At 44.6% G+C, this 121896-nt stretch overlaps 2 protein-coding genes and 1 long non-coding RNA gene across 14 annotated transcripts; all 3 read left to right on the top strand.

Moving 5' to 3' along the window:
* Positions 1–6638: 6638 nt before the first annotated feature.
* SLC22A15 (solute carrier family 22 member 15) lies at positions 6639–50957 on the top strand. Of its 7 annotated transcripts, none has more exons than XR_010919340.1 (14): positions 6639–6898; positions 14795–15007; positions 20938–21070; positions 22190–22354; positions 23749–23878; positions 25503–25718; positions 31858–31998; positions 32704–32789; positions 33871–33991; positions 34789–34861; positions 36705–36893; positions 40235–40906; positions 49570–49664; positions 50730–50957. XR_010919340.1 is itself a non-coding variant. In XM_067546026.1 (12 exons), the coding sequence occupies exons 1-12, from the start codon at positions 6812–6814 to the stop codon at positions 40319–40321; spliced, it is 1578 nt and encodes a 525-aa protein (XP_067402127.1). In that variant the 5' UTR covers positions 6639–6811; the 3' UTR covers positions 40322–48091. The 7 variants fall into 7 exon arrangements, 3 of the variants coding, with proteins under 3 accessions (XP_067402127.1, XP_067402128.1, XP_067402126.1); XR_010919339.1 differs by lacking the exon at positions 49570–49664 and adding an exon at positions 45972–46063; XR_010919341.1 differs by lacking the exon at positions 49570–49664.
* Positions 50958–61942: 10985 nt separating this feature from the next.
* Positions 61943–63496, top strand: LOC137151864 (uncharacterized). The gene is made up of 2 exons (XR_010919382.1): positions 61943–62251; positions 62908–63496. It is a non-coding gene; the product is annotated as an uncharacterized lncRNA (long non-coding RNA).
* A 1552-nt stretch (positions 63497–65048) lies between these two features.
* MAB21L3 (mab-21 like 3) lies at positions 65049–82221 on the top strand. 6 transcript variants are annotated; one of them, XM_067546019.1, is made up of 8 exons: positions 65049–65178; positions 65587–65764; positions 69308–69448; positions 71750–71821; positions 74819–75110; positions 77961–78142; positions 79403–79597; positions 80580–82221. In XM_067546019.1, exons 2-8 carry the CDS (start codon positions 65717–65719, stop codon positions 80811–80813), a joined length of 1164 nt encoding a protein of 387 aa, XP_067402120.1. In that variant the 5' UTR covers positions 65049–65178; positions 65587–65716; the 3' UTR covers positions 80814–82221. The 6 variants fall into 6 exon arrangements, with proteins under 6 accessions (XP_067402120.1, XP_067402121.1, XP_067402119.1 ...); XM_067546020.1 differs by having other exon boundaries at positions 65066–65209; XM_067546018.1 differs by having other exon boundaries at positions 65066–65395.
* The last annotated feature ends 39675 nt before the right edge of the window (positions 82222–121896 follow it).

Genomic DNA, 121896 nt, shown 5'->3' with positions numbered 1-121896 from the left:
TAGTATTGCCACATCACGAAATAACCGCCGCCCACGAGTGCTACTTGACGCCTAGGTTGTCAGGCAGGCTCCAACGGTGACTGGAGGGGTGATGAGGAATGAACCATCTCGCGACTTGGTCAGGGACACTGCTGGGGGTGGTGGGAGCAGGGGAAGGACGCTCATGTCGCTGCGGTTCGAGTTGGATATTTTGGGGGAGTAAAGCGAGAACTTTATTCTCCAGGACGTTCTAGCTGATCCCTTCCACTGAAATCACTCAAAGTACAAACAGAGGCTCCCTCCCACCCTCCAGTGGTTCAGAGTGGTGGATTTTATGCCCATCTACGTTACTATCTAAAGGGGTGGTAGCCCAGCGTTATGGCACTTGCATATAACCCTGGTGGTCATGGGTTTGAGTCTCACTTGATCTCACACGGAAAGACGGCCTCAAGTTCATGCTGCTACAATATGGGTAACTGATTCAAAGTGTGCAATACTCCATTGGGTATTGTGGGCTATGGAAACGGAAGTGCCTTAAGCCTGATGAGCCATCTATGACGCCACAGACTTTGATGTTCCTCTTTATTGTGTACGTCCACTACTGAATTAAGACTCATGCCATCACCCCTTTCTCCTTAATTCCTCCCCCACCCCTAGCTGTATTGAGTTGTTTCAGACAGCTGTGCTGTGCTCACAGGCCTAGAGAAGGCCTAAATGGCACCTCTGCTCCCCCGTGTGGAAAGAAACAGAACTTCAGGAACTCTTTGTTCCAAAAGAATCCAGGATTTATAAATCAGGAGCAGAAACAAATTCAGTTCTTCCCCCCTGCGCAAAAGTAATTTAAACATTCAGTTGTGTAATTCTGTTTTTGCCAACCAAACCTACATTTCATGGGTCTGTGTTTTTCAGTGCCTCAGGGAAACATTCAAAAACAGTTTTTTTCCATCTAAACCACATCACAGACTGTTTTTTCCCTTCCATTTCCTTTTCCATCAGTGCAAATGTCAACATCTATGAGCATGAATATTTCTTTTATAATCATACTTCTCCTCCTGGCCAATTCATTCAGTTATACTGATTCCTGCAACATCACTATTGTTAACTTGGGAGCAATTTTAATAGTCACAAACACTTGACAGTGATGTCACTGGATGGGTTAGATTGGACATGATTGTAAACAAAGATGAATGAGCCTGAGCTGCACAGTTCAGATTTGGTTTTGTATTCTGACTTTCCTGAAGCTGAGTGATGCTCAGACCTGGGGGTTTTGATTTGGTCCAATATAGAGGTTCAGGCCTCAATCCAGATCTGAACTTCTCCAAAATTCTGGCGTAGACCAATTGTAGAAGTAGGGCCAGCTAGAAATTCTGAGTCAGATGGGATCGCCACCACGTTAGGGTGATTTGCAAGTTGTCTGCAACCCAGATGGAAAGTGAAGGTCTCAGCTGAGACTTCAAGGCCTCCTGAGGGTGTTTTGTAGAGAAGAGCTATGGGTAATAATAACCGTGTTCTGGCCATGATGCTCAAGGTCATTTTCCCAGCCCATTGCTCTAAACATGTCATCCCCATATCCACCCGCATTTTGAACCTCACTGTTGGCTCCCACTTCTTCACCACACCAAGTACAAGCTTTTTGCCCTTCCCGTTAAGGCCCTTCACAACCCACTTTTTCCTCTCCGGCCCCTTTAATCCATTGATGATGCCAGCAGTGGGTGTTTGTTCTCCTGCACATTTCCCTCAGGGCACAAGAGGAAATACTGAACTAGTTATAACACCACTACCCTGTTCTTATTCAAATCCTTCCCAACCGACTGCTACCGAAATGTTTATGGAAAACTACCAACCGGACACAGGGCTAGTAGCGACTTCTTAAATTCATCTAATTTACTTATGGATATTGTGAAATTTATCATAAATCAATTGATTCAAAACAATCTAATTGTGCACACAAGTAGTCTATATACCCATGTGTTTCATGTCACTGTTTGCCTTCTCCTCACTCCCCCATTCCTCTTGTTGATTAATGTCTTAAATTTGATTGTAAACTCTTCAGGGCCAGGCCTCTTCTATGTTTGTAAAACATCCAACACTACTGGGTCCTGATCTTCTGGATACTCCTGTGATAATAATTATCATTAATCATAACTAATATATTGGGTGGTTGAGACCAACCTGTGAAGGCATACAGGTGTCCAGGAGTTCCAGAGCACAGCCAATTGCTTTCTATGAGACGCATGATTGTTTCCAGAGAAAGGTTTTTGAAATTTTCTTTCACTACATAAAAGCTGAGATATCTGAGATCTAGGAGGGATGAAGCTTCCTGTTTCCTTGGGTATCGGAAGTACCCGAAATTCTCTTCTCTCTTTTTTCAGTGGTGCAGGATCGATTCAGTTTCTTTGCCAGGAGGGCTTGGATTTTGTGCAGCATCTCCTCCTGATACTGTAGTACGAGACCCTTTTCCTGAAGATGATTTTGTAGCCTCCCCCCACCCGCATACTGCTGGGAGATCTTGAATCTGAGATAACCGTGAGTCCTCAGGGATAAAAGGCCCCTAGTCTTCCTCTGACAGGGAGATCCTCCAAGACGCATACGATTGGATGGAGAAATGCTCTGCTACAAGCTGTGTACATGGCAGAGTAGTAACCCCTTTCTTCTGAAGAAGTCCCTGTGTCCCTGTTCCTCAGCTCATATGAGGAGAGCGTCCAGTGGAGTAGCATCTTCCACCATTAGGCTGATGTGGGGAGGGTGAGAGGATTATCCACTGGTAGCTTTTGTCCACAGTCAGAGTATCATCTGGGTATATCTCAAGCAGTTCCCTGTCATGGCAGGGGCCTCAGGCATTGGTGCATCTCAGTCTCTCCTGGTTTCTGCCTCTGACACACAAGAGTTTAGTCGCCTGAGGCTGCGCTGCTTTGATCTAATTCCAGGTGATGGCTTTAGTGTACAGATGGCTGAGTGGGGTCAGTGGCCTGAGGTAGACTGGTCAAACTACATGATCCCTTCTGGCCTTAAACTCAGCGATTCTATGACTATGAGCATGAGGATGCTGCCATCTGCCAGATCTACCTTCTTCACTTCCAAATCCAGAATGAAGTGAACAGGCCATGCCATCCCCGTCTGCTGGAGGAACCATGTCTAGGTATCTCAGTATGTCAGCTCTGAGATCCTGGGGTCTCCAAAATAAAAGGGTTGGCCTTACCCACTTTTTCTACAAACTGAGGAAAGGACAAACACATACGGGTTGTTAAGAGACAACGCCCGAACTATTAGCTTTTAAGATTGTACCTTCTGTCTCCAGACCAACTACAGAACTGGTTTAGACCATGAAAGGAAAAGGCCTGCAAACACAAAGTAATGCTGGCAGGTTTAAAACAGACTCTCCCAAGAAAGGTGGGCAGTAGCTGTTCGAGGGAACCGTACAGGAACCCGTTGGGGTGTCTGAAAAAGCTAGACCCGCCTGGATTAGCATCAGGGGATGGTAAGGCTGACATGCGTTTTAGGACTGTGTTGATTTTTAAAGATCTATAACTTTCTAAGGTACTTTGTTATGAGAAAAAGTGTCTGTGGATAAGAAATTGCTTTGCTAGGCCTGTATTTCTTGCTTGCCTACACCATGGTGTCCCCGAAAGGGTTAATTAGGAAACTAGCAGTCCCACAGCCAAGTGGACTCTGCGGGAGGGGGACTCAGGATGGCTGCGACACTGGCTCCAGGGTCTAAGGGCTCGTGGGGTCCTGGCACGGGCCAACTGTGGGTCTTAAGTTGCTGTGTAGACATACCCTAAGTTGGCTCGACTGTGTGGTCACACTGCTCAATGGGGTGTCAGACATGAACTTGGGTGTGTGCCCGAGTGATACAGAGCTAGGAATAGTGACTTTCCAGTCACTACCCAGATCTGGAAGGCTGGCTTAGAAACACATGGATCCATGATTTGGGTCCATTTACAAAATTGGTGTAAGTCCAGAAAGAGGACAAGGCCAGGCTGTAACACCATTCACACTCCAGCCAGAAATTCATCATCCTCGATCCACATTTAAAACTGAAAAGTACCTCCAAAGGAATTGTTTGCTGCACCGTCTGCAAAAAATGCAAATGGTACATCAGAGAAACAAAAAGGCCTTAGTGGCTTGTTTGGCTGAACACTCAGTGTATATTGTAATTAGCCATATGCTAGGCTTGCATAGTATTATGTATGGGGTAAGCCTGCTCCAACGCAGATAATTAGTCTGGTTAGAAAACCTACAGTAAGGGAAAACCAGCAAAGGAAGGTACCAGGACGGGTATCATTACTACCTCACTGATAACATTCCAGATTGCTGATGTTATGCTGCTGCAGAACACATACTACAAGGAAGCCAAAAGAACTCCAGCACTGTTTTTTCCATAAAGGACTAAAAGGACAGAACTTCAGAACTATTTAGAATGGATACTGTAAACTGAGAACCAAAATTCTGATGGTTTAGAATGGTCTGCCAGCTTCAATCAGGTGGCTTTATCTATTTTCTTAGAGAGATGTGAACTTGGAAAATGCATCTGGCAAGTTAGATATGTATGTGCCTATCTAGCAATAATTTATGGAACTAAGGTCTGAGCTTACAACCTTTCCCCAGAGGAGTTGTGCTAGTGAATCCAATGGATAGCTCACATGAATAAGGGTTGCAAAATTGGGCCTTCATGTGGGAACTCATGTTTAGCTGCCAGTACTGTAAATTTTTTTTCTGGGACAATTTTCCTAATAAGCCAGGAATGAGGGTGCTACTGGTCTTTCAGTTGGTAAAGGGTTTTGTGTGCATGCTAATTAATTTTTGGCAGTTTGTGGTAGCATGGTGAGCTGGTACTTATTATTCCTCAGTGGCTGCCTCCTTGCCTTGCACTCCTGAGCCTAAGCTTTCAATTATTAAAAAAAAAAAGTTTCTAGCCATTCTGGTTGTGAAGATTATTTTCCAAATGTGAAACAGATATAACCGTAAGTATAAACTGTTGTCAGTCAACTCAATGGGGGGGTTCACTATGAAATGTAATGGTGGCATTTTAAAAGTTAATATTTTTAACTATTCCACCGCTGATCAAAGCATGCAAGAAAGAAGAGGAGCAATCATATTATGGTTTGCCTGACCTGGTCAATCTCTATATTTCTTTCTGCTTCTTTGTTTTGGCATATAATGTTAATGTCTTGAGTGGTAGGAAATGGAAGTGTCTGTAGATATCCATACCCCTGCATGCTGCAGAAGTGTACTCCAGCCTTGCACACCAGACTAGACTGCAAGGCAAATATGGGGGCATTTCCATAGCCTCTGCTGTTATACAAACCCAGTAGTGAAAATGAGAGAGAGAGAGAGAGAGCAAGCAGTAGCAGCTATTTGAAATATTTTGGCTTTTGGCTGGCCATATGCCTGGCCCATGGACTGAGGTGCGTATGTGAATTTCATACGTATATCATCACTACAGGATAACAAAAGTGTGAGCATTAAATAGCATTAGACAAGGGTGTGGGAGGATGCAGTAACTATAATTCTATTTCTCTGTCTATCTGTATGTAACAAGGTACACTTTTGAAAACTGCATTGGATCAATTCCAAAATGTAAAAAATTGACTTTGATGAAAACCAGGAAACTAGAAAAGCCTGATTTCCTCTAAAATCACCATTGGATTACTCAGGATACAGGGTTCAGGCACTGACTTCACAGAGGCCGAAGGGAAGGGATCAGAGTCACTCCAGATATAGGGGCGAGATAGTGACTTCAGAGTTTGGGTTACAATGAGAGTGTCGGTTAGTGTGGTAGGGTGACCAGATGTCCTGATTTTATAGGAACAGTCCCGAGATTTGGGGCTTTGTCTTATATAGGATTCTATTATCCATCACCCCATCCCAATTTGTCACACTTGCTACCTTTCACCTTGGTTAGTGGCCCCTCACTCTTCTCTGGCCAGTCCACTCTCAAAAGGCCTTTGGCCCTGCACCCGTGCACACACTCTCTGGTTTTCATGACTATCAAAACACTGGAAAAGCCTGCTTTTAGTGGAAGTAAGGTTTTTCTGCTTTTCCAGTTTTCACCTAAATTAATAGGGTTTGTTTTCTTTTCCAGAAAAATTAATAAGGTTTTGACCAGAGTGCACGTGGGGAAGACAGAAAAGGAGGCAATCAGCCTGGCCGTAATGGGGTGAGGGCCTGGTTGGATGTCCAGCTTGGCTACGTAACAGCCAAGTGGAAGCTACTGTTGCTACCATGTAAAAAAAAAGTCTCACGGAATAACAAAAGCTAAAGCCTTGGTAGCCTCACGCTCTTGGAATTTTCTTGGGAAGTTCAGGGGAAAATAGATTGTAACAAATTCCTGGCCTCTGACCATTTATGGTTCTCTTGATGCTGCACCCTACACTACCCATAAGACCTGTCAGTCACCCGCCACTATCCCCCGTGCCCCCGCCCACTCTACTCCCTCGCTCAGCCCTTTTCCCCCTTAAGCCCCGCCCCTTCCTTCACCGCCAATGGCCACAAAGGAGCGCGTTCGTCAATTACAAGGACGGCCGCACTGCGCATGCACGGCCTCCTCTAGTCCATCGGTCGCAATGCGCCTGCGTCCCCCTGTCCGCCGAGATGCGCATGCGCGCCCAGTTTTCTTAACACGCATGCGCGTTGGGTCATCAGCCGGGTGCCGCCGCTGACTGCCAGCCGTTGTCGTCGCGCCTGTTGCCGTTGCCCTGTCAGAGCCGGTGGCGGCGGTTGCTGCTTCCCGCCCTGCCGGGGATGCGCTGCCCGCGGCCTTGGGGCAGGGGCTGGCCGGGCCCCCGGTGCTGCTGCTGCAGCTGCTTGGCGTGCGAGGGCCCGGCCCGGCATGGAGGTGGAGGAGGCCTTCGCGCTGGTGGGGCAGATGGGGCCCTACCAGGTGTACCTGTGCGCGCTGCTGGCCGTGCTACTGCAGGTGGGGCCCGGTCCGGCGTCCCCCCCCGTCCGTCCGTGCGGGGCAAGGCGGCCGGGCCAGCCCCGCCTTGAGGCGCGCCTTTTGTCTCGGTGCGCGCCCGCGTCTGCGGCCCATGACGTTGGGAGACTTGAGTCTCCAGCTCCCCCCGCCGCCCTGAACCCAACGGCAGCGCCGCCGCCGCCGCGGGACCCCCTGTGCTGCCGGCCCGCGAGAGCCTCGGGAGCGCTGCGAGAACGGAGGGGCGCTCCCTTCGCCGCAGCCGCCTTGCACGGGGGGAGCGTCCTGCGCTGCCAGCCGGGCTTGTGAGTCGAACTGTAGCTACCCACTGGCGTCCCAGCCCCACGGTCCCGGGTGTGTGTGTGTGTGTGCTGCTGACGTGGGTTTTTTCTGGATCTGTCTGAGTGTGTGTGTGTGTGCTGCTGACGTGGGTTTTTTCTGGATCTGTCTGGGTGTGTGTATGTGTGTGTGTTTGTCGTGTGGCCCAATGAAAGTGGTCATAGAAATTATAATCTGACTTTCAAATGTTTAATATTCTTTGCTGCGTCAATGTACATCTTTCTATCTATATTTGGTGTCTCTTATAGCCACTTAACTATTTTATAGGGTTTTTTATCTCATTAAACCTCAATTTAAAGGTATCAGACCTTAAAACATGAAAAGCTGGGTGCTAGTTTCTTCATGCACCTGCTTCTTATATTGATTTGCATGATATTGAACCTTTAAACTAGCTTTGGTTGCAGGACTGAGGATGTGGGTAAGTAATCCCCCAGATAGAGTGGGAGTCTGGTTCGAGTCTGCATTGGGAAAGAAGGAGACAGTGGGGTGGGAATTAACATTTCTGTGATGTTTTAGTTTTTTTCAAAGGGCAGTTAGTTGAAAGGTACTAGTCTTGGCTCAGGAAATAACAAGCAAAGTGCAAGGGAGTGTGGGTCAAAGGTATGATGATAAATGCAGTTTATTCTATGGTTGCAGAAAGTGTGGGGTCTTTTTTTTTCTTTTTTAAAATCCTATGGAGGTTATGGCTGTTTTCATTAACACCCTTTTCTCTCACTCATGCATGTTTTTTCAGAATGTAAATTCCTTAAAGTAACAAGCCACTGCATGACAGAGTTTTGAGATAAAGTTTTATCTTTTCCCTGCTTCACAGCCATTCCAAATCATCTGTACAACCAAATGAAACAAGCTTCTATTTTTTTAGAATCAGATCATAGGGTCAGTCTTAAACGCTTGAAGTTATTGATGCTTTTCAGGTTAGGGAAAGTGGAACATGCTTTGTTCAACACCTTCACTTTCCAAATCTCAAATACCGTCAGTCTTAAATCTAGAATATTATATTTTCACCTTTTCTCCTATCTCTGGGTGATTTATTCTGTGAAAGAATGTTTAGTATCCAAATGTTCATGCTTCCCAAGTGGAATAATTGGGTATGTTTCATCACATTATTACCCCCCCCACCACTGAGTCCTACTGTAGCAATGCCATTTATTACTCTTACTAAATTCATCTCTTCCCCAACACGCAGATTGAATCTTTTTTTACCTAGAAAAGTCAAAGTTTAGTGACTAATTTTGTTTGGCAGTACATGTTTCACTTGGTATTTGCTGAGAACAGCCAGGCTTTTGAATTGTGATTCAAATGGCATTGAAGCATTGTTGAAGGTGTTCTTATTTTCTCTCTCTAAAGACAGTTGAACTGGATCTCTTGGCTACAGTAATAGTCAAATGTATGAGATTATTTCATTCAAATCTAATGTAAATTCATGAATACTTCATTATAAGGGGTGGTTTCTGTGTTTTGAATTAATGAAATGAAGTTATGGTGAAAAGTGCTAACTGCTGGAATGGTGGGAGTCAGGGATGTAGAAGCATTCAGGATGACGTTCTTAGAAATAATTATAGTTGTTGGGGTATTGTATGGGTCACTTGCTGGGCCATTACAACTCTTTGAGCTTCCTTTGCATTACAGAGGAGCTGCACAAAAAGGGAACTAGTGGATAGACCACCTCTCAAGACTATATGGTCCAAGACCTTTCTAGGACCACGAAGGGGTTTATCATATGTAAAGGGCAGGGGCTGAGGTAGGAAAAGGGCAGAGTGTTTAGGCAGTTTCATTTTTTTGAGAGGCATGTACAGCCTGGAAATAGGTTGAGGCTCAAGCCAAATGCAGAAGCCTCAGGTCCACCTACTCTATCTCAAGAAGCAAGAAGTAGTTGCGTGTGTTTGTGACGTTACCCAGAGTACACTCTGGACTGATGGACAGCTGTGTCCCCTCAATTCCCCATCCTGGGGTGCCTTTTACATTGCTTCACTGTGAGAGCCACCACTCCTGGTCTTCACACACAGCTTCCGGCATGTAAATCACTCCCAGTTATACTGCATGAGTGCTATAGTCAACCACTCATGAATTACACATGCAGGGCAACACCAGCAAACTCCCAGTCCCAGACTTCTCCAAAAATGTATGTATTGTACTGCCCAGCACCCTCGTGGACAATACAAGCGCATATAAAGTCTGTCCTTTATTAATAGAAAATGATAGGCACAAATCTTGCTATATCCCAAATGGAGTTTCCCAAACACTTCAATTCAAGCAGTGGTTTAGATAAAACAACAAAACAAATTCATTAACTACAGAAATAGATTTTAAATGACTTCAAATAATGACACACATAAGTCAGAATTAATGACAAGGGGAAAAAAAGGTAGAATGCAACGAACATCTGACTTAACAAGCTACGTGAATACAAAGCAATGGTTTCTCACCACATGTTCCAGCAGTCTTACTGGCTAAACCTCTTTCAGTCAGGCTCTCCCCTTCATTTCTCCCTTCCCCCAGTACAATGCTGCTTTCTTGTTTTTGTGTGTTGATGCTATGGATAGAGAGCAAGGGAGAGATGATTTGGGGCATGTGTCCTCTCTTATAGTCCTTTCTCTTGTGCAAGAATCATCTCCAACTGATGCTCAGGAGACAGAAAATCTGTGGGGCCAGGAACCTTAAACTGTTTGGTCAAGATGTAGGTGTGGTTTTTTGGGGGGGTTTTTTGTTTTTGTTTTTGGGGGCTGCCCACAAGCAGTTATGTTGCTCAGCGGGGTGGAATATTCACAGCCCTGAGCAACATAAGTTTTGTCAACATAAGCTGTAGTCTGTGTCTAAGGCCTTGTCTACACTAGCACTTATGGCGCTAAAACTTTTGTTGCTCGGGTATGAAAAAAAACACAGCCCTGAGCGATACAAGTTTTGCCAGCATAAGCGCTTGTGTGGACGGCACTATGTCTGCGCACTGTTCTGTCGACATAATGTGGCTACACAAGTGCTCTTCAAGTGGCACAGCTGTATGCCACTGTAAGTTTTAAGTATAGACTACCCCTAAGTGTACAGTAGGGCTTTTGTCGGCACAGCCACTTCAGTCATGGGTGGGGGCGGGAAATGAAACCCCTACCTGACATAGCTGTTAGGAAAAGTTTAAATGCAGACCAGGCCTGAGAAAATACCTCATGTCAGCAGTTTTTGCTTCAAACTGGAAACTGACCTGTAAGACCATGAACTCTGCTCCTACCTAACAAAGGGGCCACTCAGTGCTTGAAAAATTTACCAGATAATTGGAGGCCTCCTGGGCCATCAAGGAGTTATGCTTTGAGAAGCCCTTTCTTCCCTCTTCCCCCCCCAAGTACTAAGAATGAGTAGGCAGAGGTGCTATTGCTGCACCCTGCTGTGAGGGCCCCAACTCTAATAATTTGGTAAACTTTGGTTTACAAAAGTCTGAAATTTTTGTCCCCAAAAATTTTCATTTGTTCTATTCATTTCTCTTCCGTCCCATCCAAGAAGAGTGAGACTTCCTAATTTCTTCTTCTCTCCTTGTCTACTGTGTTTTGTTTCTTCTCTGTTCCTCCTTGTCTATCATTCGCACTTCTGCTGCTATTCATAGGAGCATCACAGTGAAATCGCCAAGTATCATGCTAATTCACTAAACATGAAACTGACCCAAAAAATGTCAGTTTGGCTGTTGCTTTGGAAATATTCACCAACTTACCAGAGGTTTTCTGTGCACTCTGACCAACAGGCAGGTGCTTTTAAAACCAAAACAACAAAATCCACAGTTTAAAGGTAACTTGGAAAGAACTTGTTAAAGCAAACCAAAATATTGTGCTTGCTTCCTTTTTACTATATGAAGGATAAAGAAGGCGTACTTTTTTTTTTTTTTTTCTTAGAAGGGTTTTTTCTGAGTGTTCAGTTTACATCAGCAATATTAGAAATGCCAACTCTATTCTTTCCTGCTTTTCTTGGAGTATATCCAAGTTGTCTTGGAACTTGTTTATGATATCAGACACCTTTATATCAGGGGCAGAGGTGATGAGATATTTTTGTTAGATATTGACTTAACAAATTAACATTTTGGGAATTAACTGCAAACCTTTAACAAAATAGATTTCACTACCAATTATCAAGTGTAAACTCATCAGATAATATAACAGCCTTAGCATGGAATCAGTCTCCTTTCATACTCTGATTTATCTGGTCACCTTGGTGAATGTACTTTTGTGATAGTCCCTTATATCAAGTCTTATGTACATTAGCACTTATCCCGCAAAACTTTTTTGTCATTCAGGGTTGTGAAAAAAACCACACCCCCAAGCGACATAAGTTTTGTCGGCATAAGTATGTGTGTGGACAGCGTTATGTTTAGGTGGTTTTATTATGTCAGTTGGAGAGCTTTCTCCCGTCGACAACGCGACTTCACAAGCGCTCTTACAGCAGCATGGCTGTCCTGATACAGTTGTGCCACTGTACGTTTTAAGGATAGATTAGCCCCAAGAATCACAGCAATATTTAGGTTACTTCCAGTTCTAAAGGACCAGTTGCTTACCTCAGGTCAATTGCACTTAGATATCTCACCAAAGATAATGCTTGTAGCCAAAACTATATCAAGATTTATTAAATAGGAAAATGATCTTGGAATTATTTACAATGTTAAAGCAGGCTAAGCAGCTGAGGATTACTCACTTATGCCTAGAAACACTTTGCCCTCCAGTGTCCAAACAGCATAGGGATATCTAATTCCTTTTGTATGGGGTTCTTATCACTCTATTGCTATTTGCTCTGAGCTGCATGGGAGGAATCCACAGGCAGGGGAAAGTGGAGGGTGGGGAGCAGAATAACAAATGTCTTCTGTCCTCTTTAACGTCCCACAATAGTCCATGTGTTGTTAATTGTCAATGGACATTTCCTGTTGGGAAGGATGCAACACCTTCTGTTGAAGATCAGTCTTTCATGCTAATTAATGTCTCTTTCCTGTCTGGTGACTTAGTCACAGAAGCTCACAATACAACTGCTCAAATATTACCTTACAATATGGGATACAGATGTTATAAGTGAGATTATTGCATGCAGTAACTCACAAGCATTACATAAAGTCTAAACACTGAACATTCTTATAATTCTAATACTTATTTTAACAACACTAACACACAGGTGAGACTGATTCCAGCTGTGTATTTGTCAGGGTTCAATTGAGATATGGGAACTTTGGCATCAGCTGGCATTTGGTCTCACACCCTCAGTTGGTCAGCTTGCACTTTCTTGGCTCGTGTGGTGATGTCATTTCACAGGCAGTTATCAGAGTTTTCTGGACTAGACAGGACCTGAGTTTCTAATGTGCTTAAAACAAACAACTAAAAAATCACATCTTTAAGGCCAACGTATCCATCATCAAGAATTAAAAAGGACATAAGGCTGTTTTTTCCCTTTTGATGGTCACCTTTATTAATATAGAGCAGTGAAATCTGTGGGGCAACAATAGCATCAGTGTGGAGCCAGATCAAACGTTATAGGACTATAAGGCAATGTAAACTAAATGGCATAATTTTGACTTTATTTTATTGTACAGGGTATATACCAAAATGAAAATAAAAGGTTTGGTTCTCTACCACCTTGCAAAGTCATTTACACATTACTAATGTTTTACAATAATTTTGTGTTCTGATTGTGTAACATCATACCCACTGTGCCCTGATATAAATAACTACACAGCATTGAAAATTCAAGTGAGGTTCCCCCAAATCATCATCAAAACACAAATTTGGCTTTTATTTGCCTTCTGGATTTTTTACCTGTAGTGTTGACCTGGGTCATACATTCAAGCTTTTCTCTCTCAGGGCCAGAAACTATTATTAAATGAAAGATGAGGTTCTCATTTAATTTCAGAAGCTGAGGCTTCAGGAAAAACACTAAATGTCTCCAGACTTATGATAAAATTGAGTTGTTACATGAGGTACAGGAGAGGAGCTTTCGGTTAAAAGATTCTTATAACAAGTCCAATAAATTCTAATGCAGAAATATGTTCTTGCTTGAATAGCAGCAAGATATGTCCCCAATATTTCATATATTTTTTGACTTTTTAAAAAATAGGCTTTTAAAAATTGTTCTTCTGTGTATGCTGTAACCCATAGGAAGCTTGCAGCTGAAATCTTTCCACATCAAAATGTCTATCTCCTCCCATTGTACACTTACATCCATCTATTTTTGGATTTAGTGCCCTGTGGAGTGGATTTCCTTTAAAGGAAAAATGAGCATTGTGCTTCCGTTCCACAAACCAAATGCATCAAAATATTTCACTAATTCAAGTGTGCTGGTTGTTAACTTGATAACAAATGTATTTTGGGTTTATAAGAACCTCTCAATCCTCAGGTGTTGGTTAGATCAGGATAGGATTACTTGGTATTTGTTTAAATAAGATCACACAATCCAGCAGACCTAAGAGAGATATCAAGGAATGCCTCAAACAATTTTTTAATATCTTCCCTTATTTTTTCTGATTTCCTGTTGGGGGATTTCTATTGTTATAGAAGTCTTAGAACAGTAGTTTTCAACCTGGATTCTGAACGCCTTGGATTTGTAGACTGATGGTCTGTGGATCACTTCTTGGTGGTCCATGGGCCTCCTGTGAATGGGGAAGCAACGCAGGGCTATGTACATGCTACAGGTTATATAGGTATAAGTTTTGTCACTCAGGGTGTGAATAAGCCACCCCTCTGAGCAACATAAATTAGTAACACAAGTGCTGGTGTGGACAGCATTATGCTGACATCTGCGGGGGCTGGAGTAATTAAGTCGATGAGAGAGCTCTCTCCCGTCATCTTAGAGCGTCTGCACTAGCAGCACTGTAGGTGCTGTAGTGTAGCCATAGCCTCAGTCTTCAAACAGCAATGTTCCGTGCTGTAGGCCAGACTAGGACGCTTCAGATTTTCAGTTGGCTTTTTGACTAACTAAATAAAAAGTACCTGTCTAATCCCTGACTCATGTCTTTGTCAGGTGGTGTGTGTGTGTGTATTGGCATAAAGAAATCAACTGATCAGGTTTGCAGAAGACACCAGCTCTGGGTTTGTAGCATAGGAGGAGACAATCAAACTGCAATGAGATCTGGAGAGATTAGATTGATGATGGGGTGTGTGGGTGGGTGGGTCGGTCGGTCCCAAGAGGAGGAAGTGAATAGTACAGACATAAAATCAGGAGGTGGAAAGGAATGTAACTTAAGTCTATTAAAAGGTGTTTTCAGTTTGTTTCCTTGGTACTCTTCTAAATACTCTTTCATGTATCCAAGCACTGAATTTGCTATAGTTGTCACTGGAATCTTGAGTTTGGGGAGGAAGGAGATATCCACAAGAGGGTTTCTCAATAAGTGATCTACACTGTAAAAGCATGAGAACCACTCTTCTGGAATCATAGTACTTGAGCATGTGATGTTAGATATTGGGGACTAGTCCGAGCATCTTGTAATATAAGAGACTAAAAAGACAGGAATGACATTTTAATACTGACTTGAAATCTCTGTAGATGAAATGTTGCTTTTTTGATGTTGGTTTAGCATCTTTGATTTTTTTTGCCTGTTTTTTGTTTCAGCTGTATGTAGCCACTGAAGCAATCTTCATTGCGCTGGTAGGGGCAACACCTCCCTACCACTGGGACCTCGAAGAGCTCTCAGCTAATCAAAGCCATAGCAACCAGTCAACTAGTGAAGACAGAGCCTTTGGGGAATGGCTTCTGACAGCCAATGGGAGTGAAGTTCATAAGCATGTGCACTTCAGCAGCACCTTCACATCAATAGCTTCTGAGGTAATAAATAATGAAATGGGTTTTTCAGCCAAGTATGAGATTAATACATCTCATGGGAAAAAGGGGGAGGAGGAGAGGGTCTGGTTGTACAAACTTCTTGTCTTGGTTTCCCAATCAATGAGTGCTTTGATTATCAAATAGGTACTGTAGTCCAACTGAAGAACAAGTTATCTATTCAAATGTATGTATGGAAACAACAAACCAGCCTTGTTCTGCTACGTAGACCTTGATCATTTGGGTCTCCTCCAAAATTTTAATAACTCTTCCACATGGGAGTTTTACACTAAACTGTTGCATGTTTCTAGAACTAGATTGGAACTGAGAGGAAGTATCAGTGGCATTTGTGTTCAAAATCCTGCATGGTGGCTCTGTTCTTCCTGTGTAAATTATGAATCAAGCCCTAGAATGAGTGACAAAAAGAGTGCTATGTTTAATGCGCACCAGGCAGCCTGCATGAAGCATAAGAACCCATGATGAGGCTGCTCTGTGATGCCTCCATAGCAAGAGCTGCCTGGGGTGTTCCAGGGTGAGGTTTATGGGTGTAAACTGTTTTTGAAAGTATCACATTCCATGGTGCCTACATAATTCCCATATAAATTAATCCAGATTCAGTCTGCTTTGCGGTGGGGATTAGACAGAGATGCCTTGGCGCTGGGTTTTAGACGTACTTTAATGCTAAATTAAGATATGTAGATGCCCATTCTGAGCGCATTTACTATAAATGTCAGACTGAATTTAGACCTGTGCAGTTTAGTCAACTGTGTTTGACCATACATTTGTAAGCGCTGTGTCCAGAGATATTAATTTAGTTTGGACTTGCACTTTAAAAAACCTCAGACTTCGTTAGTTACAAGCATGTTAATAAAAACTGCCAGTTTTAGCACACTCCTGACCATCTGTATTCAGAGGCACTTTCTGTGGTGCTCCATCCTGTAGTAGAGGACAAAAAGTATGAAGAGTAAAAGAGAATATAATGGTCTTAACTCTAAATTTAAAATGTGATTGTGTATAATAACTTCTTCTTTAGTGCATAATTTAAGAAAATTTAAAGTAAATTGGCTATAACATTTTAAAATCTATAGACAACTTTTTCTTCAAATGTAACGCGTCCTCTTAAGGTTTTAAAAAAAAAAAAAAGAATTCAGGTATGTTCATATATGTGGCATCAGCCAATGTTTTAGGACTTATATTCTCCATAGAGTTTTTTACATGGCTTTGTTCTGTAGATAGGAGGTGTAAGCAAACAACAAATGAAAAATAATTAGGAAAGTATCTGTACAAAAACGTTGTCTGAAGAGCCTTGTGTGACATTCCCCTCTGCAATCTGGACTTGTGAATCATTACCCCAATCCCTCACTCTTGGAGCCCGTTTTACCCTGCTTTGCTATGGGAACCCCCACTTCTGGGCAGCTCAAGCACAGCCAATAGCATGTAAGTTGCTCCCAATTCAGTAAGTGAGTGCCTGTAGCCTGCCACTCATGGGATTATGGAATAGAATAACCCCAGCAAACACCCGCATTCTCAGATACAACACTAGGAACTATTAAGTAAAGAAAGATTTTAAGTGATTGTAAATCAGAGGAAAGCAGGTCAGATTTGATCAAGAGAAAATAAAAGGCAAATCACATTCTAAACTAATCTTAATGCTTTTAGCAATCTGTAATTACAAAGTCAGATGTTTCTCACCACAGGCTGGCTGGTCTGCATCCTCCTCTGATCAGCACTTCAGTTGCTTGGTGGTGGTTGTAGATTAACGTGGAAGAGAGAGTGAGCAGCAAAATGTCTCTCCTTTTTAAAATACTCCTTCTCCCCTCTGGGGCTTCGTCCCACCCCCTTCAGGGTCAGGTGACAAACAGCGTCCCTGTATGGTTCCCTCCATGCCCTGAGTCACTATGGTCCTTTGTGGATTCATTTGTTGACCCCTAGGCCAGTCCTTTGTTCCTGGCATGGTGAGCTGGGTTGTTCTGTACAAGTCCTAATGAGGTGTGAATTGCTCCTCAGCTCTGTAGAGTTTTGCCTAGATCTGTCTCAAGCCATGAGACACACATTTGGGAATATTACATAGCGAAGCCTTATAACCATACACATGACATTGCAGTAAATATATTACGATAACAATAACATTCAGTATGCCTTGAGCATTCCAAAAACATCTTATATGACATACTTTGCATTAAACAATACACGATAACACCATAAGTGTGTAAATGGGGGTGCAGTGTGTCACACCTTGAATTTTGGACAAGTTCAGAATTGGGTCTGAACTTTGCCACACAGGTCCATCTTTATAAAAATCCTGCATCCTACTAAGACAAACTACTGCATGTTCGGAGTCTGCTAGGGGGATGCAGCATGTGTTTGGAGAAAGATCACCTCACATGGTATTCTAAAGATTTTTTTTTTACCTAGATTTTTTTCAAAAGTGATGAGATTTTTGGGTGCCCAACTTACTACGTCTTAAAGAAGCCTGATTTATAGAAGTGCTGAACAACCTCTTTGTGAAAGTCATCCTTCTTTAGTCATGTCATATTGTGCACTGAAAATGTATTTTCTTCTCAAAATCTATACCCTTGTAGACAAGTTCTGAAAGATCATGTTTCTCATGAGATCTTGGACACTGTGCCATACTAGACATTGGAGCTTTGTACTTTTGCAATGGGGAAATTCCCAGACTTCATTGTGGGATGAAGTAGTTGCCCTATTGCATAGAAGGTTCTGATGTAGTAGACTTTAAAGTTGTGGTAACTAAAAGGTATTAGTTATCATTTTCCTTTTTAAGTCCCGTTCAGTTGAACTCCTGATAAATGTGGTACTTGGCTTTACAGGTGGAAAGAATAAAAACCACTTAACATACTTTCAAATGTACAAAAATATCATAATTTCTTTTTCTGTAAAAGTGGTGTTATAAATAATTCACTATGGAATGGTCTAAAGGCATTTTCTGCACTTATTTGGGGGTGATCTACACAACTCGTGGGACTTTGCAACTCATGAGTAATGTTAATGTGGCCATCACAAATTCATGCTGAAAAAAAATCTAATTCACAGACTGAGTATTTTATGAACTGCTGTGATGTGCATTATATAGATGAAAAGAGTAGTAAAAGTCTTGACTACATTAAAATGAAGTTCTTTTAACCACTGGGGTGAACTTAGAGAGCAAATTGCTGTCCACTGTACCTGAATTATTCCCTTAGCTATGACTGAGACTATCTACACTCGCAAAATTTGGTGGCAGTCGAAGAGATATGCAAGCTACATAGAGTAGCTTGCATATCTCCCATTGACTTCCTAACTTCTACTTACCACGGTGGCGTCACTTCACTGTGCCAATGGGAAATGCCCTCCTGTCAATGCAGCGTTGCTTTTCTTGGTGGGGGTGGATTAGCAGCGTCGATTTCCGGGTTGATTGAGTGGAAGTGGAGACCCACTCAATCGATCCCGGTGAATGATCTGGCAGCGCCGACTGTGCTGCTGTCAGTATAGACATAGCTTGATTCAGAAAGCATCAAGTATCACTCAGACACATGATTATCAGGCTTTATTAACTTATCAAGAATTAGAATATGATTCTTATATATGTTGCAGAAAGAAAACTGAATAGATAGTTAAGGGGTGGGTGTGTGTGTGTGTGTGTGTGTGTGTGTGTGTGTGTATTATCTGAGTCCTGTTCTCTAGATGTTTCTAGGTACAGTGGAAAATGCATTTAAAAAATGCATGGCAATAATTAACTTTAGAATTTAATTTTCTCAAGCATCTGGATTCCTTATGTCCATGTTACTAACTATAACAGCATGCATATCTCACCCATTAAGTGATAATTCAGAATGACACACTGTGTGAGACAAAACAAGTTATTTTCATGGTGTTCTTGAAATATTCTATAGGCTTTGATTACCTATTCTTGCTCCTTCATTGTCAGTCTTCCAAACAGTTTTTTTTTTTAAGCTCTGCCAGAGAAACCATATGTAACAGTGTTCGGGTCATCTGTGTAATAGAAAAGGGAATAGAATTCAAGGCCAGTGCAGGAATGTTTCATGGGTGGGGAAAATGGTACAGTCATACAGCCAACATGTCAGGGAAAGGCTCTGGATGTTATTGGGAAATGGACACAGCGGCAATGAAAATGGAAAGGTAAGCAAGATACTAGGTTGTATTAGAAAGAATATAAGGGAAGATAATACCTATTGAACAATATAGAACACTTGTTAGGTTCATTCTGGAATTCCTTTGTGTTGCAGATTATTGCCTTGTAGAGGCTGCAGTTTATAGCGCTATAACAAAAATGAAACTGGCTCTGATTTATGAGGACTGAGTTTCTCTTGGCATTGAAGAGACTTGGAAGTTATCTAGTAGAAATGTTCATAATTACAAAATAGATTGTAAAGTTGATTAAGGTAATTTTTTTACACACTAAGGAAGGGTGCAAGAACTACAGGACCTATGAGGTGAATATGGGCAGAACAATTTCTTGCTAAGGATAATAAAACTTCTCACCTTCATTTTCAAGACTCTGTACAACTCTCCCCCAGTGTTTCTCCTCTTAGCCATCGGTGTCAACCTTGATGCCACATTTGTTTCCTCCTCCCACTTCTTCATTAGTGCCTCTTTCCATGCTGCATCCTATTCTTGGAATAAACTCCTAATGCCACTGCTGTAGGTCCTCACCTTCTCATCCAGTTTCTTTCTAGAGTCTCACTTCTTGCATTGCTAACACTAAGAACTCAGTCATGAGTTAGCACACTCTCCCCATCATGAGATTTTTTTTATTTTTTTTTAATTGTGGGTTTTTCGTTTGTTACATGACTTCTGAGCTTTTAGGGTGCACTTGGGTCATGTTTTTGAGCTTTTTTTCCCCAGAAACATGAGGGCTAGAAACGTTTGTAAATGTGAGCTGAGATTCTTATTACATGATTTCACAAGCTGGGGCTTCAAGAAAAAACCACATATGGTGAGGTTCACGATAAAATCAAGAGTTGGTGACATTGCATTTCTATTGTAAGGCTCATAAATGCCAACCATAGCTGCTTATTGTTAGGTAGTGCCTAGACATCAGCCAAGAATAGGGTCCCATTTTGCAAGTCAACTGTAAGCATAGAAGAGCAGACAATCCCTGCCCCAAAGAAATTAATATTTCTATCTTTCCTCTGGGACTTTTGACTCATGAATAGCTCTTCTGTTCAATATTCATAAATATCCCAAAGTGAAAAGTACAGAAGCATTCCAGTGCTTCAGTAATTTCTGGTGTCCACTTCTTAAGATGTGCCAATAACACCAAATCTCAAATTTTCAGAAGTACATTATGACACTGAAGTATGGAAGGTAACTTATTGGTATGAGAATTATGATTATAAAATTAGTTTTTTAACTGTGACATTAAAAGGAAATCTAGAGCTATTGAAAAGGCCTGGATTAACCACTCTGGAGACTCATGTTATCCTCAGTACAGGTACAGTAGAGACAGTGGTAGGGAAAGATTCCCACACACACTGTCTGCTGTTTTTAAAAATTATCTGAAGTTAACAAAATGGATCTCACTCACAAGGTAGGTCATGATGAGGAGAGCCAGGGTCATATTTGGATCCGAATTGTGACCCATAAATCTGTGTAGGTTGCCTAGATACAATGGTCATGATTGTGTTAGATACATAGGTAAAAATCAACAAAGCCAATAAAAATGATTTTACCTTGAGGAACCTAACTTTGTGCTCAGATGTGAAAGGCATTGCTGTTTTGAGGGTGAGGGGGAATTGCACTATGGGCCACTGTCCATCGAGGGTTTGGAGGGCGGGGGATGGCCTTTTGATGACTGAAGTGGAGGTTGAGCTGAAGTTCTTAAAGGATTTTTTTCCTCCCGAAGCTGTTCGCTTCTTGTGAATCTCTCTTGGACTTTGCCTAACGCTGCTTTTTTTTTTTTTCTCTCTCCTTAGTGGTTTTTAATTGGCAATACGTCATATAAAGTTAGTGCTGCCAGTTCGTTTTTCTTCAGTGGTGTGTTTGTTGGAGTGATTTTGTTTGGCCAGCTCTCAGATCGCTTTGGAAGGAAAAAAGTCTATCTCACAGGTAACCCCCTGCAGCCCTAACAAAATGACGGGAGAAATGTCAGCGTCTTGTTAGTGCCTCTGTCTGTCTCAGGAGACACAATAGCAGTTATCCAAGTTCTGTGGAAAGCCAATGCATAGAGCTGAATTTTGCATCTTCCAGTACACACAAGAAACCCAGGCTGGGGGCAAATAATCCATGTGTGCACGCTCAGACCAGCACTTAAATGCCTGAAGTGTTTAAGCACCCAGTTGTGAAATTAGGACCCCCAACACAGGTGCTTAAACGTAATAGTTGGGCCCACCTTTTTTGCCATGATGTTCAGGACCCCTGAATGTTCCACAAACTGAAAGTAAAATTTCAGAATATCAGAAATTAACTATTCATTAATCTCTCACTTAATTATCAAGGGTCCTAAGAGTTATAGATGAGTCTGTCATCACTTCTTAAATCATGCATGCATTGCTGGATATTTGTGAACTTAGCAGAGTTTTAAAATTCATGGACTTCATGTACCATTTTCATATCATAAATTTGTTCTGGGGATTTCATGTACAGGACATATATAAACTTAGCACTTTCTTTTTAAAAAGCATGACATATTTTTAAGTCCTATATTAACTCAGTACTGGTAAAAAGTGTCTGACCCTGAACACTGAAACCCTGTAGTCACAGAACAGATACAAGACTACAGCAGTGCAGACTTCCTCCATGTTGTCTTCTGACAACAAGGAGGAGATATGACTGGGAGGGAAAACATCTAATGGTGAGAAGAAAATTCTGTTCATGGCCTCTTCGGTCCTGGGCTTCTATGTTGAAACTGCTAACAATGACCTAGTTACTGTCAAATGTGATGGTGGCTTTTGTGAAGTGAAAAGCTCCCACTGTGAACTGGAGTCAGGTAGTAGTGCAGTAAATCCTGTGCAGAAATCACCGTTCTTTGGCATCCTCCTTTAAGAGAGTGCTTCCATGTGCTTACTACAATTCTGCCCCATCACTGTGTTAAGCAACAGACTCTTGTAGGTCTTGAATATGATTTGATTAGGACAGATTTCACTGAATGTCAAGTAATGCTTATGCTAAATGCTGTCTCTCATTCAGGTATCTTTCTGAAACTAAATCTTATGCTTTGTCTTCCAGGTTTTGCCCTTGACATCCTGTTTGCCATTGCAAATGGATTCTCCCCCTCATACGAGTTCTTTGCAATCTCTCGCTTCTTGGTCGGGGTGATGAATGGAGGGATGTCTCTGGTGGCCTTTGTTCTACTGAATGAATGTGTGGGCACTGCCTATTGGGCACTGGCAGGTACAGCTTTAGTTGCAACACCTTTGTAGGAATCTGTTAAGATCTAGAGATCTCAGTTTAAGCATTAGTGTCAAGAAATGCCAAATTTAATCTTGCAAACTCTGTTCCTTTGTGCATATGCATGATCATAGAGTCTCTGAGCCCTGCCATATTTAATGTACACCTTAGATGAACACAGTAAATGACTTGGGCACAAATCTAAAATGCTCCACACTCAGACTGGACATAGGCGAATGCACATTGGTTGAGGCTCTCTCCTCTGCACACTACACAGCTAACAAGCCATACGTGTGTGTGATACTGGATTTCTTCACTTAAAACTTTGGACCCAGGAAGTCACTTTTCTCAAGGAGTGCTGTTTGCCTGCCAAATTTCAGTTCCTTCCTTCCTCATGCAATTTTGGTGTGGCAGCTCTAAGGACACAAGACTTTTTTTTTTTTTTTTTAAACTCTCCTTGTACTCAAAGGTGGCTGGACTACTTTTGCTTAAACTGATTCCTCTTCCATTCTCTCCCATCCCACCCCACTCCCTCCCAAAATCACCCTGTGATAAAAATCAACCTGAGAACTTAAAACAGAAGAGAGACCAGGTGGCTGAGATCATATCTTTTTATTAGACCAATATCTATTTGTGGAAAAGGCGAGTTTTTGAGCTTCACAAAGCTCTTCAGGTCTGGAAAAGGCAACAAGCGCCAGTGTATTTAGCTGAGCTGTATTCAACAGAAGTTGGTCCTACAAAAGATATTGCCTCACCCATCCACCTTGTCTCTCTCAGATCCAGGGACCAACATGTCTACAACACTGCAAAGAACATATAATGGAAACATTTGGACACCTTTAACTATAGCTGTTGCTAGCATGCAATGCATATACAGTGCATATAAATTACACTGCTCAAGGTCTGGAACTTGACACATTTACTCTTCAGCTAATGCCAGGAAAGTGGTTGGCTGAGGGATCAGTGACCGTTTTAAAGCTCAGTATTTCATGAACCATAAAGGTTACAAACTAATGTTTTATGTTGTGGGAGATGCCATCTTTCCAATAATTAGTAGGATTTATTTTGAGTGTGGAAGATTGCAACGTGCCAGGTGAGGGTTAAGATGTAATTGTTTATAGTGTTTTCAAATTGATGGGTGAAAAGTGATGTAGGAAGGCCAAATATTTATGTATTAATCTTTATTTTGTCCTGTTCTTTTTATGTTAATCTTTTGAATAGTTATTCCCTGTTTTCCCTGATTTTGAGTCAAGTAGCCTTTTTATCGCTACTTCCTGCCTTCCTAGTGATGTGCTGGTCTCTCTGATCGCACATTACGGGGATGAGCAATGTTGTGGAATGGTTTGTAATGTATCTTTTTTTTTTCCCCCTCCCCCCATATGTTTCCAATATGTTAGGATCGATTGGTGGCCTGTTCTTTGCAGTTGGAATTGCCCAGTATGCTATGTTAGGGTACTTCATTCGCTCCTGGAGGACTCTGGCAGTTGTGGTTAACCTGGAGGGAACAGTAGTCTTTCTCCTCTCTATGTAAGTTAATTGTTTTTAAAATTGTTTCATTGGCCTTCATCAAAAGAATAGGAATTGAGAAAGTAGGTCAAAGAGTTCTCCAAGGATCAAATGGAGTGGTAGGGGGAAGATAGTGGTCCTTCTCTTATACACCACACACAAATCCCATGTCTCCTTTTCAGTGAAGTGCTGACATATCTGCAAACTTAAGTGGTCTATATATGCCATATTTTTATTACTCTGTATTGTATTCTTTCTCTCTAGAATGATGTTTAAGAACAACTTACTCTGCACTTGTTGTATACCTTAGTGTCCTGGATTTACATATTTAATACAAGATGATGCATATATGTAACTACATGGTCATATGCTATTTCTCAGTTTCAAAGGCAGTATCATAATGGAACTCCATTGAGGCTGTGCATACAGTCTTAAAGTGACCTGCAAGAGGGAAAAATTTAGCTTGGTGCCATCTTTTTTTTTTTTTTTTTTTTTTTTTTTTTTTTAAACTAGGTAATGGGTAAAGATAGGCCTAAAAGATTTTTATCACAAGTAATGTTTTTTTCTGCTTGTTGTCATTAGTGTTTTTCCACTAGTTGTCCATTTGTCATAGCCTTCCAGCCAAGACATCACAAGCAAAAACTTAGCATTTGAAAGAGCAGGATTTTTAGTCACTGTTTAATTTCAGTGACATTATTAATAAAAGAAACATATATTAAAGATTCAACACATTGATCCCTTCAGTTGAGGTATAATAATATAAGTATTAAACTCCTCACTAAGGGAAGAGCAGACTTGATATTCCTGATATTTCTAAGTTAAAAAACTTAATTTAAAAAAACCCGTAAACTTTAAGGTTGTCTGTATGAAGCAAAAATAATTAGCTTTATTCTTGGTTCAAAACTCTGCTCAAAAGTACCTCTCTGCAGTAAGTGCAATTTCTGTACCAAATCTCAGTCCTCCCACTGTTTGACCCTTTTTTTGTCCAGAAAAAGGTGCAAAGATGTTCTATGTTAGATGGGAGAAAATATGTTCCTTTCCTAACTCTTTTTTATGCAAAAGTCGCTGGATCACTTTTGCTCACATTAGGGGGTGTGTATAAAAAATCAAATTTGGGTAGCGAGCACAACCTGGAAAGGTGAAAGCTTCTGAAACTTATAAGCTACTGAAAATGAGAGGCTAAGGATGATTATGTAGGCAGGAATCTCAGCTCTATTAAACCAGATTCTGCCAATAGGAAGTGATAGAGCTGTTTGGCAGTGGCTACTCCAGTGCCTACAGGAGAGAATTTGGGACAATGGTGCGGAGAAGATTTGAGACAACTAAATTAGTTTATCATAACCAGCAGCTGCCTGTGTACTGCAACTCCTTAATTCACAAATCCTTAATTCTGTATTTCCCTAATGCAGACTCCTAACATTTAGTGGAATTTTAATATATAGTGCAAAGTTGTTGCATGCTAGATAACCAGAAAATTGTGAAATAAAGGTGCTCCTCTTCTCCTTGCTCCATATTAAAGTGTAGTTTACTTGAAACTACAGATGAAGTCTAAACTTGTGTGAATTCTAAACAGGAGGTGAAATGCTGTTTGAAAAAAGTCTTCAAGAGTAGGGTCCTAAAGCCTCAAATGAAATCTCTGTTTCAGATTCATTCCTGAATCCCCCCGTTGGTTATACTCACAAGGCCGGCTGAGAGAAGCAGAAGATGCCCTCTATCTCATTGCAAAGAGGAATTGCAAGCAGAAATGCTCTTTTTCACTAAAGCTCCCTGCTGACAGGAACCACAGAGAGGCCGGCAGTTTCTTGGACCTGTTCCGATACAAGATCCTTTTGGGACGCACTCTGATCATGATGTTCATCTGGTACTTGCAATTCTTTTTTAGGTTCAGCTCTTGAACGTGTGACTGCTGTTTTTCCAAATACTTTAAAAAGCATGTTGTTGAGAGACAGCTTGTCATGCTTTGTCTCTTTATTATTAGGGGCATTGTGAATGAAACTGCATCTTTGCGTTCCTCAGCTCCTGGTGCTTATTCTTCATCTGATGTCATTTTAATAATCTAGGTGTGAGGTACTTCATCTTTGATGCTTTTCATCTAAAAATCTCAAAAGTAGTTGAGAACTCTTTCCCTACAGCTGAGATTTCCAAGGTTGCTGAGATTGGTCATGTCCTAATTCTTTGGCCCAAAGTTGTGGAGTTTTTGTCTGCTTCTTCTTTAGTGGCCAGATGGGTCCCTTTGGACAGTAAGCCAATTTTATTTTAGTATCCTCGATATTGACCTGTCCAGAGAGCTACTTTAAAAAATAAATATATAGCACTTTTCATAAAAGGCGCTTAAAGCTCTTTACAAAAGCCCTAGTCCTACAAAGATTTACACATTTAAGTTTGAATGTATGTATAAATCCTTTGCAGGATCTGGCTCAAATTTGGGTAAGATCCTGTTTTTCAAATGGAAAAGCTAGGGGGTTAAGTGACTATGGCACATTCAGGGATAAAATGCTAGCTACCCAGAAAATTATGAAATAAAGGTGCTCTTATTATCCCCACTCCTTATTAAAGTGTAGTTTACTTGAAACGACAGATGAATTCTAAACCTGTGTGTGAATTCTAAAACTGAGATGAAATGCTGTTTGAAAAAACACTGTTCTATTGAAATGTCCTTCAGCTTGAAATGTCTCCAATTCTCAGTCCCCTAGCTAATACTTTTTCTATTTTTTAAATAAATAGTCTTCCTTTTGTGATACTGCCATGACAGCAGCCAGTTGTAGTGTCCATCTTAGTGGTTTATATTGCTGCCCATCACCATAGTATCAGAGTGCCTTCCATGTAAAATCAAGTGGACTTCATGGAGTCTTTGGCACTTCTCCCTTTTCATGGTAGTAATTCTGCTTGGAGCTGGGTTTTGTTTTTGACTTCTTCGAATTCATTAACCTTTTTTAGGTTGACTTGTTTTAGGGTTTTTATTGGTTGGGGTTTTTTGGATAGAAATGTTGCCTATTCTAACTTCAGATGAGGAATAATCAGCAAAAGGCGACGTTATCTGTATATTTCAGATGTTGGAGATCCACTAACAAATATAGTTTCTAAGGCCAACTCTTTTTGTAAGCAGAAAAGAACAAAAGCCGACTCGCAGGAGTGGCTGTAGATCATGATTGAGGTGCTTCGGCAGCGCTTGGTATAGATCAAGATTGGAATTTCCAAAGTCACTGATCATGTTTGTGGATTGGCAGAACTGTAGGAACTTTACACAGCACCTGCCTCACCCAGCCTAGCATAAGACAGTGGTATTAGTCCCTCATACTCATGGAGGATCGCTTTCTCACTATGTTTGTAAAGAACAATGTGGCACTGGTAGGTGAGTGGCCTATCTACTGTAACCAATCTATATGTTAGGGGGAAAGTGAAACCCAGTATTGTTGTATGAAACACACACCTCTGCCTGCTAGATCTGTTCAGTACCAAAAACGTAACTTTCCAAAGATGCATGGTTTGGTTTATGTAGCTATGATTACTCTAGTCTTTCTGCTGCCATCTAGAAATAAGACTAATACATGGCATGTGTAGTAAATAAGGCTGCAAAATTATGAGTTATTACTCTTTAACAGCTGCCCAGGCATTAAGGATTTTAGAAAATATATGACAGGCCTGAGAGACTGAAAACTCAAGGTCTAACAGCAAGATTTCTTCAGATTTTCCAAATAGTCTGGGAAAACTCAGTCTCTGCAGCCTTTCACAAGAGTGTATGGTTGGTGCAGTTGAGGTAACTTCCCCTTTTTCCTTTTCTGTGAATGAATTAATTAAAAAATTGATATAAAATATTAAGATATATGATGTTGCCATAAAAAAAAATTAGGAAATTATTTAATTGATTGATTGCATCAATTATTAAACTTATGGGTAAAAGAACTTGACTACAAGTGATACAGCCTTGGGCTAAACTATTGTAAACTTTAATGACTGGATTTACCTGTGGATTGCCTATGTAGACGAAGGTGGTTGTGTTCATATTATTTATTTTTAGTTTAGTGAGAAAGTGAAGAGGTTTGCAATCAAGCATGCTTATGCTACCAAGTTAGTAATATTATATAGCCTGTGCTGAAAAGGCAGTAAACAAGAGGAGTTGAAACTAAATAGTATAAAGACACTCAATTATAAAGTGGAATAATCAGAAATGTAACTCTTTGATTGATAATGCATGCACACAGCTCAGCTATGCAAAACAAGGAAGATTTATACAGCTATTCTGGCTCTTGAAGTGACTTTGTGTTGTATAATGGACTGTTAGAACTAGTTGAAAGAGCATCAAAGAATATGGAGGGACTTAGTGTATACACTATGTGAACTTTAAGTGGACGTTTCAGGAGCTAGTGGAGTGTTGATGGAGAAACTGCAACTTCAGCAAGCATAAGTGCAAACTTGGCCATGGGAGGTAAATTGCTGACTGGCACAAAGCGGCTGATGTTCAGAGTATGTCCTAAGATAGGCTATAGCTGTGGGTACAACTAACTTGTCTTGCACACGCTAGTCTGATGTGATGTGTTGCACAAAAAGAGAGGAAAATTTCAGCCCCAGCTGCAAGAACTCAAAGGTGATGCCGCTTTTTCTGATCGGATAATGGAGCAGAAACAACTCTTTGTGTTTGGACATTTCGAATCGTCAGCAGATGTATGGATCACCATCTGATTGGTCCATACCAGCATCTCCAAAAAGAACAACCCACAAGGACCACCTAGCTGAAATAGGATAAAACAGCCTGTCTTCCTTCCACGCATCTTCAGCTTTCAGGAAGGAAAGACAGGTCCTGTACTGGCCACCTGGGAGTCCTTTTGGTGACCTCAACTACCTGTGTGGGATAGACACTTTTAACTGTCTTTCTATTTTTCAGCAATTCGGGTTGCCTGCTAGTGCACGTGGACAAGACTATTCATGTCCATCCTGAATTCCACCTGTTTGCAGTGTCAGCTCTGGCTGTGAACAGTAACTGAGCCGAAAACTAGCTGGCTGAGCAAAGTTTTAGTGATAAATAATATGCAGACTTTCTCTTCAGAGATGGCCAAATCCATTGATGACTAATTCCTGAAACTGGGAACTTAAGTAGTAGAAATTGTACATGCTTGTGCATGTACTTCAAAAATTGTCAGTATCCTTGTTTTGTAAAAGGTTCCAATAACGACTGTTCGGTTTCGAAGCTACTTTACAAGTTACTGTTGTTAACGCAGGGCTTGTCTTCGCTACTGCACTAAATTGGCACCGCTGTCATCGATGCAGCGGCATTGATTTAGCCGGTCTGGTTAAGACATGCTAAGTCAATGGGAGAATGTCTCCCGACGACATAGTGTAGTGGACGCCATAGGTGCTGACTTTTGGTTTTGCTGGGAGGTGCCCTACCCTGCCCCACTGAGGCTCTGCCCCTGAGGCTTTGCTCTGCCACCTCCTCCTAGACTCCCTCACCTGCTGGGGTCAGGAGGGTTGGGTTGGATCCGGCATCTCCCACCCCATGTGGCTTTCCCAGTCAGGCAGCAGTGGCAGCGGGACTTTTGCCCCTGCGCCTGTTCAGTTTCTGCCGGGGCCAGGAGGTTGGGTGGGGTCCCACCATCCCCTCCTGTGCCCCCCACATGGCTTCCCCAGCCAGTTGGCAGCGTTGGGGCTTTTGCTTCCGCCCGCTCGGATTCTGCTGGGGCTCCAGACCTCCCCATGTGGCGGGGGCTCCCACCCAGGCGGCGGTGGCTTTGCCGCTTGCCCACCTGGCTTCTGCCCAGGCGCCTGGCCAGAGAGGGCTACTACTACATCCCACCCTCCCTGGCTCTGCTGGGAATCAGAACTCATTCAACTGGTGCCCTGGGGTCAGACTCGTAGCCTGGCTGGGAGAAGGAGCTGTTGTAGCTCCATATGCAATGCAGTCACTCACCATCTGCTGCCCAGTGCCTACAGATGTAGTCGCCACTAGGGGACTCACTGGACTGGAGGGGAGAGAAGCACTGCAGGCAGGGTGGCCCCTGGTGAGCAGGGAGGGATAGAACAATGCCCTGCCCAGCTAGGGCCGGTGCTTCTTGACCAGTCTGCCTCCCTAACCCTAAGGCTTTTTGTTTGTTTGTTACATGGCCCGCCCTCCTTGTTAGCACCTGAAACCACCCTGCCTCTGACGGCCAGAGCAGCAGCCCCAGTCAGGACTGACTCAGCCCTTGCGGAGCAGGGAGGTGTGGTCGAAAAGCTGATGGCCCGCAGCAGGCTGAGCCAGCTGTTGTTCACAGCAGCCATTTGGAAGAAATTAGCTGATCAGTGTAGAACGCCAACAGCTAATCACCCTGCTGGGTGCTGAGCACCCGCTGTTTTTTTCCCCGTGGGTGCCTCAGCCACTCAGCATCCATGGAGTTGGCGCCTATGGTGGACACTGGCTAGTTGACCTAAGGTATGTCGATTTAAGCTAGGTTACTTACATAACTTAACTAGCGTAACTTTGACTGACATAGCACGATAGTGAAGACAAGCCCTAAGGGTCTGAAATACTGTACATGTCTTGCATAGTTCACTGTTTCATACTGCCTTTCAAGTTCTAGGTGTGTATACAGACCAAGTGTGCAAGCCTCTTGAACTAGACTCATTCTTTGTAGTTTGTCATAACTTGTTAGGCAGGTAGGAGTGGTAATCAGATCCTGGGGCTAATAAAATTTGCGGGTAAATGGGTTTACTATTATAGATGCATTGGGAAGGAGACATTGGTGGATTAGCATACACATAATGGACCACGTTGTCTTGTGTTTTAGCTTTGGATTGTTTTTCCTCTGTGTTAGCAACACTAGAATTGATAACCAGTTGGCACAAGTGAAGCCCCAATTCCGAGGGACCTTAGTCATAATTATAAACATAGTCCCCTTCCCAAGATAGTGATTAGAAAAATACATTTATGCTCATTGTGGGGGTGTTTAATTGATTCTGAAAACCTGGGTGGTTATATCAACTAATTGTGTTTAGCTTGTTAGTCTTGCACTAGGATTTGACTATTTTTTGTCTCCATATCCTACACTAGTAGTTGCTATTGTTAAGGTTAGCTAGTAAAATGCTCTAAAATTCAATTCAATTCAAGTTCTTCAGTTCAGCAATCACAATTCAGAGAATCCTGAGAGAGGTGATATGGGTAATCAGTTAAGCAGTTTGCTTAATTACGATTTATTTACGCTCCTCTTTCTTACATGTTTCAGTAAAGCCCTAGCATTGAGATTTATTCTAAACCTTTTATTTTGGTTTATTTCAGTTATATTAGTTGGGTTTTTTAAAAAAAGACACATGCAGTTTTCATATTAGTTAACCATGTGGAGCTGTGTTTATATCTTTATTCCAAACACTGACTACATAGCAGACTTCAACTGCTGAAATTCAAGGGCATAAGAACATCATGTTGATGTATTGCAGAAAGGATCAGAGGGGTATCACTTAATACTTGTCTTTCTGCAAAGAAACCCATAGGTCAGAACTGCAAGAGAACAATGAAGATCCCAAGGAACAGCTAGGGGGGATTAAGGATCATGGAAGGATTAATGAAATGGGAGCAGATTATAGAAATGAGAAGAGGGCAAAAGCAATTATAAAAGTTTGGGCAAGCAGGTTGTAAAGAATTAGTTCCGGAGTGGGTAAAAGTGGGAACTGTAAAGGCTGATGTCTATGCCTTTATCAAGCTATAATGTATTTATTTCGTATTCATAGTGTGTTTGGGGTTTTTTAAATTCTGGATAATTTTATTTTTGATTTATTCACAACAGATATAATCTAATTTCATTTTTAAAGTAAAATGTCAGGGGCTGGATCTCTGCAGAAAGGAATAATTTCCCTCCACTTACAGCATTGCTCAGGTGACTTTAAGAGCTTTTGCCTTTTTTTGAAATAGCAAGTAGTGACTGTGTTGGAGGTAGGAGATTGGAGTAGACGAACTAATTGCACCGACCTAACATTAAAAAAAAATCTTAGTCTTACATTTTTCTCTTCTCTTCCTCGGCCCCCTCCTGCAGGTTTGTGTGCAGCTTGGTATACTATGGTCTGACGCTCAATGCAGGTGATTTAGGTGGAAGTATATATGCCAACTTGGCTCTATCTGGGCTGATAGAGATACCTGCCTACCCAATCTGTATCTACTTGATTAACCAAAAGTGGTGAGTATTTAATAGAATGAAGCCCAGTATCTAACTTATTTTTTTCCAAAGGTAGTTTTCCTGGGTACCAGCTTGCCCTTAACTTGTTCTCAGTTTAGTCCTGTTACAGGAAGTATTAACAGTCCCAACACACTCTGTCCTCTTGGGGGGAATGAATTATGTAAAAAAACTAATTAATTTTTCAAGAAAGTGAAATGAATCTTTTCCAACCAACCTCCCCCTCCTTCCCCCCCATAGTAAATAATACTCCAGCTCTCGCACACAGATTAAACTGAAGCTCCTGAGGAGAGTTCTATAGTGTCTAGCTGCTCTGACTCTCTGCTAACACAAGATGGCATTCTTCACACTTTTGATCTTCTGACTCCACGGTTAAGAATCCCAAAACACTTTCTAAGCCACTCCAGGATTATTCAGCCAGTCTGCCTGGAGATCTTAGTGATTTACAATCTCCACTACATAGTGCATCCTTGGCAGTCTCATGCGCTGACCATACTATGAGACAACCAGAGGTTTCTGTTTTAAAATATAAAGAGCGAAATTTAAAGAATGAGAAAGCAAAGACTCTGCAGAAGATTGTTTTCAGTAATTTATACTATGTGAATAGAATGGTTTTGGGTGAATTTGGATTGCTCAGTGCGTTGAAGTCCTTGGATGAAAAGTGGAGTAGAAATGCTTAGTATTATCCTTTTTTGGGGCCTCCATCAGGTTTGGCCGAAAACGGACACTGGCAGCATTCTTGTTCCTGGGAGGATTGGCCTGTCTTATTGTCATGTTTCTTCCAGAAAAGAAAGGTAAATGTCTTCTGCTGGTTTTTTTGTTTGTTTTGTTTTGGTGGGATGGGGTGGGGTAGGGGGGTGAAGAGGGTTTGAAGTATTTCGTAATAGTATTGTGCATGTCTATAACATAAATACAACATCCACCAACCCAGGATTTTAGGATTTCTTAAACATTAGGTTCATGACTTTGACATGATGTAGGTGATGGTCATCTCTACTGTACAACTGGGGGAATTGCGGCATGGTAAGGGGAAGTGGTTTTCTGAATGCATTGTCATGAGTTGGGGAAAGAGTTTTGAATGGAACCAATGTCTCCAGCCTACCAATCCACAATATCAACATACTCCTGCCTCTGCTTTATACTAGACATTTCTTAGAATTGGGGAAAGATACCTTAAACCCTGCGCCTGCATTTTGTGAAATGGTCCAGTGATATCAGCTCATCACTGCATCCTTCAGAAATGGATAATTAGAGTATGATGCAACTTGTGTGTCTTTCCAGATGAGAGCTTAAAGCCAAAAGATCCCATGATTTATTTGAGACTTCCCTTGTATCCTTGGCTAAGCTTTGCTTTTCCTCTTGCTGCTTTGCAGCTTGTTCAAGTGGTGGTTGGTTGCATTTCAGTGGTCCCGTATGAGTTGCCCTAACTACACCTGACATAAGCCCTTTGCCTCTTGTGGAGGTAGAGTTGTTATGTTGGTGTGGTAGTGCATTTACATCAGTAGGAGCAAGGCTGTAGTGTGAACACTTAATTCTCAGATACATTTCACAGGGTGTTCAAAGGAAGAAGTTCTTTCTCTTTATACAATCTGACTGAATGGCTAAAGAAAATGGGTACGTTTTCCCGTCACATCTTACGAAATCAGATAGGTAACTTTTGCCACCGTTTCCTGAAAGATGGATTTCTTGAATTCTCTTGAGCTTTGAGAGCCCTACTGAAGCAACACATGATCAATGTGTCCACCTTTGACCGATATCGTCAGCATAACAAACTCTTCAGCAGATTACCTTCCATTCCATTTGTAACTGAAGTGATTACTGAAGGACATTTGTATATGCTACAGATGCTTACAAGGCTCACATTTTCTTTATCAGCCACAGGAGTGTTTGCAGTTGTGAACAGCCGTTCTTTGTCTTTACTGGGGAAACTGACAATCAGTGCAGCATTTAACATTGTTTATATCTACACATCAGAGCTTTATCCTACAGTGATCAGGTAATCTGAATTCACTTTGCGGTGGTAGTTTCTCTTGCCCCTTTCACTAATCCCTTCTTACTTCCATCTTATTTTTGACCTGTTAACTGCATCTGCTCATTGAGACTTTCCCTTAAAGTAAAACTGCTGTGATTAGTCATAGGACCTTTATAGCAGTAGCAGCCGAAATCCTCTAATTGCTGTGTAAACATAAGATAATCTTATTAATATTCATGCTAGTGTAGCCAGTGCTGTTGGGGTTTATACCTTCAATAGGCTGCAATTGCTAAGAGCAACTTGATCATTCACAAACCTATTTGAGCAGCCCGGATGCTTGATCCAATAGAGTGCAGTGGGGCCACATGCTCTTTGTGGGAGAGTGGACAGATGAATGTAGCATATAGATGCAGTTCATATGGGGGGGGGTTCCCCCAGGTACAGCCGTTGGTGGCCAATGCAACCTCTAGTGCGCACAACCAAATCTGCTACGAGATGAGATTTGGCTTAGTGCCGTTCATCTCCAGTTTCAAGAAAGGTTCATGTGTACTAGTCCAAATCACAGTTTACAGTGGTTTGTACTTCGACTGCGGTGGCTACACCAATGGCTGAAATTTCTGTTCAGCTGAACAGGGTCTTTGATTCTCTTCTTCAGCGCTGTATATAGTTCCACTGCTGGAATGCTTTCAGCAGCATTTCAATACCTCCCTTGCCAATGAACTTGTCATAGGCATAGTACCATGACCAAGAATTTTCTTATTGCTGACTTCTTCATTCCTCCCATGCAAATACCATTCATTAATACCTGTATTCTTCCTTAGGAATGTTGGAATGGGTTCCTGCTCCATGTTTTCCCGAGTTGGCGGGATTATTGCTCCCTTCGTCCCTTCACTGGTTCGTCTGCACTTATTTGTATTTCTGTCTTGCTTGCCTCCGATGTATCAGATAGCTTAAGCTATGTGTATAAATCAAGATCTGTAAAATATAATCAAAATGGAGGATTTGTCAACATAGTATCATGCTTCCTCATGCATGGTGAAGGACAGCAGGATGTAGCCTGTATGTAGGCAAAACTCCCACCACTAGTTTGAGTCTGTTTTATCATCCATGTAAGGATTTCAGGAACTGGCCTATACACTTCAACAGCATCACACTTTCGGATGCTCAGATTTTATGGTGATAAGTCTTGTATGAAACCCTAGATAGGCAAAGTAATCAGATGAGATTGTTGCACTGTCTTTAATAGTTATTATTCCCCCCCGTCTGTGGCTAATGCCAGAGATGAATCCCTTCATATAAATTGCCTCAACAAACATGTCCTTCTGAAAATGAATAGGGAAAGGGAAGGAACAATGTTTCCAGACCCCTGCAATGATCAGTTTATTCCTTGAAATGTGAGGTTTGCGGTTTAACCTTAATATGTTAATGGAGAAGAGAGGCAGCCTCACTAGATATATGGAAATTAAAATTTGTAGCTAAGGGTTGTATCTCCTAGATGTGGATATGGTTTAGAGACCTGAGATACTTAAAATCCCTGAGCCTGAACTTTGGAATAGGCCCTCAACAGAATGAGAAATTAGGGTGGGAGGGGTTCTATATACTGTGTATGGTATAGCGACCTGAGATACTTACATAAAAATAAATGGAAACATTTTCTAATGACACAAAGGAACTGGAAGCTGCCAAATCTGGCCAGGTGAAAATTTCCTTTGTGGAGTGGAGCTTCCTTGCTTCTGCATCGTCCTCCCATCTGACTCAGGAAAAGGGGTCTGACAGGTAGTCAGAGCATGTTGGGCATATTCTGACTATCTGGCCTTTGGGAGACAATTGCTAGCTGGTGTAGACTAGAGCAGCTCCCAGACTACTCAGGACAGGCTTAGGCCAGTGCAGATCTGCCTGCAGAAGTGTAATAGGCTCCCTGATACACGTGGTGGGGATCGGGTGAGGCTGTTGGGACCACTCTGTTCTGTTGTGTCTGGCAGGAACTAGGCACTGTAGTGAATCTGAGCCAGTGATCTTAAACAAATCATCAATTTGTGTCAGCTTTGTGTAAAAATGGGAACAAATAAATGTTGAATGGAGGGGGGAGAATGTTTGTTTGTTTGTTTTGGGAGTTCCCCCAACACCTTTATAAATAAGGTTTTTCTTTTTGGTGAGGAAGAAAATTAAGAGATGGTATATATTGGTGATAAAACATTGCACTTTTATGCCTGATCATAGTCTAATATTGTGTTAACTTTTCCTGTCTTGATTTAGAATTTTTTTGATTGAAAGTGAGTGAAATATTTAAAACAAAAATATTAATTAACAATTGCATTTAAGGGATCAAATTTTCGAAATGAACTTGCCTGGCTTCTCATTTGCCTGAAACTGTACATTCACGTTTCTGGAGATCCAGTTTAGGCACCTCACACTCTTGCTTCCCTAAACTTGGTTTGCATTCAACATCTACTCAATTTGTGTACATAGATCAGTGTTTGACTGTGTGAAGATTTCATAGCCAAAAGCTTGAATGCATGAATTTAGCAGGCACTAGTTTAAAATTCATTCCAAAACCTGTGTGGATCCAGAGGTTTTGATAAGATTGGTTCCCAGCTTTTGCTTTTCTGAAGTCTTCTGTTCCAATCTTTATGTATCATACCTACCTCACCAGATGGCTGAAAATTAAGTGCTTGACTATGTAAAATGCTATGTATGGGTCACCCTTTCTTTAACCATCTCTGCTCTTAATTTCCAGAAATCTGTGCAGTGGTCCCTGCCATATATCGTGTTTGGAGTGACTGGCCTGTTGTCGGGGCTCCTGAGTTTGTTATTGCCAGAAACACTGAACAGTCCTTTGCTAGAGACGATATCAGACCTGCAGGTGTGCTCATACTGGAGACTGGGGGACGAAGCTATGTCATTGCAAGCACTAGGTGGCTTACGGGTAATCACTTCTCCACTGTTGTAGTGCATTGATTACAGCTGTCAACTTTAGGAGTCCCAAACTAGATGGTGCTTAGTCTGTGGATGACAGGCCCCAAGGGGACATACGGGATAGTTTAGTGATCTTACCATCATATCTGAAATACTCTGCAAATACAGGCTCAGGTCCTTGCTAGGTTAACTCATCCCTTCATGGTATGCTTGGTGAGAAAGTTACATCCTTTTCCTTTAGGATAAACGACCTTAAGACAGTGATCTCTGCCTCTGTCACCTCTAGGCTGGTTTGCAGCAGCATGAGTCATGTAAGGTTGGTCCATAAGACTTTTCAAAAATTTCATCTGGCACAGGATGCAGCAGCTGGTTTGTGAGGGAGCGTTGTGACTGTTCTATAATCCGTGCAGGCTTCCACTTTGTTTTTGGGTACAATCTAAGGTGTTGGTTCTAACATAACATATATAAATGGATATATATAGATAAAAATCATATATAATAAATGTAAATAACATATATAAATTGGTTAGAACCTGATTAACTCTGAGATCTGTATCACACCTGACCGCAGTAGCTGAGATTAGTTGAGACGCGCGATCTAACAGCTCCCAGGCTTAATGAGGAGACATGGAGGCAAGGTGTTTTCAGTGAGGTTTACTTGACTACTGAGTTTGCTTCCTTTTGTTCGTTCATCAGGTTTTGTTGATCTTCCAGTTATGTCATGAGGTGTGAGAGTTCTTCCATCTATTTTTTTCCTCCTGGGGGGAGAGAAGTAAATGAAAGAGTGATTAAATTTGGGGAGGGATCTTAGCTTTTTGAATACTGGTCTAAAAACTATAAATATTGTAGGGTTTATAAAGATTCCCTTGGAGCACTAGAAGGGCACATCTTATCACATTAAATGAAAAGATGCGCACAGTCTTTAGAAATATCCCCAGATATACATCTGATCTGAATCCTGATAAAACAGAAGGAGCCAGATTCATGTCTGCAGTGATGCTGTCTGCTTAAATGAAGTTACATGCAGGATGGCCTCTGACGTTGTGTTTTTTTTTTTGTTTGTTTTTTTTTAAAGGCATACACAGATAAAACATGGAAAATTAAAAGCTGATAGGGTTAACGTTTATCTGATAAAGGTCATAGAAAGGTCTAATGGAACTGCCATAAGACTTATAATAAGCATTAGGATTTCTGGATGACAAACTCTGAATTACTCTAGTGGAATCCATTGTTTTTTCTGACCACCTTCAACATAGCGTACATTGTCTTCTCAAAATAGTGTCCCTCTAACTGCACTCAGGAATATGACACTCACCTTGGACAATATGCAGTTACAGCCCAACTCCTCGGGAATGATTTTTTTGGAATGCAAAAGGCAGTGTAACATGATTTCCTCAATGTCCCATCACTGACAGTTGTTACTGCTCAAACTGTTCAGAATTCCTTTGAATTTCTACCTTTGCCTTTAACACATTCTGCTGGGTACCTACTGATGCTTGGTGTACACTTAAGTTTTGCCAATATAGTTATGTCATAGAATCATAGACTTGATTAAGTGATTTTTTTTTTCCCCTGACATAGCAGTCAGCAAAAGCCCTGGCGTAGACACAGTTATAGCATCAAAGCCCTTTTGCTGGAATACTATTTTTCACCCTCCTGATATAGGTGTGACTTATAACAACTCTTTTGCTGGTGTGAACTGCATCTACACTAGGAGGTTTTGCTGTTAAAACTATACTGGCAAACCCCTTAAATATCGCCAAGGACTGGACGTAGCCATTTTATATGATCCATAAGAGCTGAAATGTTTGGATAATCTCCCCACTGTGCTAAAGATTTGTGGAGAAAATCTGACCGTGTCCAACATTATTGGTCTGAGTTGCACAAAATAAGATGTGTGTGATTCAATGATGATACACGTGTTAATGTTTCCCCACTTCTCTGGAGCATTTGTTTTGTGGGCTTAGAGGTCTGTAAGTTACATACACTGAGTGTGATAATTCTCCATGCTAAGGAAGAACTATAAATCATTCTGATGTTATAAAATTGTAATGCACTAGTTGGTTGCTTCCACTCCAAAGGGCTGTGTTTCAGGGCTGCTTTGTTTATTGGGTTCTAAAGCACTTTGGAATCTATGAAAGTCAGATATTGCGAGCTGAACAGGATTGGGCTGTGTCAGTACTTGGATGAGACATCCCGGGAAAGTCAAAGGATACTTCAGGAAGTGGTATTTGTGATTTTTTTTTTTGTTACACAATTTATCGCCCACTCCTTTAGTCAGTTGAAAGCACAGTTCCCTACCTTGATGTTAGTGAATGCTTGTTGCTGGAAATGCTGTGTCTGAAAGAATATGTTGTTACTCACATTTTACATTTTGTTTGGATTATTTTCACCCTTGCACCACTCTAAGCTTTTCTTGGGTGGGAGGCAATTTCCCTCGTACATGTAGTAAGTGTAAGTAGCGCAAATTCCGTTGCTCAGAGGATAAGAACGATCTTGTGGCCAAAGTACAGCCCTGGGAATAGGGAGATCTATCTAGCGTCAGCTCTCATTTCACAAATTGTCTCTGCAGTTCACTTCTCCACCCCTACATAGTCACATGACTTGGATCACAACCCACATAACTTTTCAAGTACTGAAAATAGCTTGTAGGTCTGTATATCGCTCACCCTTGTATTGTAGAATGCAAAGGGATAAATAGCCTTTTGTTCTATAGTTCCTCCCCTTTCAAACAGTTTCAGCATCAGCAAACCTCTTTCTCTTTGTGTCAGGGGGAAGTCAGTTTTTTGAAGTTTGGTTTTTTCTAGTAGTTATTAAAGTGAAGCCTGTGTAGGAAGATGCCCATGACACAGGCATGATAAATAAGGATGGAAAGGCATTTGTCCCCAAACTCTGCTTCCTAAGCCTCTGCTTCTAGTACATCACAGAGGGACAGGGACACTTATTGCTTTTCTTAACTCAGAAAGCTTTGTAAAATGTCAGATCAAGCATCCTAGTCAGTTGACTTGTCCTGCATCCTATCTTCTTAGTCTGCCACTAAAGGGAGTACAGGAGTGCATGTTGGATAGAAGCCCATCATTTTCTAAGAGGGTTTGAAGATGTATGAATCCAAAATCCTCAGATTCAAGTGAAAGTTTTCATTTAACCTCTCTGTACTTTAGTTTCCCCTATGTAAAATGGGGGAAGTCCTCCCCACCTCTCAGTAGGGTTATAATGCTTCATATTTGTAAAGCACTTTGAAATGCTCTGAAAGGTGCTGTGAAAGTGTATTTTTAAATTGTTTAAATGTTAACTGTTGAATGTGTTAACCAATGATTTCTCACTTTTTTTTTTCTCCCCTCCCCCTCTTAGTCTGCAGATAAAGATAGCTCTGCAGGGAGTGGAAGTGAAGATGAAGAGTTCTATGATGCAGATGAAGAGACTCAAATGATCAAGTAACAACAAGAGGAAGCTTTCATTTTTATGCCTTTTTATTTACTTGTCCAGCCAGGTCCACCCGTAAAAATAAAACTGGAACCATCTGCTGGTGAATTTATAGCAGGGCAAGTGCCTCTGCCTTCCCAGCTTTGGGAGAGGAATTCGAGTACTGTTCAGACGCATTACAGTAGTTTGACTGGTGACTGCTGCTGATTTTTTTTTCTCACCCTGAAAACTATTCAAATGTTTGTGTCTCAGAATTATGGGTTTGAGACCAAAGATGATGGCAAAGGGGAGGAATTTGAGGTATTTCTGAGACTTGAAGATCTTGAGAACTGATCCAAGTTGTGGACAGACTTCCACTACATGCATTTTTCCTTCAAGATGGGCTAATGTTGATTTTTCAAGCAGCTGAAATCCATAAACTTGAAAGGTTTCCCTAAGTTTTTTTTCCAGTGGATGAAATCTGATGCAAACAAATTCCTGAAATTCTGCATATTAAGATGCCTGCAGCACACTGGGAAGAATAAACTATGGAATCTCTGCCAGTTCTGCATACACTCACTGGAATGGAGTTTCATACCTCAGGGGATGTGGAGCAAGTTGGTAGGGAATACCAAAATCAGATAGAGCTGTACTCAGTGATGATGTTGGGTGGAAAGCTAGAGGGACCATCAGAGGTTCAAGGGACCAGCTAATAGGAGGGCAGATGGGCTTAAAACAGAAATCCCCATTATTGCTAATCTATTCCCCTCCACCCACACCCTCCCCCCCATTCCCCTACCTCTCCCAAAACAAGTGCCCTTTTTTGTCTTTTGTTTTGATTCTTTCTCACACAGGTTCACCAAGACAGTCTGTAAATCTTGAGCTGGCCATGAATTTTTGTTGCATGTTCTGTTTGATTTTGTTCCTCTCATCTTTTCTACACTTTGCTATGTAAACTGAGGGACTTGTCTTTTCATGGCACATAGCGAATGTCTTTTGTGGGGTCATTTTACTTAGCCAGGTTTTGCATTACTATGGGCTGTCCATGATTTTGGCTATGGAGAAAAATGAGATCTGCAGAGGTGTAAAACACTGAAATTGCCTCTGCAGGCTGCTGCTAGTGTCTTGGGGTTTATTGCAAGAGGATGCTAATATTTATTTTAAATTTCTGTGTATAGATAAAGTTCTTTGGAAGTTTCTTGAGCCAGTTGGTTACTTGACCTTGCTATGGGAGAACTGCATTCTTTTGTTTACACTAAACTTTTTAAAAGTACTGTAATAGAAGGTGGTTGAAGTGTTGCCAACTAATATATGAGGCCTTTGGGTACGGATTCAATATTCCTAGTTAGTGTCTTTATCCTAGCAGTGGCCTCCTATCTTACAGTGGACTTCTGTATATTCTTTGCCGTTTATGGGATCAAATTTCATATTAAGTGTAAAGGTAGCTGGTTATTGTACTGGAAAACGATACAGTGATCAAATGATTAGGGAAAAGGGAGTTTACTGAATGTATTCTGGAGTCAGAGCAAAAATCTCAATTCTTTTGGAAGGAAGCAGTATAAAATCTGGTCTGACACTTACAGCAGGTTATCTGAACTTTGTCCAGTCAAGAGCTGCATAGGCAACTTTCTAGGAGCCAAATATCTCTACTGCCTAGGTGGAACGTAGTTCTGCCATCCTCATCTTCAGTGCAGAGGGGAAGCCCACAAAGACTTCATGTTCTATCATGCAGTACTCCATCTTGATAGTGCTATGAGCATGGTGGGGATCAGTAGTGTGTGCAGGCAGCACTTCAGTATGGAGGACGAAGATGACTGCTGGCTGCACTGTAGGGACATATTTGACCAGCAGTCCGTGTGTTGGTCTCTCCTGACTCTAGTGCAGCACTTGTGGATGTGATAGCAAAATTAATAGAACGTTTAAAAACTAATATGGGTGTTTTTTCTGCCTTATTTATACATAGGAAAATAACTGAGTGGAGGTTCATGGAACTATAATTGTTTGTTTTTTATGGGTTTTTTTTCCTAATTTGTCATTTGCATTTTAAACTATTGGGATTATAAGAAACATGAGGAAAAGCTGCTTTTTTTTTTTTCTTTTCTTTTTCTTTTCATTAATTTCTTGATTTGCTTTCTGCTCAAAGGTTCCAAACGTGCAGTAGCTCTTACTGAAGTTAATGCTGCAGTACCTAGGAATTATATTGATGCTGTTACAAACACTATATTTTTTTAGTGGCTCAATCTCCACAATGGAATCAATTGCCTCTTTCTGGCTTTGGGTAGTGGAAATAGTTGACTCCCTTGTGAGACTGATTAGTGCTTTTGGATTTTTGGCTGTTTGGTTTTATCTTCCTTCTAGACTAAAGGTCCCAAACCTACAAAGGGATCCATCCATCTAGCTTTCCATTGTGTTACTCCGTGTGGTTGCAACGGTTCAGGTGGGTGGATTTCTTTTTAGGATCTAGGTCAAAATATGTGACTGTCTCTAATTTACAGTCAAATTTACCTCAGTTTTGTGCAAGCACTCTTATACATATAATTGCAAAACCAAGGATGAAGGAACTTTTATGCAAAAGAAACGAATTGCACTTTTTTTTTTTTTTTTTTTTTTTTTTTTTTTTTTTTTTGACCCATATTCTGAGTCTATCCTATGTTTGCACATTCAGAAGTTGAGGACCTCCTTCTCTGTCTACCACGGAGGCTGTTAATTTGCTATTTATTTATTTTTGGGCCAGTGAATTGCTAGAACAGGATCCTCCTAGGTGGAAACTCAGTGTTCACTGGTTTGGTTTGATTTTTTTGTTTTGGTTTTTTTACAGAAGGGTTCTGACAAATGACTAATTACGTTTCCCATCCATGTGCTCTAGTCTGGATCCTCTGGTGGCTGAGTTTGTGCTGAGGGGTTGAGGGTAGTCCAAACTGACCACCTGCTACAGAACAGTATGATTCCTGTTTTGTATAGCGAAGTCCTAAGTCATGGTCACATCAGATTCTTTACCCCAGTTAACATTTGTTGTGCACATACGATAAACAGCATGCCATGGTAAGTATGGACAGCATACACTGTATCTAAGCAGACCAATATTGCGAAACAAAACTGTTCAGATTGACAGCACGTGCTGTTCTGAACTCCACAACCAGTGCCTGTTTTAGTTAGAGACCCAAGTCACAAAATTTGTATGGCTACATCACTTCTAAGTATAAACTAATGGTTCAGTGCTGGCCTGATTCTAATTCACATATTGTACATCTGCTCAGGAAAGCTGTCAAGGAACATAGGCCATTTCAACAAGAAAAGTATCACTGTTAGTGACACTAAAATAGCATTAGTGATCTGACAGATCTAATCCTTGCAATTCTTGAAGTTTGACAAACCTCCCCATGCTTATCTTATTCCATTGTTGCTAGGTTAACTTTACATAAGTGATCTGCACTATTCAGGGTTCTTGGTCCTGTGTGGGCACAAGAATAAATCCAAGTGGTGGTTGTCAGTCTCTTACCTATATTTCCTTATTTTGTAGAAGTTGTTTTTCAGTCCAGTCACTTTCTGGGACTCTGCTGGAGAGAAATGAAACTTCCTCCTTCTTACCTATTCCCAACTATGTCATCTGGCCGTGGCAGGGGACATGCTCTAACTTCTAGACCACGTTGACTTGGTCAGCATGTTTCTGTGTTGGTTTTGCTTATGGAAGCTATGGTGTTTAGGATCTCCCTTCTCAATTCAGCTTCTTTTAATCATGCTTTTAAACTGTAATCAATCCATGTCAGTACATCAATATTATGGGCCCAATTCTGGCTGGCAGTGCTTATGCCAAAAAAAAGGGGTGGGGGGGGGCGATACAGGAGTGTATGGTGGGAGTTAGCATGATGTGCCCATCTACATGTGGACCAGCTAAGTCTTTATGTACAATTCTTCCTACATTAATTATTTCTAGTGCAGAATTGTGCATGTAACTTTAGAGTCTCATTACTCTACTCTATGAATTCATTGTAGGATATAAAAGATGGAGGAAAGGTTCTTAAATGGAGAAATCTCTACAATTATACAAATCATATGGAAAGGGCTTATTTGATATTGTAGCTCATTCACCTCTAAGGTCTGGTACAGGATTCTTCATTACCATATAGTCGCCAATGCCTAGTCTGGTCTACTGTAACCTTCAAATGACCCATGTGATGGGACTATTTCAGGTTACTAGATGTGTTTAAAAAGTTACCTTGATAGTCAGCCTAAATCTACTTAATTTCATCTCCTCTCTCCTACTGATAGCTTCGTGACTCAATCTAAAATAGCTTTGATTGTAAACCTAATGAAAAGTGTTAAGAAAATATAAACAGGGAATAGTTTTTTGTTTTACTTTGATTCATTTGAAGTGTCCATAGTGCTGAAGCTCTTTAAGTGTCCTCAATCAGTTTGGACTGGTGCTGTGTATAAATAATTCTGTGGAATTTGTCTAAAGTTGCCAGCTTTCTAAACTGGAATTAAGTAATGTCTAAAAGTAGTTCTATATGTTCGTTTGGAATTCTTCCATGTGACCTGATAAAATTAGTATTTACAAGCATCTCTCCATGGATCTTTAGGAAAGGAAAAGGAAGAATTACCTTTGTTCATGTCTTAGCGCTCTTTGCACTTTATGACCATTGTTTCTGAGATCCTTTTCACTGCTTGCAGAGACTGTAATTAGCCAACGAGATTAATAGATATTTAAAACAAAGTATAGAACTTAATTTGAAACAGTTGCTTGTCTCGTATCATATCATACACAAGCCTGCAGAGTCTTATTTTCACTTGTAAATATCAAAGCTCACTCTTCAAGATCAGGATAAACAAGATAAGACCACTTGGTAGAATTTGTAAATTCACTCATCAGGCTTTTAAGAAATGTTAATTGAAGGCCACATGGAGTTTATGGAATGGAAGTAGATGGTGAAACTGGCATGTTTGATTGAGGGCAGTGCTAAATATTGAAATGTCTAGAGTTCAGTTTCCTTTTGGAACTCAATTTAAATTGGCTGGCAGCATGTATGCCAGCAAAAATGCAGACGGCTGAGGGAAAGCACCGTAGGAGTTGGTTGCTTCCTGTATCCAAAAGATTGTAAGGAGATTCTGTATCTTGGGCAGGTAACTGGAATGGGACAGAGCTATGCAGTGGCATAATCCACAGGTTTAAGTGGATACACATAACACAGCTGCCTGGACCAATCACTGTTCCCTTTGTATATCTGTCCCTCAACTACAAAAGGTGCATGGGTCTCTAAAACAAAATATCACTGCTTCCCAGCCAATTTGTTATACTGCTCATATTGTTCATAGTCATTCAGGAGCCAGCCAAAGTATGCCAGTAATAGTGATCAGTAATTCTGATTCCAATATGGGGATAGATTGTATTTACAGAAATACTGCACTGTTCAAATACAGCTATTTAGTATCTCAGAAGCTTTCTAAATTCATGAAGTATTGTGCAGATTTTGGCCTTAAATGGTTTTAATGATCGATAAAAGTTGACAGGCTGCTAAGGATTTAGTTGAGAAGAAGCCAACATCTGTGTATAATCTGAAAAGAGCAGAACTTGATGGAAACATCTGATATTGTCAACACAGATTTAAAAAATGCAATTTACAGTATACCGAAGAATAGAATACTTTAGGGCAATGCTAATAATAAAGAACCTATTTTCTTCACCTAGAATTTCAATTGCGTCTCTAAATGGAATTCAAAGGAAAGATGAATGTAAAACCTTTGTGTTATTGCTGAAGATTGAATACAGTCATTGTGCAGGTATATTTTTTGTTTTCTGAACATTTTCATTGCACTATGTACTTAAATGGTAGCATCTTTTCCTCCCTTGAGTTAGTTACATTGGGGGGGTTTTAAGCTACCTCCTTCCATTAATTTTTATTTGGTACTGAATATTAGGTTAGAGATTTTTAGGAAACGATGGGAAAAATATTTTTTCCATTGTCTTGTTTGTATGCTGCGGTGATCCACTGATTAACCCAAAAGGGGGAAGAACTTGTGGCTTTCACGTTTTTTATAGTGAATGTAAGAACAAGGGTTGTTTTTGGGGGTAGTTTTTAGAAGGGCTGAACATCCATGGCTGTCATTGGCGATTCTCAGCTCTTCTGAAAACCAAGCCCTTACTGTGCTGAAAACCCTCTATTTGAGTAGAAGATTGTACTCTGTCACTGTCTTCTCTCCTTGCTCTTAGCCTTTCGTAAGCAGTTAAGTTCGCATAGGACAAGCAAATATAAATCCTGAACAAACTATCAAATTCTACCCTCAGTTACGTTTACACAACCCCACTGATTTCAATTTAAGGCAGAATTTGGACTTTACCCTGGCAGGGGAGCAACTAGCAGAATGAACTTTATTTTTTCAACATCATGAGATCAAGTTCAATCCCAGTGTAACTCCCATTGACTTTAGTACAGTTGCACCTGCTTACACCAGATGGAATTCGATCCTACATTCAGAAATGCTTGTGAACTGCAGGTTAAGCAAAAAGATGTCTGGTGGTGAGGGGGGTGGGTTTTTGCTTGGAACAATGTACCCAGGCAAAATGTTTTAGATGTTTTGTTTTATACAATGTGTGTGTCTGTTTTTAAATCCTTGATTTGGACTTCTTGAGCACTGCGTGTAGAAGGCCTTGCAGCATAAATATGTGGACTTGGGCCTGGTCTACACTGCCATTTTGACAAGATACGCAAGCTACATTTTGTAGCTTGTGTATCTCCCATCAGTTTACTTACGTTGCTGTACTGTGGTGTCTCCATTGCACTGCGTTGACCGGAGACACCCTCCAGTTGACTCAACCTTACTCCTTTCGGGATTAATGCCCGTTGACCGAGAGCGCTTCCGGGATCAATTGAGCAGGTCTCCACAGCCTGCTCAATCGATCCCGCTGCATCAATCTGTAGACATCTGTAGACATCAACTTCCAAATTCAGTAAGGGTTCCTTCTGCAACCATCCTCTGAGTGCCATTTCTAGTTCACAGCTGTACTATTAAAGCCTGTGGGTTTTTTTAGAACGCTCAGTCCAAGATGTCACCATTTGTTCAAGCCTAAACTAGTTTCCCTGATGTATGTCTTTTGTAGTGGTGGCATTCAATTATACAGTGTGACTAAGTGCTGGGTCCATCTCCTTTTAAGATGTGTTTGCCACAGATGACTATGCTGTTGTAACCAGTATAAAAATATTCAAAATAACTAAGATTCTCCTTTTCTCTCTGGGTTGTTTCTGTATCTGATGCACATTATTTGACCTATAGCTGCTATACTTCACTGGATCTCTGCAAGGTAAATCCAGCAAGTTGGTTCAAGTATGGAACCTTTTATTCTGAGATTTAAAAAAGAAAAACAAAAAGAATCCATTAAAATTTTACACATTTTACATCTACTTCACTTCCAAAATGGGGAAAATGTCTAGGTAATAACATTATTTAGCCAGAAATCAATATGGGATCTGCTTTGCTTTCTGGGAGATGTACTTATTTCTGAGTGACCTTTTGAGCATTTTTAAGATGTTCATATTTAAGATTTCTTAGACATTTGTCTGCCATTGCACAGTAACTTTTAAGTGATTTGTAAAAACTCTGAAATTGCCTCTGACTCATACATTTCATATGAATGTCTTTGTAGCTTGTTCTGTGCCTTTTCTTTACCTAATGCAAGCTCTCTCAATAAACATAAGCTGTTCTGGAACATTGCAAACCTATTTTAATGTACTGATTTTACTTGCCTGACCCTCTTTGTTGTTTTCTGGAGGATGAGAAGTGATCTCTTAATAAACAGATATTTATAACTGACTGCAGGAGGAAATTGACAAGGTGGAAAGCAGGTCATTTTCAGATGGCAATGCTGCAAAACGCCTGGGAAACTGGGACTGTCAGTACTAATCAATATATTCCACCATATCTATCATAAATCATTTCTAACAAAAACAAACTGGAGCCAGTGGAATGTGAGAATCAATTTACAACCAGCCTCAATCGTTGCTTGATGTTGAAAGACTGGAAATGCTCTTGGGGATTTAGCACAGTAAAATGTCAGTGCTGCTGCTGCTAATGTTTATCTTATGGTAGTGTCCACAGACATCGATTAGGAGTGGGATCCTGTTGTGTTGGGTGCTGTACGAACACATGAAAATACAGACCTTACCCTAAAGAGTTCAGTCTAAAATTACACCACTTTATGAAATACACTGACAGCTAATGGCAGTATTTTAACACTTGTTTTCATTAACTAAGAAGAAAGTAATGAATAGCTGAAGTGCACATCCTTCATCATGTCAAGAGTCTTTTTATATTCCTGAACAAATATGGCTTAGGGAAACTGGGGATAGTGGTCTTCTCTAAGTATTGGGCAACAGGTTTTTCCCTGTGATATATCCATCACTGCATAGAAATTGAAGGATTTTTTTTAAATGGCAGGTTCTTTGGGCATGTCTGTAAATAAGGCATCTTTGACTTAATTTTTTAACTTCCCCTTCAATAGCTCCTTTTGTGCAAGGATAAATCACTTCAGAGATCTATATTTTTGATTTATACAAACTAAATAGAAAAGAGCATGTTTCCAGTACTAAGTTATGTACACCACTGTCTGAGAGGTATGTTGCCATTTTCCCTTCTGCAAAGTGAGGCTAAGTGAAACTGACTATTAGCAAGACTCCTGGCTTATATTCCCTCCTCTGACATTGGGCACTGACCTAGATGGGAAGAAGTCAGTCTGCTCTCACATCACTTCATTGTTTAAAATAGTCCTCGATCTTTGGGTTCACCTCCTTTATATTCTTGCAGCATAAAGGAAATATCTCCAACTTAAAACAAAGTACTTCTAAAGCCGAGACTTTTTCCTCGGCAGTCATCTACAAGTGAATTGTTACAAATAGTTGAAGTGTCCATAACAACCAAATGACCAATTATTTCCTTTGTTTAGAATTACTAAACAAAACTTTGTTTCCTATTCCTGTGGACATTACATTTGTCTCCTCTATCTATAATGGTTTAACACTTTCTCCCTTTATTTTAATTTTCAGTATAGCGTTGGTGAAAGGTGTAGACCTAATAGCCCTGCTACTGAAGGTCTCTGGCTACAGAATCTGTACAATGCAGCTAACACCAGTAAAAACTTCCATATCCCTTACCACTAATTGCCTTAGTTATGCCCTGGAGGGAACAGCTGAGTTGAGAGAGTAGGGGCTTGTCTATACTTAACACTGTGCTGCTGTAGTACTTCCGTGCAGATGCTACATATGCTGACAGGTGGGGTTTTCCTGTCGCTGTAGGTAACCCATCTCCCTGAGAGGCAGTAGCTACATCGATGAAAGAATTCTTTGGTCGACCTAGCGCTGTCTACACAGGGATTTAAGTTGGCTCAGAGGTGAGGAGTTGGTAGTTGAACTGACCTTATTTTCTAAGGTAGACCAGGTCTAGGTCTGTCCTTGGGCAAATTCCCATGGTCAACAAGTTAGTCATCTGTAGCCAACCATTGGTTTATCTGCACTCATACAAACCCCTAGTGATAAAGCCGTGACTTTCACTGATGCATTCTTTTCTTACCTGGAACTGAGTAAGACCATGTCTACACCACCACTTATGTCACTCAGGGATATGAAAGAAACACACCTCTGAGTGATACAGGTTTCACAGGCATAAGTGCTCATGTGCACAGCGCTGTGTCAATGGGAGTGCTTCTCCCGTGGACATAGCTACCGCTGCTCGTTGAGGTTTTTTATATCTATTCCATCAGCATAGAGCAGCTACATGAGCAATGTTGCAGCAGCCAGGCTGCATCCGTACAGCTGTGCCACTGTAAGTTCACTAGTGTAGACATGGTCTAAAATGCCCTGCCGTGAACTGCGGCTTTAACACGAATGTCTGTAACTAGGACACATCCCTGCTGTGGTTGAGGGCTATTTAGTTACTGGCTCTCACACCTTTCAATCAGCCAGGCCCAAATGAGAAATGCAATTTTTAAAAGACCCGAAATGAGGGAGACAAACTCTTCATGTGGGAATTTGAAAGTATTGTGGTATTTGTTCCTTAGTGTGAATAACTGTCTACAAGACGTAAGCTGCTTTGTTCTCCATTTCTGATGTAAGTTATCAGTAATACAGGTAAGGATATCACCCTTGTGTGCGCAAGCTATGAGATGTTAGGACTAACATCAGTGTCATTGCTTGAAATCGGGGACACTGTGAGATGTATGCTTGCCCTCTGGGAAGGCTGCCAGCAATGGTGCTAATTGTGGTGACAGTAACACATTTCTCCATGGACAACTAAACAGCCATCAAACAGTAACAACTTTTAGTGATGTCTAACCTGGACTAGATTTAATCTGGTGTGGTAAAGGTGAAAAATCTCTCCCACTGCAGCCTCCTGGATTGATTTTTTTGTTTTTAAAAAAAGCAGATTTCTGAAGTAGACTCAACTCTGTCTTTTCCAGAATTATCCATTCACATCTTCCTTGGTGGTTGGAGATGAGACAAACGGGTGGCCAAATTACCTTTGAATTTCTGAAGGAAACAACCACAGTCTTGACCTGCTGCTGCGAAGAGCATCTTCACTGAGTGATAACTCCTCAACCCTTTTAGGGGAAAAACACAGCCTTGTGCAGAAATGACAGCGGTTCTCTCGTAGATCATGTGCCTAATTCCTCAAATTAAAAAAGCAAATCGCCTGTGTTGTCTGTCTAACCATATTTCTCTGCCAGGTGACAGTTGCAGTTGATGAGCCTTGTCCTCACCCTGAAGAGGAGAGGATAGATGTAAGGAGGTCTTGGGCTTCACTTTGGGCACCCCTCTCCCACTCTGTCCTAGTGTAGTGACATTGTAAGGGTCTTGTGATTATGTTGTGGGAGGGTCTCTTTGTGCAATTTCCTCCAGGCAGTTTCCTCTCTCCCTGATACACAGTGCTGCTCTCTCCTTGCACACCAAGTTCCTTCGCCAGCTGCTTGTACCCCTCACCCATTCCGTTACCCACTTACTCATGACAGTTGAGAACCCTCCAGCTACTCCAGCATCTTGCTCCTCACCTGGTAATCTCAACCTTCAAGATGTATCTACTTAGCACCTCCCTTGTCCTCTAGTACCCCTTGACGCTCACCCACCTACCCCAGCCCTCGCTTTCAACGTTGAGCAGCGCCGTGACTTACCCCTGCCACATCTGGGGGTAGGGTGTATTGACTACACATTGAAGTCTCTGGTTATGCAGACTTACTCATGACATAATTTACGTGAAATGTTAGCTACGGGGCTCCATGACACTTGGCAGATATGAACAGACATATCTATACAGTGTCTAGTGAGGTTGCAAGCTATTCAGGGAAGAAGCCTTATCTGTAAATTGCCTATGCACTAGATGAATAATTATCCACTATATAAAAAGCCTAACTTAGTTGCAGAAAACCCAATGCATATGAACCTAGACAAATATCTCTTTGGGCTTGCCTCCCAAGCCCTATGATCCAATTACTCTGTGCAGCTGAATATTAACTAGCGCATATCAAGCTCCAGTTAACATCTGCCACACATCTCTGCTCTTGCTATTATTCCCTTGGGGGAATAGCCCTTGACATTTCATACAGAAGGAAATCATGACAAAATCCTGCTCAAAGCAGTGGCACGTGTGGTTTCCCATTAAGCTGAAATCTGTGGGGTGCAAACATGCTGCCTCACAACCAGTTAGAGACCATGCATTGGGCTTCTTGCCAGCATCTGCTTAATCCTCTTGCTTATCCTTGAATCTTTGCAATAGCCAGGAGGAGAGATGAGCTGCCAGTGGTAATTCCTTGGTGATTAAGAGCAGAACACTCCATTTAACGCTGTTCTGCTGAGGCTTGGTGCATTCTGTTGCAGTCATTTAAGAGATCACCTAGTTTGTCTTAAACACCAAGTGTTCAGCATAACAGAAACATGTTCATATCCAGCAGATTGGCTCTAAAACTAGTGCATCCCGGGCTACCTCAGATCGTGTTTCAGTAAGATCCAATGCCATGACGTTTGGTTCGGACAACATTTAGGTAGGATGCTGAGTATTGCCAGCTGCAGGTGTTCAAAAATCATGAGACGTGTTAAAAATAAAGGGAGAGAGCTAATTTGCTTTCTGGTGTTTTGAGCTTTCGGGACGCCTGTTTACAAGCTTGTCTCTGCAGCTGTGGGTCTGTCTACACAGCAATGTAAGCCTAGGAATCAAGTCAGTGGACCTGCGTCAGGGAACCTGGGCTTGAGCGTCTACATTGCATTTTAACCCTAGGTTAAGAATTTTCTGACCCAGGCTTGTACCTAGGGCTCTGGAGTCCATACTGGAGTGCACAATCCTGAGTCAAAGTAAGCCTATCCCAGCGTGGCTGGGGCCCTCTCCGCCACCCCACGTTGACACTCTAGTCTAGGAACGTCTTGCACTGTGGGAAAACTCTACTGCCCATCCTGGTTCCTAACTATGATGGTGCTATTGATAGGACTCAGGTGTCCATAAGAAGCACCCGAGTACATAAACAGCATAATTCGCCCTCGGGTGGCTGTCTCAATACAATGACTGCAGTTTGAGAAGGCTTGATACCGAACAACCATCTAATCTGAGACCTGGGCTCTCCACCTCTAGGCTGAGTCACACTGGCAAGAAAATGCCCCTGTGCACATGTGCTGAGGATAATTAGGACATCCGTCTCCAGGGCTGTCAAACTATTACAGTGAAACTTTGCCATTCTTAATTTTTTAAATGGGACGTTCAATGAAGGTGTTTTTGTTTGGTTGGTTTTTTATTTCTTTTTGTCGGTTTGTTTCGACGTTCAACATAAAATGAAGGTATCCGAGAAAACACACGCACACACTGGCCTGGCTGCTGCCAGTAACAAGCAGAGTGCCCCAGGGGTTGGTCCTGGGGCCGGTTTTGTTTGACATCTTCATTAATGATCCAGAGAATGGTGTGAATGACACCCTCAGCAAGTTTGCAGATGACACTAAGCTAGGAGGAGTGGTAGATACGCTGGATAGGATACAGAGTGACCTAGACAACTTGGAGGATGGGGCCAAAAGAAATCTGATGAGGTTCAACAAGGACAAGTGCAGAGTCCTGCACTTAGACCGGAAGAATCCCATGCACAGCTACAGATGGGAGACCAACTGGCTAGGCAGCAGTTTGGCAAAAAAGGACCTAGGAATTACAGTGGACAAGAAGCTGGATATGAGTCAGCAGTGTGCCCTTATTACCAAGAAGGCTAACGACATATTGGGCTGCATTAGTAGAAGTATTGCCACATGTGGAGTAGTGTTTCAGTTTTGGGACCCCCACTACAGGAAGGATGTGGACAAATTGGAAAGAGTCCAGCAGATGGCAATAAAAATGATTAGGGGGCTGGAGCACATGACTTATGAGGAAAGGCTGCGGGAACTAGGCTTGTTTAGTCTGCAGAAGAGAAGAATGAGGGGGGATTTGATAGCAGCCTTTAACTACCTGAAAGGGGGTTCCAGGAAGGATGGAGTTAGGCTGTTCTCAGTGATAGTAGATGACAGAACAAGGAGCAATGGTCTCACGTTGCAGTGGGGGAGGTCTAGGTTGGACATTAGGAAAAGTTTTTCCCTAGGAGGGTGGTGAAGCACTGGAATGGGTTACCTGGGGAGGTGGTGGAATCTCCATCCTCAGAGGTTTTTAAGGCACAGCTTGACAAAGCCCTGGCTGGGATGATTTAGTGGGGGTTGGTCCTGCTTCGAGCAGGGGGTTGGACTAGATGATCTCCTGAGCTCCCTTCCAACCCTAATCTATGAGTCTATCAACCGGCAGTGTTCATCCCCAGGGCTTGGGGTGCAGAGTGCTCCAGCACCCACCAGGCTCACTCCCACTCACTGCCTTCCCAGTGCATGGTGCCCAGGTGCCTCTGCACCCTTAGCCCCAAGAAGGATGGGGGTAGGGAGGGTGGAGAACAAGGGCCATAGAGTGCAATGTGACCAAGCAGCTGTCCAGGGATGGGAGGCGGCAGAGCTCCCGGCTCAGCACAGCTGGGGGAGGGATGATCTGCAAAATCTAGCAGCTCCCTGCTCCGGGCAAGCTCCACACATAGAATTACCATACAGCCAGGTTTTCCTGGACCTCTTTTTTTTGGTCCTCTGATCTCCTTTTGGGTAGATTTTTGAAATATGAACAACTGTCCGTGATTTTTCCCTTGCTCATCCTTTTTCCACCATCAGTTCTGGTAGAACTGCAATTCCTGGCATGCCCTGATAGCGGTGTGCGTGTTGACTGGTTTGCCACCCTTCCTTCTGCTCTGCTGCTGGCGGTGGCACTGCCTTCAGCGCTAGGCAGCCGGAACGTGTCTGCTACTGGCCAACCATCCAGCTCTGAAGGCAGCGCCGTCGCTGGCAGCAGTGCAGAAGGAAGGGTGGCGTGGTATTGACTGGGTAGCTGAAAGGGCTCCTACAACTTTCAGGCATGCATCTTGCAAAGACATTCATGGCTACTTGGTGAACAATCAAGCACAGCTGAGAAAGAGACGTTCTTCAGACAAATATGCATGGGCACAACAGGAAGAATTGCACTAGGAAAGGACTGGCTACATGTCAAAAGGTACATTTAAGTTTGACCTTACATTTAATTTTCAGGCTTGTTTATACACGTTTAGCTATTCAAAGTAAAAAGAAACTATACAGTAAAAACAGTACCCCCAGCATCCCCTTCTAACTCCCTCTTTCCCCAGCAATATCCTCTATTGGGGAACTCGAAATATGGTCACCCTATCCACACAGCAGTGAGGAGAAGCTGGAGCCAGAGCAAGCACTGCTGTGAGAGGGGCAGGAACAGGGAGCGTGTTTGGCCAGGTACCAGGGTTTTCCGGCCACTGCCCTGGCTGTCTGTAGCACTGGTCCTCTGCCACTGGGAACTCTGGGACATACTCAGAGGACTTCTGGGACCTGAGTCAAGCTGGGGCCCCATGCACACAGGAAAGCAATAGGGCTTGGACCCTCCAGCCCTGCCGGGTCCTGGGACCCTGGGTTTAAGCCCTAGGTTAGCCCAATTGGTGTGTGGACACAAGGGGGTTAGGCTTGAGCCTGGGCTTTCATAGCCATACCCTCTGAGGACTAAAAACTCTTATAACAAAGGACACTAAGAGTCTCATGGAGTCACTTGATTTCAATGCCTGGGGCTTTAAGACAAACACCAGATATCAGGAGCCCTGGCAACATTTTGTCACCACCAAGCAAAAGCCAACCTGCTGTAGGAAGAGGTCTTGGCGACCGGGATAGGAGGTTGCCTTCCCTCTGCAGGGGTACTTGGCCTTTTGGGAAGCAATACTGAGCACTACCCACATGTGTTTCTAGTGTGAAAAGTAACTTTATAGAAACAGCCTTGTGGGATTGCCGGCTTGGCGCTGGTGCTGTGCTTTTACCCACGGCGAGTCTAGCCACATGCTCTGGGCTGGCCCAGTGCAGCTGAAGCAACTTGGGCTGGAGCTGGTGCCAGCCTCGTCATCCCCAAAGGTTCAAAAAACTAGAAGATTGACCCTTTCCCCCCCAAATCATAACATTTTGAAAGTTTAAATAGTGTTTTTGGTCTGTCTTTGACAGTTTGACCCCCCCCTGCCCATCTTCAAGAAAAGGACTGAGACCCATCCAGGCACTGGATGTAGACCAGAGAGACTGTACAAGCCTGCAAACTCCACAGTTCTACTGGAAACCTGATATATATTTGTCTTTCAAATCATTTGTAGGTAGGTATCTGATTGCTTTAATCATTTAACGCCTCTCACCTTGTTCATTTCTTTCCTTTTATAACAAACCGTTATTGTTTGTTACTAAAGGACTGACTGGCAGCGTGGTATTTTGGGTAAGATCCAAACATATTGATCTGGTAACTGACCCTTTGAGGAGAACGTTTTGGTAAAGGGAATAGAGTTTTAAATAACTTCTTTCTTTACTGGACTTAGTGGCTGATTGGGAGCCTGAGACTGAAATGCAATAAAGGGGGCTGTGTGTTTCTTGATTTTTAGCTTCTTGATAACCAGTGTGATCATAAGCACTGTTTGTGACTGGTTGGTAAATTTACTGGAGTGTCAGCCACCAGTGCTGGGAGAATCTGCTCTCCTTTTGCAGCCTGCCCTGACCTTGGCATTTTCAGGTGGCTACTCCAGACAGGGGTGGGTCACGCTAAACACTGTTGCCAGCTCTCCCAGTTGTACAGAGTGAGGTGATGACACACCTAGCCCCTATGTCAATTGTGTCCCTCCAGTTCCACATCTGCCTGTCCCTCCAGCCCTCAAACCTATGCTTTCTGAAGCTCTGGTGGTAATTCACCCCTTCTTCTAGGCCCTGGGGGCGGGGGGCAGCTGTAGTGGATTCTCTTCCCTTCCCAAGCCTGGTGTTTGGGAGGAAGCAGGGCTAGAGCACTGACCGGCTGTGGGAGATCCAAGTTCAGTTCCTGGTTCTGCCACAGACTTCCTGTGCGTGAGCTCTGAGCGGGTCACTTAATCTCTTTGTGCTTCAGTTTCCCGTCTGTGACATAGAGATAATGGCTCTGCCTAGCTCGGGGAGTTGAGGATGAATACATCACACACACACACTGCCCCGATACTAGGCTGATGGTAGTCATGTAAGTACCGGGGCAGGAGCAGAAGAGCCAGTTGTTCACGGGAGGTGGCAGCAGAGATGCTCTGAGCTGCTGGGCTTTTTCTGCTCTCCCCTCCCCTCCTGTGAGAATGGTCCCACTGCTCCCTCCCTGCCACTCTCCTCTGAGCCTAGGGGCGCCAGTTTGGGCTGGACGTATTCCTGGAGGTTGCATCACACGACATAATCTTTAACTCCTGGAGGGGTGGCAACCCTATCCCGGCCCCTGTGGGGAGGGGGAGAGCGCAGTGTGCTTCCTGCAGCCGCTCTGATTGGCTGCTCTTCCCCAGGAGGCGGGGCAGCGAGGCAGGCAGCCAATTGGAGAGGGGATTCCTTCCCCCAGGCATGGTTGAAATTTGCATCGGGGCTGCTCTGAGGGGGGGGAGGGCTGGCGAAGGATGACATCATCTGATGACATCATCATGCGGCGCCCGATCTCCTCCGCAGGAGGTGCTGGCTGAACCAGGCCCCCAGAGGCCTGTGGGCTCCCTGGTAAGGGGGAGGGGCAGGAGGAGGTTGGGGACAGGAAGTGGATGGGGGGGCTGAGGGCGGCAGCGAAGGGTGGAATTAAAATCAGGGCGGGAGGGGATGGGGTTACGGGTGGGGGCGGCGCAGGGGCGAGTCCCAGCCCCAGGCTGTCAGGGGGCGAGTCGGAAAGAAGTGGCACAAGAGGGGAAGATCGTCCCCCCTGGTTGGGGCAGAGGGGGCTGTGCTGGATTGTCAGGGCAGGGCTGTCGCCGGGTGCGCGGGGGCCCACGGGGATTGACTTGGAGAAGAACTGGTGTTACTCTGCCAAATGCCACCCACCAACCGTGGGCAGTCAGGCCTAGGGGTTGGAACGGTACTCGGGAACTGCAGAGAAGGAGCAGCGCTGGAGCCCGGCGTAAGCAGGGAATCAGGGCTGAAGCAAGGCAAGTACGGGGCTGATCACAGCTGCCTAAGAATCAAGCAACCCCTGACCTGACGCTGAGCTTAAATGCAAGCCTGCTGCCTTCCTTCAGCCTGTCAGGCGGTCCTGCCACAACCCGTCTGAGCTCATTCATTAGCCTCCAGGTTGGAGCTCACTCCTGACACAACCCACTTGAGAAGCTACGTGCAGTATCGTGAGCAGATCATCCCTTCTTTCTCGCACACTCTGCAAAGCATGCAGGAACATCAGCTGGCCATTGTCCCGCTCCTTTTGTGTGTGATTAGATCGTCAGTGACGTAAGTTAGCAATGTTACCATTTATGATTGTGATCAGTAAGCTTCAGAGTTAACGAGCTGTAAGTGGCAGCTCGAAGCTCTCAGAATTATTGTTTTAGGCTGTCTGCACACTCAAGCAGCAAACTCTGTTGGGACACAACTGAAGGGGTTAGCCTGCAATAAAGAACCAGCTCACTGAGATGCCATTAGCCAGCCTGATTCAACCACTCATGGGGCTAGAGCAGGGCTGCAGGGTCCTGAGTATTTCTTCTTGTCTTGGCCCTTGTAAATCCTGGCAGCAACACCAAATGAGAGCTGCACCGTCAGTGGAGAAGCAAGGGGCAATCGCTGTGTGGAAGGTGGCCATGACAGAGTGCTATGATCAGTTGGGAATCAATTTGGAGTTGGGAAATGCACTGTGAGGGTTGCTGTGATGCAAGTGTGCGGGGCCATTAATCGCATCCTCTACAACGGGCTGGGCAATGTGCAGGACATAATGGATGGTTTTGCAGCATTGGGGTTCCCAAACTGTGGTGGGGCAATACCACATATGTCCCTATTTTGGCACTAACCCACCTTGCCACAGAGTACATCTAACAGAAAGAGCTATTTTTCTATGATATTGCACGCACTGGTGGATCACTGGAATGTTTTACTGACACCAACTTGGGATGGTGCATGATGCATGCATCTTTAAGTACACAGCCCTCTGAGGCCTGTTCAGAAAGCTGCAAGCAGGGACTTTCTTTCCAGACCAGAGGATTACCATGAGAGTTGTTAAAATGCCAGTAGTGATCCTGGGAAACCCAGCCTACCCCTTACTCTCATGGCTCGTGAAGCCGTACACCAGTCACCTAGACAGCAAGGAGCTCTTCAACTACAGGCTCAGCAGGTTCAGAATGACAGTTCAATATGCTTTTGGCTGCTTGACAGGCCGCGGGCACTGTGTACTCCCGAGAGGTGCAATAGTGAGTGTACTCACAAGATCGATGGAAACTTGGTATACTGAACTCCCTCCCTTTGATCCAGACAGGTTACAAGCACTACATTCTCACTTCTGGGGATTCATAGAGCACAGTGTCAGTCCCAGCTGAGCAAACAGGAAATGGAATTTCAAAAATTTGTGGGGATTTAGAGGGGAGGGGCACGTACATGGCCGCCAGCATCAGAGTTCAAAATGGTGACCAGAGCGGTCAGGGTGAAGCATTGTAGGACACCTCCTAGAGGCTACTGAAGTTGACGTAAATAATACAGCGTCTACACTGACACTGAATCGACCTAAGTATATCAACTAAGTGCTATGCCTCTTGCGGAGGTGGACTTACTAAGTTGGAGTAGTGGGTGAGTTACATCGGCAGGAGTGATATTTTAGTGTAAAGGCTTACAGAGTTAGGTCGATGTAAGCCCGTTTATGTTGGCCTAACTCTGTAGCGTAGACCAAGCCTATGTCCACATGGGTTTTGGGAGGGGGAGGGGGGGCTTCTTCGAAAGCATCATACATAGGCCAAGCTTCCCTTTTGGTAACCCATACCAATATGTAACTATCTTTAGCGTTAGAAAGTTTTTCCTAATATGCAACCTAAATACCCCTTACTGCTGATTAAGCCAATTACTTCTCAACCTACCCTGGGTAGACATGGAAACATAGGATTAAAAAGGACCACAAGGCTCATCTAGTCTAACTCCCTGCCAAGATGCAGGATTTCTTGTAGCTTGCCATCCAAGACAGATGTCTATCCAGCCTCCTTTTGAAAACTGCCAATGAAGGAGCTGCCACAGCCTCCCGAGGCAGTCTGTTCCATTGTCCTATTGTTCTTACAGTTCGAAGCTTTTCCTGAGATTGAATCTAAACCTGTTGGCTGTAGTTTGAACCCATTGCCTCTTCTCCTGCCCTCTGTGTCAAAAGAGAATGACTTTTCTCCATCTTTTTATGGCAGCCTTTCAAGTATTTGAGGGCCCACCATCAGATCCCCTTTTCATCTCCTCTTTTCCAAACTAAACATACCCAGTTCCTTCAGCCTCTGCTCATATGATTTGCATTCCATCCCTCTGATCATTTTTGTCGCTTGCTTCTGGATCCTTTCCAGTTTCTCTACATCATTTCTATACATTGGTGACCAAAACTAAACACAGTACTCCAGCTGAGGCCTAACAAGGGCCGAGTAGAGTGGTATTATCACTTTCCGTGACTTGCATGCCATGCCTCTGTTAATGCAACCTAAAATTGTATTTGCTTTTTTTGCAACAGCATCACATTGCTGACTGATGTTGAGGTTGTGATTCACCACAACTCCCAGATCCTCTTAGTAATGCTGCTGCCAAGCCAATTTTCCCCCATTCTGTATTTGTCCATTTGGTTTTTCTTCCCTAAGCACAACACCTTACATTTGTCTTTGTTGAATTTCATTTTATTGTCTATAGCCCAGTTCTCCAGTTTATCAAGATCCCTCTGAATTTTAGCTTGATCCTTCAAAGTGCTGGCATTGCTGCCCCCCACCCCAGCTTTGTGACATCTTCAAACTTGATCAGTATGCTCTCTATTCCTACATCCAGGTCATTAATAAAGATGTTAAACAACAGCGGACCCAGAACAGATCCCTGTGAAACCCAGCTTGAGACCTCCCTCCAATCCGACATTGTTCTATGAATAGTTACTCATGGAGAACAATTGATCACCATCTCTTTATAACAATTTTTTATGTACGTGGAGACAGTTATCATGTCACTCCCTCAGCCTTCTCTTCTCTAGACTAAATGTGACCAACTCTTTCAACCTTTCCTCATAGGTCATGGTTTAGAAATCTCATTTAATTTTTGTTGCTATCCTGTGGACTCTCCTCAATTTGTTCACATCTTTTTAATCTTGTGTGTGTGAATTTAGTTCAGGTTTGACCTTCAGTCCACACAGCACAAGAAATAGCATCAGGAGCTTCTTTCACATTCCACCCTGCCTTGAGGGACCGCTCATTCATTAGTGGAATTGCTGCATGGTGTTGATGGCCGATTCAGTTCTTGCTCTCTCACTAAAACTACTCTTTAGGGCCTAGCAGTGGTATTTGTCGTGGTGTGGCACTAACCACGGGGATGCAGGCTGTCAAACTCATTTTACATGGATTGTGAAGCAGGCATCAGCTGGTACCGACTTGTCAGTGCCACGCAGTGCTGGATTTGAACTGGTAACCTAGCAGCCAAAGGCTACACCTCCTATTAACACTCTCCCGGGCCATCCCGGAAGCTGCCTGAGCTTAGACAATCAACAAAACTAGGTTTGGAGCACGGAAAGACTCCCTTGTAGAACAGCAATTGCAAAAGTCAGCTCATTTCATCTGAGAGTTTAGCAGAGGTGTGATTGAGGTATTTAACGTGACAAAGGGCACAAGGGCCAACGCTCTGTATCTCCTGTATACGCTGCTCCACAAAGCAAGAACAAGAGACCACTCCATGAAAATCAGTGCTAGGTAACTTGTGGACAAAGAAAAGGAAATGCTGGTTTACACAGGCCAAAGTTTTCAAAAACATGTCCTTCAAGTTAGGCTCTAATAGCCAGATTTGCAAAGGCAGGTGAAGGTCAGTTAGGTGCCTAACTTTCATTTGTGCCTTTGAAATCTCTCTCTCTGCACCCCCTCCCCAATCTGCAGCTAGGGGCCAAAATCAATGGCCTGATTTTCGAAAGTGCTGAAAATCCAATAGTTCCCTCAGATGGGGGGGACCGTGTAACCCCACACAGCTGGCCTGAGAGGCCAATTAACACACCTGCTTGCACCTGGAGGGTAGGCCAGGCCCAATTAAAGATGAAGCCCAGCTGGAGAAGGAGCTGGGTGGTGTTATAAAGCGAGGACTCCTAGAGTAGAGGGAGTGTTTAAGGATCACTGGGCCCAGAGTCAGGGCTAGAGGCCGGATTGAAGGTCTTGGAATTATTTATTGGACTTGGGACTTTGTCACCCTGGAGGGGGTGGGACTAAAACATGACATAGCTGGAGGACCAAGTCATGAAAAGGGGCAGACCGTCCCAGGACTAGACTGACTGTCGGCAGGGGGCCATTACTCCAGTGAGAGGAACTTGGTTGCTCACTCCCAGCCATCCTTAACTGAACTGTTTCAAAACAAAGCTCCAGCTCTCTGCCTGTCTTGCTCTCCTAGAGAATATTGGTATGAAATTAAGAAAGGGAAAATTTAGGCTGAACCTCAGGTACAACATGAGATCTTTTAAATTGTGGCATCCCAAAGGGAGTGGTGGAAGCTTTGTTGCGGGGGGAATTTAAAATGGGCACAGCCCCCGAGAATATTTGTAGGGCATGATCTTGCAGTGTCCAAGGTGAAGTGGCTTCGAAGTGAGATAAAAGGTCTCTTCCAACTGAAACATCTCAAATTTGTATATGTCTGGTTCCAGTTTGAGGCCTGGTACTGTGGGAACTCCCTCAGTTAAACTTAGTTTTCCCCATTATTTAAATAAAGGGGGGGCGTGGGGTGGAGCAGGGGTGGAGTGTGGGCGGGGCCTGGGGCAGAAGAGGCGGGACAGGGAGCTAGCCTTCTGTAGGGGCAGCTTCACCAGTTGCCCATGCCTCCCCACTTCTCTCTGATGTCCTGTGCCAGAGAGTTGCTCATAAGCTCAGGGGAAGCACTTTTGCGGGAGTTTGTTCTTACAATTTTGGCAGCACATCACTGTTACTTAGCCTGCTACTTCCATCAGTCCAGGTGCCTTTGTAGTTTGGTTCTCTTTTCCTCTCTCCTCACCCCCGGCCTGTTTGCTCCCTCTCCAATTTCATTTTCATTTACAAACGTGATCAGGGTTGAAGCAGCCCCAGAGAGGCCAGATGGGCGCTAAGGTGTGCTTTTTTATTTTAGCTGGTCGAAAAAGCCACTGGAAATCCTGAGTCTTGAACTTGGCTAACTCTGAGAGCAAGGTTCGCTGCTTGAAGACAGATGGAGGCTTCACCACTGTGACAAGCTGCTGTATAGCCCACCCAAAAGTGCTCATTGGTGGTCCCTGGACTATGTAGTCTCTTCCATTGATCTGTCCTCTTCCCACTCTCTGTATATACAAAGCTCTCTCTCTCCCCTGCTTTCTTTCCTTTCTCTATTCCACTTTCTAGTCTCCTCTCTGTTTAGACAGTTTTCTCTCCCCTCCCACCATGCCCTTTTTATTCTCTCCTCCTTTACAGTTCTCTTCCTGGCTCTCCCTCTCTCTCGTATTTTACAATCACAAGTTGGTGTGTTGCCTCAAACATGTTGTTCCTGACCTGAGCCCACATGCAGTAAGCAGAGCTAGGCACCTGCTGTCCATGCTGATTTGCTGCTTCTGGTCAAACCTGACACGTTCCCGTTCCAGAAGGGAGCTGCCAACACTCCTGTGCTTACTTTATTTTTACTGCCCGTGTCAGATGCTCGCCCTTTATTGTGCAGAGTATTTCCTAGCTGTACTACAGCAACACTATGATCGCAAAATAGGCGTGTCACAATCCACTGGAATCCCCCATGGAACAGTACACCGCAGTCTGCCATTGGCTGCTGGCTTCAGCTCTTGCACTGCCCTCTCCCCCCCTAATCTTTTCGTTCCCCATTGGAATGAACTAAAGTTGAGCAAATAAGCAGCAAAGCCTACTGGTTAGAGCAGAGGTCTGGGAGTTGAGAATTCCTGCAATCCAATCCTTGATCAGGCAATGTGCTTCGCCTTTCTCAGCCTTAGTTACCCTCAGCTGTAAAACGAGGGTAATAATCATCATGATTCTTTATTTACTATTATTTGCAAGGCGGTAGCACCTAGAGGCTGCCAATGACGGGTCACTGTGCTCAGTGCTGTACATGCACGTAACAAAAAGATGAGTCTGTGGCCCAAACTGCTTACCCTGGCCTCTCTCCTGCAAGAATTAAATTCCTCTTTGTGAAGTGCTTTCACACCAGAACGTGCTGTGGGTCCTTGTTTAATGTGAAATGACTGGGACCATCTGCCTTGATTCTTGTGTGTCCAACAGCCTCTATAGCGCCAGACAGTTGTAATCAGAGACCCATGGGTTTGGGAAAATGGGAATCCTAAACCCACCACACACATACAAGGCTTGTGGGTGTGTGAGGTGAAAAAAAAAGGACTTAGGCTGCAGGAAAGTCTAATGAGGCTCCCTCATACCTTCCTGGATTTGAAATCTCTAACTAGAAATAGTCAGGGTGGGACGGGGAAACGAGGACTCACTTTTTAACTCAAGCTGAATATTTAAAATACTCCCTAATTCCCTGTGCTCTGCCAGTGTGTCCAGTCCTGCCTCTTCTTCCACCCTGTCCCCCGTCCCTGGAATGCCCTCCTTAGCCCCCTGTTCCACACTCACTTCTAGAGTCTTCCTCAGATCTGACTTCTCCTGAAAAGCTCACAAGCATCGCTAACTCTTGGAGCCACCACCTTAAAGAAGGGCCGCAAGAGGAGTAGGGGAATGAGTGGTAGGAAAGTCATCAGGCTAATGCTTTACATAAACTGACAATACACTGGGAGACCCAGAGGAAGGTTTGATTTTTAGACTACCAGCTCCTAGAGGCAGGGATCATATTTTTGGCTGGGTCCTGTACAGCACCAAGCACATTGTCATCATTTGACTGATAATGAATAGGAATAATAAGTGCATTGTGGTAGCGTCAGGATTGGAGTGCCATTGTGTTAGGCACTGTACAAATAATAACACATAAAAGAGGGCTTGGAGAACAGAGTGGAAAAGGCCCAGATCCTCAAAGGTGTTTAATACCTTTGTGGATCTGGGCCAAATAACTATTTTGCTAAACAGTGGGCCCATCTTTCCTAATCAGGGACAGTTTGCAGCATAGACGTGTGTCTCAATAGGACCCTGTCACTGTCTCCTGGGATGACGTACCCTTTTTTAAAAAGCCACCAACTCTTATCGGATCAATAGGACCAATCAATGGCTTTCCTTTCCAACGACAGTGTTGGCTTTGTTATCTGGGTAAGCTGGCAGCTAACAAGAGGCAGCTTTATATCTGTTTACTGTAAAGAAGGCAAAGCAAACTGCAGGCTGGGGACAGGCGTTGGGACGTTTACTGTCAATACAGCAGGAGAGAGAAAAGAAATATAAGGAGCAGAGGCCGTGGACTGCAACCCAAATGAGTGATCTGAATGTAAAAATAGCAGTGCAGAAACAGAAGGAAAGTGGGTGGTTTGACCTCGACCAGGGAGTGTATCTCTGTGTTTTGAAAGGGTTTATAAATGATCTAGTTAAGATTTAGAAAACAGGGAAGTGTTTGTGGCAATCAGAAAATAATGCTAGGCAAGAGAGCTCTGAGTCCTCGACAGTGTCTGAAAGGTGCTTCAAATTCGGACCAAAGGCGAAGCAGGGTTTGGGATTTTTTATATATGTAGAGATGTTAGAATCACCATTTTAAAATAATAATAATTAATAATAAAAACAGAGCTTGAAAAAAATAATTGGACATGATTTTTCCTAGTAAATTGAAACACATTGTAACACAGAACAGAAAAAAAAAGCAAATATCCCAGCTTGTCTCCCCTCTTTTTTCCATCCACAGAAGAATTAGGTGTCTTGGATGTGCAAGGCAAGGAGGGCTGCAAGTCAAAAATTGGAAGTGGTTCTGAAACACTCAGACCCAAGTAAAAGAATAAGATTCAATTTTGAGGCACAAGGAAGAACATCCTACTATGAAATCATTCACAGAAGAAGATGTGGAATTTTACATCCAGAATAAGGTAAGAGTTTGTGTATATGTCTCTTCTTTGTCTCCAGAAGTAGGGATGATCTTGAAAAGTTCAAGGGTTGGATGCTTGCCTGCCTCTTGAGTCTTGGGACAAAATGGATTCAAGTATTATGATAATAAAATTTCTAGTGACATTTCCCATGCTTTCATTTCTGAACCGTAGCAAAGGGCCTCTTAGCTTTTCCCTACAGGATCATCCTGTCCCTCTTCAGAACCAATTTGTGTTTTGGGCTCTATTCCCCAAACTTGGAATTTCAGGTGTGGTTACAGCTGGAGTTGTTTGTGTTTAGACCTAGGATTGATTCTAGGGTCTATCTTTATCCATCCAAAGGCCCAGATTTGATAGAAGCAGGGCCAAAAATTATAGCAGCAAGGTTTGCCTCTTGGGAAGATAATGCATGTGTTCAATAATTAGGGAGAGGTGGATAAAACTAGAACTGAGCTAATCCTTCTCCTGAACCTTGGACGCTTATCTAAACTAAACCATCTAACCTTTTTAACGTTGACCCAGCTCTAGTTCCAGGAAAGTGAATTAGAATCAGCCTCGTTAGTAAAGGTGGGCAGGAACCAGGCTTTCATTTCATGGGACCTTCTGCAATTTTGAATTTTTTTTTCTGTTCTGAAATGGAACTAAACCAAAAAAAAAAAAATAAATAAAAATGAAATTGCCTACACAACAAACTTTCTGAAAAAACACTCGTTTCAGGTCGATCAAGACAGTTTGTTCCAATTTCAACTATTCTATTCTATTATTACCAAAATGCAACAACAAGTCATTTGAAACAGAAAATAGAGGCTTTTGTTTCAAAAAGCTGGAAATATTTTGATCCTATCCGGACTCTCTGTTCATTTTTTCTAAGCAAAATGTCGTTGAAATCAACACACGTCTGCAAAATGTTTCACTTTTGACAAACTGGTATTTGCCAATGGAAAAAAAGTTCCATCAGAAAATTTCCAGCCAACTCTGCCAATTAGTGCTTCTCAATGTAAAGATTTCTGTTGCAGGGTGACAGGGGAGCCGGAGGGTACAGTTGTGCATGGAGAGATTTGTGGTAGCATGCTGCCTCGTCTGCAACAGAGCAACAGAGGTGGCGTTTAAATGGGGCCCATAGCCACCAGAATTTTAGGTTCCACTAGGTGCTTCCCATCTCTCAGAGAGACTGTCCTTTCCAGCGACCTCCTAAATGAGAAAGAAAAGATTCCGTTTATTAATCTTTATTCTTATGTAATAAATCATCACGTTTCACAGCCTGTTTGTTAAAACTTATAATCATCTAGTAAACCTGCACAGATGTAAGAGTGTAATAATTTATGCATGTTAACTGAAACGGTTTTATACAGCTGTCTATTACGTGTACGGGTTCTTCTCTCCACTCCTCGGTCATTGATCTTCCTCCTAAGCGAGGCAGCAGAGCAGCCAGCCATCAGCCATGCTTGGAAGCTACTGCCCGCTTTTCAGAATCAGCGTTTGTTGCACCATCAGATCCACCTTCTGGCTGTGGTTCCTCGATCCTAAAGATCCTGCTTTAACCCACGCCTGCAGCAAAGCGAAAATCCAAATATGTGTTGGACAGAGATGGAGGGACAATAAGAACTTAATAAGAATAAGACCAACCCAAACTTGGTCCCAGATCCCAAACCAAACCCATTTTTGATATTCAAAATGTTAATACATTGTTGTTCAGCTTTTAACATTTGCTTTGATGCTCCCGAAGCAAGGAGCTGGAAAGGGAAACACCAATATACTGCAAAAGAACCTGTCCGATGCAGTGTTTATAGCTGTGACTGGAAGTGGCAAACGTCTGAGATTCTCGTGGGAAAGCCTGTTCTCCCAAGACATCCATCCTGTCTCTGCAGACCTAAGAGATTCTGGTGCCTGAGGTTCATCTGTTCCTAGATGTGGTAATAACCACCATGGCACGGGCGAGTTTTCAGTCACATAGTGCTCTAATGAAGAGTGAATCAGTGCCAAAGGCGTGCCCAGAAATGTAACGCCACGGGAGGAGCTCACTCTCCCCCCCTCCCATCTCTGTCCTAGGAGGAGATCTCTCTCCCTTTCCTCCCCACCCTAGCCCCAGCTGGAGCTAGCTTGTTCCTCCCCCCCGACCCCACCACTGCAGTCCTGGGGCCGGGGGAGTTCTCCTGGGGGGGGGAGGGGGCATGCCCCTGCTTGTTCCCCCTTGTGCAGGCCCCTGACTAGCGGCAACTCCTAATACAGAAGCTGTAGAGGTCAGAGTAGGTGACTGGGAGTAGACCTGGCTTTTATTCTTGCCTCTATCGGTGACTTACTGCATGACCTAAGGCCAGGCCATGTCTACACGTACAGTCTGCAGCAGCGCAGCTGCACCAATGCAGCGTGTCTGGTGAAGACGCTCTGTGCTGATGGAAGAGAGCTCTCCCATCGCCGTGATAAAACCACCTCTGCCAGCAGCGGAAGCTCTGTCAGTGAGAGAAGCCCTCTCGCCGACTTAGCCCTGTCCACACCGGCGCTTATGTCGATGTAACTTATGTCGCTCAGGGCAGGGGGTGGCTTATTCACACCTCTGAGCGACATAAGTTCTGCCCACATCAGCTGTTGTGTAGACGTAGCCCATATCACTTCCCCTCACTGAGCCTCAGTGCTGTTAGTTCGAAGTGTTATGATTTCAAATCTGGGATTTTGGCTGCGGTTCTGGCTGGTTTAATTTTCTCCCAGTTAGTTCAGCTAATGCTGGCTGTTGTGTTTCTGCTGGGTTTCTGCCTCGTGACTCTATTCTCAGTATATAAAATCAGGCATCAGGATGAAGGGAAGTGCAGTGAACTGTCCTCACCCATCATCTTGCATAGCGATCCCTGGATGGAGGGGTAATTAGGCATACTTAGCAGTAGCAATGAGCTAGCCACAGAAAGGTTTGGTTTGAATAAGCTGGCGTCCCACATTGAGGATCAGGTGTGCAATATGCCAGTATTCTTCACTAGGCATGATCCTTGCATGCTCCTTCTATTAAACCCTGAATAATTGACTCTTGCCTGTATCTTGTATCATTCCTGTATGAGCTTTGCACTTGTGCTGGTGTAGGAAGGTTCAGATTGGTTCTTATTTATCTGGTTTGCCCATCCTGCATCTCAGGTCATCCTCCCCTTCCTCCGTTCCACTGAAACATGTGATGATAAATATTTTGGCCGATACTGCTGGGTAGTCTTGAGCCAAAACCAAAGTGGGCCAAAGAATGAGAGTGTACCTGGCTGTTACCCAGGTGTAGCAGCTTCCAAGCTACTGAATTCTCTACCTTCCCTTCCATGCTCTAGGACATCCTGAGCCTCATCTGCTTTAGAGCCGCCAGTCAGAGCTCCATTATCACTAGATGGAGTAAGCTGGCAGTTATCAAGAAGAGAACTCTAAATCTTTATTGCCCAAAGTTCTGTATGCATACGCATGTGTGCACAGGGGCACACGCACATTTCAAGATGCCCCAAGTTCAGGTGATCTCTTGGCTGGAGACAGAGCTTGTTTGCGGTCAGCCATGATGTAAAGTGATTTGCTTGGTGTCTACAGGTGGAACGGCGACACTACCTGGTGTCTAAGACAGTGGAGGAGGTGCAGAAGATCATCCAACAGCTGACCACGGAAATCAGCTACAAGGACACGCGATTTCAGGCCATCTCCAACTCTGGTGTTCACAACGAGAATTTTAGGGTAAGGGAGAAAGGGTTAGTGTACCGTCTAGTGACCTGCATGCAATGAGTTGGTGGTTCACCCCTGTTCAGAGGTGGGCATATCACAAAAAACAAACACCATAGTTGGCGCATTGTCATCTTTACTGGCAGTCACAGCAGAAAGCCCAGGTCTGAAGGGACTATGGAGAATAAACTCCCTTGTTAATACTAGAGGAGGATCTGGCAGGGCAAGACAAGATTGGGAAGTTGGGTAGGTTGCCTTGCTACTGTTGCCACATGTAGTGTAGGTAACCAAAGGACTTCTGTCACCAGGGCAGGTTTCAGAGATTTTGCTCATAGACTGTAATTTCTCCATTTGCATCACAAGGATGTGAGTTTGCTGGTGGGAAAAGTGAAACTTCCCCCTGGATTAGACTGTCAGATACCCACCAAAGTAATAATATCCACTCTCAACTCTGCCAGTGTGAAGACTGGTTATTTCGTGTAGCTCTTGAGTTCATTTAATAATGAAAGAACAATAATAACAACTTAAATTTGAACAGACTCTTTCATCTCAAGAGTATTATGTACTATAGGTATGCATGATAGACCCCTTACTGAAATGCAGCCACTTCTTGGATGGAACACAGCAACTGAGTAAAAGCCCAGAGCAACCTTTGCAATAGTTTGGGGCAGACAGTGGAAAAAAATAGTGTCTGTGATTGAAGCTTCATTGAGTGTTTGGGGAGGCAGAACATTATTACCTGAGTTGGAATTTGGCTATTCTCTGGGGCACGCAGTCTTAGTCAGTTTCTGGTCTTTTTTTGAAATATGGCATCTCCAGCATACAGTAGCCCAGGACAACGGTATCGATTCACAGAGAAGAATGCCACATCCTGAACCACAAACACCACTTGGTGCATCACTTAAATGGTCCCCAATATTGACCTAGACCAATTCTGCTTAGTCTGAGATATGACAAGATCACAGTCCACGATAGAATGGCCGCTGAGGCCTGCAAAAAAAGCAAGATAATATTTTTGGGGGCATAATCAGAAATTACTATAGGTAAATATGATCTGAACAATCTCTGCCCAACTGAGACCCTGACAACTTAGCTATCTATAAAGTGGCCAGTGTATTATCCATATTTAACTACATCCAATGTTAAAAATCTGAATGTTAGTCAAGTTGTGGTGTGTGCGTTGGGGGGGGGGGGGGGGCAGTGTCTGTCTGTTAGCTATATTGGGTAGAAATGGAGTTGTAAGAGAGCTCAGGGCACCAGCTTCCTCCTGCTTCCAAAACAGAGTCCATAAAGTTATTGCTCTGACTGCCTATGTGAGAGTAATGTGGCTGAAAAAATGTCAGAGCATGTACCAGTCTGTTTGATGCTGGGAGTGAATGATGGGTTGGATCACTTGATGATTGCCTTCTGTTCATTCCCTCTGAAGCACCTGGCATTGGCCACTGTCGGAAGACAGGATATTGGACTAGATGGACCATGGGTTTGACCCTTTATGGTCGTTCTTATGTTCCTTGCCATATAACTTTTGGGGTGTTGCTTTTGGGAATAGAATTCATTTAACTTGGGATCCCAATTGTTGGGAAGATCCAGACATCCATGCTGTCCTTTAAGCATTCCTGACTATGTTCTTCAAGAAATAGAGCTGGACAGGAAATGATTTTCCCGTCCTGGGTAGATTTTTTGAGATTTCCCATCCTGAATCAGGACAAAAAGTCAACATTTTGAAAATGTTGACAAACCAAAAGTCTTAAAAAAATTTCAGTTTAGGTCAATTTAAACATTTTTTGTTTTGATAATTTGTAAGATTTGTTTTGACTTTGACCTTTTTATTTTAAAAACTCTTTTTAGTATACATTAACTTAAACTTTAGAATGAAAAGTCACCAGGATCCAAAAAAATGAACATTTTCATTTTGAAAATATCAAAATGGGATGTTTCGACAATTTCAAAGCTTTTTTAAAAATTGATCAAAAGGAGGAATTGTCAGAACTGACCTTTTCCCTTTCACAAAAAAGTTTTGGTCTCAACCAATTGGCATTTTTTGACAGAAAATCATTTTGCTGAAGAATTTCTAATCCGCTCTATCCAGAGTCAGAGCCGGGCAGCTTAGCTCCATCTCTAGAGTTGTCAGCACAGCACCTCCCACCAGCACTGATAAATACTGGATTGTTTTATCTCCGGGGACAATAGCTGGGCACCCTTTTCTTTATTATTAAGCTTGGAGGAAACTCCAAAATGCCACATGAACTAACTGTCGGGCACCTGCTTTCTCTCTGTGTTCTGTATACTTCTGATTTTCCTCTCTGCTTCTCTCAGGATCAGCCAGCTTTACTGGCCAAGTGGTCCGCTCTGCTTCGGGGGAAATGCCCATTCTACCCATCTGTCCAGGTACAAATACCTCCCACCGACTCCTCCAAATAGCTGCTGTGCCTGTTTCATTCTCACCCGCAAAGCCAGTCCCCATTGTGACCATCCCAGCCTCCTTGCAAGGGAGCTCAGAGCATGGGCCTCTTGTTTCTAACCTACTGCTTCCTTCTTGCTATCCTGCCGTACCCACCTGAGGAATGCTTTGCATTTTGCCAGGAAGCCAAGGGTTGGGCTTACACCTCATTTGCATAACATGGCACAAACTGTTTTTAATACAGAGGAATGGCCCACAGACTACAGATCCCAGCATACAGTCTTGTGGTTCCACGGTTGCAGAGAAAACCCTGGAAGTACGACTTGAGTGCACACCCAGGCTCAGAAACCACAAGGCAAATATAAAGAGCCCCCAGATCATTACTGCTTTGTTAAATCTCAGTATCTCTTATGGCTTGACACACATGATTTTTGAAAACTTGGGGATGGCAATGCGGTTGCTCAATACACTGGGGCTTGCTCACCCCATCTCCAGCCTTCTGAAAAGTCAGATTCATGTAGGGCTTTACCCGGCACCGATTCAACGATGTGTCATTCAGTGAGGCCCCGCTGTTATTTTAAGCCCACTTTTCAAGGCAGGAGTGATCACGTGGCTCAAAGCATGCTTGCCCAGAGGCCATGCACACACACAGTCTCTCACAAGCCAGGACAGCTTAAAGGGGTGAGATTTTAAAATATCGCTTTGAAACACATCGCAGGAAACTCTTTCATCATGAGAGGCCGTGCGACACTTTAAGTGTAATTTAAAGAGATGAGTGAATCTGTCTGATTAAGCTTAAGCAGTGGTTGAGTTCACATTAGGACCTGGGATCTTTGTCCTTGACTCTGATCACTGAACCAGTGTCATTTAGCCTGTGGATCACCGATAATTCACCAGGGGGGAGCATCTGTGGTTCCCAAGTGCATCAGAACCATTACATTACAACTAGGGTGAGCAGGTAAAAACAGAGGTCATGGAATGGAAAAAAGGTTGGGAAAGAATTGATTCTGTCCTGCATGATTTTTCCCGTGCAGATGTGATCAAGGAGATGCACTGTAAAATAAGCCAGGGATCCCATGAAAGCTGCTGTATTCTGTTCTTATGGATATGTACATCCTAGATTGGCTTTGCTTATTTCTCAGCACCAAGAAACAAAAATATTTCTTGTGGGGTCCATTTGTTCTGAAAGTTCCTGTGGTGAGTGTCCTTTTTTCCTCCTCCTGCCCTTATCTCAACGATTAACTGGATTTGCCATTTCTATGCATCCTGCTGGCAGTCCTTGTTTTAAAAAAATCCTACCCTGTTCAGCAGTAATACCCTAAAATCAGTGGAGCTACCAATAGTGTTACTACAGTGCTTTGGACCATTACTGAAGAATGGCATAGTGTTTTGTTTACCTTGGGGTAATCACCTTCCAGCAATTGTTGTCAGTTTAGATTCTGTTTTTCTAGTTGGTTTCCCCCTCCTAATGTCAGGGTGAGTTATGATTAGTGATAAGCAAAGCTGAAAAGCTTCAGAGTTCAGACTGGCAAAAATCTGGAGGTTTTAGCCACATTGTTTGGACCGAGAGAGCAGAGATGGCTAAACACTCCAAAAAGTGTTAAGAAATGTTTGTTCAAATTCTGAATAGCTAATTGGCTTGATTATGTTCATATCCCTGCTACTTCACTAGTCAAAAGGGTTTTTATTGGCGAATGGCTGTTCTTCAGACGAAGACCATTTTGATATGCAAGCAAGACTTGTGGCTATTGCTGTTTATCAACTTGTTTATTACACTTAAAGTTTTAAAAGTTTCTGTCACCCAGTCAAGGAGCAGAAACAATTCCGTGTGATGTATGTGACCGGACAACTGGATTCTCTTCTTGGCTCTGTCACTGGCTCACTGTGTGGCCTTGGGAAAGTCACTTCACTTTTCTCTGTCTCTGTTTCCCCATCTGTCAAATGGGGGACAATATTTCCCTACCACAAAGCAGGCTGTAAAAGCTTACTTTACTCATGTCTTTAAGGGCCTGGGGATTCTTGAGTGAAAGAGGCTAGAGAAATGAGCATTGACGTTATTATTATTACTAACAATCTCTAGGCCCATCTCTAGAAATAATACTAACATAATAACCTAGACTTATCTTGCCTTCCATCCTAGCATCTCAAAGTGTGCTCTCTCTCTCTCTCTCTCTCTCTCTGTGTAGCTACATCCTGTGCAATTGCAGATCTAGCCTTAGAAGATTATGGAACTAATGAGGGGTGAGGAGGGGAAGGTGGAGGGAGTGGTTAAAAAAAATCAGTCTTGTTTAGTCTACAGAAGAGAAGAGTGAGGGGGGATTTCATAGTCGCCTTCAACTACCTGAAGGGGGGTTCCAGGGAGGATGGAGCTAGGCTGTTCTCAATGGTAGTAGATGACAGAACAAGGAGCAATGGTCTCAAGTTGCAGGGTGGGAGGTCTAGGTTGGATATTAGGAAAAAGTTTGTCACTAGGAGAGTGGTGAAGCACTGGAATGGGTTACCTAGGGAGGTGATGGAGTCTCCATCCTTAGAAGTTTTTAAGGCCTGGCCTGACAAAACCCTGGCTGGGATGGTTTAGTGGGGGTTGGTCCTGTTTTGAGCAGGGGGTTGGACTAGATGACCTCCTGAGGTCCCTTCCAACCCTAATCTGCTATGATTCTATCAACTAGCAGTGTTCAGATTTCACATTGGTAACATTGCCCATGATTGTCACTTCAGGTTCCTTCTAATGACAATTTTCTCATTTTGTGAACCTAAATAGCACACCGCTGACACATTCTAGCCTCCAGCTTTATTCTAAGACAGCATCCTGGCCAGATAGGCTCAGCGTCAGACCTGCCTGCACTGAGCTGCTTCCATTCCAGCATGGCTTTTCCTTTCTCTCAGAAGCCCCAATGGTTCTACCTATTGTGACCATGTTCCCTCCATCCAGGTTGTAATTCTGCCCTCATTTCCTCTCTCTCAATCTCTCTGAACTCTACTAGGTCTTAGCGCCAAGCCAGTTCCTCATCACAGTCCCACTGCGCGGCCTGACAGGGTACAGGGAGCGCCAGGTACGGCACTGGCGGTATTACACCGTGCACGGGGCAAAGCTCCTTTCCCCAGTACGAGACCCAGAGGAGCTGCAGCAGTGGCTGGAAGTGGAGCAGTTCTCAAAGAGCCTGCAGCAGTGGCATGAGACAGAGGTGAACTTCGAAGGCGATCTCGTTCCAGCCAAGATCCTCAAGGTCTTCAGGGAGCTGATGGAGAAGTCAATCACCTTCTGTAACCTCTCCAGTGAGTTGAGCGGGAAAGACATGAAGGGAGTCAGCTCTCAAGGGCAGTCCTCTGACAGAGGACTGTGATCCCTACTCATAGCAGGGGTTGGGTCACTCGCTGTGAACAGAGATTAGTTCCGGCACCCTGGAGTTCAGAGGATGCTGGTCCATGATGAAGATGAGCTAGATCCACATGCACAAGTTAGATCTCTAGACCCAGGTTCAGGTTACAAACACTGATACTGCTTGCCTACAGATTTCTTTAAATAAAGGCAGTTGAGGTTAAAACCTATGTCCATGATGACCAGCTGGTATTTAAGTCCTGTCTAGCCCAAGATCAACCAGAAAGACACTCTGGGATGTTGCAGACGCAGGTTAGGACAGTGAATGGGGCGAGGATTTGGAAAGCAGGGGCACCTCTTGGTATTTTTCTCATGGTACTGCCCAGGCCACTGCCCTCTCCCGGCCAGCTTCCCCATGCGGGCACTCACCGCAGCTGTTGTGGAGTGCGTCCTGTGGGCAGAGCAGAGGGGATACGGGTTGCTAGAAATGGGGCAAGGCTGGGCAGGCCGCGGGGGGGTGGGGGGGGAGAGCCTGGTGCAGGAGCCAGCTCCGTGGCCATGGCGAGTAGGAGCAGTGCTGGCCACGCTACTGTCCCTTCAGCTTTGGCCCCACAACCTCTCAGTCATGGTGGGGCCTGGCAGGGAGGCAGCAGGGCCAAAATGGAGTGAGTGGCATTGCAACCTGGTGCACGGCACTTGCAGCTCTGCTCAGGGTTGGATGGAGGGGTTGTGGGGCCAAACCTGAGCAGCGCTGTAACCCCCATGCACCACGTCGCAACACCACTCACTCCATTTTGGCCCTGCCGCCCTCCCATCATGATGCAAGGACCGAATGGGCAGTGGGGCAGCCAGCCCAGCTCCTCCTCGCCACTGCCCATGGGAAGGGCCCAACGCTCATGACTTCTCCCCCAGCTTCTCCCCTATGCCCATGCTGCTCCCATCCCATCCTGCTTCCAGGTGATGCCAGCCGGGGTCACTCAGCAGCAGTGCTGCTCCCTCTCATAGGCAGCTCCAAAATGCATGGTTGCATCCCGGCCTTCCATACAAAAGAAATGGAACGTTTGACCACCGATGTGCTGTGCTTTGTTTAAACACTCCTTTAGAGCTCAGGCTGTAGTCACCTCTAACTGCTAGCTTATGGGATGCCACCTTAATAATCATCACCATACTTAGCAATTATCATCTTTGAAGCACTTGCCTGACTTCAACTAATTAACCCAAAGCTCCCTCGGCTGTGAGTAAGTATCATCTCTGTTTTTCAGGTAGGGAAACTGAGGCACAGAGGTTGTGTCTTGTCTAAGGCCAACCTCTGACTATCTTGCCTCTCTTCTAAAGACATCTTTACCCTTCAGCAGGATGACACTGCATGCTGGCATTGCAAATACACAGATACCCAGATGCAACTCTGGATTCTGGTCTTGCAAGATCCTGGAGAGACCTGTTAAAATCAAACTCAGTTCAACCAATTCATTTGGCAATTCATTCCTATAGAAAATATTTATTACTATTAAAGAGTGAGGAAAAAAATCCCCCCACTAAGCAGATGCTATAGCTTGGCAGAAAAGTCAAATGTTTTGGTTTCTTGCCTCCGTTATTTTACTTATGTGGAAGGCAACATGTAGGGTGAAAACCTGACATTCTTTAAAGCAACAGCTCCCGAACTGTTGGGTCCATAAGAGAGGTCTGGGCACATGGTGTTGACACCTCTGGAACACAACACACAGGAGAGGAGATGAGCTGATATAGGACAGTGGGATTAACTGTTTCAACTAGGACGAACTCTTCTCATGCCAAAGGCAGCTAAAAGTTACCTGGTTTCCCTGTTGCCTCTTTGCTGAGCAGTAGCAGATTTGGAGGATTTGCTGAGACTCAGTTTGCCATTGTCACTTGAGACAGGTCCACTGGAGTTGGCTTCCGTGTAAGTTGCCAGCCAGACCAGAGTATGCCTAACCCACATAATAGCCTTAAGAACTAACAGAGCCGAGACAGGCCTAACATCGAAGTTCAGGCCTGGATCTGGACATCCCCTAAGACAGCAGTTCCCAGACTGTGGGTCGTGACCCCCAGTAGAGTCACTTCAACAGCAGATGGGGTCATGGCAATCCTGAGCATGCAGGGGACACCATTTTACAAAACGGCCCCCTCCCCTCAGCGTGAGCTCGCACGCACCGTATGTGTGTCAGATCACGCAGTCCGGAGGACGATGCCATTTTATAAATCAAAATGGCATCCTCCTTGTGGCGTGACCTTGCACGTACGGTGCGTGTGAGGTCACACTGCAGGGAGGACACCATTTTTAAATGGCGACTTCCACGCTGTCTGGGGTAGTGGGAGACGACACATCTGAAAACGGGGTCATGCAGGGAAAATGGTTGGGAACCGCTGCCCTAGGAGTCTTTGGATCTGTGGTTTCAATTGGGATCCGTCTCTACTCAGACTCACCGGGCTCCCTTGCTGCCTCTCGTGTCGCTGTATTGCTGGAGAAGTTTAGGCTGCAGCAATTCTGCTCCTCTTTATCTTGGGCTGGTCTTATGATTTGCTTGGCTCCACACAGACAAAGGGTCGAGGGTGAAACTAGATACTCAGTTGCTGCCTCCTCCTCCTCCTCCTGTCCTGGTGCCCAAGGGGGATCTGGGTGAGGGTGAGTTGTTTTTTCCCTTCTGTGGTCCCACTGTTGGAAAGTGAGAGTTAAAGCAGGCCCGTGAGCTGCACGGCTCGCAAGGGACAGAGCCCCAAATAGACTATTGTTTGGCCTGTGCAGAAGGCCAGCCCTCTCTTTATCGCCTCCCCTTCCCCTTCCTTCACAGGTAAAGTCAGCCTTTTGGAGAGTGTCAGCTCGGTGGTCCGAGTTGCCGTGGAGACGTCAGACTCCCAAGTAGAGGTGGAGCTGGTCCCTACTGTGGAAATCCCAACCTGCTGGCCTGAGAAAGCCCAGTGGCCCCGTTGCTTCAAGCGCTGGCCTTCCCAGGAGAAAGTGCAATGCGTCAAGGTACAGAGCTGGGCGTGCAGGAAGGGCCCGTAACACCGGGAAAGGTCTGACCATATTGTCGGAAACATCTCACAAGAGGTGAACTGGGAAATTTGCTGGAACTCTCAGAAGAAATCCGTGCTCAATGGTTCTTGAGCCGCACGAAGGTTGAGGCGCACAGTTGTCAGGGTTGTTCGCCCCAGATGGGAATGGCAGCGTTTTATGCCCACTTGTCACTTCTTTGGCGCACAGGTTAAATAATAACACAAGGAGCAGGACAGTGGAGAATCACGCCCTTCATGGGGAGGATGAAATGCTATTTGCCATCATGCAGTGAGAGCTCTGTTGACTTCCATAGTCTGCAGCTAATGCTCCCGGAGGAGAACGAGAGCCAGGCAGTACTGGATTTCCAGTTAGTGGTGTCATTCTCTTTGCAGGAGGTCAGTCTTAAGGTTTCAGATCTCCCTGTTCTGGATCCGTCTAAACTGATCTTCCAGCCTGAAATCAGATCTAGAAAGAGTCATGCCCCTCCTTAAATGCCCAGAAGAGCTACTTTCTTTCATATAAGTGTTTCTAACAGTCAGATATTTTAAGTGTACTAGTTTTCTTAATATTCCTGTTTGTGAATCCTGTCCAGGTGAAAGTGGAGGTTTGATAACGTGTGGAAGAGCATAGACAGACATTGTGCAAGACTCCGCCTCCCTCCCCACCCCCGCCAACACCACTCAGTCCTCACCGGCACCACCCTGGCTGTTCCAGTCTTTATCGCTCTGCTCTTACTATCACGCACACCTCTCTTCACTCGCCCTTCAGTCTCGTCCTGCCCTGGACGTGGTGAATCCTGTCTCACACCACATACACCACGGGCAGAGCTCTGACCGCCTCGGTCCTGACCTATTGTGCCTTCTGCTCTTCTAGTCCAGGGATTTCCCATGTAACTCAGTTGCCTCTTCATCCTGACCTGCCGGGCACCCCGCTGTTCCATTACAGTCCTGCCAGGGCGGCACTACCTGCAGCACCCCTTGCTGCTCCAGAGCCGGGTCTCTCCGAAGTGAGGGAGGTCGGCTTGTGAAGCACTGAGATGGTTTTATGTGGACAGATGTTCACTGGGAATTAGGAAACCCAAACTTGCTGTCCCTTGTGACTCAAACCATAATGTGGTACCAGATCTCAAGAGGTAACAGGCAGGTGCAGTGGCTCCTTCCCTTATCCTCCCTCCATGCTGCTCTGAAGATAAGTTTGCATCTCACCCTCTGTAACTTCTCCCCCTTTCTTCTGCAGTCTTTTGGCTTTAACCTCCTGGCCCACTCCAATTACCACTGGCAGCTGGGCTTCTCCCGAGCTGAGCGCGTGCTCATAGAAGGTCTTGACGAGGACGGGGGCTGCCGCATGAAGTGCTTCCGGGTCATGAGACAGATGAAGGAGGATGTTTGGTGTACGGGAAATAAGCCAATCCTCACGACCTATCACCTTCAGGTGCGCATAGCAGGCAAGGGTGGTGAGATCAGTAGAGAGGAGTTCAGAGCAGGGCGGGGCAGTATACTGTCATCAGGGGAGGGCAGCCGCCAAACAGCGTCTTTGCTGCCTGACTGTCTAAGCAACAGTGGTAATACAATAATTGGCTCAGTGGCTATAGCCCCCCCCAGTGAACACCCAAGGTAACTACCGCCAACATATTACTCTCTCTTTTCCTTACATGGTGTAGGAAATGTTGTCCATACAAAAAATTGTTACAAGAACATTGTGGTTGCACAGTTACAGGTAAACATCCAAAAGTCAGGCAGTCTCAGAGTTAAGGCTGTCCATGCTACCTTATGTCCTCATATACATTACAATACAGTTTTCAACTGCGTAATCACATGCAGTTATTTATTGACTAATGTCATATATTATACTATTTTTCTCGGCAACAACCTAAAACGCTTTTCATTTCTATCGAGACTTCTGTCTGAGCAGCTCAAGGTGTTTGACCAGTTTTCATTCAGTCTTCCCCAGAATACCCTTTGTAGTAAGATAGGTGCAGAGGTAGGAAACAGGCACAGAAAGGGGAAGTGATTTGCCCAAGATCAAACATTGGATCAGTGGAGGTGGTCACTGGTTCCAGTCCCATCGAGTCAGTAGTGACTGAAAATTGCTCCCGATGGATGGCTGTTTGATGGCCTCTCTCTGAAATGAATTTGGTGGGTCTCACTCACCAGCCCCTGGTGAACTGGTGTCCACATCAAAAAACCAACATTGGTATCCTTGCTGGCACACTAATTAGAGAGGAGAGCAAGGATTGACTTAGCGTGATCCCTCTATGTCATGGCTGAGGTAAAGTGACAGGAGAAGCTTGCGTTGCCATTAACTTCAATCTCCAGGACAGGCACTGTAAAATTACCTTCACTGATTGTGTGAATCTTTGGCAGTCCCTGTACCCCACTCCTACCCTAACCCTCCCCTCATCTGCCTCTTGCAGACGGTGCTGTTCTGGACATGTGAGAAGTTCCCACGCACCAAGGACTGGCGCTGCTTCCGGGAAGGCTTCCTGCGGATGGTGCGGAAGCTGCACAAGTGCGCGAGCCAGCACTTCCTGAAGCATTATTTTGTCAGAGGCACCAACCTGCTCAAGTATGCCAACACCAGCGAGCTGGACCTGGTGGCAAGCAAGCTAGCTGTCTTCCTGGAGAACCCTGTGCTCTGCCTGGACTGAGGCAGGAAAAATCTCCTGTCCTGTTCTTGTTTAACACCCTAGCCCCTCTTGTTGTCTGTGGTTGTTCTTCTTGCCTTTCCAGTAGAGGCTGTGACCTTGAACATGAGACATGTAGCACGTGCAGTGTGGAAGAGAAGAATCAAACTAGGAGCAGTTAGAGGACAAAACTGTCTAGAGAGTTTTCTTGATGTTCAACCATTGCAATTTGCTGTCTACAACTTGAGCTGCCTGTCTTGGAGCCACTGCCATCCAGATCCCCAAAACCACCACTGTGTGCAAGCCAGAGCAGGTACTGCTCCATTTGTCACTAGTCCTATGGCTTGTAAGCCAAAAGGCAGTGTGGTGTAGTGGTAAGAGCAGGGGACTAGAAATAAGGAGACCTTACTCTGTCACCTACCTGTGAGACTTTGTGCTCATCAGTTGACTCCTCTATGCTGCCTCCTCCCTCATCCGTAAAATGGAATTAATACCTTCCTACCTCACAGCATTGTTGTGAGACTAAATGAATGTGTGTACAGCACATTGACATTCTCAGATGGAAACCTTGGTCCAATCACAAGGTATTATTATTAGAGCCAGTCTCAGATACCTCCCGCCACAATTAAACATGGCTTCCACCCTCACTGTGAAGAGAGCTTACCTGGTAAAAGTGTTGAATATTTCAGTTGCTGGTTTTTGCCTTTCCCTTGAGGTCTTTTTCCTCAAGTTTTTCTTGGGGCAGGCTCCCCATGTTTGCCTTTGCCACCCATGCTAGTGCCATACAGTCAGCTCCCTGGAGGTGTTTGCTGTTGCAGAGCTCTCTGGCACATCTGGCTCTGCCCAGCTGTCTGGGGGACGCACTGAGCTCTGACCTTTTAGCAACTGTGTATTTTTGTAAGAGACCGATGGAGAAAGGTTCTTAGTTGCAGAGGATTCCAGAACTTGAGAGATGTATATATAAATAAAGTGCTAGTGTTTTGAGAAAAGAAACAAAAAGAGTTCTAGAGTGAATGTTGTTTTAATGTTATTAAATGACTCAAATTACAATAAAGTGGGGGGTTTTTTTCTACTACCCTAACTTTCTGGATGGAGTAGAACATGGTCACATAATTTAAAAAGAAACATTCTCTTAGCCATCGTGGCCAGGGGATCATCATGATCTCTGCTCTAGTCCATTACACCGTTGCATGTGATTGTAAGACCTTTGGGGCAGGGACTGTCTTTCTGTAATGGGTGCAGACAGCACCCAACACAATGATCCTTGATTGGGGTGGCTAGACCCTACTGCAATATAGATAATAATATTTTGTTCCCAGTTCCCTCCTCTGTCTCTCTTTCCAGTCCCTCTTTCTCAGAGGCCCTCTCTGGCCCAGCTCACTCTCTCACATCCAAGGCTTCTTTTTGCCCATGTCTGGTCCTCTCACATTCTCTCCCCTTCAAACCCTCACTTCAGTTTTAACTTCAGTAATGTGACTGACATGTCAAGGCATACAAGTGTCGTCCAAGTTAACAGCCTGAGTGCCTGCCTTGAAGGAGGTCTTGTGAGTCTAGTGTGCAGCTGGATTGGATGTGCCCATTTTTGTACTGATATCCATCTCTGAGTTGGTAGCAGGATACTTTCTCTGTCCTCTAGTTCCATCCTCCTGCCCCACACCTCTCTTTCCTGCCTCCAGACCCTTTCCCCTCTCTCCTTCTTTCCCCAGAACTCACTCTGTCTTGTTTAAGGCAGTCCCTCTACAGAGCCTGTCTCATACTCCTCTGAGTGCTCATGCTGGGAAGGGAATTCAATAAGTATTGTAGAAACAAGGTCTCCGTTACCAGCACCAACGAAGACGGCTCTCCCTGATACGATCACGGTGTATCTGGCTTTATCTGCGCTGTCACTGCTCTCAGGGACAAATGTGTTTAATCTCCATGAAATCTCATTCTCTGGGGGATTTTTCAAACCTTCCCCACGCATGCGCCTACCTCTGCTGTATCCTTCAGCATGCATGGTGCGCGCATCTCATGCAGGCACACAACGCCTGCCCATCTCCACCTCCCCTTACAGTTTTGTAAAGCTGGAAGAGGGGTTATATTTAGTTAAAGAAACCCCTCATCTGCCCAATTCCCAGATGGAGAGAAGAAAGGAAACGGGGAGCTTCCAAAATGACTATAAAAAGATCCGTCCATTCACCATTCTGGCCTCTCCTCCATCCTATGGTCACCTGCAGAATGGCGATGACAGCAGAGCTGCAAAGAATTTGAAAAGCGATGGAAGGGGCTGGAAACATGGCTCCCCAAAGTGAAGGCAGCGTCCCTGGGAACAGACACCATCCAGGAGATATGAGGCAGGATGGAATAAGAAGAGTCCAAGAGTGAATGCAGATACTTGGTATAGACCCATTAAACAGGTTTCTAAGGTACTATCAAGCCAGTCAGCTCAAACAATAGTGGACTGGAGGGATGCTCTAACACAGCCAAACACTGGGTCTTTTTTGAACAAGAAAATTGTGGCAGTGTAAATATCATGAGGCTACCATGGATTAATAAAACAGCACGCCCTCCAGGAATTTACACCCATCCTTTAACAATGGCTACTCTAAAGGTTTGGGTAAAATTAAATATTAGATCAATTCTTTTCCCTCCCGAATGACACAGATTACAAATAATGCAAATCTTAACTCAAATTGTGAACCAGAGCGCTTCAAAGATTGGGAGAGCCATGAAATACACATGGTTGGCCAACTATCAAGTAAAGAAACTTTTCTAATTTAGAGATCAAAACTTTAACTGGCCCACTCTCCCCTGGTACCACTGCTTTCAAGTAAGGCATTGTGTTTCTCAATTTACTAGAAAATCTGTTCTATACAGCTAACTTTAATAGAAGCAATGGTATCTAGTCAACTGGGAAACGAAAAAATTATAACTAATTTATATCAATCTTTGCGGACAGCTTTCCTAACAAAAAAGTTTCCATATATGACATTCTGTGAAAAGGATGTGGCTAGACAGATTATCCCAGAGGACGGGTATGATCTGGAAAAGATGACCAGCAACCTCAGTCTGTAGCACAATAAAAGGAAGTTTCTTTAAGATACTGTTTCAGTGGTACCACACAGCGATCAGGTTAAAAAATATACATAGATTGAATGTGGATATATGGTGAAAGAAGAGATTTTTGTGCATATTTGGTGGACATGTCCAGTCAGAGAGTATTGGGATACAATACAGTAACAAAATATCACACTTTGTTGGATATTTATTACTAAATGATCCGTTGGTAATCCTCCTAGGGTTTCCTAGTGGAAATGGTCACATAAAAGGAAATTAAGAATTAATCTCCCATCTGCTAGTAGCTGTTGTCTATTGATAGCCCGCTCACTGCAAAAAGAAAAATAGTCCATACATAGACAAATGTTTAAACAAATATGGGAGGGTGTGTTTATGGAAAAATTAACACACCAAGAACATATCCAGGAAAATAGACAGAGGACAGGCAGATACTTAGATATCTGGTTGTCTTTTATTCAATAATCAAAGGAAGTACCTTCACCTACAAAAAAAACCAAAGCAAAACAAAACACCTGTCCAATTTTTTTTGTTTGTTTTTTAACATTTGTGATAGATATGCCTGGTCTGTTAAATCTGTGTATTTTGAGATTTCACTCAACTTAATAAATCACTAGAAATGACACACGCCTTGTAATGATGGTAATATGATGATACCGTGCCAAACAAAAAGATCTGATGACTATATTCCTGTGTAATGACTCTGTAAACAAAAGCTAATTGTTGTAATGATTGTTTTCTTTCCGATATTTACAAGGCAAGGATTTGTAAACTTGTTAAAACTTCTGAAATAAATAGTTTTTTAAAAAGTGTCCGGATATGTCTGATTTTCAAATGCCTTCAAGCAATATCCACTGCCTCATAAACACGTGCCGTGTGTGTCTGTCTAGTATATGTATGGATCTTGTTACTGACTTTCCACAAGGCCTCTTCTAGATCGATAACACGCAGGCGTCTTTCAAAGAGTGACACAATATATATGTTTATCACAAACACTTTTCTTTGCCAAAGATAAAGCACTGTAGTCACTGGGCTACAGCCGTGTATCTGGCCTTAGGGTGCACAACCAGGAAATACCCATGCTGTGATATTTGGATTGACATTCAGCTTTGACGTGATGGTTCATGACTAACTGGCAAAGGCTTCCCAGGAGTAAAACAGTGTCACGGAGAAGCTGTAAGTAGAGCTGGGCCCAGCTCCCCTGTGTCAGAGCCGGTGAGCCTAATCCAGTCAATTAAAGGGGCCTGGGCTGCACCAGGCCTATAAAGGGCAGGAAATGAGCAGTGGAGGGAGGAGTGATTAAGACAGGCTGCACTTGGAGTGAGGAGCCAGGCACGCAGGGAAGTGGCCCTGGGCCTGCTGCTCCGGCAGGCAATGGAGCTGACTAACACTGGGAAGCTGGCAGGAGCATCAGAAATGCTGAGGGGGCGACCCTGACGCCTGAGAGAAAAGGGATGAGTTAAAAGTCTGTTTTCTGTTTGCTCACTTGCCTGGTTTAAGACAATAAGTCTCCCTGAAGAAGACAGTGGGGGTGTGGCAATGATGTGCATGGAAGCCAGGGAGAAGCCCCTCTCGGTGACATATGGTGGCGCAACTGGCCCCGGTGTAAGAGGAAGTGGAAAGGAAAACTGAGCTGGCATCATCGAGTTTGGGAGGTAAGGGAAAGAATGAGTGGATAACGCACCTGTTAGTTACTGGGTAGCAGCAGCAGTGGCAGACAGCTGCACCAGAGGAGCAGCCGCCGATTTGGGGCCTTGCTTATGCTGGTAAGGGAGCACCAACAGAAGCAGAAAGCCCAATCTGCAGCACAACAGAGGTAGCAAGAAGTCCACTTCCACGGGTAAGAGTGGCTGCCGAAATGATTGGACTAATAGGTACTAGGACACGCGGTCGGAGAGGCGACTCCAGGCCAGCTAGCCCCAGGACTAGCAAAGGTCAGATCAGAAGACAACCCTGAGGCCTTCCTCTGACTGTTTGAGAGGGGGTGAAGGCAGTAGGCCAGGAGGATTCAACATGGGCAGCCTGCATCGCACCGTTCCTGACAGGCGGGGCACAGGCAGCTCAGTGGGCAGTACGTGATAATGGGTGGGCCTCCTCTCCTGTGGTGAAGGCTGCCATTTTGGACTGATTAGACATACAGACACGGGTTTCAGGCAGAACAACTCCCATAAAAGGGTGTGACTATGGGGAGTGGCTCAAAAATTATGGGATCTCGAGACACAGAGGCTCTGTCCTGAGACCTGTTTGATGGAGAAAGTCTTGGAGCAGTTCCTGAAGTTTCTACCCAGGGGAGCGCAGAGCTGGGTAAGGCACTTTCAGCCAGCCGCAGTGGGCGAAGCTGGGGACCAAGATGAGACCTTCTCTGAGGCTGAAGGAGACGAGCAGCTGTGGTGGCATGGGACTTTGAGGGGAGCTCAGCAAGGGATGACCCAGGTAAGCTCTCAAGTGGGAAAAACTTTGATTTAGCCAGAACTTGCGTGACACACAAGACCTACAAGGATTCTGGGTAGCCCCACAGTCTAGTGGAACCACTGGTGGGGGTGAACCAGAGGGCCCCGTGGTCTGCTTCAGGTGTGGCCAGCCTGGGCACGTGAAATGGAATTGTCCAGTGATGGAGTGTGATGACTTAGGCTTTTACTACAACAGAACCAGGCAGAGGGGGTCCATCTGGAAAAACAGCGGGGCCCGTCCGTGGGTGGTACCAGCTAGGTTGGGAACAGCAGTCATTAAGGGACTTGTAGTCTTGGGTTGTGGATGCACTCTTATCCGGGAAGGTTAGGCAGGGGTAAACCTAGACCAACATCTCCCAATACGTATCTTGTGTATCCATGATGAAACCCGTGTCTGCCCCGCAGTAGAAGTCAACCTGGAGGCTCAGGATCAGAGGGCTCAGCCGCATGTTGGGGTGATGCTTTGGCCAATAGTTTTGTGAAGAGAGTGGCTGGATTTTTCAGCCCTCAGATGGATGGGACTAAAACAACAGCCCAGGACTCGGGAATCCAGGGCCGACCAGAAAAGAAAATGAGAGCTAGGAGCCTGAGTAAAGATGTCAAAGGGAGGCTGAGAGGGAGATTGTGACTGTCCCCAAGGATTGAAGGATCATCTTAATATGTGCCAACAAGAATTAGATGATATAAGCACCTCAGAGGGGGAAACTATTCTCTAGCTAGTGGTGGTGGAATATGAGTTAGCCCAGGTTCAGGTGGAGGTGGAGAAAAAAAAGCAACAATGCTTGATCCTGCAGAAAGAATTAGCCTGGACCCAGGCAGAGAAAGGTTTCTTCAGTGAGGGAACAAGTTAATCAGGAAGTAAAGAAAACTGAGGGGAGAAGCTAGAGAATAGTTTTGCATTACTGCAGATGTAAATGGGTGGTTGAAATGGCCACATGAGGGCAGTAGAAGCTCAGCCCAATGACACTAGACTAGATCCCAGTTTTACAACAATCACTTTTTTTCTCCCTTATTCTCTCAACTAATTTATGTTCCCTGTAAACTATATTTGCAAATGTGCTCAAGGGCCTCCAGTCCTGGGGTGCTAGTGGAGTAGGGGTTAATATGGCTGTTTTGCAAGGAAATGATCAGAAATAAATTGCAACCCAATGCAAATAAGTCTCCTGAACCTCATCTCCCCCTGGCACCCTCCCACCATGGCCTGCCTGTTACTCAGTACTGCCAGCACCAAGGGTTCAAAAATCATGAGTCAGGCCCAAAACTCACAAGACTGACTTAGATGTCATGAGATTTAGGTGTTTTTTTCTTCTTCTTTGCCTTCTGCTTTTGGAGCATTTGGGTCCCATTTTTCAAGCATTTCTCTGAAACTATTAACATTAGAAACATTTTTAAACACTAAAAGCTGAGATTTGCATCGAATAACTTGACTCCAGGAGCTAGAGATTTAGGGGAAAATCACCAACTATCACAGGATTTGCAATAAAAGCATGAGACTTGGCACCAGTGCCTCCTACTATCTGGGATTTATATTCAGGATATATTGTACCCTAATCCATACATTAGGCACCATCTGCCGGATTCACATTGTTTTAATTATTTGCATCCTTAATTACAAACGTCCTCCCAGGGAGAAGCTCATGGAATTTCTTGATTCTAAGGGATAAACTTTAAGAAAAGTTTCAACTCCGCCTTCTTTAAAACCACAAAAATAAGCTACAGGTAGAAAGCTGCGTTCTTGCGCTACTCAAGTCATGCCTGAATGTGCACTCACAATCAGATAGCTCGTATGTGTGCCAGAAAATCAGCTGCAGGTGCAAAAAAATGCCATAAAGTTTTGTAGGCACAAGTGGTGCCTGTAGAAAGAGAACCACCCTTGGGAAAATGTAACCCCAGGCAGGCATCCTCTGCAAAGCTGCTTTTTCTGCCTGAGCCCCACCTGGATGGAAATTGCTGGGGAGCCCTATGGTTTTCTTGAACAGTTCTTTGGGGGGGGGGTTTTCTTCATGAAAAGATCACTATGTTCCAACCAGCTCGAACGTGAGCATGGCTTTTCTCTCCATTAGCCGAGCTCTGTCAGTTTGAGTGACGAGCCTTTTGTATTTGACTTGACCACACCTGTACCTGCCTCCCTTGTCACAGCAGGTGTAACGTCCATCGAGAACATACTGTACCAGCTCGTTAGTGACAGACAGCTGAACTTCCTTGGTCTGTTACATTCTTCTGACCAATGCCAGAGTCTCTCTCTTTTTTTTTTTTTTTAAACTAGCGTGTCACCAGGTTTATTATTCCAGCTAAGTTACATAGAAACGTTCCATAACAAGTAACCAGAGTTAACCAAGGGCTGGTGACATTCCTGGAGCCAGTTGAAGCTGGTCTGTGGCGCACACACGACCCAAGTGAGTCCCTGGGGACTGCAGAAAGACACTTTCCCTCCTTTTTCCCCTTCTAAACCAGCTCTTTCTTTCTAGCCATTTGAACCGCCTCCAGGTTTCTCAGAGCTGCAGCATCACTCAGGGCCAACTCCTGACTCCATTCGCTGCGGGCACGGTGCCCTGCCGCAGCTCTGCAGCCTGGTCTGGCTTCACACCTATGGAGGCAGGGTCTCTCCAAATGAGTGACCTCTGGCAAGGCAGCGAGGAGGCGGAGTAATCCCCCTTTCAACTGACAAGAAGGTCCAATGCCCTCCTTCCACAGAACTATTGGAGCACAAGGAAGCAGCGCTGTCCCACTCCTGCAGTGATACCCAGCCTCACAGTACTTAAACATACACCTCTTTTCTCCCTGCTGGCAGTTGTCTGCACTGCACCCAAGGGTGTAATTTGCAACGTGTGTAGACATACCTGCATTAGCTATAATCTAGCTAGCTCACTAAAAACAGCAGTGAGGATACAGAATCCTAGAAATGTTTGACTGGAAGGGACCTCTACAGGTCTTCTTCTAATCCAGTCCCCTGCACTTAAGGCTGGACCAAGCATTATCTAGACCATCTCTGTCTGTCCAACCTACTCTTAAAAATCTCCAGTGATGGAAATTCCACCACCTCCCTAGGTATTTTATTCCAGTGCTTAGCTACCCTGACAGCTAGGAAGTTTGGCTTCTCATACAACTTGTAAACCCATCTCATATGAGCTTCCCATTTGCATCACCCAGATCTGAGCACAGAAGATGTGAGCGAAGAAGAGCCAGGCTTGTCAGCAAGGTGGATAACAGGGTTTCTTTTTCCTCCAGCTTAAAAGGCTGAGGATCACTGAACGCGGGGACATCATGGCTGATGGAGTAAGAATAATCCAGATGTGCTGATGGGCAGCATTGACATCCATGCAACTTCAGGAGTCAGGAAACCTGAGGTATTGTATTGGCTCCACAACCAGACACTGATTTGAGTCAATATGTCCCATGGAATCCAGGCTGCTCTGTGAATAATGTCAAGCCAGAATGATGCTGAGTTGTTCTGATCCAAATGGAACATGAAAACATCAGGGAGCCATTGGACAATTTCAAATCCAGCACGGAGATCCCCTACACAGTGGGAGCTCCATCTTATTCAGATCCATCCTGCAGGGCTATGGGGGAGGAGGGGAAGGATTGGAGTTGAAAAACAGAGTCCAGTTGGGAGTCCTGTTCCTCATATAAGACTGACATTAAAAAAGACCCCTTCTGCTCATCCCTGCCGCAGACCTGGTAGAGCTGTTGGCCCTGACCGTAGATGTTTAACTAGGCTCTTGACTGCCCTTCCCTGGTGCTCCACCATTCGAAACGTCAACCTTCACATGAGAATTTAACCTGAGGTCTCGCATGTAGTTTTGCAGGAGCATGAGGTGTTAAGCCAAGCTCCTCTCTGCCTGGATCTGCTACCATGGATGCTCTTTGTTTACTTTTCTGCATTCCACTCGATTCGCACAGTGAAACTGACTGGTCTCGGAGCTGAAGTTCCTGGTGGTGGTATGTTTGGGTTACCTACAGGGAAACTTTTAAAATCCAAATAACTCCCCTCTACTCCCTGTTTGTATTGATATTTTTTTTCTCCAAAAGAGCCATCACAAAAACTTTTCCGTTCACACCAGATTTTGTAAAGCCATTTAAAAACTAAACTTCTATCAAGAATCCCAATTATTTGCAAATCCCCTTTAAGTTATTCTTATTATTTTTTTAGCATCTTGAGGCCTCAAGTAGAACATAATAGAACTTGTCTTTCATCTTAAGCTCTTAAATGTGATCTAGTTACAGTGATTACTGCATGGGTGGCTATACTACTTGGAACTGCTACTCCTCACAGTATTGGGTCTATTAAAGCCCCAGCTGCTGGAGTCATGTGGTTGCATGGGAATCTCAACTTTCTTGGAGGGAAAAAAAAGTACATTTCTAGCATCTAAACACAAACCAACATGTATGTAGCAAAAAGTTTGAAACACTAAGAGGCAAATTAAAAATTCCCAAAATGATTATTTTTAAAAATCTCATGAGTTTTAAGCCAGTCTCATGATATTTTGGGGCCTGATTGCTTGAGGCTGGTGACACTGACCACTACTTCACTTACATTAAGGAGTTCAAGTGTTAGTTTGCATCAAGGTAACCAGGACAGGGATCCTGTGTGGTTTATAAGGCCATTAGGGCCAGGTGATGTGTGTGGAGGGCGGGAGGGATGCAGGACCTTGGGTACAGTTTTCCTGTACTTGATTTTCTGTGTCTAAGGGGCTTACAGAGGATTTTTAGAAAAAAGTATGATTTATGATTGTGTTAATTAGAGACAAACTAACAAAACATTCAGTGCCCAGAAGCTGAATGCACTGGTAGTCGAAACAAAAACTTATTTGTATTACTGTTCTCCCAGCCTTCCTGCCTGCCCCTTTGTTTCACCCTCCTATTGTATTTTGTATAAGACTAAAATTGTGGGCTGTTTAGGTGTGGATTTTCTTATACATGCTCCTCAGGAAGGCAGTTCCTACAACATTTCTAGCTCAATCTCGCAAATTAAGAAAGTTCAGACAAGTTTCACATAAGCCTTCCCATTTTGGGGGATGGGTCCAATCGCTGATTTTGCTTTAAAATTACCCAGTTTTACCGGAAAAAAGCTGTCGAGTCTCAGCTAGTGGCTGAAACATCCAGTGCATGTATCACAGCCTACTGGGATGTTCGGAAAGGGTGGGGAATTTCCCATGGGAACACTCAAAGAGGATGAGTCGGGTCCAGCTGAGACCCTCCAATCTGTACGTTCAAAGGAGTTCAGGAGAGCAGCTGCTTCAAAATGCACTCCAACCCCAACCCAGCAGCAGTCTAGTAAACGCCAGTCCCACCAGACTTCTGTGACCTGGCGTTCCCCACAGGGAATGCCACTGCCCCCTTTTCATTGACAAAGCCCAGAGCGGTGTGTTATCTCCGTCTACCATCAATGAGTGGTGGCTGGGTGGCTCTGGTCACAAAGACCAGGGGCATGCACTGTTCCAGCTCAGTCCATTCATGTGAAGGACGCTGGGAGGACTAGGTCAGTGCTCAGGCAGTCTACATGCTTTCTGTTCCACTGGCTCCCTGCCAGGGAAAAACAAATTGCAACAGTCATGGGGGGGATAAGAGAAGGAATGTGTAGATGGGATGAAATCCAGCGAAGAAGCTGCCAGTGACCCATCTAATCCTGGCTCCCTGCCATGCTGGATCAGAGCAGTGATCCATCCAGTCTCCTATCATATTCCCCTGCTGTAGCAGAACAAACAAATGGTACGCCCTCTCCAGCAGGGGTGCGAGCAGGATGCTTTGGAAGGAAGGTTGACCTTTTCACAATGCGCCTACTGTAATCAGCTAGTGTTATCTCACAAGCAGATGAAAGAGTGAAACAAGAGTCCTCCTTGGACCGGGTGAGCACTTTATGCCTCGCAGCAGCTATTCCTTTCTCTGGATGAATGGAAATCCTTACCCAGCTGCCAGAGAGAGAGAAATGGTTTTGCATCAAATGCTTATTACACTTAATACCGTCAAGCTCTCACAGCTGGCCCACTGCTTGGTAATAATTCAGCATCTCTTCACAGGCAGATTAAACATTTGGATCCTTTTTATTTTCCTTTTAGATACTCATCCCTGTCTGAATTTCACAGCAGCTCTGGGTTGCCCTGTAAGAAAGAAGCATCTCTAGGGCAGGAAGCAGTGTCCATGCAGAGTGCAGCAGAGGGGCAGACAGGGATCACCTGGGCATTGGTACACCCCCTGGCCTGCTCCGCATTACCCAAGTGTTTTGCTTACATAAAGGAACCTCCAGGGAGCCAAGTGAGCTGGCATGCAGGCTGGAGTGGACCTGCCTGTGAGGCAAAGCAGCTGCAGTGCAGACGAGCCTCTAGATTTCAAGCTCACACTTAATGCAAAATTGGTAACTAATTAGCCTAAGGGAAATGAGCCAGACACAAACTGCTTTGCACCTGGTGTTCTCATTCACACCTGTGCAGAGCAGAAAGCTCCCCCACCTGTGTGTTGATTTGTGTAGCCTTTGACACTCACTCTTGGCAGGTGTAATTGGTGACACAAGGGGCCAGGCGATGAGGGAATCAGGCCCACTGTGTTGGCTGTTCCTTGTACCTAGCGGGACTGGATGATTTCATCTCCTGGGCTCTCTTTATCACGTGGTTGCTTCTTGTCCTGCAGCAGCACTGGAGGGAAAAGGAGGCAGGGTTCCTTGCTCTTCAGCCACCACGCCCAGCGAAAGGACCCATGGCTTCTAGTGAGGTAATGATGGGCCTGGTCCCACAGGGTGGTTAAGCCCCTCCGTTCCCATGATTTCAGTGGATGGTGAGAGAACTCAGCACTCTGCAGAATAAAGTTAGTTTGTCACTAAGGTAACAGGTATCAAGTGAGTTTAAAGACAGCAGATGTCCGGGCCAGAGGATTCCCCTTGGCATGGAGGAATTCCCAGATGGCTTCAGCTAGGGCCAGAGTATTGCTGTGCTCCACTGATCTCCAGCTGCTGAAATAGACGCGTGGGGGCCAGGAACAGCCAGCACAATTTATAGCAGCCCTGAGGCTGCTGTACATTTGCATTGGGACCAGATTGACACCCCTTTCCCCTCCCCCCCCCCAGTGGCCCCAGGATTGGATGAGAGGACAGGGACATAAAAGTTGCTTAAAGTCACCTTTGTACTCCCCCTCTTGAGCTGCACTGGGCATGGAAAGGGCCCAAAGATCAGGCCCTCAAAGGGCTTTTAAGGGTTCTTCAGCGGTTTTTATTTCACACAAGCCTTTTAAATAAGGGAAGGAAAGAGGTGGGATGAGCAAAAAGAGGTGGGGTGTTGCTGAGCTGCAGCATCACCCCATATAACACAACCAGAGCTGCAGTTCCGCCGGTACCTTCCTCTTCCAGGGGATTGTCACGCCGCTGGAGATTGAGGGAGGAAGGCCTGAGGTTTGTCATGGAGCAGGGGAGCCAATAATCCTTTTCTGACTGTAACTCCCTCCCTGATTTTGAATGCCCACACTGTGTTCTATGGGGATACTGCTTACCCCTTGGCGCCTTCGTTCCTAGCCTCCATTCCTAGCCTGTGCTGCCTCTGCAGTGTAGAATTCATCCTGGGTGTGTCCTGGGAACAATGCGCAGGCAGCATGTTGTTCTTAGCAAGCGAGCTTTCCAACTGCTTTGCAAACATTCCCACCCCTAGTTTATTCCAACTTTGCATCTGCATGCACGCTCCCCCACAATGTGCATTGGTACATACGTGAGGCAGCCCGATTTAGTGCGCTGAACTGGGGACATCCAAATGCTAATCCCGGCTGGTGCCACTGACTTGCTGTGTGACTTTGAGCGAGTCGCTTTTGTTGTGTCTCAGTTTCCCCGTCCGTGAAATGTAGTGAATAGTCTGAGCCCAACCCCCCTGACCGTTGAGAAAAGCATGCATGTGCATGGTATGTTCCCACACGTATCCACCTGCACCTATATACAAGCTCTCATGAGACATGCACCTACTGCCTTAGGATTTTGGCCTGAAATTTAGGCTTTTGAGGAATTTTGTGGGCTATCCATTTTATTTTCCAAGGGTAGCAAAGGGCCACTGTTGTGGGGGCGGGGGTAGATATGCAGAGAGGAGAGCGGGGAGAAGAAAAGGTCAGGCTTTTCAATCTTCCATTGTAGGTGGAAATGATTAAATGGCTTGTGAGCGGTCTCTGCTGCAATAGATCCTCAAGGAGGGCTCTTCTTCTGCTCTGCCGCCCACTGCAGAGGCCAGATCCCTCTCTCTCTCTCTCTCTCTCTCTCTCTCTCTCCTGGTTTGCTATTAATGTCTCTAGCCAAATAAACCATTAGGCACATGCAGGGGAAGAGGCGGAATAAATCAAGGCTGGATCAAATTGCCTGGCACGCTCCCTGCCTCGCACAAGAGCAAATGCAAAAGGGTTCTGATTTCAGGTTCCAAGTTTAGGCCCCAGTGAGTAGGGATTGTTGTTAGGGGTTTGTGAGGGAAAGCTGAGAGGACACTGCCACATGTGATGAAATGTAGGTTTAGTTTAGGAAGAAGAGGTGACTTTTAGGTTTTATTCCAAAGAGAATGGCAGCGTTTTCCTGAGGAACATAAGCAGAGAGACAGAAAATGACAAATTTCAAAAGTTTGTATCTTGGCAAAAGCTGAACGTAATTTTGTAGGACACAGAAAAGGCACTTCCAAGGCCCCAGGCCTTTCTCCCTACTACGTTTCAAAGGCAAACACAGGAGGTGCTCGACTGCCTCAGAAAGAGGCCGTAGGAATAAAAATAGTGTGTGATTTGAATTAAAGACGATCAGAATGCATAGACAGCAGGGGAGCAGAGTGAGATTGCACAGGTTGTGGTAATAACCCCCCGCACCAATATTGGTGCCTTTCATTCACCCTTCTCAAAGGAGAGTCAGTCTCATTAGCTTCATTTTACAGAGGGGGGCACAGAGCAAAGTGACGTGGCCAAGTTAATGGCAGAGCTAGGAATAGAGCCCAGCTCTACACCCGCCCCGGTCCACTGCCCTAGCCATTAGGCTATACTGCCTCTCCCCCAAGCTTCTGGCAGGACCCCACAGTGGTTCTCCCCAGCACTTCAGCATCGCTATTGTACGCTGAAGCGTTCGGGACCATTACTGTAGTAATTTTCCATGCAGGGGAGGAAGCCAGCTCTTTATGTGAGGGGAGACGGCAGCTTTGACATATGCCAGCACACCCCGGTCATCTGAATGATCACATCTCCTCTGAGAATTACACCTGCCTTTTCCCCTTCCTCTTCCAGCTTTCCTCACTAACAATGACTTCCCCTTGTGTGTGCTTTACTGCTGACACCTGGTGCTGAGAATCCCTCAGCGCAGCCTTTTAACTACTTGTATGCTGAACTGCACTGAGGAGCTGAGAGCAAACATACACCTCTTCCCCCTCCCCCCCAGAAAGCTCTTGCTCTCCCCACTTCCCCATATGTGCCTCAGTCCTCCCCCATTCCTTGTGTTTCCACTCTCCCCCCTTCAAGGTCTTTTGCTGCCCAAATTCCGACCCTCTCCCTTCCCCCTAATTTGTCCCAGCTCCCCCAGTGTACTTCTGTTTCCAGCTCCTGGTCCCTGCCCTCTACTCCCTTTGCAAATCCTAACCTTTCTCTCTCTCCTTAAGTACCCGATTCCCACCACTTCTAGCTCCTCCACTCCTTTACCTTGGCAGGCTCTCCTCAACCCGCCTCCTCCCCATTCATTATCTCCCTGCCCCTCATTCCTGTAAAATACCCACTGGCCGAGGGGCCAAGGTGGTACTTCGGCCCACACATGGTGAGACTTGCTGGAGAGAGGAGGACAAGTTCCCTTATAACTGTGGCATTAGGGTACTCATGGGATTTGAAGCGGGGATCTCCCCCCTCTCCTGAGGGGGAAAAGAGATTTGAACAGGGACCTGCCGAGTGCGCTGACCACTAGACTAGGCTCTTCTGATGTGGGGCTCCCTCAGTGTTTCCTATTGAAGTTGTTCCTCCTTAAGTAATTGAAAAATTAAATATTAATTGGGCCAGAGAGCATAAGAATCACTACACCAAGAGTCACAGCACTCCCCTGAGAAGTGGCAGCTCTCTGTTCAAACCCCTTCTTCTTATCAAGTTGAACCTGGGTCTCCTACCTTCCAGGAGAGTACCCTAAACACTAGGATAAAGACTATGAGATGAGGGTGGGCTTGGGCTGGGCTCCTCCTTCCTCCTCCACCCCACTTTGTGGCATTAGGCAACCTCTGATCACACTGCTGGATCGGACCCCACACATGATCAAATGCCTATCCTCTCCGGCCTGTGAATCGCAGAGATGGGTGGAAATCCGTGCCAGCTTAGCACATCCCTCTCGTTGGCATCACCCGTTGGCTGGTTTAGGGGATCTCTCCCTATTCATTGTATAGGCACCCAACTCAGGTTCTGTGGATCACGATGTTGTTCCTATAATTTGTCTAGGCACCCAAATGGAAGTGACTTGCCCTGTCTCGATCGCTGAGTCAGGGATGTTTCCCCTTGCCTAGTCAACAGTTTTCACCTCTCCGTTATCCTCCCTCTCACTGTCAGCTACAGAACACAGAATGTCAGGCTCAGAGCCCCCCCCTGCTCTAACCACTAGACGATGCTTCATTTAGATAGCTTCCGTGCAAATCCAGTCTGGGTCCATGTAGGAATAATGCTGTGTTTCTTTGAAATTTTGAGCATGGCCATGGCTGTGATTGCTTCAAGCCGCTGCTTTGACTAGAAGAGAGAAGGATTTTGTCCTGAGCTTTGGCAGTTCAGTGCTACCTGTGAACTCCATTTGCCTTTGAGACAAGGAGTGTGTGAGTGTGTGTCATGCTTTGTTTTCCCTTTCTCTTCCCATTGCCTTAATAAGTGGTTCTGCTGGAACACTCCAGCTCTCTGGCTTATGCTTACATAAATATCCAGATCATTATCTAAACAAGCATATTTATCTCCAGAATCTTTTCCATGAATGTAGGGAGCAGGAACCTTTACGGTCTCTCCTTTGGGTGTTTTCCAGTAGCTTTACACCCATTCCCCTGGCTATGGTTTCAGCCCACTTGGCTTCTTCCTGTTCCTCCCTTGCATGCAGCTTTGGATTTGTATGTTGGTTCTCTTGTTCTTTTCACTGTTTTAAAATGAGCGAATGAAATCTATCCTGAGAAAGAGAGAGACAGACGGGCAGAGAGACACACATGCAGAAGCACAGGGAGAGACGCACGCAAGTGCAGAGAGAGATGCACCAAGAGGATGTCTCTCACACACACACACAGATGGAGAGACCCACTCAGACTCAGACAGTGACACTAGCACAAACACAGACAGAGCCGGACTCACCGCCTCCTGCGGCCCCTTGCAAATGTTGAGGTTAGTTTCTGTGCTCTGAGAGCTCAGCTCCCAGTGATTTAGGAGCTGATGAAGCCTTCGTTTTTGCTGCTGGAGGCAGTGTGAGAGCTGCAGGAAGCAAGAGGGAAAAAAAGACCGTATCGTGTCTGGGAGGGAGCTTCTCTCAGCCCCTGTACTGAGCACCAAGGCCAAGAGTTTGAGCCAAACAGGGAAGGGGTGTGGAGATGAACTAGCCTCTGTGAGACAAATAAGGGAGGCAGTATGGAGTCTTTCATGGCCCCTTTAACCAAGAGAAGGGGAGAGTGGTTAGTGGAATACATCTTCCCCTGCTGGCTGAACCTAAACAGCCATTGCACTCAGCCTGGAGACCCACCCCATACAGTCCCATTCACTTTCAGCCAGCTTCCCAATCCCACCCTTGGCTGAGCTACAAAATAAAAAATCGGAGCAGCAGCAGCAGCCTCACACAAATGCATCTTTGTAAGTGTCCTCGTCTTCCTTTTGGAATCAGACTGCGAAGCCAAACCACCGTCATTTGCTGTAACCCATTAGTGCTGCCGCTGGTGGCTTCCTGAAAACATCGTCTCTTTCTTTCTTAGCAGGCAGCCTGAGGTTTTCTTGGCACAGAAGCCCAAGAAGTAAGTGGCAACACCCCCTCTGCAAACTACAGCAACATCCTCTCATTGTTGGCATCACTCAGCAGGATTATTCAGCTGCCCTGAACCGACTGGCGACTCCAGGACTCCATTGGTGAGTCAGTGTCGCCATCATGTACACAGGTTTCCTGCTATAGTGTTCAAGGAAAGACCATTCCCAAGTTTCTGACCAGGGACTTTAAAACAATTGATGAACAGACTGCTCCCAAGGAGTCCACTTTAATTTAGTGGCTGGGAGATGCATTACGTACTAATAATCACCATAAAATGGAATGCAGCCATTTTGATTGTATTAATATCTGGATGCAAATTCTATGCAGGCTACTGGGAGATGAGCCCCTATCCAAACCCTGGAAATAAAAATATCCCTCCCAAATTTCAGAGAAGTTGGGATCCAGATCCAAACTTTGTAACTGACCCTTAGATGTATAGTAGCTCGAAACAAACCCTGGATGCAAGCATCCCTGAAGTAGGGAGCTGGAGTGAAACAGGTTTGTCTAATTAGGAGCTGAAGGCTGGTTTATTGTAGGTGTTTGGAGAGGATTCAGGTTTAATGTATTGATTTGGCATCATTATAATTTGGGCATTCTGCTCATCTGACCAGTCCTTCCACAAAGAAGAAGAATTAATAGTAGCACTAGTTAGTATTTATATTCACCACCGTCCCAAATTAGAACCCCGAATCTGCTCCACTTTGGATTTTAGGGAGATTTGGATTTGAATCGCAGGATCTAAGCCTGCCTCAATGACTTTGAGTCAGATCCAAAACCTGTTGTCCGAGCTGGATAAGGATGAACTCTCAAGAGAACAGCTGTCCTCACGGCACTTTGGACCCAAGCTAATTATAAGGGTGAACCCAGCCTGTATAAAGTGGGGAAATTCTGTACAGTTCTGGCTCGCCAAGCCCCGAGGAAAATATTTGGTGCACTCATGAGCATTGTCATCTTGGAATCCACCCCCACTTCAATAGCTACCCATTATGGCAGAGCCGGACAAGGGAATCCTTGGAAATCTACTCAGATACCCTGGCGATGAGGCCATATAAAGACCTAAACAGAGAGAGGGAGTGAAGCCGGGGGGAGGCCGTATGTGGCTGACCATTTTATGCTTACAGCCTGCACTACCAGTTCATAGCTACCTCCTACAGTGGCCTCTCTGTGGACTGAGCTCTGGGAGCAGGCAAAAAGGTTTGGATGTTGTTTCCATAGTAACGGCTCAGATGTTTCTTTCTGCTGTACCTGGTTCACACCACTCTTCAGCTCCAGGTGCAGCGGACTGTACGTTCACAGATCCAGCGTGGCTCTGTGCTAACGCTAGAGAGCCCTTTATAGGCAAAAAGGCTACCCTAGGCCACAGGGATGCTCAAGGGTCTTGTACGCTGTATTTTTGAAAGAGAGGTCCCCTGAAAAGGCCCTTTCCCTGCCTGCAGGGCATATGCTGGCAGTTTTCATCACTCATCTTGCATTCCCTCGCTGGGAGCTGTGGTTCTGGATGTCACCCGTGTGGCTTTGGCAAGGGAAGAGGGAGCTGCCCTCTCCACAGAGGTAGTTAAGTCCCCGCCATGAGGAAGATGGCGCTGCCCCGCCACCCTGCGCAGGCACCACAGTAATGACAGTACTACCGACCCACAAAACCCACTGGGTCACCCGCAGGAGTCACTCTGGCCCAGTGTGTCTCCGCTGCAGCTGCACTAATGACCCCTTCTACAGCCACAGGATGGCTTGTGTGAGCGAGGAGGAATAAACAGAGCCTCAGTAGCCCGTCAGGCGAGGTTTCCTTCCCACTTGCCCAGGCATGGTCTCCTCTCACTTAAGAGTCACTTCTGTCAGTAGCAGGAACTCCGATTCTTTTCGTTGCATGGCTCTGATCTTCCAGGAGATGCTTCCCAAGGAGGTGGGAAGGCTGTCATTCCTTGCGCTGTTGTTGCAAAGGCTGGGATACCTAAGCAGGGCCGGGCGTAGGTGCTTTGTCACCAAGGAGAGAAAACGTTTTCGACACTCCTTCCCCAAAAGGCGCAAGCAAAAAAAATTTTTTTTTAATTGAGCGCCCCCCAAATGCTGTGATTGGGCACCCAGGATGCCTGCCTTGATCGTCCGGCCCTGTACTGAAAGGTTTGTCTACACCGGAGAAATATGCCACAATAAACAGCAATTGTTCCCCTACAGTCAATTGCGTAGACCATGCACTGAGACACAACAGTGTTTCACTTACTTGTCAGGGTGCAAACAGCTGGCGGAAGTTACCCCCAGAATTGGTAGGGGTAAACCCCAATTCCATCTTGGCTGACTGAGGCTCAATCCACTGAGTGCCAGTGTGGATGTATCCCTTGCTGGACATAATTGATGTGCTGTCAACTCCGGCTGCTGCCCTCTCTGGCTGTGTCTACACTAGAGTTTTAAGGTGTTTTTTTACAATGAGCCAGTGCTTTTGAACCACAGGTGGTTGCTCAGAGCCAGTGTCTCCAGGGAGTTTTCTGGCTGGGGCTGAAGCAGGCTGGAAATGACACCCCCTCCCCCATGACTTCTCAGCAATCAGCAGCTCCCCCATTGTTTAGAATGACCCACACCATTTCCTACAACAGCTGGGCACTTGCTGAAGACCTCCCATCTATCTGCAGCCCCAGCCCAGTGTGGTTTAGTTGTGAAAGCTGTCAGACACAGGAGCAGAGAGCTACACTAGTTACGCACGTCACCAGTGGAGAGACCATTATTGTAACTCCAAAAATAGCAGCAGAGAGCTGGATATTTGTAAATTCTGCTTTTCTGTATGTATCTAAGAGGACGAGGAACAGCAATGGCCGGTAACCAACGGGTAGTTTTTTTTCCCAGAAGGATTTTTCGTTCCGCAGATCATCTTTTCCACACACAAATAACACAGAAGGAATAAAAGAAACACTGTCCCACTTGAACCCAGAGAGCTCGTGACTGACACATACAGAAAGTGAAGCTGAGGGTCGGGCCGGTGAGGGTGCCAGCTGGGAACAGAGATGAACCGAAACCAGAATCCAGCCTCTTCTTTACAGGGAAAGTGTGTCTGAGATACAACAACCTGACACTCCTATTCCTCTTATTTCACATCAGTCATCTTCTGTTTGCTAAATTCATGTGTGAGCAACTACTCAGGCAACACAAAAAAAGGGTGTATAATCAACTGAGTGGAGCTGGGAGTCAGGATTCCTGGATTATTTTCCCCACCTCTTTCCCAGACTTCCCTTCTGACTTTAGACAAGTCGTGTCACTGCTCTGTGCCTCAGTTTCCCCAGCAGTGGAAAGTGGATAATAATGCCAAACCTTACAGGATCGGGCTTGATCACATGTTTTCAGATGAGTTAGTTATCTTCAGGTGAAAAAAATGAGAGCATCAAAAGTAGGAATACTATTCAATGAAAATGCCACCCAGCTGTTGTAATGACTCCAACCCCTCTCTCCCCCACACAAGTAGCCTGATTTTTTTTTCTGCTTCCTCTGTCTCCCTTTCCCCTGTATTTGATTATTATTTTATTTTATTGCAGTGCTGGGAGCCCTAGTGATGGAGGAGGACCCCATTGTGCTAGGTGCTGTACAAACAGAGAAAATGATGGTCCCTGCCCTAAAGAGCTTACAATCTATGTAACATGACAGACATAGGATGGAGGAAGGGGCAGAACACAAGGTAGAGTGAACAATTTGAGGGCAGCAAATGTCATGTTAGTTAAATTGCATTAAATCCTGCTGTGGTCTTTTATTCAGAATTTTAGTGGCCTTAATTTGTAATTAAACTAAACCCAATTAAAGCTACTTTAATTCTGAAGGAGTGTGTCCACACACAGATTTAATGTGGTTTAACTAATCCCCTTTGAATTCACACCTTTTGTAAATTTGGAGTAACTTTCATAAGTGTTCCTGTACAGCCAAGCTCTCCATGTATCGCCACTTCCCAATGTTCTTATCGGTTCCCTTTGGTACCTACCTGGCTTCCACTGGTTCGTGATCCAACAGTCAGGTTTGGGAGGCAGGTTGGCGGGGGATGTATATGTGTTGAGAATGGAGGAGTAGAAAATGAAGGAGCTGGCTGCAGGGAGGTTGGGTTGGGATGTTTTAGGGGCTAATAAGGGAGCTTAGAGAGGGCCCAGAGAATGTGTATACAGTTCATTGCTGTTCTAAGGGTTAACAGAAAGCCTGACTTGCAACATTTTGCTTCACTTCCAAATAGTCGACCTGTGCTGCTGAAAGCAAGTGGGGCTGTGCAGAAACTTCATTCCCACTCCCTGTGCCTCTCTGTCACTGGTGCAGCAGAAGCATCCTCAGCTGTACCAGGAACCTTATGCAAAGGAACCTCCGGGTGATTTGCCTAGCTGAGTTGTCACATGGGCAGGGGGGATTACAGTTAAAGGGCAGCTGCCAGTTACACTTTAGGACCTACCAGGCTCCAGTTCGGTGATCTCCAAACGGACGTTCCTTTGATTGTGCCACGAGAATAAAACACAAGTCCAAGAGCAGTTAGACATAGGGAAACAAGGCCCCATGAAACTCATGAGGTCAAAGTCACCCTTGGTATAACTCCATTGCTTTCAGTGAAGTGACACAAGCGATGAATTTTGCACATTTACCTCTGCAGCTCATGCTGCTGCTCTCACCCCCCACACCTCCTGGGCTTCCCCTACAGCCTGACTCCCCGGGGTTATGTGATTAAAAAGAATCACAACCAGCTAACATGGTTGTAAAAGTGCTAATCTGTGTCTGGACTAAAGGCTCAGTGATGTTTCAAATTGATGCAGCTAACTCCACTGAAAAACAAAGGCATGTTTTTTCCTTGTCTGGGCAAGGTCTTGATGGTTACAGCACTCACCATGACCAGCAAATTGGTTACTATGGGAATACGCTCCTTTGATTCTCTAGATTGGTCCAATGCCTTCAGCATTCACTCTTTGTGATATCTTATCAGATACTTATACTAACAATGATATTTGCTGCACTGTGCTTTTCAGGAACAAGGGGTTTTGCTCTCTTGCTCATACTGATGTAAATCAGGAGTATTTCCATCGCTGCAGTTACACTGGTGCAAAATCAGTATGAGAGGAGACAGTGAGTCTCAGTTTCTAAGAATAACATGTTTCTGTAGAACCCTTCCTCCAGCATGATCCCAAAAGGATTTTCAAATTGTACGTAGAGGGACCACTTCCTCCACCACTGAAATGCAACCACTGCTGGGGTGTGGAACAGCAGCTGTTTAACATCACACAACAATGCAGCATAAATATATAGGATACTAGCAACAGTGGATCTTTCAGGATGCAGAATAGAATTTCCCAGACTGGAAGCTAGCCAGGACAACAAAGCTAAATTCAACTGCACAAAGAACCATAAAATCTTAACTCCCACCACAGGACAGAACTGGTTTTACAACTCAGCCCACAGCTAGGAACTCCAGTAGCACAGCATCCTCTGCCACCGCTCTGAGGCAGTGAATTCAGTACCAGCTCAGAGGTAATGTCTTTTTGAATCTCTCACAGCATCTGTTGCCATTTCTTGACTAGGAAAAACGAGTTCAGGTCAGACTAGCACACAGTGAAGCGTTACCTAACTCAGCCTTTTTTCTGGTGCTTGCTGCAGCACAGGGGAAACACCTTTAGCTCAGTTTTAGTTAGGCTACAATTTGACCATGTGGAAGCTAATGGTTTTAACCTTGAATCTCTACTAGGAGAAAGTAGGGTGGTCTTAGCATGTTAGCTAAACCTAACCTAAACCTCACACTTTTTCCTAGTCAAGATAAGACCATTGTGTTTCTTGGAGGTATTTCATCCAAACAGTGTAATAGCCCAACCCTGCTTATCTTAACTTCACAGACTTAGGGCTTATCTACACTTGGAAATTTACCAAAATAGCTATTTTAGAGTGGATTAAACTAAATGGGAAGAAGGCACTCTTATTAATCAGTGTGTCCATGTGGGGTCTTATAATGAAATAACTATTCTAGAATCACTATTCTGGAATAGTTATTTTGGTCAATTTCCAAGTGCAGACAAGCCCTTAAGTATTATGGCTGCAGGCTAGTGATGATTTCTACTGGATGCAAGTATTAAGACTATTGGAAACCTTCCCATCACTTTTCTAGTCAGGAGGTCATATAAACAATACTGGATCCAACTGGCATTTAATGGCCTTCTACCAGGAGGAGTACTTATAAGGGAATTGCTACCGGATCGCTGACTGGTAACTCTGAGGACAACTTCTTCCAATCTGGATAAGGACAAAAATAGTCAGTTAATCGCTGGCAGGAGAGTGAACAAAGAGTCTGTGAGCCAAAATGAGAGTGCTTCAGTGGTGTGCTTCTGCAACACTCAGCAGCCGAGTTCAAGCTGTGATCTAAGCATCCATCCACTGCACCACTAGCAAGCAATTTGACTGCACCATGCAGACCTTTGCTCTCAGAGGCCCCAGGAGACACTAGTCCAGTCCAGCTGGAGGAGTAATAAAGGATGGTTATTTCAAGAGCAGAGAGAGGCTGGGAAACGTAAACAATATGAGTTTAAATGCAACTGGTGTCACATAGGGACAGCAGCATGGGATAGGATTTAAAGGGACATATATAAAATTTTTATTCTTTTTGCTACTCCGTGTCCTCCAAAGGGGGTAAAATCCCACCTGAATAATATATAGATTGATTAAACCTAAGATTACATAATTGCTGTGCAGTACTGGCCATTTTCAAAGGACGTTAGAGACATTAACTATTCAATCCCTACAACGCTACAGAATGTGTATTATCCCCATTTCACAGATGGGCCAAGTGAGGCAGAGAACTAAGATGCCCTCCCTAAGGCCACACAGCAATCAGTGGCAAAGACAAGGCTAGCATTCAGGAGTACGTGGCCTCCCAGTCATCCAGTCGCTGCAGTAGTATCTAACTAGAGTAAAACCTCCTAAACACTCTGATGTGATTCTGAGCAACCATCATGAGATCTAGTAAGATGCAGCATAAGATTTGTCCCCTGTGAAGCTAAGCCCCAATATGAATGGACCATCCATCTGCCCAAGCTGCTAGTGTCATTCACTTGTCCCAATTAATACTTTAAAGTCTTTTCTCCATAACTCCGGCTTCCTAACGCACTACAATCTCTCCGCTCATTAATGTATAAGTACAGGGCTGATTTAGAGGCGAGAGAAGATGGGAGTGAATATATGGAAGACACATGAGAATCTCTCTCTCTCTCTCTATTGGCCTACTCGAAGATCACAGTCTTTAGAAGAATGAGACTGTGAATTTTTCAGTTTGACCAGATGTAGATGAACTATTGGATACCTCTAATCTCAGCCTTTGGTGGGATTAGCATTCATCAGGTACCCTGAGACAACTCCCGCCACTCAAATAGCACTTGCCATCCCTTCCCAAAATGTTGCTGCTGCAGGGGACAGAGCATTCTCCTCTGTTGCTCCTGTATCTACGACAGCATTCCTGCATCGCTCTGCCTCATTGATTTTCCATCTCCCTCCAAATCTCAACTGACGATCTCTTCCCCATTGTCTAGATCTCTTAATTTTGACACCCCTCTGTTATGAGTTAGCACTCTAACAGTATTATTGAAACAGCGCTGTGGATCACAGTCAACCCCCAATGGTGTACGGAGAGGAAAAGTGCAGCACCTCCTACTGGTGAGTGTTGCTTTCACTGCTAACCTCTGGTCTGTGCACCATGTCACATTGGTCCTCAAGATTACAGTGCCTCCTGCTGGAGAATGGTGAGAGGGGCCTTATCTGGTTATGGTAGGGTCATGTAGAGAATTTACAATAGGTCCACTGTCCTGGAGAAGGGAATTCTTCTGCCCGAATTCCACCTGCCTCCGAATCAGGAAACAAGTGAGTTAGGCTGCTTTGCAGTGGGCTCTGTTTTATCTGCATACAATTTTCTGTCAGAGGAAAAGGTCAGTGAAAGAATAGGAAAACCATCCCCGCTTCAAGTGCAAGAGAAAGAAGCAAAGTTTCTGGGGAAGTCACAAGCCGATATCTTTCCAAACAGACCAGGACTGAAGAGCATGATGCTTCTTTATAAAGGTGAAGGATGGTCTAAATCTTAGGATGCCAAGACTTTGCAAGATCTGAGTTCAGTTGACAGTTCCGCCACAGACTTTCTGTGTGACCTTGGGCACATCGCTTTCTCTCTCGGCGCCTTGGTTCCCCACCTGTAAAATGGGAATAGTATCAGGAGTGTTGCGAGATTAAATACACTGAAGCCTGTGAGGTCCTCAGATACGCTATTAATATGTCATTTAGGACAGGGTCTGATTGCTCTGCAAAGGGAATAGTTCTAAAATGCTTCTCGTTCAGATCCTTTCCCACCAACAGACACTTCACAAAGCAATGAGTTACATGCCAGCAGCGCAGCGACTCTGTGAACAAACCCAGCAATCATTGTGCATGCAACATCTCTTAACACACAGGGATGTGTGTGTCTAACACTGACTGAATAGAGCAGGGGTGAGTGGTACAGAACATACTTGAAAACACTAGAGAGCATAAGTGCCGAAGAAGAGAAAAGCAACAACTTGCTGAAGTTATTGTTAGTTACTGCAAGCTGTTAAGGGGTGAGGGGAGGTGTTTAAAATCAGCTGCCTCGGACTCTGGTCTTGTTGCTAGGGTGACAAGGGAATATGGAGGTGTGTTACTGTGCTATTGGGTGGCCTGACTGCATAGCCCCAGTCTGTTACAGAGGCGGCGTGTATGGGCCACGGAGAAGGGAAAGGCGGCAGTTTGAATCAGGGGTGCTGGAACAGTGTGCACAGTGGGGGTACTGAGAACTATTGAACCGAACTGCAAACTCTGTATATGATGGAAACCACACCAAGCCAAGGAGTGCGACAGCACCCCTCGTTCCAGCACCGATGGTTTGTATGCCCATTCTTCCAGCCTTGGTGCCTTCTTTGCAGTATCAGGTAGTAGAAATCAGGGGGTTCTTTCTGATCAGCCGGTAATGCATAAACCATACCCGAGAGAAAGCAGCCTTTAAAAGGACCCTCCCATCCAAGTATTCTGCATAATTCTCCCCTGCCTTTTGAAGCGTAACCCAGAAGTCCATCCCATCAAACATTTTTTTTGTTTGTTTGTTATTGCAGGGCTGCGTGTGAATGCAGCAGCTTCATACACGGCTTTGTTATGCCCAGGGCTATCATTTGGTTTGCTTGTGACTGTGGAGGCTTTACACGCTGGTTTATTACTGGAGGGTCTCGCTCGTGAGTGCTATGCCACTCGTGCTGGCTTGTTGTTGTAGGTTTGTTTTTGAGCACAGGACTTCATGCAGGCGTTTGTTATTGTAGGACTGCTGGAGATCACGGAAAGGATTTTTTCTTATAGAGTTGCTTCCAGTTGCTGAATTGCATAAACTGACCTATTATTGAAAGGTTGCTCCTGAGCGTTGGCTTGTGTCTACAGGTTTGTTAGCGTAGGGTCTCTGATGAAGGCTGGGCCACTGGCACCAATTATTGGTTTTTGACCAGGCCACCCAAAGTCTCTTCTGAAAAAGAGAAACACAAAGGACTCTGCAAGCAAATGGGACAGAAGGACGGACCGCCCTGTGTTGGGCTCCATCTGATTTTGGCGTCATCCCCTTTAAATGAATCTTCACTGCGAGCAGTTGTCAGACGACTGCCCTTGTTGTGCCCCTTCACAAAGAACCAAGTGTCACCTCCTGCTCCACAGTTCAAGTACAGATTGAAACTGGCTCTTCCTCCTTCTACTGTAGTTGTAGCCATGTGAGAGGAAGAGGAGAAAACGATAACTGGGGACTCAAGAGAAAAGGGAACGCACCTGACTGGGCTCTGATCAAGCCTTCTCCTGTAGGTGGCAGGGAGACCATGACCAGTGCAGGAGGTCTAGGTTGGATATTAGGAAAAACTTTGTCATTAGGAGGGTGGTGAAGCACTGGAATGGGTTACCTAGGGAGGTGATGGAGTCTCCATCCTTAGAGGTTTTTAAGGCCTGGCTTGACAAAGCCCTGGCTGGGATGATTTAGTTGGGGTAGGTCCTGCTCTGAGCAGGGGGTGGGACTAGATATCTCCTGAGGTCCCGTCCAACCCTAATCGTCTATGATTCTATGACTATCCTCCATCTCTGTACCACACACAGACTATGGGGTAGCCCCAAGTGACTCATCCTCAGTTAAATCCTTCTCCCCCAGTTCAGCTTTGCACGTGTGTGGACAGCCTGCTACCCAGCTCCTACTTTCTACCAGTGCCCCTGTCCTTGCCTCCCTGTCTTTTCATCTATCTACCTTAGAGTTCTTTACTGCCACCTGTCACTGTAGGATCTGAGTGACCTGAGTGATTTGAACACGGAGACATCAATAACAAAGTACCTCGCTGAATTCCTGTCTGCTCCCGCTAGTTAAATGTACAGATCCAACATCAGTTTCTGTGTCGCTGTTCTCTAGGCTCTGCAAAGCCGATGTGCCTGGCTAGGGGATGCCCAACAATCGGAAAACTGCAGTATGTTTAGGCCTGGCCCCTCATGCATGCGGGTGGCTCCCTTGTAACTGTGTTCCTTTTGCAGCCATAACCTCTGCCACTGTGAATGTACTGTGACTCTGATGCTTCAGTCACTCTCTGACTTTCTGAATTCCAGTTATAAAAAGGCAAACTAAACGTGAAGTAAAATAGGGTGCAATTCAGTCCATTCCCTGGCTATGTAGTTAAGAGGGAGATTTAACTGGGCCTCAGCGAGCAGACTGAGCTCCAGTCTGTCTGTAATGACGCCGTGTTTGTAAACAACAAATATAATTAGAATCCTGGTTCTCCAGGTCTCTGCAACTCATGCTGCCTGCTGGCCTCACTAGAGGACAAGATTACTCACTCTCATACACACAAAGCAAGTAAAGGGTGAGAGTGGGGGATTAAAATGCGTTATTTATGCATCAGACTTCAGTCACATAACATAGACAATAGTGTCCAAACGTTGCTTTCCCTTTCGCCAGTATAAAATCAGCGTAACCTCTCAGAGGTCATTGGAAAAGTTCCAGATTTGTGCTGAAGTAAGTGTGACTCCGAGGTCTGTAGTAACAGCATAGGCACAGTGGAACTGAGTGCCAGAGGCTGCCCGCCCAAAGGATACAGTGTGCTGTAGGAGTATAAAGTGTGACACAATAACGTTAACTAAAGGAAACTGCTCTCCAGCTGCAGAATCATGGGACTGAACAACACAATAGCTGCAGGAGGACACGGGCTTCAGAGTTTGGGTAAATAATCCAATTCCACAGGAGGTTTATTGGATTCCCATAAAGCTGAAAAACAAAGCCAGTTCACAGTTATAGGGATAATAACTATTGTTTGCCAAGCAGTATAATTATTATTTGCCTGTAAGAAAACTGGGAGGGAAAGCCCAGACTTAATGTTTTCCTGCCTAGCTCACAGAGAGCAGTTTTGCTACCGTTAGAAACCCCGGCTGTTAAACAGTAAGTAAAATGCAATGTTAACTGTAGCAGAGCTGCTGTCAGAGCTTCTCACTCAAGTTTCTCCTGTCCCTGCCAAGGAGGTAGCCAATCAGGGAGCTGAAACCAATAACATGAGACTTAACCCATGTACCATTCCCAAGACAGCCCAGCTCCAAAGAAAAAATGAGTCACAAAAATCTGCCTGGAATTCACCACCACAGATGGTCGGATTATGGGGGAAATTTCTGCATTCAGTTTAAGACGGAAATTTTGACTTGTGTGGAACGTGCCCCGTTTCTGCGGAAGCTCTGGAAGTTCAGGAATGGGCAAATTTCTATTTGTTTTCAGTCTGGCTACAAATATTTTGCACGTTTTGAGCAGAGAGACGGGACAGTTGTTTTTCATTTGTAACCTACGTACTAGAATCCGAACCCAGATCTTTTTCTGGACGTGACCTATGACATTAGCCGCGCTGAGGTTTTTATAACCCACAGGCAGACATGTAGAGCAGGAATTTGAGCAGCTCAGTCAGGCCTGGGTGTTACAGTCAACCCGTTAGGTCATGCTTCTTGGCTACAAAGAACTTAATCTGCAGCACTAAGAAAAATGACGCTTTGGGCAAAATCCTGCCCTTGCAGGATTTTGTGCTGTTAGGGAGCAGCAGGTGGTAGGGCGGTGCCAGCCCTACGCATTACTCACGGGAGGGCAGGATGACTCAGGCCAGGCAGCCATGCTGCACAGTGGAGAACACACTGGTGATCTTTGAAAAGGGGCACTATGCTGATTAGCTAACATGCTGCTAGCAGGGGAGGGGGGGCTGCACTAGGCCTGGCCGTGTCTCCCCCTAGCCAGAAGTGTAAAGTCCCACTTTTGGGAGCTGTGGGTGCACCAGTTTGTGAGGTTGGCAGAACACCCATCCCCCTACCATGTCTTCAAGCACTGGGTTGCGTGGATGTGTCCTCTGCTCGTACACCCTTCCAGCAAAAGGCAGGATTTGGCCCTTAAGGAGGGGGACGTGGTAAAACTGAATGAACAGCTCTGGAGACTGAGGTCCTCTGCTTATCCTTTGAACAGATACCCAGCCTGGGTTGTGACAGCAAAAACTTTCCACACTGCCCCAACCGTGTGCCTCTGTCCTGGGGACTCCCTCCAGGGCTGAGACAAATCTGATTGTTGGGACGAGGGTGACCAGATAGCAAGTGTGAAAAATTGGGACAGGTGGGGGGGGGGTATTAGGCGCCTATAGGAGAAAAAGCCCCGAATACTGGGACTGTCCCTATAAAATCGGGACATCTGGTCGCCTTAGTTGGGACCCCCTCTAGCACAGAGAAGGTAGCTCACTTTCCCCACTTCCCAGCTATATGGTGTATAGGGCTGCCGGTCACCAATCCCCAATTTTTCTGATTCCGACAGGTGACCGTGCACCCTGAAGCATCTCCGGGACCTGCAGTGGTTTTTGTCACCTGAAATACATATTGGTATTTGAAAATAAATACATGAAAGATTGTGGATCACTTTGAGATCTACAGTTGGAAAGGGCTATCTAGGACCTAGGTGTTTTTTTTGCATAGGACTCAACCGCCGTTCGACTCTGCATTGCGACACAATAACGCTTTGGATGTCATGAGACAATACTGTGATGAAGTGCTGTTGGCATTACCTCCAAAATGGTATTGTGCCCTGCAGATTCATCCCTGTCTCCCGCTGGCAGGAGATGGGTTTGGAGAAAATCAGCCTGCAGGTGGAGAGTCATGTGAGCTCACTCCTCCATTTCCTCTTCCCTCACACCTTTAAGAACAGGCTGATATTTGCCTGTGCAGCTGAAGTTTCTCACCTGTATCCACTTTCGTATCCACTTACCGAAAGGGTTTTACTTCATTGACGTTGTGCAATACACTTCAAGTGCTGGCACCGATTTGTCTGCTCAGATTACTGTGCGTTTGCAGGATTAATTTACTTTAAGGAAGCAACATTTAAAGGGACAAAAGTTGCAGTCCAAAACCTTCCCCTTTACCATAAAAGTGGCATTTAGCACTTCACAAAATCCTGCTGATGCTTATTGATGTTGCTTTAATAGAAATACTTAGTGCTGATACAGAACGTCACCTCTGCAGAGAGCTGAGCATTAGTTAATGACTCCTCACAGGGAGCCAGTGCGATCAGAAAGTTTACCACTATCCCCTGTTTGGAGATGGGGACACTGAGCTACAGACAGTTAAGTACCTTGCCTATGGTCACGGAGGGTATCACTCTCAGGCCTGGCATTAGAACCCATTTGATCCTGACTGCCAGAACAATGCTCTGCCCACTAGGCCACTTTCTGGTTTTCAAAGCCACTTGATGGGAGCCAAGAAAAAATTGGGTCTTATTCCTCCTGGTTTGGGTAAACCCTTGTCTAGTTTTTAAAAGGCATATATTGTGGACGGACATGAGAATTCTTGAGCCTCTGGGAGTCTTGGTTTGGGTCATTTGCATATCATTACCCAGGGTGCACTTGCAGTTCACAGATACATCATCACTGTGCTGGCATCCGAGTTCTGGGACCAGATCAAGGGATCTGAGTGGTTCGGGTTGGCATATGGCGTTTTTGCCATCATTTCCCCCTTATTAAGAAAGCAAAGTGGCATAGCTCCGTGTGCCTGGCTGCAGCGCTGGGATACGTCAGTTACTGTGGGAGGTGCAGATCAGCTTCTGACCAAAGGGAGTTTTCTCCAAATCGACTCCGAGTCTTCTTCCCTGCACCACCCAGCTGCTCCCCTTCCTCTCTCACCTGCAGAGCACAGTACTGGCATGGACATGGGAAGCTAACCTTGCTGGCTAGACTACATGGAGGAAAGCATTGATAATTTATGTCCTGTGTCTCTCTTACTCTACAAACAAAGAAGAGTGTTGGCAGATGGTGACTGAGAACCACGCACCAGCCCTTGTACTGACGTCATTCGCTATAAAGGAAAGTTTCTTTCATTATATCACGTGAGCTTAGTGCTGGTGTGGGATGCTGGATTGATGGACCTGCAGAATGAAGGCCTATATTTATCCACAGTACAGGCAGAACCCTGACAGTGGCAGAACAAGCTTCCTACACAGGACCCTTTGTCAACATACCTCAGCCCTGACCTTCAGGGAGCTCAGTCTCCATGTCCCGTTTAGTCCTTGGCCTTTTTGTTGAGAGATTGCCAACTAGGGGCCCAGAGGAAGCCAAGTGTGATGGTGATATGAATGCCATGGATGTGTGTACCCTGGGAACCATACACAGAGCTGCTTACTCATTAGTCAGAGCAGTCATCCAGTCTAGGATGGCTTTGATTTAGCAATCTTGAGGGCAGAAGCTTTCTACCCAATTAGCGGTCTACCTACTCCACTGTTTAGGAAAGTGCCTAATCTATACTCCACCTGACAGAGCAGCCCTCTGATGGGAGCAATATGGGCCCCGTGATGCTCACACTGAAATAAGTAACAAAATCCCCATTGACTTCAGTGGGCACAGGATCAGAATCAATATTTCTGTTGACTCTATGCTTTTGCAGATGGACTGTAACTCTTTAAAATTCCTTCCCTGTGTACAGCTAGGCAACAAGGCGATATAATTGTTCAGCTCCTGTCTACATTAGAGCTCCCACCATTGTGCGCACCAATTCGGCTCCATCACTGGTAGCAATGTTGGGAGATTTTAGAGAAAAGAGGCCAGTGTAGACACAGCCAGAGAGCTAATGTGGCCTACCCCAGGGTCAAAGAGTGAGTCACCCAGGAATAAAACGCAGGTCTTCTGACCACCAGTCTGCTTTAACCACTAGACAATGCTCCCTCCCTGTGATGCACCTGTTAAGAGAACCTGTTATATTAGGCAGTCAGTTATATTTAGTTCCTGGTTATTCCTTATTGCTCTTTCTTTGTGTTTCAGACAAAAATGTAATGGATTAAAAGTGAAAACAGAAATGGTTCGGTATCATCCTCTGTCTCCGGTGTTTTTCCATTGTGTTTTCCAAGGCACCTCTAGTTCAGGCTCTGCAATGACGTTTCAAGATGCACTGAGGCATTTTCCAAACTCCTGTGGCATGAAGCACTCAGTGCAGGCTCCTGGGTGGTTGCCATTGTGTCCGAAGCTGTGTGTTCAAGAAATTTGTCAAGGCGTGGGTGCTTGTTCGTAATTGCATAGGAATGTGGCAGGTTCCATTGTTGAGCAAATGCCAAACCATACTTCTGTGTGTATGAGAATAGACATGGCGGTTGTGACGCAGGGCAGAGGACAAGGGTTTGAGGGTCGCATCCATGGGAAACAAAAGGCTAAACACAAGTGAGGAGGACGCAAGTACTAGAAAGCATGTCAGACGCCAACTCAGACTATCCTGGGAGGCAGTTTGTGAGACCAGCTCAGCCTAGTTTATTATAGAAACCCCGTCACCGTGATATATGAGGACCTAAGACATAGGATTTCAGACATACAATGTTTATGATTGAGAGCGAGGTGCAATTTGTGGGCGCCAGGAATGTGGTGTTTATGGTGTGAAATTCCTTCTCCTTCACAAGAGTAAGCCCAGCCGCATTTTGGAGCACACTGCAAGACATGCCTCCTGGCACAGCCTCTCTTCAAGAGGGATGGCTGCAGTACAGAATCAATAGATGGTGGCGGAAACTTTCCTTACCTTAATATCCACTTCCTCTTCAAATGACCTATAGAAAGAGGGCCTACCCACAAGAGAAGAAGAGACAGTTAGGGTCCCTTCAAAGATTTAAACTGCTGTATTTGGTGCCTAGATACTATGATGATGAAGGATAGATAGACAGACAGACAACTAATAATACTTTGCACTTGTACTAGTTAGGCTTGGTAGAATTCAATTTTTATTTTTGTATAATTTTGATAGATAATATTGATGTTTATTTTTAAGCATTTAAAAAAATTTTTACTACTGGAAATTCTCACGGTTGCAGGAGATTATGAAGAGAGCGAGGTCAGATAATAATTATTTAATGACACCAGACGTTGAGATCCAAAATGTTAAAGTTTTATAGCCATTACAACACAAACTCAACACCATATGTCAAAAGATACAAATAGCCTTAAATTTTAAAAGTTCTCAAGCAGCAGTTTTCTTCCTTTGCCCCTCTGTACATTTCGATTATCATTGATGGACATATTTTTTCATCAGTTTGTGTGTGTACAGTGAAATTGATCTTTATCGACATTTACTGATAAAAATCGAAGCCTATGCCTTCCAAGCCTATGCATCGTTGATCTGAGAGAAATTCAGGTGTTTCAGCACCCAGGAGTTTCTTGCAAACCTTGGGTCCAAGCTCCTAATGCACAGAATTCCTCTTGACTTCAGCATGAGTTCCAGGCATAGCCGGCTGGCAGGCTCTCATAGAAAAGGGCTAAAAGTTTCCTGGTCTCTGATGAGTTTTGTTGCAGTTTATATCCATCCCTTTACATGTAAAGAGGGAGAAGACAGACTCTTGAGTGCAGACATCACAGTGCTAAAATGGCATCATGGTTGCACAAGCAGCCTGGGAGATATTCAGCTGCAGAAAGTCAGGCCAGGTCTACACTAGAAAAGATCTGCCAGCACTATACCAGTAAATCCTCCTAATATAAAAGGGCTACCGTTTATACCCGTTTCCTGAGTAAAAGCAGAAGCACTTTTATGCCAGTATGACTGTGTCTACACTGGGGTTTTTGCTGGTATACAAAGTATATTAATTAATCATGTTCATTATGATAGAGCCAACCAAGAGTGGGGCCCCATTGTGCTGGGTGCTGTACAAACAGACTAGCAGACAATACCTGCCCCAAAGAGCTTACAGTCTAAATAGAAAAGGTGGACGCAGGGTGGGGGAAGGAGTAGAACAAACAAGCGGAGAGAACAGTGGGGTGGCAGCAAACAGCGTGTGAGCTGGGTGGGGGTCAGCTAAGTGGAAAGAAAAGGGAGGGGAAGGTGGTGAGGGGAACAGGGCAGGGGAGAAGAGGGGGATGGACTGATGAGACTGTGGGGGAGGGACAGAGCAAACAGGCGGTCAGCACAGGGCACAGAAAATCCAGTCAAAACTAGAAAATTCTCCTCTCTGCAGCGCAGTTGTCCCCCGAGGCCAGAGAGAGGGCAAAGGGAGGAGAACGGTGGCACCACCTGAGTTCCTAGTGCCCTCACCGTGGGGAAATCCCCCTGAATGGCTCTGAGTCCATGGGAGTGCTTGAGGGGTAGTTAGCCCTGGCTGGGCCACATGGCATGCCCCCCCACTCAGTGCAAAAGTCCCTGCTTGGCTGCTTCTGCTCCTACCAGGAGGTGTCTTTAGCTGGCTCCTCCCTGCTGTTTCCCTTCTCTGTTTTCCTAGCTGCAATTTTTAAATTCTCCCAGTAGCAAAGTCTCTGACCCGAATGCTAGACAAGAGCAGAATCAAAAGAGCTTCTGTGGAGGAGTCCAGCTGACATTGTCCTCAAAGGCAGCATATTACCCCAACAGCACGAGGACTAGGCAGAAACAGGAGCTGGCTTTTCTTCTTTCTGCTCCTCACCATGTTCACAGGGAACTGAATTTCTCCAGGGACACTACACAGGAAATGGATCTGGGCACTTTTGGGAGCCTCTCTGAACTTATTTCTCCTGATGCCCCTTTCAGTGTCTCTCCAGCCTTCTCTCTCCTTCCCCTACTCCCTGTCCCCTCCCTTCGGGCTGGGCGGCTCAGTTGCTGTCCTGTTCCCAGGAATGTCACAAAAAATGTAGCCAGGAAAATCACACCTCTGCCCCATGTGGCTATACCAACAAACATTTTTGCTGGGGGACGGGGGGAGAGAGAGAGAGAGAGAGAGTGTGTGTGTGTGTCCTGAGCTCAAGTGGGTGGATGAACATTCCCCACAATCACAATGGGTCTGTGCTACAGATCATGCTGGATTGAACACTGGTCAGCAAACACACCTCCTTCTCTAGCTCTCCTCAGCACAGTATCTCAACGTGGTTTAGTCACCGGCATGGACAGGGCCAAAATGTGCTCGACACCCAGTGCAGAAATGAGGTTTTGGCCATGCTGTTTTTATGAGCATTGAGTTGACTTTGTCTGCATCGGCAGACCAGCTGTTGTCAACGCTGGCCTGGGATGTGGGTTTGACATCCTGCATCAGTTGCCATAGCAAAGAAACAGTCTTGTTAGTATTTGTTATTTGTACTACCATAGCTCCGGGGAGCCCTAGTCATGGACCATCGTGTTAGGCACTGCACAAACTCACAAAACATCCTGCTTTGGGTTGAAGCTTCCTTGCTGAGTGTTTTTTGGTAGGATTAGGTCCAAATGCCGAAGTTCAGGCCCAGATCTGAACTTCTCCAAAGTTCAGGAGTATTCAGATCTGGGGGCTATCTGGGTCCATGCGTACAAATTCTGATTCTGAAGCCTTAGCCAGATTTGATTCTGGATTTGCATTTTGAAGAGAGGGAGACTGTTCCGGGTTTACCATTTTCAAGAAGTCAGGGAAGGTTTTCCGATCTTTTTGTTTGTTTAGCTGTTCTTCCCTTTTAGATCTTGCTGGTGTGCAGAGGGGTCATTAAGGTTAAGGGCTCAGAGCTAATTGCTGCTTGCTTAGGGCTTGTCCTCTTTGCTAAACGTGTTTTTTACCTCAGGGCAACTAATATGCACGAGCTATTCCGGGGTACAAGCACAGTGAAGAGTAGGCACTTCCCTTTTACCACCTCGTCCAACGGTTGACCTTGGCAAGTTTACTTCATGGTAAAACTAAAGTGCCTTGCCTTCACTGAGTTTTTCTCTCTGTATACCTCACACACGCGAGTTACCACCAGATTAATAAGAACACACCTTTTTTAACAGTGAAGGCGAGGCTTTAGTTGCTCCGACCATGTTGAAATGACAGGCAAAAAAGACACTGTTACGTGGTTGTCTGAAGAGTTATCTAGGGCTGATCTAAACAGCATAATGATACCAATACAGTTAATAAGAGGAAGAGTAATGATCAGAATGCTAAGTGTGTCCACACAGGGAGTTATACCGGTTTAACTATACTGGTATAATTAGGCCTATAAAATTCTCCAGGTAGATTTTACGTGAAACAATAGCCAGCGAAGGAGCCTGCCTAACTAGCAGCCTGAATTGCTGCCCCGACTGCGGTGTGCATAGGCAGAAAGGAATGTGAGAGATTTGCTTTTCAAATAGCACAGAGTTTTGAAGCACCAGGGCATAAAGGCAGTTACAAAAGGGTTGGAGTGCTATAAAGTCAAAGGAAGGTTCAAACCCCTCAGGGAAATTGTTTTAAAGCACAGCTTGTACTTTATAACATTGAAATTCCATTTGATCCTCCTTGACAATAAAGACTCACAGAAGAAGAAAGGCAGCGGAGAGACAGAAATAAAATACACCTAGCACACCAGGCTAACTGGCATCACTGGTAGTCGGCGTGTGGCCTAGATCCTGCAAGAACTTGTGGGCACACAGCAGAGGGTGGAAGCACACGTTGTGCTCCGGTGCCCATGTGTGCAGAGACTGAGGCTACATGTGGGCACAAGTAAAGTTAAATGCTAGGCATCGCTCACTGCAATACACAGACATGCCCTTTGCATGCCCACTCCCTTCCTCGCCAGTGGACTGGCTAGAAAAAAGGTGGGGGTAGGGCAGAGAATGGGTACATCCAAATAGACATGGGTGTCACCATCATGTTTATGATGCTTTGTTACACACTGCACCCATTTGTTACACATTTGTTTGGCCTCTGTCCTGCTACTCAGCTGGGCTGTGTTGGTGGTCACGAAACAACATCTTGTTAATGTGACACTGGTTTCCTCTGCTGCTCTCCGTATGCCACTTAGCACTTTTAACCTTCGCAGGCACACATGTAACACTCTGCACCTGTACTGAGAAGGATTCAAGCCTTTAATGTTACCATTTGTGATTCATTTCAGTACTGTAGTAAAACTTGGATCTAAAAAATCAACATCATAGTATAACAATAACACACAAGAGGCACATGGACACACACATTCAATGAACATTCTCTCTCTCTCTCAACACACAACACACACTCTCTGGCTCTCTAAAATATGCTGGCATGTGCTGGCTTGCTGATACACATCTCTCAAACACTGACACCAGGGCTCTCTGATGCACATAACGACACACTCAGAAACACACATCCTGCAAGACACATCTCTCACATGCAGAGATAAACACATACTCACAAGCACACACTCTTAAGCACATTCACACTCTGAAACACTCTTGCATACACACACATACACAATCTGGAGTCAAATGTAGGAACATCTTGCAGCCGTTTGTTCGCACCACAAACTCGACCAGAATATAAGGACCACAATGCTGCTTAGAGAACTGAGTGATTAGCATGAACTAGATTGACCAGTCAGTCTGGTGAGCAGCACTTGCAAAAGAAGAAGCATCAGCCTCCCCACTCACCCTCTCTTAACATCCAGTGGAGTCATGCTAGGTCAGGAGATGTGAAGTCTGAACAAGCTGCAGCTGCCTGGAACAGCTCTAGATGATCCTTGGCTTGGCTCTAGTTTCATAAAGCTTTAATAATGCAATGATGACAAGTTTTCGGCAGCACACACCGGCTCTGGGAAATCCACAGGTTAAACAGGGACTCAGCTTTGCCCAATGTGTAGGATATATAAACCTATGTGCAGCTTCCACAGAACTGGTCCTTTGTGTTTGCTTTCTGGAGATAACTATTTACAAAGAATCTTCAGGAATATTTGGCTCTGGGTTATTGTCTGGGATGAACAATACACAGAAGTAAAAGGTCAAATGCTGGAATTTTTCATCTGTGTAAAGGGAAAGAGAGAGAGAGTTTGATTGTGCCTGTGTGATTGTATACACTCTAGATGTGTGTATGATCGTGTGTTTTAAATGATGTGAATCACATTGCTAGATACTAGACAAATCAACATGAATTAATCCATTTGTTTGTTTTCTGTCCTGATTTACTTTGTACAGCAGCCAGTTTACAGTCCATGTGATAATACTGAACGAATTTAGGGCTTGTTCCTTACTAACTTTTATTACTGAGTGCAGGGCTTAATTGACTTCAATGGGACAATGGATGGCAGAAGAAATAGTACCTGGTACTGAATGTTTGCAAAGTTAGACCTTTATAGAACAAGATTCTGAGAGGAGCTGTATCCAGTGCTTCACTACAGTAAAATCTAGAGACCAGATCAAGCTGAAACCTGCATCGAGACAATTCACATATACAGCTTTGTGGATCAAGCATATCTCTACTAGAATCCAAATGGGTTACAATAACTACATTCCCTTATTCCAGTGACCTCGTAATGCCATCAAAAAAGGAATCAAGTTTGTCTCACCTGATTTATTCTTTGTCTTTTTCTTTCTTCTTCTTCTTTCTTGCTACTTCCCCATTTGGGATCGGCAACTTTTATAGCCTTCTTCTAAAACTCATGATTGTACATCTGGCTGTCGTGCAAATTGGTCTTTCTAAAGTCCACTGATATCTGGTTCATGTACTGAGTCTTTGGCCTCCCCTTCGGTCATCTTCCATCCACAATCATTGCAAGAGCCATCCTACTAATATAACTCTCAGGTCTCCACTGGACATGTACATACCAACATAGTCTCCCTCAACTTATCTTCAAATGGGGCACATGAACATATCTATTGGACAAGCTTCACAGGTCAGCTGTCCAAGCCTTACATCCTTGGTTTGAAATTGGGTTTCCATTCTTCTAGGTGAGTTGCCTACCAAGGTTACCAAATCCATAGCAAGACTTATTGTAAGGTGGTCTTCATTCACCTTGGTGTCCTCATCATAGAGATTATGTGGTATTTTATAGACGTAGCCACAACACCAGGTACCCCACCAGACCCAGATGACAGATGCCACCAGTTGGTTCACGACTGCTTATTGGATATATTCATAAATATCCTGAATCTGCAAGACATTGGTCTGTCTGCCACGCAGGGAGCTGCCTCATGGAAGTTGGTAGCTCCTTCACGGGTGATTTATTTTTTCTAATGTCTCAATATTGCTTCCATTATTTTACTGGAGCTAGAGATTGGACTACAGACTTGTCTACACTAGAAAGCTGTACCGCTTTAACTATAGCAGTGTAGTTAAAGCAGGCCAGCACCCCTAGTGTGGACATTGTTATATAAAGGCAATTTATACTGATACAGCTTTTCTTGTATGGGAAGAGCAATAATGATACTGGATAAAGCAACTTTATACTGGTTTAACTATGTCTACACTAGAGCCTTCATCAGTATTACTATTTCAATGTTTTTTTAAATCACACCCCTAACTGACATAGTTAAATGGTAAAACTTTTAAGTGTAGACAAAAGCCTCACAGGGTGATAATTGTTCATAATAATAATAGTAGAAAAAATAATACTAAGACCTAGCTTTTATACAGACCTTTTCATCAGTAGATCTCAAAGTGCTTCATAGTCTTGAATGTATTTATGCATTATCAGCAGCAGCACTTATTCCCGATTGTCACTCTTTTCTCCTTTTCATTAGGCCAACACTCCATTGACTCTACTTCACTCTTCCAGGGATCCCCCAGTTCACCATGATGTTCTGAAAGGTTCACAGTTGTGTAGGCGAAATGGGGTCCCAGAGCGCAGGCTCCAGCCCAAGCCCAAATGTCTACACTGCAATTTTTAACCTTGCAGGCTGAGTCCCGTGAGCCTCAGTCAGCTGACCTGGGCCAGCCATGGCCATGCTGTGGGTGTTTTATTGCAGTGTAGATGTACCCAACATGTCTTGTCTGAGGTTTCACAGAAAATCTGCGGCAGAGCCAGGATCCACACCCATGACTCTCGACTTTCAGTCCCAGGCTTAACCACCATCCTCTCCTTAGAAGGATACTGCGCCTGAACCATTTTCCCCAACACTGCTCACTATCTCCTTTAGAAAGGACTCTACTGAGTCGACACTACTTCTTTCAACAGCTCAGTTCCCCTGGGAGGTCTCCCACTGGAGGTAAGCTGTACCAGTGCAAGGAATTTTTTACACTGGTTTATGGGTCTACACTAGGGTTTTGCACCAGTGCATCTATGGTGATGAAACCACAGTGGAGCAAAATTCCTCCCACTACGTTGACTCCTGTGACCTTTGGTCTTCTCTAGGCATGGTGCATGTGAGCCCTCTTGCTCCGCACTTCCCTGGCCTGAGATAAGCGGTGATTGTCATTTCTTTTCCCCTCACTCTTTCCCACAGTTAGTTGCCTCAGGGTTGTTGTTTTTCAGCAGAGTTGAAACCTAGCATTTCAAGAAACAATGACAGA

The sequence above is a fragment of the Emydura macquarii genome, unplaced genomic scaffold (genome assembly GCF_026122565.2).
Source record: "Emydura macquarii macquarii isolate MOO-44397 ecotype Brisbane River unplaced genomic scaffold, CSIRO-AGI_Emac_v2 contig_1119, whole genome shotgun sequence".
NCBI lineage: Eukaryota > Metazoa > Chordata > Testudines > Chelidae > Emydura > Emydura macquarii.
This window is presented reverse-complemented; position numbering and strand designations above follow the sequence as displayed.

What these genes read in the sequence shown, in the direction of transcription:
- SLC22A15 (XM_067546025.1), top strand. Translation starts at nt 6,812, where the DNA reads ATGGAGGTGGAGGAGGCCTTCGCGCTGGTGGGGCAGATGGGGCCCTAC. An exon ending in GAAAAAAGTCTATCTCACAG is followed by an intron (nt 21,071 to 22,189) that starts GTAACCCCCTGC and finishes TTTGTCTTCCAG; the next exon opens with GTTTTGCCCTTGACATCCTG. An exon ending in AAGCACTAGGTGGCTTACGG is followed by an intron (nt 36,894 to 40,234) that starts GTAATCACTTCT and finishes TCCCCCTCTTAG; the next exon opens with TCTGCAGATAAAGATAGCTC.
- MAB21L3 (XM_067546019.1), top strand. Translation starts at nt 65,717, where the DNA reads ATGAAATCATTCACAGAAGAAGATGTGGAATTTTACATCCAGAATAAG. An exon ending in TTCACAACGAGAATTTTAGG is followed by an intron (nt 69,449 to 71,749) that starts GTAAGGGAGAAA and finishes TGCTTCTCTCAG; the next exon opens with GATCAGCCAGCTTTACTGGC. An exon ending in CACCTTCTGTAACCTCTCCA is followed by an intron (nt 75,111 to 77,960) that starts GTGAGTTGAGCG and finishes CTTCCTTCACAG; the next exon opens with GTAAAGTCAGCCTTTTGGAG.